A 134,752-nucleotide genomic window follows, 5' to 3' on the forward strand; every position below is an offset into this window, starting at 1 on the left:
AACCACTTCCCCGAACACTTGGCAAGGCTAACCAGGAGGAGAGGAAGGACGTTTTAATCAGAGGGGAACAAACAGCAGGAGCAAAGGCCCTGAGGCAGGAATAAGCTTGGCAAGTTTTAAGGATGGGAGCTGGAGCTGCAGGGGCAGTTGGAGGGGAGGACAGTGGGAGATGACAGCAGGTGCTGAATCCTGTAAGGTCCCCGGGAGCCACCAAAGGCTCCAGGCAAAGGAGGAGTGACTCTAATCCCTTCCCTCCGGTTGTGCAGCCTCCGGTATCACTTAGAATCCAGGTTCCCTTTGCATGTAAATGACAAAAGCAGGAGGTGGGCTCTCCACCGAGACAAAGGGTCCTGAAATCCTCCTGCCCGACCCAGCGGCACGGCCTCGGGCAGATTGCCTTCCCCCTCTGCGCCCGTTTCTCATCTGTGCAGTAAGGATAATGACAGTACGTGCCTGAGAGGGTTGTTGGAAAAATGAAATAGGTTAGTACAAAACAAGTGATTAGAATAAGGGTCTGCGAGGGGAAGGCTGAGTGTCCTCACGGTCTCTCCACCCTCCCCTCGGCCCTGCCCTCCAACTGCCACCAGGGTCCTCACTCCTCAGAGGAAGAAGACATTGCCTCTTGTCCCAAGGCCACCTCTGAACTTGAGACTCCATATGTGTGTATTGTAGTTGTTTTTTTTGAAACATTGACTGTAGCTTTTCCTCTCTTTGTCGCTGCCTGTCTCCCTCTCCTCATCCCCGAGGCACAGACAGCTCTGGGGAACTTCCCCATCTGGACCCAGAGCCAGCCCCCCAGTGCTGGGTGGGGTGGACACAAGGGTCAGAGGTTCCATGAATCTTGGAGGTGGGATGGATGGGAAATTTGGAACACTGAAGGTCGCTTTCCTAATGCGTCCCAACTAAAGATGGCCTTGGGAAGCTGTGGGTTTGTGACACCTTTGCCGTGAAGGCACTGAGGTTGTTACCGAACAAATGGACCCATGGAGGGGGAGGGTGCCTAGATGCTATTACCGAAACAACGACCCCCTCCCTTTCCTGAGGTCCCTCGGTTGCAGGTCCTTTGCCCGCCGCCCTTGGAATTGTGGCTCTGAATGGCAGAGTTCGGTGAAAAGGAAAGGAACTATTTATTCAAAAGTTATATAGGTTTTGATTAATGGCTAAATGCTGCTGTTAAAATATCAAAATCCCTTTAAAACAACCACCAGCACACACACAGTCCTGCCTTCTCCCCTTTGCCCAGTCAGGCCAGTCAGGGTACCGTCCTCCAGAAGAAAAAGAACAGAAGTCCGGGACTCGGCTCGGCAGGCCTCTCACGGTTCTCAGCACCATCCGCTGCATCTCCACGATCCCCAGTTCTTAATCCAAAACCATTGGGCACCTTCTCATGGCCCACTAGTAAGAGTCCCTTCTGCCCTTTTCTTCCCGCATGGTCTTCCCAACGTTTCTCACAGTCTGCGTCCCTTGTCCCTTTGTCTCTCTCGCAGGCCCTGTCTCTTCTCCTCTTTCCCAGTTACATTCTGTATTAAGTCTTTTAAGCGTTCCAGGTTAGCCTTGTTGAGATGCAAAATAAGCATCTTTGCATATGAGGAATGAGATATCCTGTTATTGACATGCAAAATGACTCTCAACGGCCCTGCTCCAGGTCTCCCATCCCCCATGGCAGCCTGTCTTGGGGTGGGGAGAATATATTTTTCTTGGACACCCCAATTTCTGGACCCCATTACAAATACCCTTTGGGGGCCCTGGCTGTGCCCCATTACAAGATGGGGTGAGGTGAGGAACCAGGATCAGCACGAGATCTATGCCTGGTACAGAAAGAAGCTCCCTCTAAATTTCGGCTCAAAGCATTTGAGGGCAGGAGACATCCTGGCCACATGTTCCTGCTGCCCCTGTGTGTCTCGGTTCAGAACTGCGTGGATTCAGCAGGCCAGACCGGCACCAACGTCCAGCTCTGAGAACGCCCTCAACCTCCGGTGACATGTGACACCGTGGGTCCATCTGCCTGAAGGGCCGGTAGCTGAGAGGATGTTGGTGTGTCCGGAAGCCTGTAAGATGGCCACGATCCCACGGATTCCTGCCCGCTGGTGTTTACTCCTGTGTACTGCTGTCTCCTCTAATATGTGCTGGACTTGCGACTTGCTTCCAGCAAGTGGAATACAGCAAAAATAAGAAGTCATGCTGAGAACTGGTTATAAAGATTGTGACTTCTATCTTGTTTGCACCTTCTTCCTCATCTTCCCGCAGCCCTGTCTCCCACCCCTCACCTCTTTTTCCGTTCCTGTTTCTCTCTTCCTGTCTCCCTCCCCGTCCCTGTCTCTCCCTCCTCTTCTACCCCACCCCCACCGAGAGACTCCGGGAACTGCTGTCTCTGATTAGCACAGAGCTGAGATCTGCTCAGAATGAGGTTGGAGACAGGTCCACAGCCCCTGACAAGTCTCTACTGACATGATGATCACACAGTCCCTTCTGACATCTTGATGGCAGCCAGTCACCCAGCTAAGCCACTCCAGTTTTCTGACCTACAGACACTATGAAATGAGGACTTCTGGGGTTTTAAAATTAAATTTATTGGGGTAATACTGGTAAATAACATCATACAAGTTTCAGGCGTACGATTTTATAATACATCATTTGTATGTTACATTGGGTGCTCATTACCCAAAGTCTAGTCTCTGTCAAAATATATTTGACCCCCGTTACCCTCTTCATCCTTCCACATGCCTTTCCCCCTGGTGACCACCGTACTGTTGTCTGTCTATGAGTTCATTTGTTTTGGTTGTTCATTTGTTGCTTTCTGTTTTAGATCCCATATATGAGTGAAATCATATGGTTCTTGCCCTTTCGGCCTGACTTATTTTGCTTAGCATGATACTCTCAAGATTCATCCATATTGTCACAAAAGGCAACATTTCCTCATCTTTTATGACTGATTAGTGCTTCAGTGTATACATGTACCACACTCTCTTTGTCCAATCACGCATTGAAGGATGCTTAGATTGTTTCCATGTCTCAGCTATTGTGAACATATATATTTTTATAATAAATGTTATCAGAATTTTTAGGTAGGTACCCAGAAAGTTAGCTTCTTTTTTGGTAATATGGTAGCTTTTTTTTTTTCTATTACAGTTTACATTCAATATTATCCTGTATTAGTTTCCGGTTACAGCATTGTGGTTAGACAATCATATACTTTATAAAATGATTCTCCTGATATTTCAAGTGCCCAATTGGCCTCACATATAGTTATTACAATATTATTGACTATATTCCTTATGCTGTAATTAACATCCCCATGACTACTCTGTAGCTGCCAGTTTGTACTTCTTAATCCCTTCACCTTTTTCACCCACTCCCCTGACCCCCTTCCCCTCTGTCAGCTGTCAGTCCGTTCTCTGTATCTATTTTGTTTGTTTATTTCATCCTTCAGATTACACATATATGTGAAATCATACAGTATTTGCCTTTGTCTCACTTATTTCACTTCTGACCCTCTAGGTTCATCCATGCCATCACAAAATATAAGATTTCATTCTCCTTGTGGCTGAGAAGTATCCTATTGTGTAAATGTGTGACGGCTTTTTTATCTACTCATCTATTGATGGGCACTAGGTTTGCTTCCAAATCTTGGCTATTGTAAATTATACTGCAATGAACATGGGGGTGCATGTATTAGTGTTTTGGGTTGCTTTGTATATATTCCCGGATGTGGAATTGCTGGGACATAAGGCAATTTTATTTTTAACTTTTTGAGGAAACCCCACACTGTTTTCCACAATAGTTACTCCAATCTGCAATCCCACCAACAGTGCACAAGGGTTCCTTTTTCTCCACAACCTCGTCAACACTTGCTGTTTGTTGATTTATTGATGATAGCCACTCTGACAGCTGTGAGGTGATATCTCATCGTGGTTTTAATACACGTTTCTCTGATGACTAGTGACATTGAACATCTTTTTGCATGTCTATTGACCATCTGTGTGTCCTCTTTAGAGAAGTGTCTCTTCAGGTCTTCTGCCTACTTTTTAATTGGGTTGTTTATTTTTCTGGTGCTGAGTTGTATGAGTTCTTTATATATTTTCTATAGTAGCACTTTATCAGAGGTGTTGTTTGAAAAATCTTGTCCAATTTTGATGGCTGCCTTTTGGTTTTGTTGATGGTTTCTTTTGCTGTGCTGCTGGTTGTTTTAACTCAACTTATACATTGAGTTTATAATGTTTGCAGGACTTTGTTCAAGATTGAGAAAGAAACAAATCTAAATATATATTAAAAACCCAGACAAAAAAACTTATTAAATACTGTTTCCGACTTTGCTTGTGCTGTTCCCTTCTCGTGCACACTGTCCACCTCCTTTGCAGGAACACTTTCTTCTTGGTGTGACCCAGGTCTCAGCTCAGAAGTCACCTTCACAGGGACTGATCACCCTCAGAAATGTCCAGATTGTCGCTTCTCGGCCTTTTGGCTTAGATCAAGTGTAGTATCTGTTTTTATCAGTTTAACATTTGATACATCCTCTGTCCGAGGACATTATATTAAATGGATTTTTGGAGCTGGGAGATGGAATAGGAGCTTGCTCCATCCACTCCCCGCATCGACCCGGTATTGCATTACTTCCAGGAATGGTGCAGCACCAAAAAAAAAAAAAAAAAAAAAAAAAAAAAAAAGGAAAAGAAATGCCGAGATTGAAATCCTTCCCATCTGTCTCTGTCACATCACCTTTCATTATGCTTTGAATTCCTTCTCACCATTGGTAATTATCTGGCATTTTTTTTGTTTGTTTGTTTATCGTTGTTTTTCCTGCTGCTCTAGGAATGGGTTGCTTTGTATTCTGCTGTTTAATTTTATTTTTTTAAACTACTACCAGTGAAATTACCCTTCTTTCTGGTGTACAGTACTTGGAATTTTATCCTATATATGGCTTAATGGGGTCTGGGGAGGTAGAGCACTATTTAAAATTTTTTTGCAAATTCAAATTCATTGCTCTGATATCAGGATACAGAACACTCCCCCCTCCCCAAAAGCACTCTCTTGTACTAAAACTTTGTAGTCACAGAAAAGGATTCTTTTTCTTCTTATTCTTATTATTATTTGCTTATTTCTCTATTTCCAGTGCTTAGAATAATAGTTGGCATTAAGTAGACACTTGGTAAATATTTTATGAATGAATGAATGAAATATATGTTGATGCCAATAAATATTGGAAGTTGATATGTAAAGGCTACCAGGGCAACCCTCTCTGGGAGTTGTGGTCTTAACCTCTTAACACAAAGCAAGACAGGACAGAACCTAAAGAGATGTTTATTGGCCCTAGGTGTCTCTCATTGCATAGAGGAGAAGGAGCTAAATAAGTACCTCAGCTCAGGCTGGATACAGAGAGAAGGGTTTTCACAAAATTCTGAGCTCTCAAGTTCTAATAATTTCCCAAGCCTCTAGGGCTTCCACCCTTGTTTATCAGCACAGTAGCTACTTGCAGGCATGTGGCAGGGGAATGGGGGAAACGTCCCAGGAGAGAGAGTTGTGGTTCAGCTCTTGCTTGATTTTTGGTTATTAAAAAAAAAAAAAAAAAAAAAAAATCCCTCACCAGAATCATGGGCAATTTCCCCATGGCAAATCCCAATATTCTTAAATTCTGGGTTTTATTCATCAGAATGTCTACCAAAAAGATTCATTCTTTCAACCTACAAGGGGGCCAGGTCTGGAGGTCTGTTTGTTCAACTGAGAAAGTCTAATTTAATCCTCCTTGGAAGGAAAATAACCTAAGCAAATTAAATGTATGATTATTCAAAGTCTTCCTGCTTAAGATGCCTCCTTAGCAGCACTTGGAAATTTCTGGTCCCATATAATGTCACTGTACAATCCATCTGAGTTGTATATATCCATGTGAGTATGAGGATTACTTCAAAATAGACAAATATAATTTACTGCCTTTACGGGGACTTTAGAAGGAGGAAATGGGACTGCAAAGAAACATACTATGGTGTATGACACAAGACATACTCCATACTTACAATGAACAGCTGTTATTTCTCTCATAAGCACTCCTTAAATGCATCCCACGGACATATGGTGACTGAGACAGGTGCCTCAGCTTCCTTCTGATCTAGAGTCATGATTCCGTGGGCTGGCTTCGTCCTTCATACCCTTTGGCTATGAAGATACGTGTATCAGGTGGTTCTGACTTCCTTAGTGTGCGGTCTGAGTCTCCTCCCTGTGCGGCTCCCAGCATTCCCCCGGCACACTGTGTCTCGCCTCCCCATAAGGTGGAATGGGAGTGAGGGTAGCGGGCCATGCATCCCATTCACATCCTCCTTGAGTTTGGTTTCTGGGAGTCAAATTAATTGCCTGGTTCTCATGAGCAAGACCAAATGCTTGGGTTTGTCCTGAAGCTGCTCTTGATGTGGCATTTCCCAAGTCACTCACCAGAACTGGATTTTCCACTTCACAAATGGATTCTTCTCTCTCTTCCTCTTGCTCTCTTACGTTTCACATACTGTTTTCTTTATCTAAGACACTCTTACTCCTCATGTTGGCCTCAACCACACCATCTTATCCTTTAGGATAAGATTCTACACTCCAGATTCTGTCAAGTGTTCCTGCTGTATTCTGTCCTGCCCCTCATGTATATATTCCATTCTGTGATGTTTAATTGCATGTCTATTTCTACACTCAGTTATAGGGATCTTCCAAACTGTAGGCATTGTGTCTCTCCTGCTCACCACACTATGGCCAGCACCACACTATAGGTATTATGGGCTTATTGAGTACCTATTACATTAAGCTCATAACAGGTACTCAATAAATACTTGCTGAGTACTGAATGGAGTATGAACCATGGTAAATCCAATCTGGTAAAACCAGACTGATTTCTCTGTGAATAAGGTCTAAGATATACACAAAGGGACTTTTTTCAAAAAAGATTTTATTTATTTATTTTTAGAGAGAGGAAGGGAAGCAGAAAGAAAAGGAGAGAAACATCAGAGAAGGGAGTTGCTTCTCACGCACCCCCTGCTGGGGACCTGACCCGCAACCCAGGCATGTGCTCTGACTGGGAATCGAAGTGGCAGCTCTTTGGTTCTCAGGCTGGCACTCAATCCACTGAGCCACACCAGCCAGGGCACAAAAGGACTTTTAGTGGAACCACTAATTGAGAAAACAGTGACAGGGTCATCTTAAGGTTTCCTTTTAAACTTCTGCAATTCAGAATTCAAAGTGGTTCCTCTCCCAACCCATGCAATTCCAGACTTTGGCCCAAGAACCCAGATGTCTGTGTCTTACTCCCCGGAAACCCCCAGGCGTCCTGGTGGTTAGGAAGCTGAGGTGATTTTTCTATGGGTGAGCCTCCTCAGGGCCCCCTTGAGGTCTCTGTTCCTCAGGCTGTAGATAAAGGGGTTCAGCATGGGGGTGACTGCAGTGTACATTACAGCGGAGGCTTTCTCCTTCACGGCTGTGCGCACAGACGAAGGGCACAAATAGACCCCAATGGTGGTCCCATAAAAGAGGGCAACCACAGAGAGGTGGGAGCTGCAGGTGGAAAGGGCTTTCTTCCTGCCACCGGCAGAGGGGACCTGCATGACAGCCACAATGATGCGTGCATAGGAGGCCAGGATGCAGATGAAAGGTGTGGCTATCACCATCCCGGCCACAACGAGCACGAAGATCCTGTTCACAGACGTGTCGGTGCAGGAAAGTCTAAGTAGAGGGGTGAGGTCACAGAAGTAGTGAGGAACCTTGTCGCCACAGAAAACCAGGCGCACCATCAGGAGGATGTGTGTGAGGGAGAGGAAGTAGGAAAACACCCAGGGACCACCGGCCAGCAGGCCACAAAGGCGTGGGCTCATGATGGTGCCATAGTGTAAGGGGTGGCAGATAGCCACAAACCTGTCATAAGCCATAACAGCTATTAAGACACTGTCAACGATGCCAAAAAAATGGAAAAAGTACATTTGGATCAGGCAACAAGGATAGGAGATGGACTTGCTCTTAGTTTGAATGTTCGCCAGCATCTTGGGGACAGTGTCAGTGGCCAAGCCAAAATCGACCAAGGACAGGTTGGCTAAGAAGAAGTACATGGGAGTGTGGAGGTGGGAGTCTGAGCTGATGGCCAGGATGATCAGCAGATTCCCCACTATTGTGACCACATACATGCAGAGGAACAGAGCGAAGAGGAGAGTCTCCATCTCTGGTTTTTCTGAAAGTCCTAGCAGGATGAATTCAGATATGCTGGTTTGGTTCCTTAGTTCCATGGGTGTAATTCCTCTGGATGTATTGAAGGGGGGAGTTACATGAATGCTATAGAGATGATTTCTAATTAGATGAGATTACACCCAATTGCCTACCTGGGTTGATTATGATATCAATTTATACGTTTGTTGCACCTTAGACTATTGATAGAGTGTTAAAAGCAAATCACACGCCGAGGCTTGGTTCCAGAATGCTTCCCTGAATATTCCTGTTTCAGGCAAAAACTGAGACAGTGTGTCATGCCTGAATCCCTGCTGAAAAAAGAAAAACTACTAAAGATTTACTTCAGGATAAAACCAATTAAATCCAGAAAGAAGTGATGTCCAAGAAGCAACAGTCAGTCAAGAAATTGGTATACGAGGGGGGACCTCCCCCAAAACCCGGAATTTATTTATAAAAAATTGGGTATTTATTCTCATGTGTTTAAACTTCAGTCACCTTCCAAGTGCTCTCCATCTGATGCAATACACCTACTGACATGTTTTTTCCACTGCTCAAAACAGTTCTTGAACTTGTCAATTTTGATGACTTTTAGTGCTTCTGCTGTTTTCGGTTGCAACCTTTTCCACATCTGCAAAACATCTCCCTTTGAGGTCTTTTTTCAACCTGGGAAACAAAAAAGGCCACTCAGGGTGAGATCGGGTGGATAGGGAGGGTGGGGCACAGGGGTCACGCTGTTTTTGGTCAGAAACTGCTGAATACTCAGCACAGTGTGGGGCAGGTGCCCCCATAGATCACCCATCATGAAATGGGCCACGGTATTGAAAATGTCTTTAAAAAAAAATTCACTGAAGTAAAACGCAGCGTCTCACAACAACACCAACTGGTACACTGACACAGATGGGTTCCTAGAGCACTCACCTAGTGCGGGAAGTTTGTACTGCAAGGGGCCCACCCTCCAGAAGAAAATTCCAGTTTTTTGGTGGTCTCCCCCTATATATGTAGAAAATTATAAGTAAAACATTGAGTTTTAAAATAGTTAATAATTGTAGTGAGAATGTATGTGTAAACAAGATGGATAAAAATATGAGGCAAAAATAATACTAAGAAGAGAAATTAGAATAAAAGTTGCTGAGTGGCAGAAGAATGGAAATATTGAGTATTTTGTACCTTCTACATAAAGCATATATAATTAAAGTTTAGGTGTAACCACTAAACATAATGAGTATAAAACATATCATTTCTAAATTATAGTATGGGCACAACAGAAATAAAGAGCTTTTAATAAAACCACTTTCACAAAAGGAGGTATAAAGAAGCAAAGAAAAATCACAAACTATAGGAGTAACTACAATTGTCTAAATGTCTTAAACCATTCATTAAATACAGACTCTCAGGTTGGACAAAGAAACAAAACCATAATATCTCACATGTACAAGAGATATACCTAAACTATAATGAAATAAAAAGGTTGAACACAAAAGAATGGTAAAGATATAATAAGAAATACTACCAAAGGCAAATTTTATAACTTATTAATGTCAGGTAAAACATACGTAAGGCAAAAGTCATTGTTAAAAGAGAAAAGGAAAGTCATTATGTAATAACGAAGGAAAAGATTTATTTGAAAGGGGAAAGAAAGAGCTACTCATATGCATTTTTACATAGGCTTGCTTTATGAAAAGAAAAACAAGCATAGAAAAATTGTAAACCACATCTTATGAGGAAATTTTATCATATCTTTTTAGTAATTGCTAGATCAAGGGGACAGGATTTTGGTATCGGTATTGAAAATCTGAATAATAGAATTAACCAGCTTGATTTGAGCACTACACTAAATTATTAGAGGACCCACATTTTTTTCAAGGATATATAGAACACCTATACAAATTAGGCCATTAAGAAAATCTTAATACCAAAAAATACATATCAAACAAAGCATGTAATCTGACCAAAGTGTAATAAAATTAGAAGTCGATAGTAAAAAAGATAATTAGTCTATTCCTGCATGTTGGGTAATAGTCAGGGTGCACTTAGAATCAGGTATGGAAAGCGACGGCAGCAGGGCGGTGTGAGAGGGCCTCCAGGCCCCTCCCTCCGAAGTGAAAGTTGAGCAGCTGCAATTCACCAAAGGAGCCACACAAACACATCTGAGACACTGTGCAGTGAGGCTCTGAAGGTGGGCATATCTGAGCACACAGGGGAGGTGGGACTGGGAGGGGGAAAAAGAGAAACGGGAGCAGTGGGCGGTCCCACACTCCCTGGCGGCAGCAGAAGCGACAGCTTAAAGGGTTGGGTGCAATCTCATTGTCAAGCTGGAAGGGGCAGACAGCAGTCAGATGTGGGTGGCTGACACGATGAGTATGGGTTCAGGGTTGGGGACGGAGAAGCATTGCAAAAAAACCCTCAGCGCTCACAGCCTTCCAGAGCCGGACAGAGGAGCCCACAGATGCAGGAACCCGCCTGCCCCAGTGTCCTGTGGGCCACACAGCAGCAAAATCCTCACTCAGCACATTGCAAAAGGTCTGAAAAAACCTTTCAAACCTAAGTGGTCTGTGCTCATTGTGGTGAAATCTGTGAGGAAGAGCAGGAGTGTGGATGCCCGGACCCACATCCCCTCCCCCTGCACATTCCCCTCCCTTGCCCATAGCGGTGCAGCCTGGAAAATCAAAACCACAATGAGATACCATCTCACACCACTTAGGATGGCTATTATCAACAAAACCAGAAATAAGTTTTAGAAAGGATGTGGAGAAAAAGGAACCCTCACACACTGCTGGTGGTACTGAAATTGGTACAGCCACTATGGAAAATAGTATAGAGGCTCCTCAAAAAAATTAAGGATAGAGCTATCATATGACCCAAGAATCTCTCTTCTGGGTGTCTACCCAAAAAATTTGAAGACATTTATTTGTAAATATACATATATATGTATATGAGAGGTCCGTCCTGAAAATGTTCAGCCATTATTAATATAATGAAAACAGTTTGCGTGACATGGATGTAGCCTGATAACCAAGGAGAGTGGACTAGAATGTGCATGCCTGAACAATGGCAACTTCACTGTACTAGTCGACATGGGTTGTAGACACTCCACCGAGTGAGCATGTGTACTGTATGGGCCTCACATTCAATATGACTGAGTAGAGCAATGAACCTGCATCGATTTTGCATTAAACTTGAACATTGCTCCATGGAGACTATCTGGATGATTCAGAAGGCCACAACTATGGGCAACTGGTGACTGGCAGCTTCATTACGACAACATGCCCACTCATGTATCATGTCTCATAGAGAGTTTCTGGTGAAACATCAAATCACCGAGGTGGCTCAGCCCAGATTTGGTGCCCCGTGACTTCTTGCTTTTCCCAAAATTAGAATCACCTTTGAAAACAAAGACATTTCAGACTGTCGATGATATTGAGGAAAATATGACAGGACAGCTGATGGCAATTGGGAGAACTGGGTGAGGTCCCAAGGTGTTTAGTTTGAAGGAGATTGAGGCATCATTATCCCATTTACAATGTTTCTTGTATCTTGTATTTTCTTCAATAAATGTCTTTTTTTCATATTACATAGCTGGACACCTTCTGGACAGACCTTGTCTATCCCTTTGTTTATTCCAGCATTATTCACAATAGCTAAAACATGGAAAGAACCTAAGTGTCCTTCAATGGATGATTGGGTAAAAAAGATGTGTTATATATGTACAATGGAATTCTACTCAGCTATAAGAAAAGATGAAATACATTTGAGACAACATAGATAGATCTTGAGAGTATCATGCTAATCACAGTAAGTGAGATGTAAAAGGAGAAGCTGAAAGCATAGTTAGCAGGGCTTGGAATGCATCACAGAGACATAGATCCTTCTGTTTCCCAGATTCCATTAGGAAGCCCACCCATGCGCTGCTGGGGAAGCCTCACCTGTGGACCTCTGACTGGCCTATGGGCTCACCCAGCGCTCTACTCAACACACAACTCACTCCTCCACACACATGCCCCATGACTGGCTCCCTGTGTGTGTCCCAAAGGGCAGCAAGTACAAGCATCTGCAGATGGCTAGTGAACAAGTGCACAAAGCCAACCTGACTCAGGTTTGGGAGAAGGCACACATTCTTGAGCAATTCATGCACCACCCCAGGGAAAGTGAACAGGAGGCTGCTAGCATCGGGCCTGGCTTTGCAGACTCAAGGGAAGGCATACAATTTTAAGAACCCCGACAAGAGTGAATAAGAAGTATAGAGCAGATGTGTCCACTTTCACAAGATTGAGAATTCCTAGGAAGGCTGATAGAAGGTATTTCTATCCCAAAGCAAGTTGGTAAAGACTAGTAGAGGTGACTGCTTCTTTAAATATGAAAACACCAACGCATGACTTCAGGAACCATGAAAAACCAAGGAAATGACACAACTAAAGGCATACAATTTTCCAGTAACTGACCCCAAAGAAATGCAGATCTATGATCTGCCTGATAAATAATTCAAAATAGTTGTTTTAAGGAAGATCAGCGGAGAGTGGGGGTGACGGAAGCTGGGTGAAGGAGACGAAGGAGGGAAAAATGGGGGATATCTGTAATAGTGTCAACAATAAAAAAGGAAAAAACACAGAAAGACAATAATTTAATAAAATTTTTAAAGTACATGTACATGACCTTATATATTTAAATCCCTAAAAACTCCACACAAAAAAAAACTTGTTAAAACTAATAAATGACTCAGTAAAGTTGCCATATATGAAATCAACATACAAACTCAAGTCACATTCCTATACACTATCAATGAACTAAAACAATCCCATGTACAAGTATCAAAAATAATTTAAAAGTTAGGAATAAATTTAACCAAGGAGGTGGAATATCTGTACATGAAATCTATAAAACATTAATGAAAAAATTTGAAGACATAAATAAATTGAAATATATTCCATGTTCATCAACTGAAAAAAAGTTAATATTATGAAATGCGCATTCTACTCAAAGAGATGTACATATTCAATGTAATTTCTATCAAAATTCCAATGGCATTTTTCACAGAAATAGAAGACACAGTCCTAAAATTAGTATGGCACCACAAAAGACTCTGAAAAGCCAAAGCAATCTTTAGAAAAAACAAAGCTGGAAATGTCACATTTCCTCAGTTCAACTATATTACAAAGTTCTAGTAATCAAACCAGTAAGGCACGTCATTAAAGGAAGACATAATGACTAATGGAACAGAATAGAGAGCCGAGAAATAAACCTGTGCACATAAAGTCAACTAATCTTTTACAAGGGTGCCTAGAACACACAGAGGGGAAAAAATGGTCTCCTCAATAATTGGGGTTGGGGAAACTGATATCCACATGCAAAAGAATGAAAGTGAACCTCTACCTCACACAACTCACAAATGTTAACTCAAAATGTGTAGAAGACTTACATATAAGATCTGAACCTATAACTGACCCCCCAAAAGAAAATATAAGGATAAAGCTCCTTGACATTCATTTTGGAAATTTTTTAAAAATTTGCACCAAAAGCACAGGAAACAGATCTAAAAATCAAGAAGTGGGACTAAACTAAAAACTTTCTGCATAGCCAAGTAAACAATCAACAAAATTAAAAGGCAACCAATGAAATGGAAGAAGATATTTGCAAACCATATATCTGATAAGGGAACAATATCCAAAATATGTAAGAAACTTATATAACTCAATAGCAAAATTATAAATAATCCAATTGAAAAGTCCGCAAAGGACCTGAATAGACATTTTCCTAAAGAAGATATACAAATGGACAACAGCTACAAGAAAATGTACTTGACATCACTAATCATCAGAAAATGCAAATATAAATCATGGACTATCATCTCTCACCTTGCAGGATGGTTATTATTCAAAAGACAAAATATAACAATGTTGGTAATCATATTGAGAAATGGGAATCCTTATATACTGTTGGTGGGAATGTAAATATGGCTACTGCAGAATACAATATGCAAGGTCCTCAAAAAAATTAAAATAGAATTGCCATATGATCCAGCAACCCCAATTCTGGTTACATATCTGAAGGGAACAAAGAATCTCAAATGGTTATCTGTTCTCCCATGTTTATTGCAGCATTCACAATAGCCAAGATACAGAAGCAACCTAAGTGTCATCAATGGGGAATGCATACAAAAGTTGTGAGATGAGAGATGTTAGATAGATAGAGATAGATAGATAGATAGATAGATAGATAGATAGATGATAGATAGATAGATTTCAGTCATGACAAAGAAGAAAATCTTGTCATTTGTGACAACCTGTATGAACCTAAAGGACATTATGCCAGTTAAATATGCCAGGCAGAGAAAGAGAAATATGGTATGACCTCATTGTGTGGAAATAAAATTTTAAAAAAATCAGACTAATAGAAATGGTAGAATGGTGTTTACCAGGGGCTGGGGGAAATGAGGAGATGAGGGCAAATGGTACAAACTTTCAGTTATACGATGAGTAAGATTTGTTATGCACAGCCTGTTGACTATAGTTAATACTGTATTGTATACCTGAAATTTGCTAAGAGAGTAGATCTTCAGCTTTCTCACGTTGGCTCTCTTTTCTTTAGCGGTTTTTATGTCATGACTCTTCGAAGATTCTGCTAAAATTATAGGCCCTCCCCCCACAGAAAAACACACATTTTGGCATTACTTTACATACCATGTCCTAAACTCCAAGTCAAGAGCTACTTTAAAAAACAAACAAACAAACAAACATAACCACCTTTGTCTTTAGAAGTTTCCCGCTTTTCAAAGTTGATTCTCAGACTTACCACTCCAGACATACCTGAATTGCTACCTGCAAACTCAGTATTTCCCCCTAAATAATTTGCACAGATACACTGCAATGAGGAAAAGCACACAGATGATTGGATTCAGGTCAACCAGGATTGAAATCCTGGCTCCATTACTTAGTGACTATTAACTTCCCCAAACTTCATTTTCTGTATCTTTATACTTGGGAGAAATAGTACCCACCTTCAGATTTTCTTAGAAGGCAAAGTAAAGTGGCGCGTGCAAAGTGACTGACCTAGTGCTCAGCAGCGCAGTCTCAACCACCACTTGGCAGCGTCAGCTCAATTTTGAGGATGGGCTGTGAAGAGAAACACCTGGGCTTGACTCACAGGCTCGCCACTTACTGGCTGGGTGATGCTGAGCAAGATGCCTAAACGCTAAAATCTCACTTCCTTGGCCAAAAGGAAATGAGAGTAATGGTGTATAACTTATTGGGTTGTTTTGATGATTGAATAAGATATTTATGTAAGATTGCATAGTGTCCAACATAGAATAATATAGCTATGATTTCCCTTTCTCTTTCTTCCTGGTTGGTGAGTTCACCATGTGGAAAATCAAGTCCGTTTTCTTCTGGAGCTCCTCTGTCCATGAATGAAGTCACCAACTCTCAGATACCTACGACTGAAACATTAACTCTTCTACCCTCATTTCTTCCACTGCCAAAGCCAATCCGTCAGTAAGTTGTTGCATCTCCCACAAGTCGAACATTACATTTTTGTGGTCATTTTCCGTCAATCCCCCACCCTGAATCAAGGATTTCACTCATTCTAGGTTGCAAGCACTAGTTTTTAATTCGCACTCCTGCATCCATTCTCTCTCCTCAAAGCCATCCTGAAATCGCTGCCAGGTTAATCTCCGTGAAGTATAGCTCGGATCACGTCACTGACATTGACTTATTTACTCACTTCTTCCATAAACGATTACTGGTGGTTGCTGTATCCCAGGATTTGGGCTGAGCGATGTGAACCAAGACTTGAGAAGACAAAGCTCCAGTCCTCCGGGCACTCGTGCCCTTGTTCCCTTTTGTGGCCAGCATCTCATCCAGGATACAGAAGGGCATAAACACAGTTGTTTAATATATGCATGAATCAGCAATGATTTTTATTGAGAGAATAAATAATAAATGTATGAATAAATAACAGTTCTTATTTTATATATGAAGTACATATTTCATATATATTCATGAAATATAGATTAATCGCCTTGTGTCTTACATAAGAAAATGGAGACACAAGGAGGTTGATAAAATCAAATGGGGTTTCACAGAACTAAGCCAAGCTGTCTGAATCTAGAGCTTATATTCCAAATCTCCATTATTTAGGAATCATGAGTGAATTACTGAATTCAGAGTTAAGACTCAAGAGGCATTTATCAAATTTGGGAGAAGTGGACACGAGGAATATCCCCTGAGAATTACAAGAGTACTCGGGGAAATGTAGCTGCATCAAGCAGCAATTCTTGAAAAGTCTGGTATCTATCTACACAACAGATTTTATGAATCACTATTGTTCACTGAATAAACTCCAAATGTTCAACTTCAAATTTTTAAAAATCTCACAATTCTACCGCAATTTATACTTCTTGCTTTACTTACTACTGCCCTCCTAAAATTGTATTTTATACCAGCTTTGTGGGGGGGTGCAACGTGCCAATCCGCCTCACAACCCATCCTTCCCTGCTATTTCTTATCTCCACGCTTCTTCATATTTCTTATTACTTAATAAATTCCAAGTATGTGCTTAGAACTACAATACATGTTACACATATGACATAGCATCCTAACAACAAACTACGAGGTATGGGTTATAATCCTTGTTCTCCAGGTGAGATGACTGACGATGTGCAGCTCCCACGGCTATTGAATGGTGAGCTTGGTTCCAAGTGCATGTCCACCTGAGCCCAAAGCTCGCAGCCTCCCCTCTGAGCAGCGCTGGCCCTGTGTGCTCTCTGTTCCTGGAGCTCCTGGGCTCCCCTACCATCCTCCAGATTCCACCTCCACAGAGTCCCCATGTCAAAGGTGGTTTCTTACTCTGTGTCCTGACATCAGATTAAAGGTAATGCCGCTCTGTGGCCCTGACAATGTTCTACCTTGTAATTTCATAATTTTACTGAAAGATTCAGACATTTTTTTAATCCCAAGAGGGACTAGGGAATACCCAACTGATTACAGTCCTGGGTCAATGAGCTCATCTCACACGCTCCTGCTCTCACATCTAGGCTATTTCTCACCCACTCTGTCAATCCTCATCCTCCCACTGCTCTTGGGAAAAGTTCACGTCTCAGGACCCGGAGGTTCATGCACTGACCGCATCCTGACAGGGCTTCACGCCAGGAAGCGCACCTCCTCTCTCTACATACAACCATAGAAGCCTGTTTCCGGGCTACCTCAGCCTGGAAATATCAGGAATCTCCAGGGATTCAGAGACTCAGTAATGGAAATAACTCAAACCTCTGCCTACAGAAGTTGGTTGGAACACCTCTTTTTTGTGGACTTGGAAAAGCTGATTCAGATATTAAGAACTGAGCTACAAATCACAGGCTTTGGAAATAACGTGTTAGCATTACAGCTGGACTAGGTTGAACTAAGGAGCTAAGTGTGGTTATTAAATTCAGAGCTGGGGTCTGGGTGCTGAATTGAGCCAGGAAGAATCTCCCAGTTCTCTGAGAATACAGACCATTCTCTCTCTCTTTCTGCCAACTGTACTCTCTCCAAGTGTGCTCTCTCTCTCTCTCTCTCTCTCTCTCTCTTCTTCCCTCCTTCCCTTCCTACCCCCTTGTTCTCCAAGTCCACTTACTGGGCTATTTTTTGCTCTTGATGTCATCACTGAGGCATGAGTCAAACTTGTCTCAGTGTCCTCCCTGGTGATGAAGTTAGAGCTTGGAGTCAGAAGGACGCCTCATACAGGCACAGGTAGATATCCTCGTGTTCCAAAGAAGAAAAGCTGGGGTAGAAGATAAATTGTAAGAACTGGGGGAATATTTATAATTTCTGTGCCAATAGTACTCAATTCCCCGGACTCCTTGTTAGACGAATTGTCCAATTTCACCTCTATTCCCTGAAGAGTTCAGTTTCCGATGGGGATGGGATGTGGCAGTAAGAAGCCTCTATTGATTATTTTGGGTCTTCAGGAGGCAACCTGGGGCAAACTGTATTTTTCCCAACTTGCTCTGCACCCTCTTCTCAGGGAACGAGCCCTCCTGGTCTCCTAAACTCTGCCTTCCCAGGTCCATAAGGAAAGTTGCCATCCTTCTTCAAAACAGTGCTGCTCATCACTTAACTGAGAAATGATTCTTTGCCTTCACCCAGTGATGTCACACCAAGAAGCAAGGCAGTCTACAACCTACTTGACCTCAAGACAGCAGCCTCTGTAAGGGCCTCCTAGCTCCCTTCCAGTTCTGCTGACGGGGAAGTAGAATCTGACCGGAAGTGCACGGAGAAAGAGAGGCTGGCTGAGTGTGTCTGCAACCAGAACCTCAGCCTGGGTGTTGGTCCCAGGGTAGCAGTGGTGATAGTGTCTGCCTTTGTCTTTTTAGGAATTTAGTTTTGTGAGGTCACTGCCTCATGATCAGGCACATGTCCATTTAAATGGATGTCCACTCATGGAGCTGATTGATACATTAAGTTCCAATCTTTAAAAATGTTCAGTTATGGAGTTGCCCAACCATAGGCAAAAGGAGAGCAAATAGTACTGGGCTGCGTCCTATGAAGTTGCCAGTGTTTCACCATTTTTGACCAACAAAACTGGTAATTTTTCACATGCTTGCTGCTTAGGTGTTCAGGCAGGTAGGTCTGGCGCCTGGGGTCGCCCGGTGGGCGGGTCAGGTGTTTGGGCCTGGGTTCCCTGGGGTAGGCCTGGTGCCTGAGTCTGCGATGCTGTGCCCACGGAGGCCAGCCAAGCGCTGGGGATTGCTATGGCAGCCTGGCGTTTGCGTATGTGGTAGCTGCCCTGGAAGTGTGGTCCTGGCTGTGGGGAGGGCCAGAACCTGGGTCTCCGGGACCTTACCCCGAGACGTTGGACCCACAGGAACCCAACTCAGGCTAAGGCCACAGGTGCCAGCCAGGTTCTGGGGCAGACTTGGAGCCTGGGACCCAGGGGGCCAGCCCCATCTGGATTCGGGGGCTGGTCTGGGTTCTAGGTGCGCAGGAGCAGTCCTGGTGCTGGACAGGCCAGGAGTCTGGGCCACAGGATTCAGCCTAGTCTTGGAGTAGGCAGAGGTCCTGGGGTCGCAGGAGCCAGCCTGGCCCTGGGCTGAGTGGGAGCCTGCATCTGCTGTCACTGGCCTGGAGCTGGGCCTGGCCCGAAACCTGGCTTTGTGGGAGCCACACCGATGACTGGCAGGCCAGGAGCCGCTGCAGCCGGTGCTGGTGTCTGCAGCGAAGGTGGGTGCTCGCCTACCCCTCTCCCACTTGGACTGTGCTGCCCAGGCTTGGGGCACGGTGGTCAGGAATAACACAAACCACCTTTTCTATCTTCTTTTGAGGCATCTTTTCTGATTTCTTTGCTCTACTCTGGCTCTGTAATCCCTCACCTCGGAACCTTTAATTGGGTGTTTCTGAAAGGAAACAAGCACAGGGGACTCCTGTTCTGCCCTCTTGCTAACGTTACTCTGCCACGTCAGACTTTTCAAGTACCATGTAATCATTCATCTTGAAGCTGTTAACTGTGGATTCCTTTTTTAAAGAAAATTTACTTGGGGCATATTAATTAATAAAATTATGTAAGTTCTAGGTGTGCAATTCTACAATACATCCTCTGTATGTTGTATTGCGTGGTCTCCATCCCAAATCAAGTTTCCTTCCATCACATTTGACTCTCCCTTTACCCTCTTCTACCTCTCCCCACCCGCCTTTCCTTCTGGTAATCACCACACTGTTTAGGAGTTTTTGTTTGTTTGTTTATTTGTTTTTGGCTTAACCCCTTCATGTTTTTGACCCAGCCCCCTCCCCTCTGACAGCTGTCAGTCTTTTCCATGATTCTATGCCTCTGTTTCTATTTTGTTCATCAGTTTACTTTGTTCATTAGATTCCACATATAAGTGAAATCATATGGTATTTGTCTTCCTTTGACTGGCTTATTTAACTTAGCATTATACTCTCCAAGTCCATCCATGCTGTCACAAAAGGTAAGATTCCCTTCTTTTTCATAGCCAGGTAGTAATCCATTGTGTAAATGTACCACAGCTTTTTTATCCACTCATCTACTGATGGACAGTTAGGCTGTTTCCAAATCTTGGCTATTGAAAATAATGCTGTAATAAAATAAGGGTGCATGTATTCTTTTGAATTAGTGTTTCAGATTTCATCAGATATGTTCCCAGAAGTGGAATATCTGGTCGTAAGGCAGTTACATTTTTAATTTTTCGAGGTAACCCCATACTGCTTTCCACACTGGCTGCACCAATCTCCTACCAACGGTGCACAAGTGTTCCCTTTCCTCCACATCCTCGCCAACACTAGCTTTTTTTTTTAAATTGGTGATAGCCATTCTGACAAGTGTGAGGTGATAGCTCATTGTGGTTTTAATTTGCATTCATCTGATGATTAGAGATATCGAACGTATTTTCATGTCTATTGGCCATCTGTATTTCCTCTTTGGGGAAGTGTCTGTTCAGGTTCCTTGCCCATTTTTTTCATTGGATGGCTTATCTTTTTTGTGTGTGTTGAGTTGTATAAGTGGTTTATAAATTTTGACTATTAACCCTTTATCAGATGTATCATTGACAAATATGTTCTCCTATTTATTGGGTTTTCTCTTCATTTTGTTGATGGTTTCCTTTGTTGTGCAAAAACTTAGTTTGGTTTTTTGTTTGTTTATTTTTCCTTTTGTTCCCCTTGCCCAAGGCAATATATCAGAAAAAATGCTGCAACTTTGTTCATCTTTCTGAAGATTGTTGTGACTATTCAGGGTCTTTGGTGGTTCCATATAAATTTTTGAAATATTTGTTCTAGCTCTGTGAAATATGCCATTGCTATCTTAATAGGAATTGCGTTGACCCTTTAGATTGCTTTAAATAGTATGGATATTTTAATGATGTTAATTATTCCTATCCATGAACACAATGTATGCCCCACTTGATTGTATCTTCTTCAATTTCTCTCTTCAGTATCTTATAATTTTCTGAGTACAGGTTTTTTACACCCTTGGTTAAATTTATCCTTAAGTATTTTATCTTTTTTGATGCAATTGTATCAAATGGGATTGTTTTCTTAGTTTCCATTTCTGATAGATCATTATTGGTGTATAAAAACACAACTGATTTCTGGATATTTCTTTTGTATCCTGCTGCTGTACTAAATTCATTTATTAGTTCTAGCAGTTTTTTGGTACAATCCTTAGGGTCTTCTACATACAGTATGTCATCTGGAAATAACAATGGTTTTTACTTTTCCCTTTCTAATTCAGATTTTTTTTATTTCTTCTTCTTCTTGTCTGATTGCTGTGGCTGGGACTTCCAGTACTATGTTAAGTAAGAGTGGTGAGGGTAAACATCCTTCTCTTGATCTTGATCTAAAGAAAACATTTTTAGCTTTTCCCCCATTATGTATATTATCTGTGGGTTTGTCATATATGACCTTTATTATGTTGAGGTATGTTCCTTCAATTCCCACTTTGCTAAGAGGGTTTTTTTTAAATCATAAATGGATATTGGGTTTTTGTCAAATTATTTTCTCATCTATTGATATGTTCCTATGATGTTTATTCTTAATTTTCTTTATATGGTATATCACATTAATTTATTTGCAGATTTTGAACCAAACTAGAATCCCAAGAATAAATCCCACTTGATCATGTATAGCTGAATTCAGTTTGCTAATATTTTGCTGAGGGTTTTTACATCTATATTCATCAGAAATATTGGCCTATAATTTTCTTTGTTTGTAATGTCTTTGCCTGGTTTTGGAATCAGGATAATGCTGGCTTCATAAAATGGGATTGGAAGGCTCTTTCCTTTTGAGTTTTTTGGAATCATGTGAGAAGTATAAGTGTTAATTCCTCTTTAAATGTTGTGTAAAATTTACCTGCGAACCCATCTGGTCCAGGATCTTTATTTGTTGAGAGTTTTTTTATTACTGTTTTGCTTTTGTTAGTAATTGGTCTTTTGAGATTTCCTGTTTATTTTTGATTCAGTATTGAATCATTGTATGTTTCTAGGAATTTCTCCATTTCTTCTGGATGGTCTAATTTCTTGGCATATCATTCTTTATAGTATTTTCTTATAATCTTTTGTATTCCTGTGATATCATCTGCCACTTCTCTTTTATTTCTGATTTTATTTATTTGGGTCCTCCCTCTTCTTTTCTTGATAAGTCTGGTTAAGATTTATTCATTTTGTTTATCTTTTCAAAGACCCAGCTTTAGCTTTCATTGATCTTTTTATTCCTTTTTAGACTCTATTTCACTTATTTCCAGTCTTATCTTTATTACTCCTTTCCTTCTACCCACTTTGGTCTTTCTTTTTTTTCTTTTTCTAGGTCCTTTAGATGTAAGTTTGGATTGTTTATTTGGTACTTTTTTTTTGTTTCTTGAGGCAGACCTGTATTGCTATGAATTTCCCTCTTAGAACTGTTTTTGCTGTGTCCCTTAGATTTGGGGTCATTGTGTTTTCATTTTCAGTTGCCTCAGGTATCTTTTTATTTTCTTCTTGATCTTGTTAACACATTTATTGTTCAGTAGCTATTATTTAACTTCCATGGGTTTTCTAACTTTCTTCTTCCAAATGATTTCTAATTTTATATCATTATAATCAGAGAAATTGCTTGGTGTAATTTCAGTCTTTTAAAACTTGTTGAGACTTGTTTTGTGGCCTGGCATGTGGTTTATCCTAGACAATGTTCAATGCTCTCTTGAAAAGAATGTGTATTCTGGTCCTTTTGTGTGAATTGCTCTAAAAATATCAACAGAGGTATCATTTGTCAGTGTGTGTATGTCCATATAGGAGACATGACAGTTTGCGCTGAGTATGCTCATGAACCCACAGTGTGGTGTGAAGCTTGGCCTGACAGCTTACGCTGCAGTCCATTGCGCTGCCCTGCTGCTGGCTCGCAGGCTTCTCAGTAGGTTTGACATGGACGAAATCTACGAAGGCCAAGCGCAGGTGACTGGACGTGGATACGATGTGGGAAGCATTGAGTCAACCTGGTGCCTTCACCTGCTATTTGGATGCAGGGCTTGCCAGAACTACTACTGGAAATAAAGTTTGGGGGCCCTGAAGGGAGCTGTGGATGGAGGCTTGTCTGTCCCTCACGGTACCAAAGAATTCCCTGATTATGTTTCAGAAAGCAAGGAATTCAGTGCAGAAGTACATAGGAAGCACATCATGGGTCAGAACGTTGCAGATTATGTGTGCCAACTATTGGAAAAAGATGAGGAGGCTTACAAGAAACTGTTTTCTCAATACATAAAGAACAGTGTAACTCCAGACATAATGGAGGAGAGGTAGGAGAAAGCACCTGCTGCTCTACGAGAGAATCCAGTCTATGAGAAAGAAGTTAAATGGAAGAGGGGGAGCTGTCACCAAATGTCTCTTGCCCAGAAGAAAGATCTGGTATCTCAGAGCTCAGGCAAGCTTCCTCAGAGCTCAGGAATGAGCTGCTGAGAGCTAATAAACCAAACCACAATTTTCTATGGAGATTTTTCAGATAAAAACAGCAAACTTATTGACCCAGCAGTAAGTAAAGAAATAAACAAATAATCACATATACATACAATCGGACATTATTCAGCCTTAACAAGAAAGGAAAATTTGATGCATGTTACGGCATGGATGAACCTTGAAGACATTTTGATAAGTGAAATAAGTGAAGGACAAACAACGTTTGATTCTACTTACATGAGGTTCCTAGAGTCACAGTCACAGAAATTAAATTGAGATATTCAGAGTCTGGAGACAGGAAGGAATAGGGAGTTATTTTTCAACAGGTATAAACTTTGGTTTTGTGAGGTGAAGAGTTTAATATGTGGATGGTGTGATGGTTGCACAACGATGTGAATGAACTTAATGCCACTGAACTGGACACTGAAAAATGGTTAAAATGATAAATTATATATTTTTGTATTTTACCACAATTTTAAGAAACAAAAGCAACCTATAAACCAGTAAGCCACAAAAACAAGTGACTCAGTAATTAAAATCTTGAATTTTTCTCCCAGGATAACAAGAAGTACAGCAGGGCCAACAATCTTCCAGTGAAATGCTCTCACATATGGCCTAGCCTACCCACCCAGATTAACTCCACTACTGCTCAGTGCAGACATAAAACAATGCGGCGACAACTTGTAATAAGGACACTAGTCATTTGGATTCAGGGTCCATTCTAATGTACTGTGACCTTATATATATATATTTTTTTTAACATCACAAATTCACTCCCTTGTAGTTGTACAGGCCAGAAGTCTGATGTCAATTTCACAGGGCCGGGAATTGGCAGGGCTGGCTCCTCGTGGCGTCTCATGGGGCCCGTCCTTTGCCTATTTCAGCTGCTGCTGGTCCACCTGCATTTCTGGCATGTGGTCCTTCCTCCATTTTCGAAGCGCATCATATTAATCTCAGCTTTCATCATCATATCAGCTTCTTTTCTGTCAAATTTCCCTCTGCTTTTTTAATTTTTAATTTGCAAGCATTTTACTGCATGAAAGAAGACCAAAGAAAACACATACCTTTTATTTCAATTTTTAAATGGTCAAAACCCTGAAAACTTAAGCCATATATATTTTTTCCATTTTTAGGCAGGGCATAAAACTAGCAAAAAAAATCCAGGAAATGCTGACTTGAAAAATCAGAATGTTGGATTCTTCTTGAAAACAAGTAGAAATTATTTTATTGGAATAAAATATTGCAGATACTGTATGGGGGTGGTATTTTTTTTATTTTAATTGAGATATAATTGACCTATAACATTGTATAAATTTAAGATATGCAATGTGATGATTTGATACAGGTAAGAAACTTTCAAGCACAAAATACAGCATTGTACATTATGTCCCCAGAACTCATTTATCTTAAAACTTAAGGTTTGGACCTTTGGACCAACATCTCTCCATTTTCCCCATCACTCAGCCCCTGGTAACCACCATTCTACTCTCTGTTTCTGTGAATTTGACTTTTTTAGATTCTGAGTATAGGGGAAATTATGCAGTGTTTGTCTTTTTCTGGCTTACTGCGCACAACTGCCATCAAGTGTACAACTCAACAAAACATTATCTGCACACCCATCGCCCCAAGCAAAGTCTCTTTCCGTCTCCATTTCCCTCCCTTGCCCACCTCCACTTGCCCCACCCCCTTTCCCTCTGGCCCTCACCACACTATTGTCTGTGTCTGAGTTGTGTATATACGTTTTTTTGCTTAAGCCCTTTGCCTTCTTTCCTCCAGCCCCCGAACCCGCCTCCCCTCTGACAGCCGTCAGTCTGTTCCCTGTGTCCACGCCTCTGTTGTTGGGCAGTTCATTTTGTTCATTGGAGTCTACATACAAGTGAGATCATGTGGTATTTGTCTTTCTCTGCCTGGCTTATGTTCAGTGCAGCAGTGACATTGTGTTTTATCATTATGCAGTTTAAAGTGAAGAACTACAATTCAATCAAAAAGCTCCAAAAGTGAAGCAAAATTTGCATGCAATCTATTATGTGGAAATTGGAAGATGTAGTTATGAAAGTCTAAAAAAGAAGTGTGAACTCTATATGGATCACAGTCACAACTAATCACAGTGAATCAATAAGATCCTGTTGTATAAAATATAAATAACAGAAATTAAGGCACAGGAAACATTCAATGGCTCTAAAAATAACATATTCTTAAATGTTTGAACTTTACAATATTTAGCTATATTTATAAAATAGTACTTATACCTAATGTTTAAAAATTTATTCCCTTACAAGGGAGTAAATCAAGCTTCCTAATAATATTAATTACAGAGAGATGGCTTTGTTTGAAAGTTTTTTAAAAAGGTAGACTCTATTGGCAAAGGAGCGTGTGTACGTGAGCCCAAGGCACGTGAAGCAGAGGTGAGCGTGAACAGGTGGAGAGAACTGGGTGGTGTAAACCTGGCCTAATAGGGTTGGGGATTAGCCATCGTTAATTTCTCTCTTCTGTAGTCTTGCTCTTAAAGGAGTTGCAATGCCCAGGGATGAGAATGACACTAAAAATATTTGTCTCATGAGGAGCTTTGGATATTGATCCTCAGGGATACAGGGACTGTAAAGAGTCAGCCTGTGAGAGCCTCACTCAAAAGCCCTTGCCCAGTCAGGAGCAGCGCACCTGAGCCTCTGTCCAGCCGTGACCCTCACTGACCAGGAGCCCATTGCCGCCCTTGGTCTCCCTGCCCTTCCCGTGGACAGAGCTTCCATCTTAACATCCAGGTGTCACGTCAAGCATCGTTGCACACAGATGCCAGCCAGGTAATTACAGTCTCTTGTTGCTTTGGAAATGAGGCAGGTGTTTTACAATTTTATTCAAGGGAAGCATGTAAAGAAGTATATGCATGAAATGATCACAACTATGTGTCCCATGGGATTCCAGCCTGTCTTCTTGTTAACAAGTTCCCACGTGCGTTTGTACCAGTACTCAGCCAGTTCTCAACCTGATGTTCTGTGTTCTCTAGAAAATAGAAAAACCCATTATCCTCCTAAGCAGAAATCTGCCCGTCCTCAAACATGATGACTGTTACAAAACTGTCTGACATTTACCCGAATTCTTGTGGCGGTCATGGGGGAAGGCATTTTCAAAAGGGTTTTCCTCTCCTTTTCATGCCTGGTTTATAATATGCCATGTAGAGAGGGGTGTTTGCATTATCTCTGTAGCTGGGCTGTGGAAACACAGGAGAGAAAATGCAAACACAGAGATATTCACCCGACTGCCTTCCTAGTACACCTGTTTCTCTTTATAAAATTACCAGGCATTTTATATAAGAACAGCAGACATAATATAACAAATCAAAAATATATGACCATTCTTTAGCCCAGAATTAACAAATTTGTTGGCATTCTGCTATATCAACTTCAGGTCTTTTTTTATTGAATTTATTGGGGCAACATGAGGGTCACAAAACCACACAGGCTTCAAGTGTACAACTCAACGAAACATTATCTGCACACCGCATCCTGCGCCCGTCACCCCAAGCAAAGTCTCTTTCCGTCTCCATTTCCCTCCCTTGCCCACCTCCACCCGCCCCACCCCCTTTCCCTCTGGCCCTCACCACACTACTGTCTGTGTCTGAGTTCTGTATATACGTTTTTTTGCTCAAGCCCTTTGCCTTCTTTCCTCCAGCCCCCGAACCCGCCTCCCCTCTGACAGCCGTCAGTCTGTTCCCTGCGTCCACGCCTCTGTTGTTGGGCAGTTCATTTTGTTCATTAGATTCTACATACAAGTGAGATCATATGGTATTTGTCTTTCTCTGCCTGGTTTATGTTCATTGCAGCATTATTTACAATAGCCAAGCTCTGGAAACAGCCCAAGTGCCCATCAGCAGATGAGTGGATGACGGCTGCGGTGATTGGCACCTGGAACACTACTCTGCTGTGAGAAACGAAGAAACCTTTTCTTTTGTGACAGCATGGATGGACCTGAAAATTAATACGCTAAGTGAAACTGCAGATCTTTTTTAATAAAATACCAAAATAATATTTATATAGAAGTCACCTCTTTTGTACCCCATCAGTTTTTACTCTCCCCTTCCTAGCAATATCTCCCACCCATCCCTTTATGTTTTATGTGTCTTCATAACTGTGTGTAAGATAACAGGCATTTACCATAAAGTATATCCATAATGTAAAGAGACTGGAGAAATAAAACTTGAAATGATACACTGGAATACTCTCTCATAATTAAAATTAATGAAGCAGGATAAATATACCAACAATAAAGAAAAGATAAATTACACAAGAATGCCAAATTTAAATGACATGTTCTGCATGGTTCTGTTTATATAAAGCTTCCAAAATGCAAAATAATGCAATGGTTTATGGAGCAATGATGCTAATTATAGTAAAAAGTGCAAGAGAATATGTATATGAAGTGCATATAGTGGTTCCCCTTGGGGAAGGAAAAGAATCAAGATTGTACAAATACATGCTGTGGGCTTCACACAGATTATTTGTTGCAATAAAAGCACATGGAATGAAGACAATGAAGTGTGTGAATTTAAAAATATTCTTCTCTGAGAGTTTTTAAATAATTTTAAAATTGGTTTTCGAGAGAGAGAGGGAGAGACAGAGAAAGGGAAACATCAACTTGCTGTTCCACTAATTTATGTATTTACTGGTTTCTTCTTGTATGTGTTCTGACTGGGGATTGAACCCACAACCTTGGTATATCTGGACAATGCTCTAACCAATGGAGCTACCCAACCTTGGCTTGAAGTATACCAATTTGATACTGTTTACTGGTGAGTAACTAGTCCTTCACTGTTATCCATCATTTTTTTGTCTGAATATCATGGATTTAAAATATATTTATAGTTGAAATTTTCTAATCATGTACATTTGTGTCTTTCAGAAATATTTCTCATAGGTTTTCATTATTCATATATCTATTCCACTTTATTATTTAATTTTTAATTGCTATATTTCGTCATATGTCCATTTCAAATGAATATTAATATAATTAATGATGTCTTTATTCCTTTTCTCTGTGATAAATGTTCCCAGCTGGAGTTTCAGTTCATAAGCTTTTCCTTGAAATTTGAAGTTATCATGCTAGGGTTATTCTCTCTTTGTATGGTCTTACCTGGCTACTTGCCCACCCAATTGTTTCCTTGTGTGCAGGGAAACATTGCAAGGTGCTGTTTTCTGTGGCAGAGCAACAACAACACAATAGGAAATGTTCACATGAGGGTACTGTATGCTGAGTGCTGTTAGATACTCCTCCTCTATTCATTGTTCGCCATTGCAACATGCCCATGGGATTGTACGTTGGTTTCCACCACACAAGTGAGAATGCCAGGCTTTTCATAGAGGTGAACAATTTCCTGCCTTCACAAAGTGGGTGCTGGTCTGAGTTGAAGTGACACGCCAAGTGGTGTAGGCTGTCATGGCCTCCTGTGTTCCCCAGGCACGGAGCACCCCTGCTGTCCAGGGCACGGCGTTGGGGTGCCTCATTATCTTTTATATATCATATAAATCTGTCTCATCTTGCAATGATCTTCTAAGCACCAAAAATTGTTATTTTCCTCTATTTGAGGGGAGGGTATTCTTTCTCTCATTATTTAGCTGGGGTTTTTTTTTTTTTTTCTTTTTTAATAATAGGCCACCTATCACCTCAGGGGAAGAAATCCCTGCAGGGTGAGACAGAGGATGTCATCAACATTCACCCAGCCTCTCACAATTAATCACTAATGCAGACGAGTAGAGTTTCCACTGGAGAGTTTTCTGAGCTCCAAGTTCATAGGCAACAGTTTTAAATCTCTGCTCTGGTGTAGAGCGTATACTTAGATAGATGCCGTAACCTGCAACACACCGTTTCCAGGGTAACGATCTCACCTCGAGGTTAGAAATCTTGTAGGGAAGATAAAAGGTTTGGGGTATTGTTCAAGATGAACATATTTAAAAATTATTTTACTTTTTAAACATTTTATTTACCTACTTTTAGAAAGAGGGGAAAGGACGGAGAAAGAGAGGGAGAGAAGCATCAATGCAAGAGAGAACTATCGATCAGTTGCCTCTCTCACATCCCCAGCTGGGGACCTGGCCCACAACCCAGGCACATGCCCTGACCAGGAATTGAACCGGCGACCTTTCGGTCTGGAGGCTGGCACTCAGTCCACTGAGCCACACCAGCCAAGGCTATTTTATTTTTTGATTAAGTCTACATTCAAAGTTATTTTACATGAGTTTCAGGCATATAGCACAGTGGTTAGACAAATACTTCACAAAGTCGCCCCTCTTCCATATTTCAAGTACCTACCTGGCACCATACATAACTATTACTACACTATTGACTATGTTCTCTGTGTGGTACTTTACATCCCCATGACTAATTTGAACGGATATTATAAAATGTGAGGGATGATTTAGAGAATGCCCATTCTCTATTATCCAGACGCATTATGAATGGCTGGTCAGTCAGCTAGGCAGTCAGGTAACGTACCGAGCCCTTGTCCTTTCCACCCGCTGAACACTTAGTGCCCATGACACAATTTCATGTTATCTAAATGTCCTCATGGGTAAATGGGTGTTTGATGATCTAACTCACCAGTAATTTAACAAATATTTCAGATGGTCCTGAGCATGTCAAAGTTTGGGGACCATGCCCAACAGGAGAGATTCAATAACCCCATTCTCATCTTTCTGTATGTTTGAAGACAAAGGAGTATTTCTGAAAGAAATGCCGTGTCCTCTCTTTGTTTCAGCCTCAGCACTAGACACAAGGTGGGAAACAAAGATGGTGACCAACACACATCTGAGCCAATCAAGGGAGGGAAGAGAAGAGCAAGGGGGGAGTTGATGATGGCAGGAGAAATTAGCAGAGGAGATCTGAATGTCTCTTGGGTTCACCATATAAGCAGAGGCTTTTTTCCTTCTTGTTTAAGACCTGGTTCTCAAACTTTAGCACACATGAAATTCACCTGGAGGGTTTGATAAAACATTGGTTTCTGTTTGTGGCTCCCAGAGTTTATCACAGGAAGTCTAATGTGGTGCCAAGTTCCCATTTGATGTTGCTGTTATCTGCCTGCAGACCATTCATTTTATCTTCTCTTCACCCTGTCTTTTCCATCAGACTCATCAACAACATGGAGCCTAGCAACCAGACAGGTGTTTCAGAATTCCTATTGCTGGGACTGACGGACGATCCAGAACTGCAGACCCCCCTCTTCTACCTGTTCCTGTTCATCTACCTGGCCACCGTGCTGGGAAACCTGCTCATCATCCTGGCCATTAGCTCTGACTCCCACCTGCACACGCCCATGTACTTCTTCCTCTGCAACCTGTCCTTCACTGACATCTGCATAAGCACAATCACCCTCCCGAAGTTGCTGGCGAACATACAAGCACAGAGTCAGAGCATCACTTTTATGGGCTGCCTCACCCAGATTGGCTTTGTCCTGGTTTTGGGAGGATTTGAGAATTTTCTTCTTGCAGCCATGGCCTATGACCGCTATGTGGCCATTTGTTACCCCTTGAGGTACACAGTTATCATGAATGCCCGTCTCTGTGTTCTGCTCATTGTACTCTCACTGTTCCTCAGTACCATGGTTGCCGTGCTCCACAGTCTGATGGTGTTGCGGCTGTCCTTCTGCAAGGACCTGGAAATGCCTCACTTTTTCTGTGAGCTGGCTCAGGTCCTCAAGCTTGCATGTTCGGATACCCTCATCAATAACTTCTTGATATATTTTGTGGCTAGCCTATTTGGTGGTATTCCTCTGTGTGGAATCATTTTCTCTTATACTCAAATTGTCTCCACGGTTTTGAGAATGCCATCGGCCGGGGGGAAGCTGAAAGCCTTTTCCACCTGTGGGTCTCACCTCTCCGTTGTCTCCTTGTTCTATGGGACGGTTTTTGGAGTGTACATTACTTCTACAGTTACTGACTCATCCCGGAAGACTGCTGTGGCTTCAATGATGTACATTGTGTTTCCTCAAATGCTGAATCCCTTTATCTACAGCCTGAGGAACAGGGACATGAAACGAGCTTTGAAGAAACTCATCGGTAGGATATCTTCTTTTCTGATTTTGTGCCATTTACTTTCGGCTGGAGTTTCTAGAATGAGGGAAAGGGATAGAAATCCTGTGTGAGCCACAATGCATGATTCTTCCATCACCAAGTTCTAAAATGGCTACACAACATGATGACCAGGCTAATTGTACTTTGGAGTTGAAACCCAGATTTACCTTCTTGTCTAGCTCTATGACATTTGACATAATTTTAATTCTCATAACTCAATTTCTTTGCTCAGGGTTTATAGAAGCAGAGCCTGAGGCAAGGGTTCTAGTTTTAGTCTTTTATTTCGGGGGAGGGGGTGGTGATCACTTTCACAAGGTGGAAAGTTGCAGAGAGCGAACAAGACAGGGGAAGCATTGAAGCAAGGCTGTGGTTGTGTCTATCGGGGCTAGTTTCCACCCAATCCCCATGGGAGGGGCATGTCCATTTCACCCTGGAATTAGGCCTATAGTGCAGTAAGGGAACTGACTTTTTACACACCTATTTACTAATTAATTTGAGTTTTCACTGGTAAAGCATATTCTTTTGAGAAACATTTTCAGCTACCATACTCAGTTTCATTATCTATGTAATTTGCATAACTAGATTATGTCAGTGGTTTGAGAGGACTGTGAGGTATTTGAACTTCATCAGCAGGGAAGTCTTTGATTCTAATAAGAGAACGTCTTTAACTCTGACGTGCCGAACAATAGAGTTAGCTTCCATGACAAGGACTTGAGCCGTAAGACATGCAGAGGAACAGAGTTGCAGGAATTCATTCAATCCCCCCCAGGTGTTGCCTTGTCTTAGAACTGGTTCTCCTCAGAGTCACCAGGTGGTGGCGCCAGATGGAGATGTCATCCCTGGACATGACTGCCTGAGAAAGAACTCAGGCTGTCCTGGAATCAGGTAATTAAAGATTTTCCATGGTCAACCAAAGATATTTCTGTACTGGGCTCAATAAAGGCCCTCATAATGTTATCTACATTCTATGCCCCTCATTCAGTGACTTTTGATCTGTGTGTCGCGGCACGCTGGTGTGCCACAGAATTTTTTAAACACACAGCACCTGACCCTTTAGTCAGGGGCACTGACCTTTTACTTTTAAATTGTCAACCTAAAAAAAAAAAATGACAACAGCCAACACAACAATAGCCATCCCATGTGAATGAATCAAAATTATATATATATGTATATATATATACACACACATACATATATAATTTTGTCAGACTGGCAAAAAATGTATTTTCTGGTGTGCCACAGAATTTTTATTAATTAGTTTATATGTGCTGTGAGATGAAAGAGATTGAAAATCACTGTCCTAACTTATTGTTACATGAGAAAACAGTGAATTTTCCTTACCTAAATTAGGGTCTTTGTACAAGTGGAGCTGATCCCAGATGATCTGCATGGGCCTTAAATATAATCACATGAATGCTTATATCATATAACAGACAGAAATGGGAGTGACAAAGAAATGGAGGAGGTAATATAACCACAGCAACAGAAATTTGATTGACCCTGCCAGTATCTGATTTCCAGTATTTGACCATTCTCCCAACTTTTGTGAGATATAATTGTATATTACACTATGTAAGATTAAGGTTTACAACTTGTTAATTTGATACATTTATTTCTTACAAAATGATTATCACCATAGTATAGCTAAAGCTCCATCCTGCCACATAATTACCATTTTTTTGCACGCTGAGACTTTTAAGATCTACTCTCTGAGCAATATTCAAGTGTATAATACAGTCTTGTCAGCCATAATCATCCGGCTGTAATCGGATCCCACATTTTGTTAAACTTATAACTGGAAGTTTGACTGGCATCTCCCCAATCACGCCCATCCCAGCCCCTGGTAACCACCCATGAGTCTCTGGTTCTGTGAATTCAGCTTTTTAGTTTCTCCGCACCAAAGATGTCGCACATTTGCCTTTCTCTGTCTTATTATCTCACTTAGCATGAGGTTCTCAAAGTCTGTTCTTGTTGTTGCAAATGAAAAGATTTTTTTCTTTTCATAGCTAAAGATATTCATATATTTATATCACATTTTATTTATCGATTCATAATTGACAGACAGTGAGGTTGTCTCCGTATTTTGGCTGTGGTGAATAACATTTCAATAAACATGAGGCACAGATATCTTTTGGGATCCTGTTTTCATTACCTTTGAACATATGCCCAGAGGGAGAACTGCTGGAGAATATGGTTTTTCTATTTTTAATTTTGTGAGAAAATGTTCTACTGTTTTCCACAGTACTTGGCAGTTTATAGTCCCACCACGGTGTTGAAGTGTTGCCTTTTCTCCACTTCTTCACAAGTATTGTTGTCTCTTCTTTTGACAATAACCACCCTAACATGCATGAGGCAGTATCTCATTGTGGTGTTGATTTGCATTTTGCTGAAGATGAATGACTTTGAGAACCTTTTGACATACCTGTTGGCATGACATAACTGTTTTTGGTTAAAAAAAGTCTATTTAGGTCCTTTGCCCATTTTCAAAAACAGATTACTTGTATATTTGCTATAGAGTTGTATGAGTTCCTTATATATTTTGCATACTAACCCTTTATAAAATAAGTAGTTTGCAAAATTTTTCTCCTATTCCATAAATTGCCTCTTCATTTTGATGACCGTTTCCTTTCAAGTACAGAGGCTTCTTAGTTTGATATAGTCCCACCTGTTCATTTTTGATTTGTTGTCTTTGCTTTGGTGTCAAATCCAAAAAAATCATTGCCAAAACCAGTGTCAAGGAGTTTATCCCCTAAGTTTTCTTCTGAAGTTTTACTGTTTTAGTTCTTATATTAAGTCTTTAAATCATTCTGAGCTGACTTTTGTTATAAAATTGGGGTCCACTTTCATTCTTTAATTCTCATTACCTGCCATAGTAACTATCCACTTACTATGGACATAAATCAATAAAGCCACTGGGCCCCAGCTCACCTATCATGTAATGCTTCAGTTCTATTTGTGATACATGGAAAACTTTAATTTTTTTTTGAGTCCAGCTATATCTTCATATATTTTATGAAGATATAAAGTTTTATATAAGTTTTATATAAGTTATAAGTCTGAAGTTTACTGGGGTTAAGATGGTGAACAGTGATATTAAAATTCCATCTTTTGGAATAAAAAACCAGTTTATTTTCAAATAATATATTTTAAAATACAGCCTAAGAAAGTTCACATCAAAAGAATTAAAATATAAAATAGATTGCTGAATGCATGAAAATACTAAAGTTCTTACAGAAAAAAATGTAAATGAATATTAATATGGAGCATTATTCACATCTATTAAATTATGGATGAAATATAATGCAATCTACTGTTAAGAACAAAACCACATACTACTGCCATGCACTACCATTGTATTTTATCACAACATAATTGAAAATGAAGAATCAAGGAGACTTGACTTGGGGCAGTAAACATGCAATACAGTATAAACATGATGTGCTGTGGAATTGAGCACCTGAAAATTGTATAATTTTGTTAACCAGTGTCACCCCAATAAATTCAATAAAAAGAAAAAAAACAAGAACTTCTAATAAATAAAGAAATAAATAAGAAAATAAAGAAGCATAAGTCAATCCAAAGCTCCCAAAGTGAAGAAAAATGTACATTGTATCTATTGTGTAAAAATTGCAAAGTATGGTTATGAAAGTTCAAAAAGGAAGTGTGAATTCTGTCCATATTGATCAGTGATAATTAATCACAGAGCCTACATCAGATTCTGCTGTGTAAAATATAGACAACAAAAATTAAACAACAGGAAACATTCAATGACTCCAAAGATAAAATACCTCTAAATGTTCGAATTTACAATATCTTAACTATATTTGTAAATATATTATTTATGCCTGCCGCAGGGAGCGCGGGGCTGCTGGATCTAAGGGTTACCGTCCGGGGCCAGCTGAAGTGGGAACGAGAGCTCTGATCCCACAGAGCCCGTCCCCGGGGTTGTCCTGGATAGGGGCAAACAAAATGAGTCGTCGCAGAAAATTTCTCTGTTTGCTAGGAGAGGGAAGAGAACTCCTCTCTCCAGTGGTGAAAAAGCTCCAAGCCACTGTGTCCAAAGGCTTTTATTGAGAACCATATGCACAGGGGTATACAGCAAAGCTCATCAATCAGTGTCAATGGCTATGTTTATAGAAAACAGACAGGGACAATTGAAGGATCTTCATTATATCGTTAAGGAAGGACAAGAGATCTGCCTCAGGTCAGGGTCTATGAATAACTTAAATCTCCTTCCCAGTATGAGCCTGTTATCATCACTTTTGAGGGAAGAATGAGCAAGCTTAGAGGAACTTACTTCTAGGCCTGATCGTCCCTGGGAACCTCCCAATCCAGTTTAGGGCAGTACCTGCCTTTAGTAATGTTTCAAGCCTGAGCCAGGTGGGTGGGGCAGAGCCATGAAGAGAGAAGACTTCTTTCAGATAGAATGAGGACTCTGGCCATGTCCAAGCCAAGCCAAGGGGTGCAGGCATTTTTTCCCTCTCTCTGTGTCCCCCAAGTCCTTGTCTGCTGCCCATACCGGCCAATGTCTGGCTTAGGTCATCCCTCCTCTTGAGAGAACTTACCCGTCATCAACAAGTGACCATCACGGGGTCAAGCAGGCGGATGCGAGGAGGGCAGGGGCTGCGCCCCTACCAGGGGGACAGGTTTTGTCTCCTCAGTGGCCTGTTTTCCCAAGGCCTCCTTGATTAGCTCCAGCCTTGGGGTCCTCTTGCCTGTCGGCAAGGCTATAATCCCTGAAACCAGGCGGGGCGTTTCCCAACATATGCCCAATACACAATCTATGTTTTCATTCTTTAAACTGGACTCAGACTTCATGATATCGTTAATGAGAAAGAGATGCGTTTAATTGTCACTTTTTGAAAGGTGTAGAATTTATTAGCGAAGCAGTGTGTGTACATGTGCCCAAGGCATGTGAAATGGAGGTGAGCGTGGACAGGTGGAGAGAAGCTGGTGGTGAACACCTGGCCCGGCAGAGTCAAGGATCAGCCGTCATGAATTTCCCTTTTGTGTACTGGTCTGTAAGGACTTCCACTGCCCAGGGATCAGAATGACACTAAAAATATTTGTCTAATGAAGACCTTTGAGAGTTGATCCCAGGGATAGAGAGACTGTAAAAAATCAGCCTGTGACAACCTCATTCAACAACCCTTGCCTTGCTGGGAAGCAGCGCACCTGAGCCTCCTCCCAGCCTTGACCCTCGCTGACCAGGAGCCCATTGCCTCCGCCCTTGGTCTCTCTGTTCTCCCTGTGGACAGACCTTCCATCTCAAATATCAAGGTGACATGTCAAGCATCAATCTACGATGACGCCAGACAGGTAGCTTAAAATCCTTTAGTTAACACTTTGGAAATGAAGACAGGTGTCTGACTACAGTTTCATCCAGGAGAATCATCGAGGAGAGCACAGGCATAATATAATCAACACCAGGCTTCCCGGGGACTCTACCTGTCTTCTTGTTGACAGGTTCTCACGCACATTTGTACCAGTACTCATCTAGTTCTCAATCTGCTGTTCTCCTACTATCTAAAAAATGATAGAATTTGTTTTTCTCCTGAGCAGAAATCTGCCCCTTCTGAAACATGAGGATAGCTACGAAACTTTCTGACATTTACCCGAATTCTTGTGGTGGTTGTAGGGGAAGGCATTTTCAAAAGAGTTTTCCTTTCCTTTTCCTGCCTGGTTTATGACACGCCATGCAGAGAGGGGTGTTTGCATTATCTCTGTAGCTGGGCTGTGAAAATGCAGGGGAGAAAGTGCAAACACAGAGAGATTCACCCAGCTGCCTTCCTAGTACACCTGTTTCTCTTTATAGAATTACCGGGTATTTTATATAAGAACAGCAGAGATAGTATAATAAATTTAAAAAATGATCATTTTTTAACTTATTCTAGAACTAACAAATACTGACATTCTGCTCTATCGGCTTCAGGACTTTTTAATAAAGTAAAAAATATATATAATCTGCATACCGAGGGCACCCCCTTTTATCTCCTCCTTTTCTGTTTTTCCTTTCCATAAACAACACCGTGTTGAATGTGATCATGTCCCCCATGTGCTTTACAGTTTATGTGTCTTCATACACATAAGAAGGCTAAAAGGCATTAACCATAATACTGTCAGGGAAGAGAGAAATAGATCGTGATGTACAATAAAGTATAAGACTATCTGTTGATTAAAATCAATAAAGTGGTACTAAATACATCAACATTAGTCAATAAATAAAATACATAAGAGTATCAATTTTAAATGACATGTACTGTATAGCTCCATTTATGTAATCTTTCTAAATGTCAAAAAATACAGTTATTTGTGGGCCAATAACTCTCATTACAGTAATGAGAGTTACATTACAGTAAAGCTGCTCAGGAATAACATGTATGACATTAGCGTGGTAGCTGCCCCGGGGAAGGAAGGGAACCGAGATGTGCAAAGTGTGACGTGGGAGCTTCACACGTACCTGTAGCATCTACTGCGCCAAAAGTGCCTGCAGTGAGGACGAGGATGTATGTGAATTTTAGACTGTTGACTGGTGTGTACCTAGCACTTTGTTATCGATTTATTTCTTTGCTCTTTACTAAGTTATAATTTTTAAAATGTGCATATATTTATTTTTATTATAGTCTATTATCTGAGAAGTTTCCATATATGTTTTTTCAATATTCTCAGGCAGCAGACTTTTAGTCATACAAAAATCTTTTCTTATATAGAAACCTATATAGGTTTTCATTATTTATATTGACTCAATATCTATTCATTTTATTATTTAATTCATTTCCATTGATATACCTTTCATCATAGGTCTGTGCCAAATGAATTTCAGTATTATTAATGTTTACTTCACTCTTTTTCTACACAATAAAGATTCCAGTTGAAGTTTTGTCTCGTAAACTCATACTAAGATTATTCTGTCTTTCCATTGTTTTTTCTCAATTTGCCCACCCATCGCTTCCTTCAGAGGAATAAAATACGCCAGGTGCTAATGTGCATGGACAAAAGAGACCACACACACACAAAAGAGGCGTCAGCACGAGGGTCCCACGTACTGAGGGCTGTGTGGGCGGCTTCTCCTCTGCTTGAGGCTCCTCATTGCTCATTGCTCAGCACCGCAACAGCCCATAAAGCCCACGAGACATCCCATTAGACAAATCAGGGCTCTGAGGCTTCTCATATGGTTGAACAACTTTCTCTGTTCACAAAGCAAGCGTCGGTTTAGATTCAATTTAAAGTGTTGGAATCCGAGAAATACGCCAAATAATAAAGGCTGTCACGGCTCCTGTCTTCCCCAGGAGAGGGAGGGCCGCTGCTTTACAATGACAATTCTTGTTAGGACACCTGATTGTTTCATTACTATCTTATAAATTGTCTTGTAAGTCTCTGTCTTCAAGGACCGAAAAAATTGTTGCTATTTTTGTCTGTTTTATTATGAGCCTATGCATTTAATTTTATTTTTGTTTAATGTAGCTGTTTTTATTGTTCTAAATGATATTCCCCTTGGCACCTTAGGGGAAGAAGTCCCTTAGGAGGAGATAGGCAATGTCACAATGTGGTTGTGCACCTTCTGCTAAAATAAATTCATAATGCAGATGAGTACCCACGGGGAAATTTTATAAACTTTATGCTTATAGGCAACCTTTTTAAAATCTATGCTTCGGGACGGAGAATATACTTGGGTAGATGCCATAACCTGACACACTACTTAGTATGTACAAGCGAACAGACCTTGCAGGGAAGGGGGAAAAAAGTGAGGCATTCTTCAAGGTGAACATATTAAAATTTTAAAGGAAAATTATGAAATCCAAGTGATGGTTTAAGAATTCCAATTCTCTATTATCTAGAGGCATTAACCATGGTTGGTCAAACAACCAACTCAGCAGTCAGGTAATGCTACCGAACAGTGGACCTGTTGTGCAGGGGGAGCCCCAGACACTGTTACCGGAACAACGCCCTTCCCTTTCCCTGGGGTCCTTCTGTTCTAGGTTCATTTGCCCCCCACCCTTGAAATCATGGCTCTCAATGGTAGAGCTTGGTGAAAAGGAAGTATTTATTCAAAAGTTATACAGGTTTTGATTAATGGCTAAAGGTTGCCCTTAAATCTCAAAGTCCATTTAAAACACCCACCATTTAAAACACCTACTAACACACACACAGTCCTGCCTTCCCCTCTTTGCCTAGTCAGGTCAGTTAGGGGTACCATCCTTCAGAAGAAAAAGAACAGAGTCCAGAGCTCAGCTGAGCAGGCCTCTCCTTGTTCCCAGCACCATCCTCTACATTGCCATGATCTCCAGTTCTTGATTTAGAACCATATGGCTCCTTCCCATGGCCCACTAGCAACGGTCCTTTCTCCCCTTGCCTTCCTGCATGGTCTTCTCCTTGTTCCCTCGTGGAGTGGAGCAAATCATCTCTGATCTCTTGCACGTACACTGTAATGGCGGGCGGGGGCGACAGCCTGCGTGGCTGCTACATCTTGCTTTCCTGCTTTCTAAGCCACGTGGTCAAGGGAGCCCCCACTCCGCTCTCAAAACCACGTGGTCAAAAGCCTCTAGCAGGGCTGCTGCGCCTAGGTCCCGCCCGGGCGGGAAGCCTCCCCAGCAACCCCCTCTCCGACTCCTCCAGCAGGCCCTGCAACCAGGGGGAGCTGCTTGCCCAGTTACATCCTGGGTTAAACTGCAAACTTTCCTGGTTAGCCTTGTTGATATCCAAAATAACCATCTTTGCATAGGAGGAATGAAGCTATCCCGCTGTTGTTAATGTGCAAAGTAATTCTCACTAGCCCTGCTCCTTGTTTCCCATCCCTCAAGGCTGCCTGCCTGGGCTGGGGTGGGGGGTGGGGGAGATGGTGAGAATATCCTATATTTTTATTGGATACCCCAATTTCTGGGCCCCGTTACAAATCCCCTTGGTGGGGCCTAGCTGTACCCTGTTACAGTAACATGTCCTGAGTCCTTATCTTTTCCAACCACTGTACAGTTCATGTCCACGACAACCTCCTCTTTCCTAAGTTTCCCTTATGGATAAATAGAGTGATGGTAGGACCTAACTCTGCGGTAATTTGACAAGCCCTTCAGGTCATTGAGCATGTCAAAGTTTGGGGACCATGATCTGCAGGAGAGACTGAATAACTTCATTCTCATCTTTCTGCTTGTTTGAAGGCAAAGGAATATTTCTGAAGGACATGCCATGTCTTTTCTTTGTTTCAGTCTCAGCACTTGACACAAGGTGAGAAACAAAGATGGTGACCAATACTTATTTGGGCACAGAGCTTGGAGAGACCAGGAAGATGCAGCAAAGGAGACTGACATAGCAGCCAGTGAAGCAGAGTGAAACCAGAATAGTGTACGATGCTGAAAGACGAGCAAGAACATGTTTCATTTAAAGAGTGGGCTGAGTCAATGTTGCTGACAATTTAAGTAAGAGAAGGATGAAACATAAGGTAGAGAACATTGATGATCTTCAAGAGCAGTTGAATGTTGCTATGAAAGGATAAGAAAAATGAGTGAGGCTGTTGTTAGAGCCAGATAGGATGCAGGAGCTAGAGAGGTCTGATTTCTTTAAGATCAGGGAATGCAAATGTACTGAATGCTATTGGAAACAAATGAATCAAAAGGGGAAATTAGTTACAGGGAGAGATGAGAGAATTACTAGTTATGTTTCTAAGTAAACAAGAGTGATTTGGTCCTAACAGAAGTAGAAGTGTTGACATTGATTAGGTGCAAATGCAACAGAACATATTTCTCTTAAAAAGAAATAGAAAATAATTATTGAGAAACATTATGCTAATTATATTGCTCAATAAAACTTTCCAGGAAATGCATCCTGAATTAAGCAGACTCACAGAGGTTCTTCCAAGCATTCAAGAACTGTAGAATTTCAGCCCTGGCCTGACACCTTGGTTGGCTAGAACGTCTGCCCAATATGCCAAGTTTGGGGGTTTGATCCCTGTCAGGGCACATACAAGAATCAACCAATAAATACCTAAATAAGTGGAACAACAAATTGATGTTTCTCTCTCTCTCTCTCTCCCCCCTTCCTCTCTTTCTTAAATCAAATAAAGAAAAAAAATTAAAAAGAATTATTAGAAAATATAAAGGAAGGAAAACCCTCTATCTCATTTTTTAAGGTCAGTACAGCGTGGATGTCTAAGGCATAGAAGTTTAGCAGAAGGAAGGAAAATCACAGGTACTCTCACTCCTACAAAATTACTAAGAAAAATCCACCAAATCAAATCTAACCAAGAAGGTAAATGGATACTGCCTTCAGGCAAATTCAATTTTGCTTCAGGAAGACAAGGTTGATTTTTGTTTTGTGTAACCACATTGTTTTCTTCTACACCTCTTTAAAGCCTTCATTAAAATGTTAATTTCTCAATGATTCTCCTTGCCCTTCTGTGTAAAATTGCAACACCTTTACATATTCCTGCCCTGTGGAGAAGTGTACTCTCCATAACCCCATCATCGTCTTTGAGCTGATATTTTTCTGTGGTAAATAGACTGTAAACAGAGATTAGCACGGAAGGGTTTATTGGGGAAGCTCTCAGGTTAGTCCCTGTGGAGGACAAGGGAAGAAATGTAGGACTGGGCAGAGACAAAGTGAAATGTAATGGAGTTCCAATGCCAAACGCCCCTGACCCAGCATGAAGTGCTGTAACTGGAATGTGGCTTCAGAGGTGTCCGAAATTGGGGTCAGAAGTTCAGGTCTTCACACCTGCACGGATCAGTCATCGTTAGGCAGCCCTGGCAAAGGACACTGGCCTCCGGGGCGCGGGCTTGACCTGAAGGGCGGTCCGCACCTGGCACCGGGCCTGACAGTGTGTTCTCAATATGTGTTGGATCAACAACTAAATGTGTGCGTTAGAATCTTACATATGCTGTGACACATTTATGGAGTGAAGACCTAAACATATCATTATTTTCAATAGAAGGAGAAAAAGCATTGGAATACAATGCAACATCCTTTCATGATAAAAAATAGAAACTACCTTAAGCCCAAAAGTGGTATTTCAGAACTAATCTACAGGAAGTGAAATACCTAATGGTTAAATACTCAAAATATTCTTTTTAAAATCAAGAACAATATATAACAGATGCTGAGTAACACTGCTTTTATACAAACAACATAGTTCAGGTTTGAGTCATTGAGAAGAAATAAACATGCAACTAGTAACAGATAATATTAAGCCCTAAGTAGAGAATGCCAAAGACTCTATAGATGATTTATTAGAAAGAATGAAAGAATGTGGTGAGGTTGCTGGAATCAAAATAGTGTACAGATATTAATTGCATGGCTTTACGAGGCAACATTTATTTAGAAAGGGTAATTTCTAAAAGACACTTTAAAAAAAAGATTTTATTTATTTTGAGAGAGAGGGTAGGGAGGGAGAGAAACATCAGTGTGAGAGAGAAGCATTGATCAGCTGCCTCTCTCATGGGCCCCTGCTTCAGACTGAACCTGCAACCCAGGCATGTGCCCTGACGGGGAATCGAACACATGACCTTGTGTTTTGCAAAAAATGCCCAATAAACTAAGCCACACCCATCAGAGCTAAAAGACACTTTTAATAAAATGTTAGATAAATACCTGGAAAGGGGTTCAAGAAAAGGTGTGAAAGCACATTGTGGAAAAATTGATAACATTTCAGTGAAGGATACAAGAAAAGACCTAAAAAATGGAAAGACTATTTTAATTTCAAATAGATATACACTATATCATAGAGATGTCAATTTTCCCCCAATAGCTTTTTAAATTAAAGACAAATCTTGGGATTTCATTGTATTTGAGAAGGTGATTTTTGAAATTTATATGAAGGAACAATGGAGAAAGATTACTCCACTTGAAGGCAAATAACAAAGAGGTATTTGCCTTACCAAATATTAAGATAATATGGAGCTATCGTAATGAAAATGCTTTGGTTCTGGTACAGATAGAAAAATAATACCAAGTAAAACTTCACTATATGAAAATTTCAATGAGAACAGAGGAGGCAGCAGACGTTTTTTAATGATAACGTGCCACGTGCCCCAGCAGCCCTCCTGCACAGCCAAAAGAAGTGAGGCTGGGATCGCTTAGCCATCACCCGCGTTCTCCGCTGACAGAACTGATAGAACTGAAGTACGTACCTCGGATCCTCCCAACATGTAAACTAGTGTAAGTATGTCAATGTTATAAGTGTGGAAACTGTGCTTAGAGAGTGTAAACAAATTGTCAAAGGCCACAGAGCTATGGTTTAACAGAGGCAGGATTTAAACTCAGAGGTTCTGATTCCAAAATTCTACCCTTAACTTGTTGATATCTGGTTAGGGGTATTCAAAGAAGCAGGTTAGGTTTTCTGGATCTCTGTTTATTTCTCTCTGTCACATTTTAGCAGTGTAAGCCCAACGCAGCTGACCTATCAATGAAAGCATGATATTCTAGAGGGGAGCTTACTCAAAGCCCCAAGCATGTCCTTGTTCCTCAGGCTGTAGATAAATGGGTTCATCATAGGGGTGACCACTGTGTATATCACTGATACTATTGCACTTTTCCTGGAAGAGTGAGTAGCTGCAGAGCTAAGGTAGACGCCAAAACCCGTCCCATAGAACAAGGCAACAACTATTAAGTGTGACCCACAGATGGAAAATGCTTTATACTTTCCACTAGCGGATGGGATTTTCAGGATGGAAGAGATAATTCGCATGTAAGAGAAAATTATCCCAGAGAGAGGAACAACACCCAACAGGCTGGTCACTAAATACACAAAGACGTTATTGATGAAGACATCAGAACAGGCAAGTTTGAGAATATGAGCTAATTCACAGAAAAAGTGGGGAATTTTCAGGTCTGTGCAGAAGGACAGCTGCAGCGCCATCAAAGTATGGAGCAGGGCATCGAGAACACTAATAAGAAAGGACAGCAGAACCAGCAGACCACAGAGTTTGGGGTTCATGATGACATTGTACCTCAGCGGGTGGCAGATGGCCACAAACCGGTCACAGGCCATCGTTACCAGAATTCCATTTTCCAATCCAGCAAAAGTCAGGACAAAGCAGATTTGGGTGAGGCAGCCAGTGTAACTGATGGCTTGGCTCTGCGTCTGGATGTTCACCAGCATCTTCGGGACGGTGGTGGAGGTGAAGCAGATGTCAGCCAAGGACAGGTTGCAGAGGAAGAAGTACATGGGCGTGTGCAGGCGGGAGTCATAGACAATGGCCAGGATGATGAGCAGGTTCCCCAGCACGGTGACCAGGTACATGGCGAGGAACAGACAGAACAGGAGGGGCTGCCGTTCTGGGTCCTCTGACAGCCCCATGAGGAGAAACTCCGCCGTATCCGAGAAGTTTCCTGATTTCATGTTGTAAATGGTCCTGATAGAAAAGATGGAGGTGATAAGAAAACTCAACTTTAGAGAAATTTCCTTAAACTTGTCTATGTTTTTGAGACCAAATCAGTTACAGATCTTTTCTCGTGATTTCTTCATTCCCCTCCTTCCTTTCTTCTTCCTTCCTTGCTTTTTATTTCCACACAACCTACCCCTACACCAGCCTCTGTCCCAAGATTTATTTTCCGTGTATTCTTTGTCAAGTAGGAGTGCTTGCTGAGAAGAAAATAGGAACGAGACATTGTCCTCTCCCTTAAGATGCCTCTAAGCAAATAATAATTCCAGGATAAAATTATTGAGGCTGTATTCTAGAATACAGTTTGGGAAATTGCAGCCTGTGGGTCAAATCCTGCTTCCTCCTTATTTTTGTAAATAAAGGTTTACAGAAACAGCCATTTGTTCACGTGTTGTCCATGGTGGCTTGTGAGCTACAACATCTGAGTTGAGTACTTGTGAGGGAAGCCACACAGCCCAACAGAACAAAAATATTCACTATCTGGCTCTTCACTGAAAAAGTTTGCCTACCTCTCTTTAGTCCAGAAACTTGATTAGACTTAGGTTCAACTTTTGGCAAACATCCTTAAGTATTTTCATGAGGAAGCACATACTGTCTGCTTGCCTTGTTTCTTGTAATAGTTATTGCCTGGATCCATTAATTCACCAGGAGTTACAAAAAACTAATATCCTAATTCTTTGTTCATTTACTGGTTGAAATACTTCCATTAAAGAGGAACTTTCTCTAATCAAATAGGTGGTCACCCAGAGGCCACACAACAGCAACATCCTCACCCTTTTTTAATGCAATTATAAACCAATAAAAGCTCAAAGCCCCCACCTCTCAATGCTGGCATATCTCTCCACACCAAGCCCCTCTGCACCCTTGGAGAGTGAATAAAAACTTTACACTCTGCACTTTCTTCTCTTCGTTAATTCTTTTATGGGCCACGTCACTGACCACCCTGACAGATAATACATTAAAGAAAATGGCCCTGGCTGGTGTGGCTCAGTGGACTGAGCACCAGCCTCCGAACCAAAGGGTCACTGGTTCAATTCCCAGCCAAGGCACATGCCTGTGTTGCGGGCCAGGTTTTTGATTGGGGGTGCAGGAGAGGCAACTGCACATTGATGTTTCTCTCCCTCTTTTTTCTCCCTCCCTCCCCCTGTCTCTAAAAATAAATAAATATATATCTAAAAAGAAAAGGTTATCTTAAAAGTTCTCATCACAAGGGGAAAAATGTAATTTTGTGTGGTGATGGATGTTAACTAAATTTATTCCAGTAATCATTTCATTTAAGAATTTATCGAATTAATAGGTAGTACACCTAAAACTAATATAATGTTATATATTGGTTACATTTCGACTTTTTTAAAAAGAAAATGTTAGTGAGCCATAGATCAGGCCCCCTCCCTATTATTCCTGGTTGGGCCATCTCAGCCCCTGGTTCAGGGGAGGAGCTACTATGTGGACCAACTCAGGACCGGCTCCAGGCCCCTCCCGGCCCCTTGGCCTACCCAGATGCCTGAGAGACAGATCCTGCAGCCCCGTTAAAGAGAAAGCCACAGGCCCAAAACATCCGTGTGCTAAAGCTCAAGATAACCAGCGTAGACTCATACCTGGCCTCTCCCAGACACAGAGTCTTAACTAGTCTGGAGTTTTCAGACTTCAGCATGGTGATCACTGTGGTAATCCCTACCCTCCACCCCTTAGAAGGAGCAGGGGATCGGCATGATAGAAACAGTTGCCACTCCCTTTCTCCCCAAAGAAGATGTCCTTGTCTAAAACTCATTCCTCATTTTCTTTTAATAGCTCTCCTCTCCCATCCTTCTTCCTGTAAAACCTCCCGTTTTTTTCCGTTACCCTTCTGGTTGTTAGATAGGATGCTGGCCAATTCATGAATTGCTTACTAAAGCCAATTAGATCTTCAAATTTACTCAGTTTCATTTTGTTTTTTAGCAACCAAAAAGAAGCAATAAAAGATCGGCGTGTGCTGGCAGTGTCCAAACATCTGCCTATGTTCTTATAAACTGAGTTTAAAAAATTTCTGAAATGAGCCTCAGCCAAACACACCATACAAGCACGACAGGCGTAGAGCTGACTGGGGTGGTGAATCCGCTTAATCCAAGCCCCCTGGATTTGTCTGGCTTGACAAATCGAGGCCCTGAGCAGAGGTGACCTTTCCTGGAGAAAGACAAGTGATCACAGGGATAATAACCATCTAGAGGTAGGACCTGAACTCGGACACTCCTTGGTTCGTTCGTGAACCCGCCGATTATGACCTGAGTCTGTGACCTGGGAAGGTCCCTGGACCTTTCTGAGCAGATTCAATGTTCTCATTTCTGCAATGAGAACTGCTACAAAAAAGGTACAGGATGCGTTGCAGGGGAGAGAGGTGAATAAGTGGAAAGCACCCAGCACAGGAGTCAGCCCACGGGGTCCTGCAATGCTTTTTCCTGTCATTTCTGGCTTTCGCTGTAGACGGGTCCTGATGCCTAGAAGAGAACTTGAGGGTAAAACAGGGTGCAAAGGGAAGGAGAGCAAAGGGCGGACACCCAAGAATCATGTCGCACGGCTGAGAGAGGAGGGATGTGCTCAATTCCCACTGGGAGCTCTCTTTGTGTAACAAAGGAGAGAAAGGCAGTAATCGATATAAACTCACTGTGAGAGTAGATGCACAAATCGTGGCATAGCTGTGTTATGGAACCTTATTTTAATACTATTTCATACTATTTTAATACTATTTCCTTATACTTAATGTTTTAATTGTTCATCACATTCATTTTTTTAAATATTCAAAATCAAAATATTTACCTTAGTTCTAGACATATAAAATTGAACTGAAAAAAATTATTAAAGGAAAAAAGCCATTTCTACAACAATAGCTAGTGAATGTTGAAATCTATGTAAATATAAGTACCCCTAAAAATTAACTATAGTTTATTTTCATAAAGTTTTATAATGTTATATTTCAAACATCCCAAAAAGTGCAGAGTGAGAGTGAAGGGCTTATGGCCACCAGCCGGCATGACCAAAACCAAATTCAAACATGCGCCATACTTGCTTCAGTTTAAAAAAAAAAAAAAAAAAAAAAAAAAAAGGTGAAACAATGTAGATTTCCTTGAAGGCCCAGCATAGTGCCGCACAATCTCAATATTAACATAACCTTCCCTCCCCAGGACTCTGAACTTCATCTGTGTCATTCCCCTGAAGTGTTTCACATGAAGAAGGATGAATCCACAGATATCTGTTTATGTGATGTTACATATTACACTTTCATATTTGTTATACATAGTATCATATTCCATTTTAATTCAGCAACATGTTTTTGGCTTAACACTGTTTCCTGTTTTTAACAAGATTGGTACAAGCAGACCTGACTCATTAATTTTAACATACTTCTCACTCACATCAGTGGACATTTGAGTTTGTTATCATTTTTTTCCATAGTAGAGTACTTATAGAGATGCATTCACATGTAATAATCGTGTTAAAGTAACCATAGTAAATACCCACCAGTCTTAACCTCTGGGAGGGGTGGAGGGGAATAAAGAATAATAAAGAGAACATAAAGTTATCTCTGATGACATAAAGTTATCCCTGTATGAAGGAAAAGGAAGGCCTTTCTGTAGAGATTTTGGATACCTGAAACTCAGTTAAAATTAAAAAATAAAGAAGATTTTTATATGTATGTGTAATACTTTATTATTTTAAGAAGGTGCCTGAAGCTATAATGGCAAAATTTCAGCATTAATTCTGGAAAGTGGGTGCATGGCTGTTTATTTTACTGCTTACATGTGCTGTTCTGATGGTTTTAAATGTTTATTTAAAATCATGTTTTGTTTAGGGGATTTTGAAAGAAAGACTGAAAACGTAGACAAGTGAATCTCAGTTTCCAGTCCTGGGATCCACACAGTTAAGAGATAGGGATGAGACTTGAGTTTAAGAATGAAATCTGGAACCAGGTATGGCAAAATCGAGAAGCCAAACTCACCCCATTCCAGCCCCATTCCAGACCAAATAAATGAGGGACACCAGAGAATTACGGAGTATCTGCCTGGTTTTTGAAGGGGCTAATTCATGTCCAGGTGGGGAAAGAGTGCATCTAATTTAGAAGAGAGAGCAGGAACCAGAAATAATGAAAGCTGATTGCAAATTAGACGCAAGAGGAAAAGTAAATATATGAAGAAGAGGGTCAAAAATTAGTTCTGAGTTTCACTTAATAACAATCCTATTGAACTTTCTCTTACCTCTTGGATGTCCTTCAGATAGTGCAGTTTTTAAAAAACTGCTCAGTATCTCACAGCATTTACTGGGCACCTCAGATTACTTTGAAGCCATCAATGAGTAGCTCCCTTTCCTCCGGAAACTAGAAATGAGGAATCTATCCCCAGAAAGGGCAGGAGGACCGAGTGAGGCAACTGGGCTTCTGGGAAGGAGGAATCATCTCAGGAGACTCGGGTGTAGGGTTGACTGACTTGCAATGTGCCTTTGAGTAGAGCGGTTAGAGGTAGACTATTTGCGGTCTCCGTGGCCTTGGGGGCTCAATTCCCAGAGCTTTCCATTAGCCAAATATGCACTTTCATTTCTTCCCCATGGCAGTTGAAACCCTGAAGGAACACGGCTCACAGAAGAGAGCTCCTGGATGACTGATTTCCTGACCCTGAGCAGACAGATATTTCTCATTCTCTTCCTGTATGTTCCCTCTTACCTCCAGGTCTCAAGCCAGAATTCTTGGGTCTGACCTTGAGGGAACTGGCAGGCTTCTCCTCAGACTAGTTCCCAGCTTTCTTTGAGATCATCACTAAAGGATAGAGAACGAGAATATATGTCCCCACAGGGACAGACTCAGAGATGTAGAGAATGTGTCATGGGATCATTTCCATGAGGTCAGTCTAAGAAAATTTTACAAGGAAGCCACTATAATCAAAACAGTCTGGTACTGGCATAAGAATGGACACAAAGACCAATAGAACAGAATAGAGTGACCAGAAATAAACCCATGTCAATGCGGTCAGTTAATATTTGACAAAGGGGGCAGGAAGGTAAAATGGAGTAAAAGTAGCCCCTTCAATAAATGTTGTTGGGAGATCTGGACAAGTGCATACAAAAAAATGACACTAGACCACCAACTTACACCATACATCAAAATAAACTCATTATGGATAAGACTTAAATATAAGCTGTAACACCATAAAAGTCCTAGAGGAAAACATAAGCGGGAAACTCTCAGATATTCCATGCAGCAGCATTTTCACTGATACATCCTCTAGGGCAAGGGATATAAAGGAAAGAATAAACAAATGGGACTACATGAAACTAAAGAGCTTCTGCACAGCAAAAGAAAGCATCAACAAAATGGAAAGGGAACCAACCGTATGGGAAAATATATTTGCCCATGATACCACGGACAAAGGCATGATCTCCAAAATATATAATGAACTCACACAACTCCACACCAGGAAGACAAAGAACCCCATTGAAAAATGGGCAAAGGACCTGAACAGACACTTCTCCAAGGAGGACATACACAGGGCCCAGAGACATAGGAGAGGATGCTCAGCGTCACTAACCATCAGAGAGATGCAAATTAAAATCACAATGAGATACCACTTCACACTAGTCAGAATGGCCACCATAAACAAATCAACAAACAAGTGCTGGAGAGGTTGTGGAGAAAAGTGAACCCTAGTACACTGTGGAAAACAGTATGGAATTTCCTCAAAAAACTAAAAATGGAACTGAATTTTGACTCGGCAAACCCACTGCTGGGATTATTCCCTGAGAATCCTGAAACACCAATTCAAAAGAACCTATGCACCCCAATGTTCATAGCAGCACAATGTATAATAGCCGAATGCTGGAAGCAACCCAAGTGCCCACTTATAAATGAGTGGATCAAAAAACTACGGTATATTTACACAATGGAATATTATGCAGCAGAAAGAAAGACGGAGCTCCTAGCTTTTGTGACAACATCAATGGAACTGGAGAGCATTATGCTAAGTGAAATAAGCCACGTGGTGAAACACAAATACCATATGATCTCACCTATAAGTGGAGCCTAATCAACAAAACAAACAAGGGAGCAAAATATAACCAGAGACATTGAAATAAAGAACAAACTTACAGTGACTAGAGGAGAGGGGGAAGGAGGGAGGAGGATAACAGGGGAAAGAAGGGGAAGGGTCATCAAGGGGCATGTATAAAAGACCACGGACTAAGCCAACGAGGGAAGGTTGAGGGTGGGAGATGGGTGTGGGTGGGGTGGGGGAGAGTAGGTGGGGAATGGAGACAACTGTACTTGAAAGACAATAAAAAAATAAAAAATAAAAGATTTATCTCATAGGTAAATATTAAACACACATCCTTATATACCAATTATTCAAATTTTATACCATATATAATTTATTTAAAACTTAACTGCTGGGGGCTATATTGGTTAGTGATCACAGTTAGCTGAGAGTAAAAAAAAGAAAATCTTCCTCTTACCACCAACACACACACACACACACACACACACACACACACACTCACTCACCCCAACAAACACACTGAAAACATGGTGGCTTAATATATTAGGTTTTTATTTTTCTGAAGTAACAAGTCTTAAAGATATTACAAATTTTTCTCCTCACTGTTGAGCTGTCACAGACCTTCCAAGGTATGATGAGTGCATAAAGAATTTCTTGTAGTCTTTCTATAATTGAGGTTTCTCCCACATATGTGCTACTCAGACTGTTTACAGACTGCTACTCACATTGTTTACATCCAATTTTCCCTTCAGTTAACATTTGCCTGTGTGTCTTCAAGACTGAGAGTTCACTGAACACTGTTCTAAGTGGGCGTTAATAGGGGTTTTATCCATCACGGGTTCTGTCATGACATCAGAGGTGTAAGAGTTTACTGTAAGCATGCCCACACACTTTGCATTCATGGGGTTTTCTCCAGTATGTACTCTCTTGCACACAGCAAGGTTATACCTCACACTAGAGATTTCCCTCATTGATTACACTCATAGAACTTCTCCCCAGTGTAAGTTCTTCTGTGTATTGTGCGAGAGACACGCCTCTTGAAGGCTTTTCCACACTCACTGCACTTCAAGGGTGTCTTTTCCGGGTGTGATTTTTCCTGTCTCCTATGAGGTAAGAAACCCTGGAGTCATGTGGTCAGGCATTCCGGCTCCTGGAACAAAAGCTCTCCACAGAACAATTGGAACGCACTCAGAGACCCACCCACACACTAATCCCTTTCTAGCCTCCTTGGAAGGATCCAAGGATCTACCTTCCAGGACCCTGAAGCAGAATGAGGGGACAGCGTTGGTGAGGATCTCAGCCTTGTTTATGCCATTGATTCTCCAGGAGACAGCACTCACGGAGTGAGATCGGATATAACCCTACCAAGCACAGAACGAGGTAAGATCTGAGTCTCCACAGATGATGTTGAAGAGCCCCTAATCTGAAGGGCTCCCCGGCTGAGGGAGAAGGGTGAGACAGAAGTGAGAAAGGCCCTGGCTGGTGTGGCTCAGATGATTCAGCGTCGTCCCCCAAACCAAAAGGTCACGGGTTCAGTTCCTGGTCAGGGCACCTGCCTGGGTTGCGTGTTTGGTCCCGGGTTGAGGTACAAAAGGCAACTGATCAATGTTTCTCTTTCACAGTGATGTTTCTTTCCTCTTGCTCCCTCCCTTTCTGTCTCTCTAAAATCAAGAAACATGTCCTTGAGTGAGGATAAAAAAAAAAATGAAGGTTGTTTAATTGAAATAAATACGTGAAATGGGAAAACATTTTTTTTTTTAAGTGAGGATGGGGCCGTGTCGCTAAGAATATCCACGAAGTGTGAGGGGTGGCTGATTTCTCAGCACCGCGAGGGACAGGAGCATGACTAAAGCAAACCAGAAAGAGTTCATTTGACATTTTTATTAATTAGTGTACTTTTTTAATTACAGAAAAACATGCATAACATAAAATTTACCATTTTAACCATTTTGAGGTGACAGTTCAGTGGCACTAAGCACCTTCCCATTGTTGGGCAGCCGTCACCACCGCCCACCTCCAGAAAGCATTTCATCTTGCAAAACTGGGGCCCTAAGTCCCCATTTGCTGCCCCAGCCCCGGCCACCACCGTTCTGCCTCCTGCCTCTGGGGATTTGACTACTCTAAGTCTCTCACATCAGTGGAATCATAAGTATCTGTCTTTTTGTAACTGGGTTGTTTCATTTAGCATAGTGTTTTTGAGGTTCATCCGTGTTGTAGCATGTGTCAGAATGACCTTTCTTTTTAAGGCTGAATAATATGTACTATTCCGTTGTAGGTGTGTTGCATGCTTTGCTTACCTGTTCATCTGTCAGTATGCATTTGGTTGCTTCCATCATTCAGCTTTTGTGAAGAATGCTGCAGCAAACATGTGCGTATAAACACCTATTTGAGACCCTGCTTTCTCTCCTTTTGGATATATACCCAGACGTGGAATTGCTGGATCTTATGGTAATTCAATGATTAATTTTTTGAGGAACCCTTTAACATTATAACACAGAAAAATTATGAAATCTCTTTCTTGTATTTAAAAATTTTCCAAATATATAACCTTCACTCATGTTTCCAGAGTAGGGACTGCTGTTGAAACAGGTAACAGCCCATGTATCAGCAAACCGAAAGGAAAAGAAACATTCTAAACCAAGCTCAACATTTTCCATACAGACTACTATAACAACTAATTATTATTAATAATAAAATAACTAATTATTAATAAAATAACTATCTTATTAAATAAATTTTATTTGTTAAAAATTAGATTATTATTAATAATAATGGCAATAGTTATAGCTTAATTATAGTGATATTTCTTATGTATCCACTATGTCCCTAGTATTGAGACCTTTTCTTGTTTAATGCACAAAGCATCTTATTTATTTGAAGGACACAAATGTCCTTTGAACATTGCTCAGCTTCTTTTCTCTCTCATCATAGACTATGTCTTTCCTTCCTCATAAACCACCAACTGAGTTGTGATCCTGTGAAGTGACCTGAGTGAGGCCTTGGCTAGTTGAACACTTCGCTCCCAGTCCACCCCATATGAGGGCAGAGGGAAAAAGTGCTCAGGAAAAAGTGCTCACCCATCTCCTTTGCTTTCTCAAGACTCCATGCCTTCCACCCTCCTGCTCGCCTTCACTTCTGTTAAGAATGTGTTCCCCTACCCCCCCAAAAATTTTTTTAAAGAAAAAAAGCATATGTGTAAAGCACACATCCTGAAATGAATAGTTCAGTTTTGATTAGAGCAGGAAATGGCCTATTTTCATCAATAATGTTTTGTGCTGGTATTTGCATACCAGCTCTTAGACTTATTCACTCCTGGAAATTTCTGGACTCAGCCGTGATGGGGAGTGCTGGTTTTATGAGGCGGCGATTGCTAAAAGTACATCACGCTGTGTGTGATTATTACAGGGGCCGGGTGTTGGAGGAACTTGAATGCTAGAGCGAGGACTCGGGGGTCTATCGGGTGGCATGCCCCTGAAAGGATCCATAGGGACATGCTGGACCTGCACTGACACCTTTGGGGAGATTTCTTTTCAAAGATGCACCGGTTTGAATGCACTCAAGAGCCCTGGGACGGTGGAGGATAAGTACACAACCATTGCCATATAGGCATAACCCAGGAGGTGGCTGCCAAGGAAAAATTAGTCAAAAGTAATATACGTATTATAAAGTGACTCTGAGTTTCAGACATGGCCCACATATCTAGCTATATGCTCCCCAGCAGCCAAAGGAGAGAAAGAAATAAGAGGAAACAAACCAGTTGTTCAGAGGAAGCAGCAATTATTCTTATTTACAGGGACAGAAAGGAATTTCCTCTATGGGTGCGACATTTCTATAATAGACACAGTAGAGAGACTCATTTGACCTTTTCTTATAATGTCCTTTATCAGAAGCTCTGACAAATGACAAATCATCACCCAGCAAAAACAATTCCCTTGATATAGGTGGGTTTTCATAAAGTGGTTTGACCTAATTTTAAAATACAGAATATTTAAAGGAATGAATTAATGATGTTATTTCTCACATTGAGGCAGTAGAGAATGTGTGATATTTCCAGCAATCCCTGAGACTACGATTAATGGGCAGACTCAGTTTATAGTTAACTACAGAGTTAGGAGTCTCTGAGAGAATGAAGCCATCTAACCAGGTTTCATGCTGTATGAAGAAACTGCTAAAATTTAATCATAGATTTTAAAATGGCATAAGGGCATGATGGTTCCTTAAAAAAATAAAACAACATGTGTTTTCATTTTTAATTATGGCATTAGAAAAATATATGATACATACAGATACTTGGTGAAGGAAGGAATGAGTAGAGAAACCTGAAGGAAAGAATTGTTTAAATATTACTAAAGTCCTGACTAGTGTAGCTCAGTTGGTTGGGCATTGTCCTGCAAAGCAAAAAGTCACTGGTTCGATTCACGATCAGGGCACGTGCCTGGGATGAGGGCTGGTTCCGATACAGGGGAGCGTAAGGCAACCAATCAATGGTTCTCTCATTGATACTTCTCTCCATCTCTTTCTCCCTTCCTCCCACTCTCTCTAAAAATGAAAAAATAAAATCTTTAATTATCACTAGAATTGAAGGCATAGCTAAAAGAGTGTGTCAAACAAGTGATGTCTGTTTCATTGTAATTCATGTCTCTATTTTCCAGCAGACTCACCAATAACATGGAATCAGAAAACCAAACAGGGGTAGCAGAATTCCTCCTCCTGGGTCTCTCAGAGGACCCAGAACTGCAACCCCTTCTCTTTGGATTGTTCCTGTCCATGTACCTGGTCACTGTGCTTGGGAACCTGCTCATCATCCTGGCCGTCAGCTCAGACTCCCACCTCCACACACCCATGTACTTCTTCCTCTCCAACCTGTCCTTTGTCGATATCTCTTTCACCTCCACTATAGTCCCCAAGATGCTGGTGAACATCCAGACAGAAAGCAAAGCCATCACCTATGCAGGCTGCCTCACTCAGGCATATTTCTTCATGGCTTTTATGTGTATGGACAATTTACTCCTGACCATGATGGCTTATGACCGCTATGTGGCCATCTGCCACCCTCTGCACTATGGGGTCATCATGAACCCACGCCTCTGCGGCCTGCTGGTTCTCCTCTCCTTGTTTGTTAGCATTATGAACGCCTTGCTGCACAGCTTGATGGTGTTGTCTCTGTCCTTCTGCATAGACTTGAAAATCCCCCACTTCTTCTGTGAACTCGCTCAGATCCTCAAGCTTGCCTGTTCTGATACCCTCGTCAATGACATCCTGGTGTATTTGGTGACCATCTTTTTGGGAGGGGGTCCCCTCTCAGGGATAATTTTCTCTTACACTCAAATTGTCTCTTCCATCTTGAGAATCCCATCAGCTAGTGGCAAGTATAAAGCTTTTTCCACCTGTGGATCTCACCTGCTGGTGGTTTCCTTGTTCTACGGGACTTGTGTGGGGGTCTACCTTAGTTCTGCAGCCTCTCTCTCCTCCAGGAATAGGGCCGTGGCCTCGGTGATGTACACAGTGGTCACTCCCATGATAAACCCCTTCATCTATAGCCTGAGGAACAGGGATGTGAGGGGAGCTTTAAGGAAACTTATCTGTAGAACATGTTTTTTTTCATGATTTTGTCAGCTCTCTTGGGTGTGAGCTTCTAGAATGAGTCAAAGGGAATGAAATACTGTATATGCCAGAAATCATGACTGTTCATATTTCAATTCTAGCAAAGTGGTTAATCATGAGCTTTCTAGTCAAATAGCTTTGTATTAAATCCTGCTGTTCTGTGTTTTACTGCTTGTCATTTATCAACTAACTGAACTCTGAATTCAGTTCACCATCTACAAAATGGGCAAAAGAATATTAATTACACACTTCATAGTGATACTGGGAATATATCATGTTGGTAACATGAGATAATTTAATATTTATGGCTCTTAAGCACTAGTAAAATTCAATAAGTAATTACCAGGTGTTAAAAAGCCTATTATATTTCAATGAAGCTTGGGGAAAATAATAATTATCAGATGTACAATCCATGTGTTAGTAAACTTGTAGCAAACACTCATTTGCCTGCACATTAACATGTTGATTAAATCAATTCTCATTTCACCCTCCCCTTTGAGTCATCTTCATCTTTCTCTTTATTTTGTTCTCCTTTTGCTGGAATCTATTCAGAGAACTATATTTGAATAAAGTCAATTGGGATTTTTTATTTGGGTATTTTTATTTAATTCATGAGTTATATAGAAGTGCATTTTTATTTTTTATTTTTTAAAAGATTTCATTTTATGATTTATTTTTAGAGAGAGGGGAAGGGGGGGAGAAAGAGAGAGAGAGAGAGAAACATTGATTGGTTGCCTCTTGTATGTGCCCTGTCCTGGGACCAAACTCATAACCCAGGCATGTGTCCTGACTGGGAATCAAACTTGAACCGGCCACCTTCTGCTTTGTGGGACAACAACCAACCAACTGAGCTGCACTGGTCAGTGCATAGAAGTGCCTTTTTAATGTTCAGATATATGGAGGATCTCTTTATGCTTTTGTTACTGATTTCTAACGTATTGCATTGTGTATATCTTCTATAATTTTATTTCTTTGAAACTTATTGCCTTTTGTAGCACTTGGGGTCAAACTTAGTACATAGTCTGTTTGTGCTGAAAGAGAAATGTGTATTTTGATGAACGTGTAACTCTGTAAATTGAGTGCATTTTCTACATATGTTCAATAAGCCAAGTTATTAAATCATGTTTAAATATTATTTATTTTGACTGATTTTTTTTTTGTCTCCTTGTTGTATCAGTCATGGAGTGACATATATTAAAATCACCCACAGTGGTACTGAGTTTGTCTGTTTCTGCTTGCAGTTCCATCAGTGGACTATTAAGTATAAATATTCAGGATTGTTATGTCTGTGGTGCCTTGAATCTTTCGTGTTTATGAAGCTACCTTTGTTGTCTCTGGCTGTGCTTTTGCATTAAAGTGTACTTTGTCTGATAGTAACGTGCTGGAGGTACAGGAGCTTCTTACGGGCCTTCCAGGGGACAGGAAACCTGGCTGCAGTCTGTCCAGTCATGGGGTTGCTTCCAGTTAGTTCTCCTCTGTTCCTAACTGACATCCCTCGGGGGTACCAGCCCAAACCGAGGGGCCCCTGACTCTCACCCTTTACTCCTGAGCCTGCAGACACCAAAAGCTCATATTAGTTGTTCCACTGCCTCTTCTAGATGGCTTCAGGGGAAAAGCCTGCCGAATGAATATCTAGCTCACCTCTCTGGAGCCCTCTCCTCTCCTAGTCTCCAGGCAGTGATTTATTTCAAAGAAAACACCTGTATATGTCTGGAGGGTGATGCACCCCAATCTCCACAGAACATAAGCTCCTGTGCTCAGGACCCTTACGGACCACACCCTTAATACCTTTTGTAATAAAGTAATCTAGTAAGTAACCTCTTTTCCTGAGTTTGGTGAGCTGCTCTAGCAAATTAATTAAGCCAAGGAGGGGGTCAAGGGAACACCCAATTTTTAGCTGTCAGACACACAGGTGACAACCTGGACTTGCCATTGGCATTTGAAGTCGGGGTGGCACAGTGGAGGGAGTGCAGTCTTGCAGGACTAAGCCCATAACCTGTCGGATCAGATGCTGTCTCTGGATAAGTAGTGTCAGACTGAGTTAACCTGCAGGGCACCCAGAGAACCTAATAGTGGTTTAGTGTGGGGGAAGTTTGTGACCGGACTATCAGTAGTGAAGTATTAAGTGTAGTGTGAAACTAAAGGCGGCATGGGAGGAGGCGGGGGTGGGGGGGAGTGAGCTTCTCTTTAGACCTACGTAGCCTGAAATGTTTATTATATGGCCATTATGGAAAAAGTTTGTTTCCTGCCTTTCCCTGGTTCTCAACTAACATTTGAAGTTTTTCTTTCTCTGAATTTTTACAATTAAAATTTGACAAACTTTATGTAAAAATTCTGCAAGTTAAGCTGCTGTGTTTCAAATAATAGGTAATGAACAAATGAATAATGAACAATAATACCAAGGGGAAAATCAAGGTGCATTTAAAAATCCTTTGAGTGCCTTTTTCTTTTATGCACATCAGAAAGCATTTAAGTTTTAAGATGTTTTTGCCCAGACTCCGAAGCTCTGGTTCTTTCACAAAGGGGAGGTGGGCAGCGAACTTATCGTCCCCTGCCTCCCCTGCTGCCCCTGCCTTTGGGGCCAGTTAACGTTTGACGGTGGAAGGCTGTCCTGTGCATTTGAGGTGTTTGGCTGCATTTCCGGGTTTCACCATTAGATGCCAGGAGCACCCAACAAAACCCAGTTGTGACACCCCCTGCCCCCCGCCCCAAATTATCTCCCAGCATTGCCAAATGTTCCCCAGTGAGAACCGCTGCTCAAAAACTAATAAAATAAAATAAAATGAAATTTTTTAAGTTATTGAGAGAGAGAGAGAGAGAGAGAGAGAGAGAGACTCGGATTTGTTGTTTCACTTATAATGCGCTCACTGGTTGGTTCTTACATGTGCCATGACCGGGGATCTAAGCAGCAACCCTGGTGCTCCAACTGACTGAGCTACATGGCCAGGGCTGAAGTAAAATGTTTTATTTGCAGATGGATAAGGTATCTTAGAGTAAACTAGGCATTCATGTCTCTGGTTCAAATAAAGCAGAGTAACAATATTGAACTCACCTGTGCTGCTGGACAACCACGTCTAGAAATGACCGACAACTGCAAAGAACCTCCCTGCTCCATTCGACGTGGATAAGACTCACTGATGACCAGCTTTTTTACCCGTGACAAGGCCAGACACACCCCCTCCAAATTCCTATTCTTGTCTCATAATTGAATGGGTAAACTGTTTGTCTCCTTCCCTGACAAACCAGCAAGACATAGAGATAAATATTTCTTGTTGTGCTAACAGACTCCCCTAGTTATAGTAACAATTCCAAATGTATAATCCCCCCACCAACAACTTGCCTATTTCTCCCTATAAAAGTCTAAAGCAAAACCACCCTGCAGAGACATTCTGATCTTCAGGTCTGGGTTGTTTTCCCTACTGCAATAGCCTGAATAAAACCAATCTCCTTATTTGCTTGGTTTTTGTTGTTTGCCTTTGACAAAATAAAAAAAAAAAAAATAGCACAAAAATGAGGTGGAAGAGTGAGCTTCATTGAAAAAAAAAAAAGCACAAACTTACAGTAATGAAATGAACAACGTTGAGGATGTAATGTGTAGCGTGGTGACTATAGCCAATAACAGAATATCTTGTAAATACAAGAATGTTGGTAGGAGAGTAGATCTCAAATATTCTCACCATGAAAAAATAAATGCTAACTTACTGACAACGTGACATGATGGAGCAAATACTTTGGTGGTTCCATTTTAAAACGGCTCCACTGATGCCAACTTTTCACAAGTATGTGCCCTTTTTATGATGTGTGCATAGGTGTGTTCACTTTAAGATTTTATGTGTTGACTTTCTGTATGTTATCATTAAACAAATGCTTTTTATTTTAAAATTACAGTTGAATTCCATATTATTTTATGTTAGTATCAGGTATGCAGTGGTTAGACATTTATATAATTTATGAAGTGATCCCCCAATAATTCTAGTACCCACCTGGCACCATACATAGTTATTACTATATAATTGCCTATATTCCACGTACTGTATTTTACATCCATGTGGCTATTTTGCAACTACCAGTTTGAGCTTCTTAATCCACCTTTTTCACCCAGCCCCACTACCCACTCCCTTTTCACAACTATTAGTTTATTCTCTATCCATCAGTCTGTTTCTGTTATTCATTCATTTTGTTCTTTAGACTCCACACGTAAGTGAAACCATATGGTATTTGTCTTACTGTCTCTGACATCTCACTTAGCATAGTACACTCTAGGTCCAATCATGTTGTCACAAATGGATTTCATTCTTTTTGATGGTCATACTATATAACATGTATCACATTTTCTTTATCCAATTATCTATTGATAGGCACTTAGGTTGTTTCCATATCTGTGCTTTTGTAAATAATGCTGCATTGAACATAGGGGTGTATATATCTTTTTGAATTAGTGTCTTGAATTTGTTTGGATAAATACTCAGAAGTGGAGTTACTGAGTCGTTAAGGTAGGTCTATTTTTAATTTTCTGAGAACCATCCATACTGTCTTTCACAGTGGCTGCATCAATTTGCAGTCCCACTAATAGTAGACAAGGGATCGATCCCCTTTCTCCACATCCTTGACAACACTTGTTTGTTGCTTTGCTGGTGATAACCATTCTGACAGGTATGCAGTGAGATCTCATTGTGATTCTGATTTACATTTCTTTGATGATTAGTGAAGTTAGGCATCTTTCCATTATGTCTATTGGCCATCTCTGTGTCCTCTTTGGAGAAATGTCTATTCAGGTCCTCTGCCCATTTTTAATTGGATTGTTTGCTGTTTTGTTGTTAAGTTGTATGAGTTCTTTATAAATTTTAAATATTAACTCCTTATCAGATGTAACATCGATTAATATCTTCTCTGGGATATTCACCAGTATTTAACTGATCAATATTTTATCTCTTTACAATAATTATATATTTATATAGAAATAGGATGAGCATGAGGTTTTTCCAACCTTCTGGGGTATTGTTTACCTTAGTAATACCTTTTACTGTTTGAGGAGAACTGCATAATTATCCTACTCTTAACTTGAAGGGTTATGTGAGTGATATTTTTCCCCTTTGTTCATTCCATCAATTAATCCTTCTTGTTAGTTCAATGGGATTTAACATTGATAAGACAAGCTCTGACCCTGAGCCAATCTTGTTCACTCATTTTATCAATCCAATTTCTCCAGGTCCTGCTTGAATCCCAGTGAATCATATTCCTTTCTTCATCCTCCATCTTGGCTCCAAATCTTGAAGGTCCAATTCCTAATCTCTTCTGGAGTTTTCCTCACCTAACCCTGAGCCACCTCCTGCCCCAGATCTTTCCATCTTTGCTCACCTCTTTGCTCACCTTTCTACATGGGCTTGTTCTGCCAACATTTAAATTTTTTTTTTCATTTATTGATTTCTGGGGGTGGGGAGAGATGGAAACATCCATTTGTTGTTCCACTTACTTATTCATTCATTGGTTATTCCTTGTATATGCCCTGACCACATATCGAACCCACAACCTTGGCATATCAGGTGATGCTCTAACCGACTGAGCTACCATTGCCAGGACTCTGCCAACTCCTTGTCCCTGAAGAGCAGTAATTAAAGTTACTTGTGTTCCCCATTTGAGTCTTGCAAAAACTTTAGGATGGCTTTTTTAATACAGGAGAAACAGACTGTAGGCTATTTACTTGAGCTGGCGGCCTTGGTGGAGTTAGGGTTAGAACTTGTTCTAGGAGCCGAACTTAGTTGCTTCCTGAGGTCTCATGCCACCCAGATAAACACCCTCATCTGGAAGTTGTGCCTGCTAAATGTCTGACTCAAGTATTATAAAAGAGGACCACAAAATGCTTACCCCGACTTTTCCAAGTCTGGCCATGACGGCTTTTGAGTCGACACAGGGTCACGGAAAACAATTCTGGCAAAGAGATCAGGTTCTGGGTTGCCCGTCAAGTAGAACTAAACAATCCCTGATGGATCAATGGGACAAACATAAGGGTCGAGGATGTTGCCAAGGTTTATAGGAGGAAAGGTAAGTTTCCTATTATTTGAGTTTGAGAAGGTGGAGTCTGGGGCTTAAAATGTGGCATTTTAAAGTGCCTATAAAATACCCAAGTGAGAATGTCTCATTCCGTCTGGAATTTAGGTTAGAGGTGTGGGGCTGCGGGTGGACATTTGAATCGTGAATGTTGAAACGGTTCTTTAAGAGGTGAACTTCGTTACAACAACATGATTATAAGACGACTGAGAATGATTATAAGAAGCCTGAGAACTGAGTCCTGAGACTCTCAAACAATCAGAAGTTGGGGAAATGTGTTTATTTATTATGTCATCAGAATAGCATTTATTATGTCAGCAGAATCCACCTGGGAACCGCGGCCACGCCCCCTAAGCTCTAGAACTACATTTTCCAGAATGCTTTCCGCTCAATGTTTCCGGGTTAGAGCAGCCAATGAAGTCCCGCGTGATTTAGAAGGCGGAAGTGGAGCGGAAGCCATTATCCTCCGGAGGGGATCGGTTCTCCATACATGGGCCGTGGAGAGCTCCTCTATGGTTTTCTCCCAGCTGTTAGTGACATTCCGCGTCACCCTACCAGATCCGACCGTCCCTTTGAACTTGTCGATCCTTTGACGGCAGCTTCCACGACCTCCGCTACCCCTGCTCAGTCCGGTAAGCCCCGCTTTCCTCGTTTAACCCTTTACCGCCGGTCTTCCAGAGAACACGAGAGGCCCTCAAGGCAAGGAGGAGTTGGGGGAAGGGGGTGCGAGGGCCGGGACCTGGGACAGGGAAGCCAGGGAGCCGGACGAGGAGTGTGTTTTAGATCTTATGATTAGCGATATAAAACGCTGGTGAAACGAGGACTGAAATTTAGGACCGTATTTAGCGACCAGGGGCAGGCACTGGTGATCTGGTCAAAAAACAAAACAAAACAACAAAACAGACGCTGTAGGGTGGAGAAGGGAAAGCGCGGCCGAATAAGTTTAGGACGTTATGGTGGCTTAGGAATTGGAGACTGCGAGGATAAATTACTTTCCTTTTGCTTTGGTTGTCAATTTCCTTTTGAGGTCAGTTTTGTCTAATACTAGAAAACTAGGCACACTGATTTTCTTTTGGCAGCATTTATCTTGAATGTCTTTTATACTTAAACTTTTTGGTACACTTGTCTATTTTTATGTTACTAAGTTTATTTGACTCTTATGTACCATAAATAGCCTATAACTAGATTTAAAAATTCACTTCAACATTGTTACTTAACTTGAAAGTTGGTCCATTAATGGTTATTGTGATTACTAACATTTTGCATTGATTTTTACCATCTTACTCGGTTCTTTTTATTTATCCTTCTACTATAGCACGTATGTGCAAAAAAAAAAGTGTGAAAACATGTGAACACAATTAAAAGGACAACAGTAAAGCAAATCCACAAATCAGGCCAAGAAATGATTATAAAACCTCAGAAACCTTTGTGCTCCTAAATTGCATTTTCCTCTTCCCTCAAGATTTTCTCTGTGGATTTTACTATTTATATGTTTTCTCACAAATATATTTCTGTATTTTAGTAATTATTTGTGAATGGACTCATGCTCTTAAGTATTTTCGGTCACATCCTATTTTCCATATTGATGCAACTACACATTGTAATTTAGCAATTTCTAAATATCTTGTAGATGAAGTTCATACACCTACCAATTCGTTCTTAGGTACCTTGTGGCTTACATTTTAAGAGTCAGTTTACAAAGTTCCACCTACAGGGGTTTTGTTTTCAGGTTGTGCTGAATATTAATTTTGAAAATAGTGACATTATTATGCCATTGAATCTTACAATTAATCAGATTTTATCTATTTACATCTTCTTTGTCTTTTAGTAAGGTTTTATGAATACCAACCAAGAAAGAATTGAAGGGTTGCTGGGGTCTTTTGGTTAGATTTATTCCTGGGGGGGGGAAGGGGGGAGGGAGAGAGAGAGACTGTGTCGTGCGTGCTTTGAAATTATGTTTTTTGTCCAACAGCTTTGTATATTGAATTTGAATTCTGCAAAGTTGCTAAAGTATTTTAGTCTCTTAATTTTTGTGTAGTGTTTTTAGATGGGTTTTACGGACAATTTTATCTGTAAAGATGAATAAGTAAGTATTTATAAATATTTTTTATTACACTTTAAAAAAAATTCTTTGCTGAAATAGCTGGGGACTTCTGGTAGTACTGAATGGAATTTGGATAGGAGACAGTCCTGTTTTAGACTTTAAGGGGAATGAACTTTAATTCTTGCTGGAGGCTTTTTAAAGATTGAATTTGTTATGTCAGGAAGACGCCCTTCTTTTCCTAGTTCAAGAGCTTTTCTCTTTTCTCATCAACAGTTATAGCTTTTTACAATCCTGCCCCTCCCCTCCCCCTGCCCCAAGTATCTAGTTTAAATGTTTGTTGAATTTCAAGCACCTTAAATGAAGTCTGGCCTCCTGGCCTGTGGAAGGTGCTATTACTGTTTGTGTATGGAGTCAGTGAGTGAATAATATGGTTTTCTTAACTTGTCTGATAGTGCAATGAATTATACCAACGGCGTTTTCTAGTGTTGCATTAAATATGCATTGGAAAATAACTTACTTGGAAAGGATACTTAGTATTGTACCTTTTTTGGCCTCCATTAGCTAAGTTTTCTTTGGTGATTTGGATGTATGTTTGAGTGAAATTGGCTTGTAATTGTCCTTTCCTTTTCAGATTTATGCCAGCCTTATAAAATGGGGTGGCACTCTTCCTTTTTTTCTACATGTTGGATTATTTTGCCTAAGAATAGAGTGACTACTAGTTCCATGAAGGGAGCTGTACCAGGAAAAGTATTTGGATCTGGAGTTTTCTTTGTAGGAATTTATTGTTTTAATTTTAATTATTTAATTTGAAAGAGAAGGGAAGGGAGTGAGAAAGAGGGGGAAAGGAATATCGATGTAAGAGAGAAACATCGATTGGTTGCCTTTCCTATGACCAGGAATCAAACCTGCAACCCAGGCATGTGCCCAGACGTGGTCAACACTTGTTATCTCTTGTCTTCTTGATAATAGCCATTCTATTAGGTGTAAGGTGGTATCTCATGATTTTGATTAGCATTTCCCTGATGACTAGTGATGTTGAGCATCTCTCAGGTGCCTGCTGGCAACTTGTATGTCTTTGGAAAAATGTCTCTTTGGGTCCTCTGCTCAATTTTTAATTGGATTGTATGTTTTTTTGCTATTGAGTTGTATGAGGGTTTTTTTAAAAACATATATATTATTTGGTTATTAACCTGTTGTCAATGATTTACAAGTATTTTCTCCCATATAGTAGGTTGCCTATTCATTTTGTTGATGGTTTCCTTTGCTGTACAGAAGCTTTTTTAGTTTGATGTAGTCTCACTTGTTTATTTTTGCTTTTGTTGTCAAATTCAAAAAAACCATTGCCAAGACCTTTGTCAAAGAGCTTACTGCCTGTTTTCTTCAAGCACTTTTACGATTTCAGTTTTTACTGTCAAATGTTTAGTCTATTTTGAGTTAATTTTTGTGTATAGTGTAAGATAGTGGTTCCGTTTTATTCTTTTGCATGAGGCTGCCTAGTTTTCCCAGCACCATGTATTGAAGAGACTGTCCTTTCTGTGTTGTTTAATCTTGGCTCATTTGTCGTAAATTAATTGACCATGTATGTGTGGACTTATTTCGGAGCCCTCAATTCTGTTTCCTTGATCTATGTGTCTGTTTTTATGCCAACCTATTCATTTTCTTAATGATCTTATTTGATGATTAAAAATTTTTCATTTTGGTAAAGTTTACTGATTTTTTTTTTTTTTTCCATCTAGTTCTATTTGTGCCTAGTCTAAAATGTTGTATAATTCAAGGTCGTCTTAGTCTCTGGATTTTATTTTCTGGTGTTTGATTCATCTCAAACAGATTTTTTAAATTCAGACTTTTGTGTTTGCAGTGATAATCGAAGTCAAAGTTCCTTTTTTCCCATTGAGTCTTTCAGCATCATTTATTAAAAAGACTGCTGTCCTTTTTTGTTTTATAAGTGAATAATATTGTGATAACTGTGTATCGTGCCAGATGGGTACTAGACTTATCACACAGATCACTTCATAAGTTACATGTGTCTGAACACAATGTTGTACCCCTGAAACTAATATTAACGTCAACTATAATTTTAAAATAATTTTTTTAAAAAGACTGCTTTCCCTATTGAATTGCTTTGTTCTGTTATTGAAAATTATGTGACTCTGCACTTGTAAGTCTGTTTCTTATTCTATTCTGTCCTATTGACCTATCCACCCATACTTATTTCAGTAACTCTTCATTACTGTGGTAAAGTTTGTAATATGAATTACCGAAGTTTTTCTTTCTTAACATTGTCTGGCTCTTCTATACCTTTTGCATTTTGATACACATTTTAGATTTGGATTATCAATTTCTGAAAAAAGGCTGCTGCGATTTTGCTAGGGCCTGTATTGTATCTGTAGATGAATTTGGGCAACGTGGATACTTTAATAATGACTCTTGTAGTCCATGAAAATAATATTCCTCCCCACTTATTTAGATCTTTTAGTTTTTTCAGCAGTGTTTAAGTTTTTATTGTCAAGGTGTTACATAGCTTTTGATTTATTCCTAGGTAATTTATATATTTTATGCTCTCATATATGGAATTGTTTTTTGTTTTCCAGTTCTTTGCTGAGATACTTTTTTTTTTTTCTGGTCGTGATTACTGTGAAAGGAATAAAAAATATGCTGAAAGTAATGGTAATTGTACGACAGTACTTTTTTCAGAAAAAAATGTTGAGATTTTTACTTGGTAATTGGGAGATTGGAAAATTGGATTGTCTAGTATGCTTTTCTTTAGTGTAGGTACTCCTTTTGGGGGTAGCAGCTTTGAGATTCAACGGTTACTGGTTGTATGCCTGCTGGTCTTTCCATCTCCCTTCAGGGAAGAGACAGAGATGGTTGCTGATTTGGGGTTGTAATAGGCAGAGGGGTTAAAGGAGTGGAGAAGTGATGGACTGTGGTGAATCTCGGCTTGATAGGTAGGACAGTGAGAAGAAGAGTTTGCTGTTAGGGAGCAGGATGGCAGAAGCATGAGTTCCCTGGAATCTTCTCTAAAGTGAAAGTTCATGCAAGAAGAATGTTGTGTAGGAGTTCTGTCCAGAGAGCATATTTCGAAATCAGTGTCTGCAAGGTAAAGTTGATAACTAGGAATGGCAAGGCCTGTGCCTTAGCCCACAGTTGTGTATGTTGGTGTGGAGCATGGGGCCAAACAGCATTGGAGGCTGGAACATGTAGTTCTAGGTGGCCCATCCTCATGGATACTAGAACCATCCAAAACCATAGCAAACATAGAAGTTGAAGAACAGAAGTCTGGGGACCAAGTGTTTAATAAGTGAGGGAGTTTAACAGTTATACTTGGTGACAGATTACTTGGGAGAATGAATCTGAATCTTACTTGAAGCAAGTCAAGGTTCTCCACCACGTTGCCTGGAGGTTTTGCCTAAGTAAGATAAAGACGTGGGATCAGACAGAACTTGCTGCTTAAGAGAGGAAATGCTGGAAAGCAGAAATCAGAATTGTCCTGTGAGCAGGAAAAGGAAGCCTTGACATCTTGTAATCCATTTCTCGTTTACCCCAGAGGCCTGCTTGAAGAGTCCCATGAAAGCGAGAGAGTAGCTTTCTGATGCCAGTGCCCCGTTGTTCAGGCAAACCCGTTGTTGTTCTCACAGGATATGGCGGCTGTTGATTTCTCTCCCACGTGTGGTAAGTTCTTGGGTGAAGAACACCCTCAGAAATCAAACTTAAGTGACCGCTGCCACTTCACCATGGATGGGGGAAGGCTGCCGGCAGGGTGGATGAACTAGAAAGCGGTGGGAGCAAAGTCCTGGGCGGCTTCCCAAGTGACTGACTCAGGGTCTTTGTGAATTTGGGTGAGGGAGGGAGTGTGTGCAGTTGGTGGGAAAGGAAGAACACTGCTATGGGTAATCTTGCACTATTGCTTTTGTTACTTTGATAAATCTGAGCAAAGCAAAGTAAAAGCTCTACCTCTTAGAGCTTTAATTTCTTCACTTACAAGGTGAGAGTATATATCACTTTCTTTATGGTATGTTGGTCCACCTCTCTTTTTCTTGTCCTTGAGTAGAGCATGGCTGCTGTGGATTGTTAGCGTGTGTGTGTGTGTGTATGTGTGTGTGTGTTGATTGGGAATGTGCATGCACACTTACAGTTTAGTGGTTTGTGTCAGACAAGCTTTAATTCTCATGAATCTTGTCTTCTGTAGGTGTATCCAGCCAGGACCCTGCCCATATCCAGGAGTCAGAATTTCCTCTTGCTTCAAAAGACCATTCTTGTCACCACGATGTGGACCTGTTGGCTTGTAATGGCCTGGAGCCTCATATGCCAACTAATGTTGGTTCCCAGGTACAGCAAAATCTCTGGGGCCCTGAGGTGGGAGAGTCACTTCCTAGAACACTCCCAATATCATGTAATAAAAATTTTTAGATCTTTATTTAGGCTAAATGAGCCAATCAGGGATCAAGAGAAAGAGCCAAAGACTGTGTGTGAGGCTGTCCTGGTATCAGGGTTGTTAGGGAAAACGACTTACATACCAAATGTTTCTCTTATAATATGGTTCAAAGGGCTCAGGCAGGCTAAAAGCGGAGAGAAAGATTTTGGTCTCATGTCAAAATTGCATTTAAAACAATGAGATGGGATGAGGTTACCTCATAGGAAAGAGAAGACCACTGCTGGCTGGCTTCTAGAGTAAATACTGAGATACACCACAACTCTGTACTGAAAATCCTGTGTTTCAAGTCTCACACCCAGTCTTTGGCTCCTGCCATCTTTGAGCATAGGTTGGTTTCTCACTGACCCCAAATGTGTGTTGTATTTCAGGACTCAGTGACTTTTCAGGATGTTGCAGTGGACTTTACTGAGAAGGAGTGGCCCTTGTTGGATTCTTCTCAGAGAAAATTGTACAAAGATGTAATGCTGGAGAACTATAGCAACCTTGCCTCAGTCGGTAAGACCCACACCATTTCTTCATCTATTAATCAAGTGTTTTTAAGTACTTGTTGTGATCTAGGAGCTGGGCGGGGATTTGGAACACAGTTGTGACCTGGTGCCTGCCCTTCTGGCATCTCCCCATGGATATTGAGACCAGTCTGTTGCATTGGCCCATGGAGGTTGTCAAGTGTGTCTGAGCCTGGGTGTAGGTTTCTTTCTTTTTTCCTTTTTGTTGAATTTATTGGGGTGACACTGGTTAACAGAATTACACAGGTTTCAGGTACACATGTGCATAGGTTTCTGAACTAAGAAATTCTCAATCTCTGAGTTAAAAAACCTTTTGAAAGGCAAAATGTGTGGGTATTTGTGGTTTTGTTTTTTATGAAAGCCTTTCCCTATGTCCCTTAGAAATTTGTCACTATCATTTTGCTGCTCCTAAGTCAGTCTTGTCCATCTTCAGAACTCTGACTTCAGGACACGTGTCCTCTGCACGATCCTCCCTCAACATGTGTCTTTCCCCGTGGGTAGGGTGTCAGGTGGGGAAGCCCAGCCTCATCTCCCACTTGGAGCAAGAAGAGGAGCTGAGAACAGAGGAGAGGGGACTTCCCCAAGGCACATGTCCCGGTAAGCACCAGGCAAACACAAGTGCATCTGAGTATTGACTATCCAGTGACTGAGGTGGAGGGGGGTCCGCTAGGAAAGGTCACCCAGGGACATTTGAAAATGCTCGTTGTCTTTCACTGCCCCTCCATTTTCTCACAGATGCTTCAGTATCACTGTCATCGCACCTTTGAATTCGACATGTCCACGTGGACTCTTTCTTCCATCCTTTCGTAGTCAGCATTCCCGATCGCAGTCTTTCTATTATTAATATCCGCCTTTGAAGCATTCCTTAGTGTGCTGACACGAATGTCTACCCCTATCATGGCCAGGTGCCTCTCACAGCCAAATTTTTCAGTCATTTTGACTCGTGTACGTTCTCTTTTCACATTACCTTTTCTTCTTTAAGATTATTTGCAGAAAAAAATTCACCTATTTTTGTCACCTGATTACCACCTTTTTTCTTTTTTTTTAAAAAGAAACACCAGCAAGTTTATCTTCCAATTTGTTTCAGATTGGGAGATTTCATCTAAAACCAAATGGTCCCTCCTCATGCAAGATATTTTTTTTGGGAAGGAAACATCCAGCGGTGTGACAATGGTAAGATTTCCTTGGCATGATTTTGGATCTTTCATATCAGGATATGATTGGGGCAGCGTAAGGTAGAAAAGGAGCTTAAGGAGTAGGCCAGTGGCATTCCCCGGAGCAAGTGTCAGAGATACTGAATATTACCAGTTATTAACCCCAAATTTTTCCACTTAGAGTTCTGATAAGTAAATACCCCTATAACTATTTCAGATATTTCATGTTGGGGCTCAGTTCAAATTTAAACAGCAAAGTCTATGTAAAAAGCTTTGTAACAGTTACAGACATGGAACCTTAGGGCATACATAACATTCACATGTTCTGTTTATTTGATAGAGGCCAAATGGGGCAGGAGCAATACTTTTTCACTGTAAATTATGACATCTTTAGACATAATGATGTGCTTCAATTTATGTCATTTTATGTGGGGATAATTCTTAGGACTGTAAAGAATATTGGAAATGCCTTAGTCAGCACTTATCTTTCAATTAACAGGAAGGAACTCACCTTGGAGAGAAATCCACTGAATATGCCCACCTGTTTGACGTGTTCGGCATGGGTGCTCATCTTACTCAGCAAGTGGGAAGGCACACCAGCAAGAGGCCCTATCACCGCCGGGACTGTGGGGTCGTTTTCAAGAATAGGTCTCATCTAACTCAACATGTAAGCATTTTCAATGGGAGGAAGATGCACGAATGTCATCAGTGCCAAAAAGCCTTCACCACCAGTGCTTCCCTGACACGGCACAGGAGAATTCACACTGGGGAGAAACCCTACGAATGCAGTGCCTGCGGGAAGGCTTTCAATGACCCCTCAGCCCTTAGGAGTCACGCGAGAACTCACCTCACAGAGAAGCCCTTTGACTGCAGTCAGTGTGGAAATGCATTTCGAACCCTCTCCTCCCTGAAGATACACATGAGAGTTCACACTGGGGAGAGACCTTACAAGTGTGATGAGTGTGGGAAGGCGTATGGCAGGAGCTGCCACCTCATTGCACACAAAAGGACCCACACTGGAGAGAGGCCCTATGAATGTCAAGACTGTGGGAAAGCTTTCCAGCATCCCTCACATCTCAAAGAGCACGTCAGGAATCACACTGGGGAGAAACCCTATGAATGCACCCTGTGTGGAAAAGCCTTTCGATGGAAGTCTAATTTTAATTTGCACAAGAAAAACCACATGGTAGAGAAGACATATGAGTGTAAAGAATGCGGAAAATCCTTTGGTGATCTCTTATCACGGAGAAAACACATGCGAATTCATATCGTAAAGAAACCCGTGGAATGTAGGCAGTGTGGAAAAACGTTCAGAAACCAGTCCATCCTTAAGACACACATGAATTCTCACACTGGAGAGAAACCGTACGGGTGCGACCTATGTGGGAAAGCCTTCAGCGCGAGCTCAAACCTGACCGCACACAGGAAAATACACACCCAAGAGAGACGCTATGAATGTGCTGCCTGTGGGAAAGTCTTCAGTGACTATTTATCCCGGAGGAGGCACATGAGCATTCATCTCGTAAAGAAACGTGTTGAATGTAGACAGTGTGGGAAAGCCTTCAGAAACCAGTCAACTCTTAAAACACACATGAGAAGTCACACAGGAGAGAAGCCGTACGAGTGTGATCACTGCGGGAAGGCCTTCAGCATAGGCTCAAACCTTAATGTCCACAGGAGAATACACACTGGAGAGAAGCCGTATGAGTGCTTGGCCTGTGGGAAGGCCTTCAGTGACCATTCATCTCTTCGGAGTCATGTGAAAACTCACCGGGGAGAGAAGCTCTTAGTGTCATCGGTGTGGAAAAGGCTCCAATGACACACCTTTAAGAAACTGGGAGCTCAGACTGAAAGGAAACCCCATAAGTGTGAGGAAGGCAGGAAAGCCTTTCTGAAGTCATCTTACTGGACATAAAGGAATGCGTGAAATTTGGAAGTAATATAGTTTGTGTAATGACTGTGGGAAGATCCGAGTTATTTTCTCATAACTTTGGAGATCTGTGAGAATTTACACTGAGGGAGAAAATGTGTATCTTTGGTGTGGAGAAGCTGTCAGTGTACATTTAACTCTTAACAAACATGACAACTTAAAGAGAGAAATCATAGCCTGGTATTTAATGTTAAAATGACTGTAGTATCACCTGGCACCTTCTGGGCACACTAGTAAGCACACAAGGGAGAATCTGTAAATTCATCAACTGGGCAAACAATTCCTGGTCTCAGTGTATTCCTCATGAGAGAAATAACACAAAGGAGAAGTATCTATAAAATAAGAAACATGGGGAATTCAGTAACGGGTCCGCAAGCTACAGCCAGTTGTCTTGTTAATATATAGTTCTCAAGAATAGTTTACATTTTTAAGGAAGGAAAATAGGTGACAGACTGTATGTGGCCCACAAAGTCTAAAATACTTGCTGTATAGCCCTTTACAGAAAAAATCTGCCAACCTCTATTGCACAGCAGTGGTTCTCAACTGGGGGTAGCTTTGCGCCCCAGGAGACATTTGGCAATTTCTGGAGACAATTTTGGTAATTAAAACTGGGGGAGGAGTTAACCGATGTAGTTGGAAGACATCAAGGATGCCACTAAATATCCTACAGTGCAGAGGAAGGAGCCTCCCAGAACAAAGACTTATGTGCCCCAAAATGTTGATATTGCCAAGGTAGAGAAACCTTGGCGTACATCAGGCCCTCAACTTTTAGGAAACTTGAGCATTTACAGTAGAGTGTCTATTTCAAAAATATCCCTACATGGAGGTGATTTCAGCCACAGCCCCCCACTTGTGCTTATGAGAATTCATTCACCTCCCAATGGAATTTTCTATTTAATAGGAAATTGCATTTGTCTTTCATCATGAACACAGACCATAGCTTATAAGTTTTTAGTGTTTTGTTTTTAAGATCATGCGCTAAATTTCCCTTTATACATACCACAAAAGGTTTGTATGTAGTATTTTTATTATAATTTCATTCTTAATAATGTCTTTAAGACATTCTTAAAGTGAGACATTCTTTGGATGTTTCATTCTTTTCTATTTACTAGTTTTAATGTGTTATTTTTCTTTTGGGTGACTTGACCAGTAGACTCTGTAGAATCTTACGTACTGTGCAATGTGGGTATTTTAGTAAAATACCTTGTTACAGTTTTCTAAATCAAATGCATTGTGATCAAAGCATGATTTCTTTATCACGTGTCCTTTGGGATGTTCCAACCAATGGTGGCATATACTTCTAGTTGCTTCCCCAGTATCTCATCTTCTATATCAAGAAAACCCAATTTTTGTCAGATTAGTAAGGTGTGCTATTTTAAAAATCTCTTAGGTTTTCTTACATCTAGTACAGTCCACATTCCACAACCTGGCCACTAACAGATAAGCAGATGTTACTATATAGGCTCTGAAAATACTCTTGAAAAAGAGGCCATTCCTACCTGGATTCTTCTCCACATGTTTTGTTTCATTTTCTTTCCCCCCCCATTTCTCACTGCAAGATCTAGTAACTAGTGTTAAAAGGTATATTTTGTGACCAGTGAGGATGCAAAACACAGGTTAGAGAGGATCCTGCAGCAAATTCACAGATGATTCTGGCTTCCCCTGTGGCTTCTTTGAGTGTCCGTGCTAGCCCTGGATTTGTTATTTCCAGAGTTCCTATTTAACGTGGAAAAAAATAAAACTGATAAGTGGTTTAAGCTGCTTTGGATGTCTTTTTTTTTTTTTCTGGATGGAGGGAGGGGTCTATATCATCCAGCTGGATGCTGTCTAAACCATTCAGCTGGTCATTGGTGAAGTTGGTTTTTTTTTTTTTTTTTAAGATTTTATTTATTTATTTTTAGAGACATGGGAAGGGAGGGAGAAGGAGATGGAGAGAAACACTGATGTGAGAAGGAAACATCTATCTGTTGTCTCGCACATGCCCCAACCAGGAACTGATCCTGCAACCCAGGAATGTGCCCTTACCGGGAACTGAACCCATGACCTTTTGATTTGCAGTACAACACCCAACCAAGTGAGCCACACCAGTTAGCGCATTATTGAGTTTTTATAACTGCTACATGTGTGGGTATCATCTGCTTATGCTTTTAATTCTTGGATATAAAATTTTTTAAATTTAAAGCCAAGTTTAAAACTTGCATTTCATATCTTTGATCTACTTAGATCAAAGTTTTCATAAAAGTATTAGTTTTCATAAAATGCTGAGTGGACATCTAGTTTTACTTGGTTTCTTCTTAAGGTGAAGAAAACTTTTTGTAAATGTCCTAGAGAAATATAGTAGCTTTCTGTTCACCTTTTGCAATTAAAAAGGGTGGATCGTTCCACTACTGATATAATTACAAAAAAAAAAAACAAAAAACTGCAGAGCAGGTGCCATCAGTTACTTTTGCATATGGAGAATCAGGCTAGAAAGCCTGGGTGACTTGTCTGAGCCCAACATGTTAGCAGGTGATGGTGCTTCTATCTGAACCCTAGTATCTGGTTCCAGATCCATCTTTTATGTCAGGCCTTGTTCTATGCTCCAGGTCTATAGAGTGAATCAGGATCTATGCCTTCACGTTGCTTACATTCTACTTAGGGTTGAGGCACCTGATAAGTGAGTAAATACGTATCTGACGGTGGTCAGGGCAGTGGAGGAAAAATTAAGCATGGTCATGATGAGGAGGGATGTGGGCGTCAGTGGAGCTGTGGGGTGGTTAGGGAAAGCCTTTTGTTAAAAGGGACATTTGAGCAGAGATGTAAATGACCTGTAAGTGTGGGCTCTATTGTAATGGGAAGAGCTAAAGTCCGTGGAAAAGGTTAGTGCTTGGGACAAGGGGCCAGTGTGACGAGTGGATCAAGCTTGCGAGTTGCAGAAGATGGGGAGGTCAGAGCTAGATCAGGATCCTGATCATGGGGGCATCCTGGGGCTTAAGTGGAAGGACTTTGCCTTTCATTCTCAATGCGGAAGGTTTTGAACAGCGGCGACAACTATCCAATTTAGGAATTTAAAGGATCACAGTGGCTTGCGGTGGTTAGGCTATATAGAGAGAAAAGGCACAAACACACCTGTTAGGCCACTGCAGAATTCAAGTTACATGTCACGGTGGTCAGGTTCGTAGCAGCGGTGGTTTGAGAGTCAGTAACGACTAGGTGTTTCATTTTCACTTTTAGATAATTATCCCACAACTTACCTTTTCTACTGCTGATGGGCAGTTAGTTACTGGACTGTTTCCATTTTCCTAGTTATCAGCAACGCTGCTTTAAGAAATTTTGTACATGTCTTCTGGAGTACTGGTGAGTTATTCTGGAGTGTGGAATTGCTGGGTTATAAGGTCTGTGCATGTTCTGTTGATTAGTGTAATGCCTAAGTTGTTTCCACTGTGTTGATAACTTTGTGTGTGTGTGGTAATATTTAAAACAGACTTTACGGAAATGCAGAAAAGTGCTTAAATCACATGTAAGGTAAATTATCACACGAACACATCATGGAATCAGGAAAGCATTCCTGATTCCCCTTCTTGCTCATTCAAATGACAAACTCTTTCCTACTCTCTGTAGATGAAAAATCCAACATGGCTTGGATTTTTTGTTTCTTACCCATATACAAATGGAACCATACAATATGTAGTTTTTTGGGGCGTCTTTATTTTCCCTAATGCTTTTGTGAAATGGATGCATATTGTTTTGAGTATCTCCAGCGAGTACATTTCGTTGTGTTCCCATTGTTTTGAGTAATCTACAGTTTGTTTAAACAGTTGGTGGTGATGGATGGGTACCTGACTTTTCAGTTTAGGTCTATTGTGACTATTACTGTGAGCATATTTTAATATTTCTGATAGTTTACAAGTGTATGTATTTCTTTTGGGTGTATACTCAGTGCTGAAATTGCTGGGTCACAGGGGATGCATATGTTCATTTTTCTAAAGCGCCAGTTTTCCAAAGTGGGATGCAAATTTGCTTTCCAAGCAGCTGTTCTATTGACTTGGATAAGACACTGAGGTTGCCTGCCCTTTTTTTTTTAAACTGATTTATGTATTCCAGATGTGAGCCCTATGGTTGGATATGTTTTGCAAATATTTTCTCCCACTCTATGGCTTGTCTCCTCAGTGTCTTAGTTGGTATTTTTTTATGAAATGAGTTTTTAATTTGAATGTCATTTAATCTTTATGGACAAGTGCTCTTCTCTTCCTGAGTAGAAATATTTGCCTACCTTGATGACAAGAAGATACTCTACATTTTCTTCTACAAGTTTTATTGTTTTTATATATACAATTATATTTACAATCCACCTAGAATTACTGACTTTTTGTGTACTGTGTGAGGTAAGATTGAGTTTTATTTTTTCCACTTCGTTCCAGATAATTTATTTAAGAAGTACATCTTTACTCCAGGGATTTGAGATCCAGGGATTACATTTGTTATATACTGAGTTTATATGTCTTTAGCCTAATTCTGAACTTTATTCTTTTGTCACAATGTTTAAATTATAAGAGGCTTTATAATAATTATTAATGTCTGTATGGACTGGTTTCCCCTCATGGTTTTTCTTTTTCAGTGTGTCCCTAGGTGTTCTTCCTTTTTTTTTTTTTTTTTTTTTTAATATATGTACTTTCCTATTACCTTGTCCAGCTCCATAAAATTAGCTTATTGGTATTTTCATTGTCATTGCCTTGAATTTATAAGTTCATGTTGGGAGAACTAACATCTCTGTAATGTTAAGTTATCTTATCCAAGAACAGGGAATGTCTTTCCATTTGTTTGTCTACTTTGGTGTTAGGAATGTTCAAAAATTTTTCTTATATGAGTTTTCCTTATAACAAGTTTTTGTTGTTTCCCAAAGTATTTAATATTTTTATTGTAAATGAGATTTTCCTTACTATTATGACATTTCTTCACACTTCCTGTATAAGGAAACTACTAACTTTGTATCTTAATTTTATTAACTTGTTATTTCACTGAATTCTTTTACATTTTAAGTTTTAATACTGCTTCTCTGAGATTTGCCAGGCATACTATTGTATCATCTGCAAATTTCAGATAGCTTTACTTGTTTACCAATTCTTAAGCCTGTAATTATTTTTGCTTGTCTAAATGCATTGGCTAGTACAGTAATAAATAGTAGCAGTGATAGTGGGCATTCTGGCCTTGGTCTAGGGTTAAGGCCCTTATTGTTTTGCTATTAATTAAGATAATTTCTTTTAGAACTAAGGTAAATGTATATTTTATTTTATTGAGAAGGTATTTTATATTCTTGAAAGTTTCACCATGAATGGGTTTTGAATTTTGTCAGTTTTTCTGAGCATCTGTAAAGATCATGATTCTTTTTCTCTGATTTGTTAAAATAAGATATGACTTAAGAGATTAGCCAAAGAACACAGGCATATACGCATAGCAGTGGGCACAGACAACGGTGTGGAGAGGGCCCCGGTGGGCAGGGGCTGGGTGGAGGGGGGCAAAGGGGGGCTGGCCTGGGGACATCTGTAATAGTGTCAACAATAAAAAAAAAAAAGTCGTGCATTCCAAATGAATTTCACTCGGTCATGGTGTATTATTAATGTGGTTTTAGAATCTGCTAGTAATTTGTTTAGAACTTTGCATTGGTATTCATGAGTGATAATTGGCCAGTAGTTTTCTTTGTGCTGTCTTTATCTGGTTTAGGTGTTGTTATACTTGCTTCATAAGAGGAATTAGTATTTTTTTTATTTCATTTTTCAATACCGTGGAATAATTTATATAGCATTAGTACTCTGGTTTTGAAAGGTTTGATAGAACTTCCTGTGAAACCACCTGGGTCAAGTGGTTTTTTAATGGGATATTTCCTTAGGAACTTCTATTTTTTTTATGGACATTGCTCTGTTTTAAGCTTTCTAACTTGAATGGCATCAGTGATGTTAATTTGTATTTTCTTAGGAAATTATCCAATTCATTTAGCATAGAAGTCAGCAAAATCATCTCATGATTTTAAAAATGTTTACTGATCCAGTGGTCAACATCTATTTTTTTGTATATTTGCCTTTCCTTTTCCTGAATCAAATGAACTAGTGGTTTGAGGGGTTTTTTTTATGGAATTTTGACTAGTTAGATCTATTGTTTTCTGTTTTCCTCATTTTTTTTCCCAAACATAAAAAAACAAACAAACCCCAAAACCAAACTTTAATTCCAGCCTAACAGCTCCAGGTGCAATATCGGGACAGTTTAAGTACAGCGCTGTGTGATCACTCACATGTGGCTCCAAGGAGCTCCTCCTCTGAGGGGAATTTACTTTCAGGGGGCTGAGCCAAGGGGAAAAGGGGAGTCCCACAATGTGATGGGGGCAGGCGGAGGGGAAAGCACTACTTCCTGGCAAAGGAGATCCCATGGGGTTGTTTTGGGAGATCTTGAAGCCCTGTAGGGAGTCCCCACAGTCCCTGCCTGCACTTAATTGTCAAACCCCATGAAGGCCATGCTGGGCAGCCCTGGGACCAGTCAGACCCCCTTGAAGCCAGGGAAGGAGTTGAAAAGCATGGACAGCGTGAGCTCGTTGGTCACCTGGAGGTTGGTGAGGAACAGATGTGATTCGGTGGGTTTTCCTGAAAGAGGCTGGGTAGGCAGCCCCTGGCCCCGGCATAAGCTGCTGTGGGGGCATGGCCCCTGGTGGGATCTGCTGGGGGCAGAGGCCTGGGGATAGGCTCGTGCCAGGGGACGGCACCTAGGGAGGCTGGCCCACCACATGGTGCGTGGTGCAAGGCGCCTGAGTCATTGGCAGCATGCACCGGGACAGGCTGTGGGGACAGCCCCCACTATGAGGCATAAGTCTGCACGACCTCCTTAGCAGTCAGGGTTTCTTGGGTTTCCTCTTCTGCTTATGGTCCTGCTTCATGAAGGTGCCCTTCATCTTGGCAATGATATCCAAGCTGGCCTGGGCATAGTGGATGTGCACGGGCTTGTCATGGAAGGGGAAACCCTGCATGGAGCACGGCACCGCTGGCACTGCTGACAAAGGCCTGGCCCTCACCTCCAGCTCTGTGACACCAGGATATGCAGGATCTGGCCAAACTGGGAGAAGGTGGCATATGGGGACTTCTTCAGCTCATCCTTCTTGAGGTGGTTGATAGAAGTAATGTGACTAGTGTGGGTCTGGGGACCTGCCACAGAGGGAGATGCTCATGGTGGGGTGACAGAGCCACATGTCTGACAAGTGGCTCCTGCTAGGTTTCTGAGTGCCCAGCACCTTCCTCATTAATTCCTGCTTTTATCTCCATTTCTCCTTATGCATTATTTTATTTTATTTTTTCTATGTTTTCTAAACTGGTAATTTATTCTTAATCACTTATTGACAAGTGTTTTGTGCAGTGAATTTTCCTCTGATCACTGCTTTAAAATGCATTGCATAGATTCTAATATGTAAGCCTTGATAATCATTATTTCTTTAAAAATCTGTAATTGAAGTTTGTATTTCTCCTTTGATGTGGGAATTACTAAGGTTTTTAAATTTCCAGGTAGCCTTTTTTTGTTTTTGCTAATACTAGGTGTAATGTATGTTGATTTTTCTGCAATTTAAATGTAATATGTCTTGATCTAGATTTTCTTGGGTATTGATCCTGCTTGGTGATCTCCTAGCTTCCTTGATGTGTGATTTGGTGTCATTAATTTTGGAAAATTCTCATCCATTATTACTTCACATATTCTGGTTCTCTCATTCTTTTCCTTGTATTCCTACTACACATGTTACACCTTTTATAATTGTCCCACAGTTTTCAGATACTGGTTGTTTTTTTTTTCTCTTCTTGCATTTTCTTTTTTGATCTCTAGCATTTCCTTTTGATATTTTGTTAGAGTTTCTCTGCTTATGTTACCCATTTGTTTTTGTATGTTCAGTTTTTTCATTAGAATCCTTAACATATCAATCATAGTTATTTTAAATTCCCCATCTTATAATTCCAAAATCTGTTATACCCAAGTCTGCTTCGGATGCTTGCTTTCTCATTTTAGATTTATTTTTTATTTCCTTTTAACTTGCCTTGCAATTATTTTGTTGAAAGCTTGACATAATGTATTGGATAAAAGGAACAGCAATAGATAGATAGGCCTTTAGTATGGTTTTTTGTTTGTTTGTTTTGTTTTAGCTAGAAGTTAGTCTGTTAGTAGTTACTGTAGCTATTGTGTCAGAGACTAAAGCTTTCTCTACTGTCCTTGTTTTTGTCTCCCCTGTTTTCTTTGGGTCCTTCTACAGACTCCTTGTATAAGGGCTAAGACTGGCAGTTCTTTTAACTGTATTCCTATTATACAGGAGCCCTCGAAAATTCTTCTCTCCTTTTAGTGTAAGCAACACAAGTTTCTTTGTATGTCTTTATCCCACTACTACTTTTCTGAATTCAGAATAAAGGCTGATTTTTTTTCAAACCTACCCAAATACCCCTTGGGAATCTAAGTAAATAAATATACCTGCTTCCAAAGACAAGTTCCAGGCTCAGACCCTTGACAATTGTTTTGACTTAATATTTGTCATTATCTTTTTAAAAACTGGTTTTTCTGCTTCACACAAGAAGATAGCAGATTTGAATACTTTTTATGTAGATTAATTACAGTCTTCCACACCCCCACAGTAAGGTAGTCATTCACCTGTGCAAGACACAGGCGAGAAGAGTCAGCTTATCAGCCAAGCCTTATCTGACCCTTTATCACGGTGCTTACTCTGTTCAGACCGCTCTGCCTGTCCTGCCTGCGTCAGCGGGTGAGTCATTTGGGCTGATGGTGCGTGATGGGAGGGGCGCATGGCCACGGGGCTTCTGTCTGCCAGTCCTGTCCTGACATCTGTCCCTTCCTTGGCACTCCACATGCTTCTGTGCAGGTGTTTGGGTGAATGGCGGGAGTACTTTCACATCCCTGAATGAAGGTGCTGAGTGTTCCCGTAGGCCTTGGTCAGTAGTTTTCCCAGGCTTGTTAGTGAAGGAACAGCAGTCATTGCCTGGCTCTTGCCTAGTGTGGAAAAAATTAATGTGTATACCCTAGAGCCCGGGCCTACGGGGAGGAGAGCACTTCTCTCGACCTGGAGTAAAAGTTGCTATTTCTTTAATTAGGAGCCGCAGAATTCAGTGTGGTTATGCCCTCTGTGCCCAATCCCTCCATTGCGTTAATTAGCACAAAGGAAACTGAATTCCCATCTCTGCCTACATGTCCCAGAGCTCTTGAATCTTATTGCACGTCCTTGCCAGTTCTTGGGACAGAGGCATATCTTACACAATCTCTCTGGAGGGAACTGTTAATTATACTCTTACCTAGTCTTGTCTCACAGTGGCTTCCAATTCTTGGGGCTTCTCAGCACAGCAGTAAGCAGCTCTGTCTTGTGTAATGTTTGAGTAGTGCCAATTCACTCAGGACTTTTTCCTCTCCAGAGAACCAGTGACTATCAGTTAAGTGCCTTGCATGGAATTAGGCTTTGGGGAAAAAAATGATAAGACATAGTATTGTCCTTAAAGGAGTAAAGGTCAAGGAGGAGAGGCCTATGTAAATACTAAGATAGCTAACATAGCCAGTTAATTCATTCAGGAATTCTCCAGGATAGGGTTTTGAACTTGGAGTGGTCAGGGAAAGCCATATGGAAGAGGTAATACAAGCCAAGTGGAGAAGGCTTATGTATCATGCTGAATGAGCCTGCCAGTCCTGTGTGTAAGGCGCAGACAAAATATGTCACATTCTCTGACATGTAAAAGGACAGACAGTCTTAGAAGTAGGAGATAAAGCTGGAGGGGTAAAATGAGACAGATTACATAACACACACATAGACACATAAATTAACACTTTACATACCAGCCCCAATTTAAATGTTAATTGAGACTCCAAGCTGGCTGAAGAAACTCATAGCTTTTGTCAAGCCCGGATTGGAGGTGCAGCCCCAAGCGGCAGGAGCAGGCGTCTGAGCACCCAGTCTCAGGGATGCTGTGCCCAGCTTCCAGGTGCCACCGTTGGAGAACCAAGGAAGAAGCCAGACCCAGCCTGATCCACGCCTTCCCACGGAGCCCCAGAGGGAAGGCAGGAAGGAGGACCAGGAGGCTGCCTGTCCAGAGAGGTCTGAAGTGGGGGGGGGGGGGGGGGGGGGAGATCAGAATCTTCAAAACCAGGCAGATTGGCGATCATGGAGAGAGATTGGGCTGGAATGCCTGAGAAAAGAGCTATGTCTTCCCAGGATTCTTCCTTTTCCCAAGAGAAGAGCACAGAATAGGGAGAAGTGGCAGCTCTGTACCCCACAGCCACATCCCAGGCACCCGTGACATTCAAGGATGTGGCCGTGGACTTCACCCCAGAGGAGTGGGCTGGATCCTGCACAAGGGGACGTGATGCTGGAGAACACACCACCGGTCTCGCTGTGGCTTATGATTTCCAAGCCTGAGAATTAACAGTTTGGAGAATGGACAGGAACCATGGATGCTTGAGGAAAAAGTACCGAAAAGCAGCTACTCAGGAAGAATAATTGTCACATGTGCGTCTGCCTGAGGAAATCACATGCATATTGTCCTAACAGACAGGACCCTGGCTGCACACTGTTGGTCCACAGGTCTCACCTGAGAAGTCTCCTGAGGTCTCTTACCTGTCGGCACGCAGAGACCCCTGCATCCGCTTTAGCAGCTGTTCAGCTTCCCTCCTCCATGCGGACCAGGACTGGTGGTTCCCATCCTCTCAAAGGACAGGAGCGTTTTTCCTGATTCCCGGCAATTTCACCAGTACTCCAATGGGAATCCACGAAATCCATCTCTGAAAAATTGTGCAAGGCTTGTTGCGGGCTGCCTGCCTAGGATGGGCGCGCCGGGTGCAGGTGTGCGCCCGTGGGGCGAGGGCAGGCCCTGCGCGCCGTTGCCCCGAGGCAGGAGTCTTTTGCTCCTTCTCTCCAGTGGATCTGCCCGGGCTGCTTCTACCTCACGGTCCCCAGGGCTGGTAGCCACCAGAACAGAACCCCGCCAGTCTGAGAGAGAGAGTGCTCTGTCCCCAGGGTTGACAGTGTGTGTGTGTCCCCATCAGGAGGGTCAGGCATCTCTGTGCATAGAGACACATGCACTGCCTCTCGCTAGCAGTGCATGTGCTTGCCCTCTGTCCCTTTGGAAAACATGGATTTACGAGAGTTTGCTGCACCGCAGGCATGTGACCCTTCCCTCTGGCCTTGGGCTGTGAGAAATGCTGTCCAGCTTGTGGTGTGTCCTTCCAGATTCCTGCATTTTCTTGTTTCATTTGGGCACAGGATGAACCAGCCATTGCCTCACTTGCTTCTGGTCCTCAAGTCACAGTTAGCACAGCCGGTCTCCATCCTGAGATGATGCACAAAATGGCTTCTTTTTTTTCCTGTATGTTTTCTAATCCCTCTGGGATTTTCCTCTTAAATAATAAAAATATGTGAGCAAACAGAAAAAGACGTCTATTGTAAGATTTCACTTACAGGAAATGTCCAGCATAGGTTAAAAGAGAGAGAGGCAGAAAGCACATCAGGGGTGGCCAGGGGCAGGAGGTGTGGGGGCAGAGTGCTGCGGGTGGTTTCCTTTTGGGGAGATGGAGCATCCAGCAGCTAGACAGTGGCAATGCTTGCACAGTGTTGTGAATGTCCATCATGCTCAGAAATAGCCCAATTTACAATATGAACAATATTTAATATTTAAAATTAATCATGCTGCAGAGAAAAGGAAAATGTAACAAATAATTTAAAAGGGAAAAGTCAAACAGGTGGTAAAACACCTTCTGGTGGGAGTAGGAGAGCTGGTTTGATAATGCGCGGCTCTAGAACTGGCCCGGGCGCATTTTGCAGGGGCAGCTCCTCCCCTGGGGCGGGAGCCGGGGCAGGTTCCAGGGCGGGCTTTTCAGGCAGGCCTGGTGGGGCCTCGGTCAGGCCAGCAGATGCTGCACAGCCCGGCCTGGGCTCCAGCACTGCAGCTGCGGTGGCTGCTGGAGGTGGCACGACCGCTGGAGAAGGGCACCCCTCCTGGTCTGGCCCTGCGCCCAGCTCCTCCAGATGTGGGACAGGTGCTGCAGCAGGAGCCAGCTCTGCCTCCTGAGCCCCTACTGGGGCGCCGAGAGGAGAAAAAACACCCACAGGCCTGGATGTCCACGTCCCCCCACAGATAAAACACAGTCAGAGCCTCCCAGAGAAGCCACAGCCCAGGACCCCACCACAGGACGTACCCCCTGAGACAGACCAGCAGATGGGGTGTGAGGCTGGTCTCTGCTCCTGGGCAGCCTCTGTGGGTTCTCCCCATGTGTCTGGCACCAGGCCCTCCCCATAAGGTTACTTGGACCTTCAGCCACCACTCCACACACACCTCTTCCTCCTTCTCACCCTTGGGCTCAGCCTCCTTGGGCCCCACATCATTCGGCCTAGTTGCAGCTACATGGCCATCTTGCGCCAGGATGGCCTCTGAAATCCGGAGCTGCCTGTGGAGCCTGGGTGGCTTCAGGGGAGGAGCCTTTTTTTGGCCATCCATGCGCACCAGATCCCCAGAGCCCTGTGTGGCTGCTGTCACAGCAGGCCGCCTCTCGCCCTCACCGGTGTGGCACACCTGCCCCTCCGTGGAGGAGGCAGGGCCAGCGCCTTTGGCAACCACCTGTTGCTCCTCCAGGACTGGGTTGAGCTCTGGAGTGACAGTGACAGGCAGCCGGTCCCGAGGCCCCAAACCCGGCCGGTCCCTAGTACTGCTCTTCCTGCCCCTGCGCTTTCCGCTCCAGGATCTGACCCAGCCCTGTGTCTGCACAGACCTCTGCCCAGGGAATGAGAGTCACTTCCTGGGCTTGGGATCAACCTCGGGCAAAGGACACCGCCCGTACTCCATGTCCACCCAGCCAGCCCTGACCAGGGGTTGAACATGACTGGCCCACCAGGCTCCTCGCCCTCCACAGGCCCTATTCACGCAAATCCCTTTACACACACACACACACACACACACACACACACACACGCGCACACACACGTAGGTGACAGAGGACTGTTTAGGTGGGGTCAGAGTGGTGGCCTGGCCCCAGCCAAACTGCCCTGGGCTTCTCTCTGTTTTACCTCCAGGTTCTGCTGTGAAAAGGGCCACAGGCATCTTGGTTGAGTCTGGACCCAGCGGCAGCCACAGTGGAACACACTGCTATTGCTTTTTCTTTTGAGGCTTCAGCCTCGGGATTGAGGCAAACCACAAGAGAACGTCCTGCTGGGTGAAATACCTCTACCTAAGTGAGCTGGGCATGGGTAGTTTTAGAATGTGACTGCCTGGTTACCAGGGTTCCAAGTTCTGTTGGGCTCTGTTGTCAGGAAGTGAGGTCGCTGCCCAGGTCCCCTGCCCTGAGCATCTCTGCCAACAAGAGCGGTGACCCCTGCGTGAAGAACCCGCCGCTGAGGCAGGTTCCTGCCCAGGTGGAGGGGCTGCCCTGTTCCTGCCCCGGTAGAGGGGCTGCCTCTGGAACATGTCTCGGGGCCACACGAAGAGCCACCTGTTAAACCTGGACGTTCTGTCCTAGCAGAATTTGTTTTCTTCCACCTCTGTGACTTTTTAAAGTTTTTGTTTTTCCTTTTTTTAAAAGGTTTTATTTATTTTTAGAGAGAAGGGAAGGGAAGGAGAAAGAGAGGGAGAGAAACATCACTGTGTGGTTGCTTCTCACGTGCCCCCTCCTCAGGACCTGGTCCACAACCCAGGCCTGTGTCCTGACTGGGAATTGAACTAGTGACCCTTTGGTTCGCAGGCTGGTGCTCAATCCACTGAGCCACACCAGCCAGGGCCCTTTATTTTCTTTACTGTGTGATTTATGTCATAAATGAAAGTTATTGTTTATATTTATATCTTAAAAATAAATGTTAATTGAAGTTAATGGAAATTCATTGACATTTGATGAGCTTTGCAGTTGAGAAAGGTAACCTGTGCCCCACTGTAGAATGGAATAAAGGGGCCCCGTTTATGTTTACTGCATAGTAAACTACCCAAAACACAGTGGGTTAACGTGACCACAGTTTATTTAGTTTACAATTCTGTTGGTTGACAGTGCGGGCTGTGCTTACCTGGGCCTACTCATGTGTCCACAATCGGCTGCCAGTTTGGCTTGGGGGTTACTCGCTCTTCACTCAGGTCGTGTCCTCCAGCCATCTAGGTGGGGCCTGGACATGCTGCTGGAAGGTTCAGAAGAGCATGAGCTCTACTGTGCCCGTGTTTGTCAAGTCCCTGCTTGTGTCCTGTGTGCCTTGCACCCCATTGCCCAGTGCAGCACATGAGTAAGCCCAGTGTGGACAGGTACTAGAGTTACACAGAAGGTGGTGTGGGCACAGGAAAGCGAAGAAATGGCAGCTATTTTTGCAGTTGCCACAGGGCCACTGTTTGTATTGTAGGTGTCTCGTGGAGAGGGAATGACTTTCTATAGATAAAATTGACATGTAATAAGTACATTCTTAAAATATACAATTTGATTAGCTTTGACCTCTGTGTACACTGTTGAAGCCGTCTCCACAGTTAGGTTGGTGAACCCCTAACATTTTGCCATATCCTTTGGGAATCCTCATCATTCCCCAGGCAGTGATCCGACGAGGTTCTTGTCCTCTGGGGCTTTGTGGTACTAAAATTTGTCCTTCTGTTTATTCAACAAATGGCACTGGTGCTTGTGTCGCAGACCTAAGGCCTCCTCCCTGCAAGGACTGTCTTGCCTGGAGACTGGTATCGTAGCCCCATTCTGTTCTGGGCCTTAGGAAAACCAGGGTCTTTCCCTCACTTCATGTTCCCTACATTTTCCTTTCCTTGATCCTTCTGAGTCTTGGTAGGTCAGAGGTTCTCATCCAGGAGTGATTTTGCCCCTTAGGGTCATTGGCAATATCTGGGGACATTTTAAAATGTGAATGGCTGTGGCGAGAGGGTGGGAAGCTATTGGCAACTAGTGTGAAAGGCCACAGGTGCTGCTAAATTTTCTATAATATCTAGGACAACCCCCACCGAAAAGAATTATTTGGCTTCACATGTTAACAATACCCAGGTTGAAAAACTGATAGAGTAATTAATTTTCTGTACCAGGGACGAATTGAAAGATGAAGGACAAATCAGATAGTGCTCTAGGCTCATTAATATGGTTTTATTCTGTTGGCTTCACCTAATCCGCCCAGGTCACCAGGGCCAGGAGCTCTGTAGGATAGTTGATAGTAAGACCTTACTGCACTGAATAAAGTGACTTTTTTCCCAGAAGCAATCCACTTGTGTCTACCTCACGCTCAGGCATCTGGGAAAGAATAAGGCTGGGCAAAGCTTTCTGGGTTCCAGCATTTTGCCAATGGATCTACTCTTTCTGGCACAAGGTGGGGGCACAAATAATTAAATGCTGTGTTCATAATATGAAGCCTACTGTGTTTTACATATTAGACACTTGACACTAATTTTCTGTTATTACCCTGACAACTATTTACACATAAAGAATCTGTGGCTGCTTAGAGACAGTATCCTGACAAATGGTAAAGTGAGGACTCAAACACTGGAATCTGCCTAGTCCGAATCCAGCGATTGCCAAGAGGGTTCCATACTCATTCAAACAATCCAAGACTGATTTTTTTTTTTTATTAACTTTTCAATTTTTGCTCTCAGTGTAAGAGATTCTCTCCATGGACCTGAACCAGTATAAAGGATGCTTTGTTTTCCTAGTTCTCTGTTGCAGGGAGCCCTTGTCTGGTGTCATTTCCTGGTCCAATCCGTAGTCCCTGGGTCCTGGGAAGTTCTCTTCTGGACTCTACCAATTGTTTACAATCTCTGCACCTTTGTGTGGTCCACATAGACCTTGGTGGTTGGTCCTCAAGGATCTTGTGGTGGCTAACAATTATTGAGTCAGACACTGCTCTGGGCTCCCTCATGTGTAACATTTAATCCCCACCAGAGCTCTTTAGGAAATGCATTGGCACCCTTATTATTATGGATGAGGGGAGGGGGGCACAGAGAAGTAACTTGGGCAAGATTGTACTATCAGGGAATGATGAAAATATTTGAGTCCAGAGCCCTCTTAGCCATGGTGCTCTGCTGCCTCTCAAAATATTGTAAGTGCTATGAAAACTGGAATGAGTAGGAGGGTGGTGGCCAGGGAGGGCCTCCAAAGAGCGGGAAGTTTTGATTTAAAGCTTAACTGTGAGAAGGAGCCAGGCAGGTCAAAATTTGGTGTAGCACAGACCAGGCAAGGAAGACAGAGAGTAGATTGCTTTGGACTCTTTTGTTTCAGATCTGCTGGTGCATAGGGATCAAAAAAGATCAGAATTTTCTCTCTCTTAAAGTAAACACTACAACGAAGTTTCTTATCAAAGTCTAAAATATAGGTCGGTGGTCACCAGCAAAGCAGGATATGGTAAGTAAAATTTTATGAGGTCAAGGAGGTCAGTATGACAGTCCAGATAACGGTTCCAGACTGACCAGGGAAAACATGGTCCAGTGGACATGGTGCTTTGTTCTAGCTAAAGCATAACCAAGTGGTAAAGATGAGTCAGTAATGTGTAAATGTTTGTTGTGACTCTTTTCCTCCTCTCTTCCACTGCATTCATTCCTTGACTCTCTTTCTCCTCCCTTGATGGTTGCAGAAGTCTGCATTCTTAAAATAGTTTATCTTCACAAGTTTAGTTATTGGTTGGTCATTCTTTCTCCTTGGTAGATGGTGAGGCTTTGGGTGTCCTACTTCAAGTTTGTCTTTGATTCAGCAATGTCTTCTTGTATATTATGAATAGCATTTCTTCTCTGTCTTCAGGCAACATATTCAGGAACACTAATTGTCAGCACTTTAGATCTCTGTTTTCCTTAACTCGCATGATCTCACCAAGAGTGAGCTCCTCTACTGAAAAGTCTCCTCAGAGCCTCTTTCATGTCCCTGTTCCTCAGGCTGTAGATGAATGGGTTCAGCATGGGGGTGACCACTGTGTACATCACTGAGGCTACTGAGCCCTTTCTGGAGGGATGGGCTGTTCCAGAAGTGAGGTAGACGCCAAGGCCAGCACCGTAGAACAAGAAGACAACTGAGAGGTGAGACCCACAGGTGGAGAAGAATTTATACTTACCCCCAGCAGATGACATGCTCATTATGGAGGAGATAATTCTAGAATAAGAAAAGAGAATCCCAGCCAGGGGAATAACACCCAGCAGACCAGTTACAAAATACTGTAGGACGTTGTTGGCCAGGGTGTCAGAACATGCAAGCTTGAGGATCTGAGCAAGTTCACAGAAGAAGTGGGGGATTTCTGTCTCTTCACAAAAGGACACCCTCAATATCATCAAACTTTGCAATAAAGAGTATGTCAGGCAGACTAACCAAGAAAGCAGAAGCAAGAGACTACAAAGGTGAGAGTTCATGATGACCGTGTAGTGCAAGGGGTGACAGATGGCCACAAACCGGTCATAGGCCATCACTGTCAATAGCAAATTATCTAGCCCAGCAAAAACCATGAAAAAATACATCTGGGTAAGGCAGCCTTCATACGTGATGTCTTGACTCTGCGTCTGGATGTTCATCAGCATCTTCGGGACGGTGGTGGAGGTGAAACAGATGTCAGTGAAGGACAGGTTGGAGAGGAAGAAGTACATGGGCGTGTGCAGGTGGGAGTCAGAGATGATGGCCAGGATGATGAGCAGGTTTCCTGTAACACAGACTAGGTACATGTAAAGGAACAACCCGAAGAGAAGGGGCTGCAGATCTATATCTTCTGAAAGTCCCAGAAGGATGAATTTTGAAGTAGCTGTTTGATTCCCTGCTTCCATATACATTTATGGGAATTGCTTGGAAAGAGGCAAGAATAATGTTAAAACCAAAAAAACAGGAACGTGCCATTCATTTCAATCTCATTCCCTCATTAAGCTTTATGTTTTATCTAAGAGTTTTGTTTTCTCTAGTTGATGAAAATCTCTCCAATAATACCTTTCCTTCCCTGCTCCCACCACTACTACCTGGAACCCCTTCTCTTTACAATGAATGTCCCACACCATTCAGGGGTCTCCTTTGCATTGTCCCTGACACCCAGCTAGTCCACTCTATGCAATTCCTGTGAAAGGACAGCCAGCCTCCTCAACACCTCCTTTCTGCCTTGTAGCCGTGGTCTCTTTGGGTCCCAGGGAAATGCAGAGGATGGGAAGAGCACTGGCAGGTGCAGAGTTTAATGATTTTTTTTTAAAGAGGAAGTTTATTTAGAAAGTTACAGAGGTAGTAAAAGTAAGCAGTATAAGACACAGGCTTAGGAAACGAGGCACAGAAGCAAAAGAAAGGCCCTTGGAGTTTAGGGACATACGCTCGGCGGGATAAGAGGGAGAGAGAAAAAAACCTAATGATATGTTTTTTTGTTGGCCCGCATGCTATTTGCCAGTATCTTGAAATAGACCATTCTCTGTCTCAAGTTTGGCTCAGAAAAGGTTGTTGGGAAGTGGTTTTATAGGTAATTCACTGCTGTCCCAATTTACCCGCGTGCCATTGTAATGATCGCTGGGCCACGCTGCACCGCCATCCCGAAGACCAAGTCAGACTCCCCACCGAGCATCCTCATTGTGTCCTGTGTGTTTGCATTGTAGTTCTTTAAATTTCTTTAGGTTGGGAGAACCATGCCTTTTCTGTTTCGTTTTCATTTTAATTTTATATCCCAAGCATTTAGCACAATACCTGGTATTGGGCTGGCCAGGAAGTTTGGTTTTTCCCTAATACAATGGCTCTAGTAGTGTTTAGTTGTCTTTAACTTCATTCAAAACCAGTTTGTTAGATTTTATTGTGTCATGTCAGCATGCATTTAAAAAAAACTTACCAAAATTGGTGAATTTTTTGCAGCCATTTTAATATTAAAGATGGAAGAAGAAATGCAACATTTTTGGCGTATTATGCTTTATTATTTCAAGAAAGGTAAAAATGCAACTGGAATGCAAAACAGGGTCTGTGCAGTGTATGGAGAAGGTGCTGAGACTGATCAAATGTGCCAAAAGTGGTTTGTGAAGATTCATGCGTGAGATTCCACGGTTGGGTAGACCAGTTGAGGTTGACAGCAATCAGATGAAAACATTAACTGAGAACAATGACTGTTCTACCGCATGGGAGAGAGCTGACATGTTCAAAATATCCAAATCAATAAAGTTATTGATGAAAATAAAAAATGTGTCCTTTATTTTACGGAAAAAACTGAACGGACTTTTTGGCCAACCCACTACATAATACATGTTCTATAAATATGTATTCAACATACAATAAAAAATTAAATTAAATTAAATTAATATATATGAATAGAAAATTTCAGTGAATAATAAAGGCAATTCCCATCAAAACCCTTTAACCAAGAACAAAGACACCATTTTTCATAAAGGCATTTCAGTTGAACATATAAAAAATGAGAGGTTTCTACCTCTTATTTCACTTTTTTAAAAAAGGGATCTTTGTTTCTGTTTGAATATTAGGTCGCTGCCATAGGAGAGAACTTACAAACTCAGAGGCAGCTAGCTTCAATTTTATTTTTATTTTTTATCCTTACCAGAGCACGTGCTCACTGACTTTAGAGAGAGGGGAAGGGAGGGAGGGAGGGAGGGAGGGGAAGAAACATCTATCAGTTGCCTCCACACATACCCCAGTCAGGGACTGAACCCGCAGACTAGGTTTGTGCCCTGACTGGGAATCAAAACTGTAACCTTTCACTTTACAGGATGGACGCTTCAACTGGCTGAGCCACACCTGCCAGGGCAGCTGTCTTGAATTTTATACACATATAAGAAATAGTCCCTTCCTTTGAGTGGAAACGTGTCTCTATAAATTACATGACCTTGTCCTCCCTCTGAGGGCCATTTCTCTTTACCATGGTTGCCTTTAAATGTTTTGTAGACACTTGGAAGACTGTCTCCTCACCTTACACTTACTCCACAATTATCTGAGTGCTCACTGTATGCCAGGGTCCAAGGGAGGAGTTAGTATAGAAGGGAAAGAGCAGAGAGCTCTGCCTTCCTGGAGCTCTGAGTAGCATGGAAATATTGCTGCCTTTGACTCCTCTGCACTAATCATCCTGATTACCACTCTTATGATCTGCCTGAGGAACGTAATTAGAAATATTAGCTGATCCGTGTTAAGGAACATTAACTTAGCTGGAGATCTAAGGAAGTTTGTACGGGAAGATTCATGATGAGGGCAGGCAGCTTCAAACACTCTGACAGACATGCAGGTCCACTGTGGGGCACAGGGAGTCAGGAATGGGTGAGGATGGCTGTCGCTACGATAGTTTGTCATAAAATAAGCGGACTTGTGAACATGATCATTTAGGAAGACGCTGATTGTCTTTGGTATCAAAAAGGCAAAATAAACTGCCACTGGACACTTTCCTCCTTTAATTCAGGTCCTGCTAACCTCTCGCCTGTGCTACAGATAGGCTGGTGCCCTTCCAGCCCATTCTGCAGGGGATGTCAGAATAGTTCCACAGTCAGCATTGTATGCATCTTAAAGTTTATTCAGCAGTTCCATGTCCCTTCAGGAGAGAACCTAAACTCCAGAGCCCTCCACAACCTGGCCTCTGTCCACCTTCCTCTCCCACCCCACTGCCCCCTTCCTGGCGTCTGACCCATCCTTTGTATTAAGGAGGAAATTCCCCAAAACTTTTCAGTGAGGCAAAAGGATGACTATCATTCTGACATATTGTCTAATTGCCTGCCTAATTCTGTCACTTTCTCAGGAATGTTCCTCTGTTTCTGTGGGACCTAGATGCTGTGAAGTTAGTGCTCATAGGAGTTTAATAAATTGCAAATGATTTTTGGCCACCCGACATGCAAATTATTTCTTTTCAACTAAAAAGATTACCCCAAAGGTTATTGTTTATTGCCCTTGGGAATCTCTATCTGGTAGAAAAGATAATCCTAAAGGCTATGGTTTTCTTTTCCAATATTTTTGCATCAAACTTGGAAACTAATTCCATCATTCCTTTCCTGCCTATATAAATTTCTGTTCTTTAAATGCTCTGCAAATTAGCCTTACTTCCTTCATGCTCCATTAATAAATAAGTCTTTGGCATACGCTCTTTCTATATTTCTATGAGTCACGTTTTCATCCATTGGAAAATAATGCTCTGATGTTAGATACTCAACATCTTATAATTCTGGGATCATTAAATTTAGTTTCATAGCTTTGGACCTTTGCATTTACTAGCCCCTCTCACTCGGGATTCTCCTCCTCTGTATTCCTATCCCTCCTTCCACACTGTCCTGAAATCTTTATTGACACCCCCATGCAGTGCTGACCACTCTCTCTTTGGACGTTCTTTTTACCCTGCTCGACCGGACTGCCCACGGGGCAAGTCATCACATTGGATGCATGTGTTCATTTCTAGAATTTTCATCCTCTGAGGAGAGCAACATGTTACAGTTGCTTCTTCATGTGCAGTACCTAGCTCAGTGTTAGGCACAGGGGAGATGTTCTATAGATGCAGAAATGTCCCATCAAAGAAAAAATTGAGGGAGGGAGAGTGCACATGAGTGGAAAGAGGGTTCTGAGGGGGAGGCCCAGAACTGAGAGGCAGTGAGGGAAAGCAGACCTAAGGACAGAGGTAAGAGAACATCAGGTCTAGCGAGGCTTGAAAGAGCTCTGTCCAGAGCCATGGACTTTACCTTGGCTTTGGTAGGCTTTTCATCCTACTACATCCCTGCCTAGGTGCTAGGAAAGCATGCGAGTATAAGTTTTGTCCCCCTCTTACCTCTGCCAAGCAGCTTCTGAGAATGTGGGGACATTACCATGGAATTTCTGAAGGTGTGGGCTTTATCATCTTTGCTGGTCCTAATAGAGGACAAATAAGAGAGGAGCCAGGATGATATGCGACGTGCAGGGCCCAGGGGTAGACGGACACCTGCGTGGCCCAAGGGAATTTCCTCCTGGCCTGGGACAGGCGAGCCTGAAGTGAAGGGAACAGGAGGATTATTTGGTTCCAAATCCCTCACTTCTCATTAATAAATTTCTGTTCTGACTCTGTTTCTGGAGAGCTCCTCCCTTGAGGCTCAGTGGAGTGATCTTTTCTACCCACTGGGAGCAGGACTGGAGCCGCACGTAGGATCCTGAGTGCCAGGCTTTGAGTTCTGTGTGCCATGTAGCTTGCTTTATTTCACCTGCAAAAATCCCCTTTAAAATCTACATGCACATTTTATTATTATCTTATAGAAGAGGAAAGGAGCATAGCATTTTTGGGACATCTGCACAGGTCATGAGGCAGAAAGGAGTGAAGCCAAGTTTAAATTGGGTAGTCTGACTCCTGACCTGGGGCACCTGGGCAGTGTTCTCCTCCCGCCTGCCCAACTAGGTATTTCACTCCCTTGGACACTCCAGGAAGAGGTCACCTACTCACTGTGCTATTTCCCTTTGCAGTTTTCTGGTCGGCCACCGCAAAGAGCAGAGAGTGGCACCTGCTGCATCTATATAGGAGGGATGGAGGGCTAAGGAAGCAAAAAGCAGAGAGTTGGCACACAGTAATTTAAGGCAGAGCCCCCACTCCTGGATATCCCCCTAGAGCTGTCCACTTCCTCCTCCAAGCATGGAATCAGCCCAGTTAATCTCAAAGAGAGAGATAATGTCGAATCTTTGCTCCATTCCTACTTAGGAAACTGGAAGGAATTTTAAAATGAAAGGATTAGCCAAAGAACATACATGCTCATAGATACAGACAACAGAGTGGCAATGGCCAGGGGTAAGGGGAGGGCAGGGACTTGGTGGAGGCAGGGAGAGCGCGTAGGAAATAGTGACGTCTGTAATAGTGTCAACAATAAAAATACAGAAGAAAAAAATTTTAACATACCTCAGATATACCGGTGGTTAAGTCCTCCAGGCTCTGCTTAAAACTTATAAAGTTTGGGAAACTGAAATCAGATTCAGATATTGAAAATTTAATTTTGAATCCTTGTTTGCTCTGCTTATTATCTTTGTGACACGGGGCAAGTTCTTAATATCTCTGAGCCTGTCTTGATTCCGAGTTGATGCAACTGCACTGAGTGATGATTAATAGATAGCGGCTGCTCCCTAAGGGCTCAATATGTGGTGGGTGCATAAAATAAGGGAAAAATAAGTTTTAGGTATTATCTTTAATAATGATAAGGCTGATCCTCATGTCATTCAACTTAAATGTCCTGTGAGCTGAAGTTATGATTTACCCTGATCCCTGACAGGATATTTTACTTTTGTCCCCATATAAGTAGATACTTATTTGGAGAAAAACTATTGCATCTCACTTATTTTTGATTCCCTGGGGCCTATACTTTGTTGTCACAGAGGAAGCATCAAATACAAAACAAAAACAAAAATCTATTTCAAATATTTAATACACCCCTCTTTGATGAATAAAAACAGCATAAGCAATATGGCTTCCATAAATGAGGTTCTTTCCTCTCTTTCAAGTTTGTCCCATAGAACTAGAGAGAAGATAAAATAGTGATTGTTTTGGACTATTTAAATTGTGTAATGGATACATAGGACCAATTATTTTTCATTTTAATATCTGCAACATTTAAGGTGTCCCAGATACATAGAACCACAAAATCTAACACAACTCAGAATTTCCCCTCATGGGTCTCCCAGAAGATCGAGAACTGCAATCCTTCCTCTGCAGACGGTTCCTGTCTATGTATCTGGTCACCATGCCTGGGATCCTGCTCATCATGCTGGCTGTCAGCTTGGACTGCTACCTTCGTAACCCCGTCCAACCTGTCCATGGCTGCCATCGGTCACAGCTCCACCACAATCCCCAGGATGGTAGTGGACCTCCGAACTCAAAGCAGAGGCTTCTCCTGTGTGGGCTGCTTAATTCAGGTGTATCTTCTAAATCTCTCTCTCTCTTTTTTTTTTTTGTTTATGGATGCTATATAGTCCTGACCATGATGGCCTATGACTGGCTTGTGGCCAGCTGTCACCCACTGTACTACCCAGTCATCATGAACTCACACTTCTGTGGTTTCTTAGTTTTGGTGTCATTTCTCATCAGCCTTTTGGACTCCCAGCTGCACAATTTCATTGTGTTACAACTTACGTGCTTCAAGAATGTGGAAATTTCTCATTTCTTCTGTGATCCTTCTTGACTCCTCAACTTGCCTGTTCTGAAGTCATGTATCTTGTTGACACCATTTCTGGTTTTCTCCCTGTCTTGAGGCTCTTTTTCTCTTACTATAATATTGTTTCCTCCATCTGAAGAGTCCCATCATGAGTGGGAAGTATAAGTCCTTCTCTGCCTGTTGTTTTCACCTCTCAGTTGTTTGCTTATTTTATACAGCAAGCATTGGAATGAACATTCGTTTAACTGTGTCAGCTTCCCCAAGGTCTCAATTGTGTACACTGTGGTCACCCCCATACTAATCCCTTCACCTGCAGTCTGAGAAACGGGGACATTAAGAAGGCCATGCAGAGGCTCCTCAACAGAACAGCCTACTTGCAATACCTGGGCCATTTCTTTTGGCTTGTGAATTAGAAAAGATTGCAAAATCAATTATCCAGACTTGGCAAACATGCCTCTCTGGTCAAATAATTTTTTTTAACTATCATAACTTTCATTTCTCTTGATGTTTCATATGCAGATATTGCTTCTCTTGGCACATGGGATTGGAGGAATATTCTGGGGTCTCACCTCTGTCAAAAACTACATTGGGTTTGAATCCTGTAACATCTAAGGAATATTCTCTTTTTGTCACTTATGACCCAGGCACCCTGCGGTAGCACAGCTCTTTTTTTTTTTTTTTTTAATAACTTCCAGCCCTGACAACCACCATTCTACTTTGTCTTTATGAATTTGACCATCCTAGGAATTTCATATAAGAAGAATCCTGCAATGTCTGTCCTTCTGTGGGTCCCTAATTCCTCTTAGCATAATGTCTGCAAGGTTCATCCATGTTGTAGTTGGTGTCAGAATTTCCTTTTTTTAAAGATGGTATAACATTCTATTGTATGAATACATCACATCTTGTTTATCCATTCATCTGCCCAATAGATACTTGGGTTGCTTTCACTTTTTGGCTATTGTGAATTATGCTGCTATGAACACAGGTCTACAAGCAACAGAAATTTAAAACCATTTTTTAACAGATCTGAGCTTGTAACTTTGATCAGCTGTAAAATGGCTTGGAATCTTGCATACAAAATGAAGAAAAACATTTTTTGATAGATGATAAAACAAATTATTTTTTCAGTTATTAAAATTTTGTTAGGAAATTATCAGGAAAAGACTAAAAAGGAAATTTTTAAATGTGAAAAGTTTAATTTAGCCACTGAACAATTGCCCATAGAATAAAGACCTTTCTTAGGATACCAGGGAACAATTGATTCAAATTTTGAAAAAAATGCAAGTACTTTTCTTTTACTGAGTGTTGCAGATAAGAGATCCTGTACAATTAATGTTTTGATAAACTTTATCTCAAAGAATTTCCAAATTTATTAAGAAATGTGTTCTGCCCTGACATGTGCGGCTCAGTTGGTCGGGAATCATCCCGCAAAGCAAAGGGTTGCCAGTCTGGTTCCTGATCAAGGCGCATGGCAGGGTTGCAGGTTCAGTCTGGTTGGGGCGCGTGCGGGAGGCAACTGATCTATATTTCTCTCTCATTGACACTTCTCTCTCTTTCTCTCTTCCTCCTTCCCCCATCTCTCTACATAAATACAATCTTTTTTTAAAAAAAAGTAGTGTGTTCAGTTCATAGCCACAAAATAAGAATTCACAGCATATGTATTTTTAATCTACTCAATGGAGTTGTTGCACGCTAAAACTATTTACCAAAAAGGATGATGAAATCACCTATATAATATTTGATGTCTTGTATTTATAGTTCCAATGGCTGTTGGATGATACCATTGAGGTTATAGGTGTTTCTCCAATGTTATATATGTGGTAGAAAGCTATTCATTTAATGATATACTTGGTGAAAGAACATTCCTTTTACTTATTAACCTTGTATTAACACATCTGACTTTGATTTTACTCTTCTATTTCTAGTTGACTCAACTAATTAAAGGATGGTCCATTTCATGTAGAATTGAGAATAAATAATTTAAAAATGGATTACAGAGCTCTGATTTGTATGGTAAATCATAGAGGGTCAATTTAATTTCCTAAAATCAACTGGAGCATTTCCTTTGTCATTTAAATATTTTCTCATGTCCAAAATGAAAAAAAGAAAACATTTTATAGTACTATGCTCTGTCTTTTCCTCTTCACAACCAAAGTTCTTGATAGTGTTCTACACTCACAAGGTCAATTTCTCACTGCTAAGTCACTCCCAAGCCCACCGTAAATAGACTCTTCCCCACCACATTACCAAAATTCTTCTATCGCATATCACTAAACCCAAGGCTTATTGTTTAGCCTGCACTTTACCTGACCTCAGACCATCACTTTATAGGGGTGACTCTTCCTCTCTTGAAACACCACTTTATCTCCACAGTGTGTTCAACACCACACAGCCTATCCAGTCAAAGGACAGGTACATCTCCATTTTCTTCTGTGTTACTTTGCGCCCCTAAGTACTGTGGCCACAGGGAAATGAGTCTTTGTGGCACAGACACTGATCCTAAGGCATTGATGAAAATGAAGGAAGAATCCTATGGGGTGAGAACTGGGGCTCAGCGGCTGGAGGTCGCTATCTGGCTCCAAAGCTGCCTTCCTGGAAACAGCATTAGCACACACATTCAGTTCTTCCCTTTGCTCTCTACCCCAAAGGAGCTTAGTGATGTCAAGAGGAGAAGATCAAAGGAACAATTTATTTAATGAGGAACAATGAGAAATCATTCCCCTGGGGCTTGAGAAACCATAAATACTTCCCTGGCACCCTCACTGCAGTTTGGGCCACACTTGCACCTCTCACAGACATGACTTTGTGACAAGTTCCGCCTTCTTACCTTTCCCGGGGTGAGTCTGTCTTCAGCATCCAACAGTCAGAGCAAAAAGAACTTGTACAAAAACTTCTTTAAGCAATGGTAGTGGAGTGAGTCACCTGGCCTTGTGAGTACTGTGTATGAGAAGTATTAAAAAAGTAGTGAGGAAAGGAGGTAAGGTGGTTGATAATGCCCCATGACAAGTTTGTTTGAATCTCTGGAATTTATTTTCCTGGCTATTTATGTCTTTTTAGATTCCATTGCAGCTGTTTTCTGTCACCTCCAGTTCTGATGGAAACTTGTTCTGGAACCAGCGACTTGCTCAGTGTCAGTAGGAATTGGCATTTCCTCAAGTGTAAAGAGTTTCCAACCCACCTGCTAAGAGCTGCCTTGTCCTTTTCTAGGACAGCAGTTCTCAGTGCGGTTCCTGAAGCAGCGACATCAGTCCCCCAACCCCGGGGAGCTTGCTGGAAATGCAGATTCCCAGGCCCCGCCCACAGCCTGCTGACAAACTCCAGGGATGAGACCCGATAGCCTGTTTTAACGAGTCCTCGGGGTGACTCTGACGCTGGCTGTCACTGGGGACCCTCGGCTCCAGCCCCTTCGTTGTTTGGTTTCTAAAAGGTTACACACACTGATTGGTTCAACAAATATTCATGGAACGCCCACTATGTGCCAGGTGTTACCTGTGTTGTCATTGCAACTGTGAATGGACCCATTTGCTCTCGTATGTTTCCTAATGATTCTGTGCAGACACATAAGAAAGCCGAGGACACTGTTTGTTGACTTTCTTTAGTGTTCCCAGGTAGGTAATCATATCAGCAGCTGACAGTGACCAATTCTGTGCTTGGTTTACATTTCTATATCTGGTTTACTTTTCTTGTCACATGGCATTTCTTTTGAAGTATTAGGAAGTCTGGGGTCACTACAATTTATATTTCAGGAAACGGAGACACAGAAACGTAGAAACAGTGTTAAAATGGCAGCTTAAAATATCTGTTTTTGACCACATGACTGACCCCATTTTGTAGATGAGAAACACTGAGGTTCAGTAAGGAAGTAGTTTTTCTAAAATGCAGTAATAAATGGCAAAGCCACATGCACACCCCCAAATTCACTGTATGGCATTTGCCTCTGCTAAGAGCTGTAAAAGAGGAATGAATAAGGGACCGAGCTGTTCGGAGCTTGGGGAGATCAGGTCCGGCTTGGGTGATCAGACAACCTCAATGAAAGAACCACATTTGAGCTGAGGTTTCAGGTATGATTTGAGTTTTTTTCTTTGTTTTTAAGGCAGAGATGTCATTTATTTCAACAAGTATTTCTTTTTAAAATTTATTGGGGTGACATTGGTTTTAGATATATTTTAAAAATGGCAATAAAACTGACATACTCCTAATTTTCTTATATTACTACATAGTGTTAGATGCTTCATTTTTATAGCAGCATGATGCTAGAAAGATCATTTTACATATAAAAGATATTCAGAAATTATATGGCCATTTCAATAAATACAGAAAAAGCATTTCATAAGATTTAATATACTTACTGGAAAACAAAAACAAAATCTTATTCTGATGCTTATCTTCAAAAGCTCATAATAGACATCATATCTAATGATTATTTATTGAAATCTTTTCCCCTGGAAATAAAAAAATGAGACACAGATATCCTGCCATCACTACTTCTACCTAACATTGAGCTGGAAGACTGGGCCAATGCAATTAATGAAGAACAAAAATTCATATAGACTGGAAAAAGACAAGTGCTATCATAATTGGCAAATAACATGTAAATGCATGTAAATACAGATAATTAGAATAAATACAAATTATTAAAATTTAAAAAATAAACAATGTTAAATAATTTTAACAGCAGGCATGATTTCTCCTTGCCTTTTATAAGTTTGTTTTGTTTTTTTAGGGTTTAATGATGGATCTTGGATTAACACTTGGTTTAACACAGTGATTCTTTATCACCTAGAGGCAGTATCCAGTGTTCCACATGACTGAAATTTTAGTGTTCCCATCAATGGCTGTTATGTTGCATTTATATTGAAACTATCATCATTTCTGCATTGATCTAGTCATGGAAATTTGCTATCTGACTTTCTAATGTTAAATATTTTTGTACTTTTCAGATGAACATTAATTCATAGGGGAGTTTGTTATTTTTATCAAGCAGATAACATCATCTTACTCCTTTTGCAGGTTGCTGCATCGATAGTCAATGTGCGATTAGCTTGTAGATTTCTTGTTTGTGTTATATATATAATTTTTGTTCCAACCTCCATTCAACTTTTCGTACTCTTTGAGAACAAACCACTGGGAATGCCAGGGTAAGTAAATTTTGTAATATGTGATCTGAACTTGTGTGGTTCATGATTCAGTCAGGAGAGCAGCAGATATTAATCAAATAATTTCATTAGTAAACACAAAAACATCAGTATGACTTAGGCAATGAAGAAGAACACAGGGCTAAACAAGATCAGATGAGGGGGACTGTCCTTTGTGGGCAGGGAGGGTTCAGGGAGGCTTGTTTGAGGAAGTGATGTTCTGTATGAGGTAAGGACAGGAATATCACAGGAAGACAAAGGCTTGGAGGAGCACCCCCGCCCGGTGGGCTGTGCTTACACAGGCATGGCTGGGGAAACTCAGCGCTTTAGGATTCCTGAGAAGGCCAGCGTGTTAGAACTTGGAGAGTGAAAGGCTGGTGTTGTGCTTAATAAGCTTGGGAGGTTGGAAGGAACTAGCATGAGCTGGCAAAGCTGGAAAATGCATAAAGAAAGAAAAATCATAGACCTGTCTCCCTTATGGACACTGAGGCCAAAATCCCCAGATGAAAGCACCTTCCAGAGCATAGTTGTGCTTGCTTCTGCCTGGGGCTTAGGGTGCATTACACCCAGGACCACTTTAGACTAAAGTCCTCTGACTGAGGTTTCTAGGTGAGTGTGAATGTGGGCCCTAAACCTGTGAGTGGTTGTCTCCACTACAGTGATTTTTGAAGTCTGACTCTTTCTGACATTTGATGGATGGATTTTCTTTTTTATTTTTTTACCCTGTACTATTGAACATTGTGTGAAAGTATTTTTAACTTTTAATTTTGACATCATTTCAGGTTTAAAGAAAAGTAGAAAGAATCGTTCCTATGTATATCCTTTATTGGCTCCCCTAAATATTAACATTTTTGCCACTTTACTTTTTTCTTTATCCAGTTTTCTCTCTCTTCCGTGTGCATGTATGTGCATATGTATATGGTTGTGTTATCAGAACCACTGGAGAGTAAGTTGTACCTCTGAATTTTGAGTGTTCCCTAAAAACAAGGACATTTTCCATATGTAACCACAAAACAATAATCAAAATCAGGAAATTAACATTGATAGAATATATTATCAAGTTTACAGATGTCATTTCTATTTTGACAATTATCCTAATAATTTCATTTAAGAGCAAAGAAAATCCAAGATCATGCCTTACATTTAGTTGACATCTCATTAGCCATCTTTAATCTAGAACAGTTCTTAGACTTCCTTTGAATTTGATGAAACTGGCATTTTTGAATGTCCCTCAATTTAGGTTTGCCTGATGCACCTTAGTCTTTAGATTGAAGTCCTGAATCTTTGGCAAAAATTCCACAGTAGTGACATTGTGTCCTTTCCAGTGCCTCCTACCAGGAAGGACATGATGTTGATTTGTCTATTTTGAAGCTTCATGACCATCTGACAAGGTTGTTATAAAATGGATTTTTAAGATAGGAGGTCCTCTTTTGTAGGATTCCATTTTGGTTTCACTGCTGTAAAATGGGTAGTTAAGATGGGTGGGTGGGACAAGGGACTCCATTTTCTAGGATTCCATTTATAAGTGAATAGAGATCCAACTCTCAGACAAACTGACAGACTTCATAAATAACTTGAGTGAAAGGCATAGTCAAAATTTCTATCACGTGGAGGGTGCCGGTTTGTGCTAGTTCATGCTGTTCTTCTCTCTTCCTTCATAGACATGTCAACCACATGAAAGCAGGAAACAAAACAGGAATTTTAGAGTTCATCCTCCTTGGGCTCTCAGAGGACCCAAAACTGCAGCCCCTTATATTTGGGCTCTTCCTGTCTATGTACCTGGCCACCCTGCTTGGGAACCTGCTCATTGTCCTAATCATCAGCTCTGACTCCCACCTCCAGACGCCCATGTACTTCTTCCTGTCCAACCTGTCCTTGATTGACATCTGCTTCAGTACCACCATAGTCCCCAATATGCTGGTGAACATCCAGACACAGAGCAAAGCCATCTCCTACGTGAACTGCCTCACTCAGGTGTATTTTTCCATGCTCTTTCCTATCCTGGACACTATCCTCCTGACTGTAATGGCCTATGATCGGTATGTGGCCATCTGTCAGCCCCTGCACTACACAGTCATCATGAAGCCTCATCTCTGTGGCCTGCTAGTTTTTATTACTTGGCTCATTGGTGTCATGACATCCCTCCTCCATATGTCTCTGATGATGCATCTGAGTTTCTGTAGAGATCTTGAAATTCCACATTTCTTCTGTGAACTTTCACAGATCATCAAGTTGGCCTGCTCTGACACCTCCCTGAATACCATATTAGTATATGTTATGACTTGTGTGCTCGGTGTACTCCCCCTTTTGGGGATCCTTTTCTCGTACTCAAGAATTACTTCATCAATAAGGAAGATGTCCTCATCGGGGGGAAAGCAAAAAGCATTTTCCACTTGTGGGTCTCATCTCTCAGTCGTTTCTTTATTTTATGTGACAGGCATTGGGGTCTACTTCACTTCTACAGTGACTCACTCTTCCCAGAAAGTTTCAGTGGCTTCTGTGATGTATACCGTGGTCACCCCCATGCTGAATCCTTTCATCTACAGCCTGAGGAACAAGGATGTGAAGGGGGCCCTGGGAAGGCACGTCAGCAGAGCAGCCTCTTACCTGCGATAGACTCACTGGCTCTGGGAATGAGAAGCTTTATGAGTATCACTGACAAAAACTTGTATTCTGTTTTATCCTTGAATCTCTCAAACCGTCTTGTTCTTTCATGCAGCCCTTAAGGATTTCTGACTTTGCTCTCTTAGTTTTTAACACACATTTAAACTACTAATCTCCCGGTAATTTATTTGATGACATTTCACCCTATCTGCTGTCCAAAAGATATGTCTTTATCTTCTTCCTTACCATCACACTACTGAGCTCTGAACTTGGATTTGAAGCATATGCAGTATCTTTATCTCAAATGTTGGCCTCAAGTGCTTAAACTACCGTTTGTTCACCTTAACTTATTTCTGTGTGTTTGTGAATTTGTGTTGTGTGTGTGGGTGTATCAGCAAGTGTTTTCTTTTTTTTTACTGGACAAAGTATGATTAAAATACATATGAAAATATTTTTGATGTTTTAGTGTTTATTATATGGTAACCCTGTGCTAATTGTTCTCTATTATCTTGTGTAATCCTCCCAACAGGAACAGTTGTGTCCCCATTTAAGAGGTGATGAAAATGAGACTCTGAGAAAGCTAGAAATAAACCAAACTTCCCCAGAGTTTCAGAGGGACAAGAGACCAAGTGGCAGAAGCAGGATTCAAACCTTGAACTCTAACCCTGAGCCACAGTCGTAGATCTAAAAGTCTTCACAGTTTTCAAACAGATTTTGATGTGTACATCTCTCTGGTAGATCTTACACCTGAGTGACAGTCCTTCTGATTATCTTCTCCTATTGTGCACCCAGGAGAATCGCATTTCCTTTTTCCTGGAAGGTAAAGGTGACACTGTCTTTTTATCTGTCCAATAAAATATGGGTGGAACCCTTTTTAGGCTGGTCTATTTAAGAGCTGGTAAATTATCCTTTATATTCACTCTGGCTTTGATATGACTATTATGGAATAGGACATCATAAGATCAAAAGAGTCTAATGCATGTAGGACTTTCCTGGATAGTTACTGAAGTTCATATATAAATTATTTTTAATATATAAAATCCCATAAATTCTGTTAGCACCACAAATTCACAGTCTCCTTTCAGTGTGGTATGAGGTATCCAATATGACATCATAATCGTGACCACAATGGGATGAGAGGAGCACTTCCAGCACAGCCAGCTGCTGCTTCTTTTATCCAGAATTTGCTAGGTTTTGTGTTTTTTGTTTTTTTTTAAGACCTACTCCTACCTACTCCTTGGAGTCCTCAGCATCTCAACATGTTAATCCCTCTCTCATGTCCAACTTTAATATTTCGGTCAAATAACCAGAAGCCTCAAGGCTTTACATATCAACCGGTGATGGTGATGTGTTCAGTGGCAAAGAGAGGTCCAGTTATCACCAGGTTACTCTGTTCATGGGAAAAATTAATATTAAAAAAGTTTGTCATGTGGCTTAGTGCAGTATATGTAGTATAATTATATATCTGTCCCTAGCTATCTTCCATCTATCTATCTACCTACCTGCCTATCTATCTGATACATAAAATTTCCCAGGGCTGAGAAAAACAGAAAGAGGCTGGCAACTCCATCATTACATTAAGAGTTTATTAAGGGAATTTACATATGAGGCTTGTCTTGGGCGGCAAGGTGGCATGGGTATTGTCCATGCCATGTGGCAGGTGTAAGGAGTTATGTAGGACAGGGCAAGATGGATGGGAGTACTGGGGCATGACCCACCCCAGGTAAGGAAGAAAAACCTTACTGCTTGCCTGAGGAAGGCAACAGCCAGTTCTAGGAAGTGGCACTCCCGGGCATACGGGAGGGGGTCAAATAGCCTCTAATGGGACTTATGGGAAGGAATCTCTCTTCTGTCCAGAATCTAGCTGTATCTAGATTAAGGTCAGCTGCAGTCATGCTATTGAACAGTCCTCTTCTCTCTCTCTCTCTCCCCCCTTTCTCTCTCTTTCTCTCTCTCTCTTCCCATCCATACCAGATTTCAGCCTAAGGCTCCAACATGTCCCTGAGCTCTTCTCTCTCAGTGCTTTAGTAAATGAGGAGTTTTCTGTGAAGATGAAGCAGGGTGTTTCTGAGTATTGGGCAAGCCAGTGGGCACAATGAAACATTTTTAGGGACCAAAGATGGCTCAATGACAGAAGAAGAATCACATGGAAATATATGAGTGAGAAAAGTGGAAATGATAAAAGAGTAGAAAGTCTTACGTGGGCATGTGTGTTTAACCTCATTTAATATAATAATAACTACCATAATAAGTATATTGGCATTGTAACTATATATAGTCAATAATATAATAATTAATATGAATTATTTCTTATTTTAATAATTGATTTATACTTTTATTTTTAATAATTATTAGCTCCTTTTATTAGATTTATTTTCTTAATAATTTTCTCAATACTTAAAATTCATAACACTTAAGTGCTTGACAATAAAAAATGTAATATATAATGACATTAGAAAACCTGGAAAATTCAAACAATAAGAGATATGGTAGGAAACCCAAAGGATGCATTTATCTATCTATGGGCACTACATGTTTACAGACAAAACCTTATTTCCTGATTATACCTTCCAGGCTGTAACTAGTTTAATAAGTGTTCTCCCACCAGAGATGAGTTTGATAAATTTGATTATTGTTATATTTTAAAATACTTGTACTTTTAGAGAGGAAAAGGAGAGTTTTGATTTTGTTTCTATTCACTATTATTTTCAGTCAAATTGCACAATGTTTAATACTTGTTAAACTATGGAATGTTCACTTACAGGAGGCACAAGCCAGAGTGCAGGGATTGAATCCCCATTTTGTATATTACTGGGTACGGGACCCTAGGCAAGTCACCTGGACCTCTGAACGCTCGGGGAGAGAGTCAGGATCACTCCCCCAGATAAGCCATCAGAGCAGCAGAGATATTATTCAAGGGTGAGGGGAACTGAGAATGGATAGCAGAGACACTGAGATAGGGAGACACTGAGTATCTGCTGTGGCTTTAAGTTCACCTACAGTAAGAGAAGCTATGGTTCTTCCCACTGATCCTCCTCCTCATAGTGCATCTCACTTACCCTCTCCCTCAAACAGACCTATTGAAACCATGGAGGAGCTTCTCCCAAAGCTTATACAAAAGGTTGATTCAAGTAAAGGCAAAAAAATATATAATGAAATAAACAAGTGAGCCCATATCCAGCTAAAAGATTCTTCACAGCAAAGGGAACCATCAACAAAATAGAAAAGCAATCTACCAAATAGGAGAAAATATTTGCAAATCATATATCTGATAAGGCAGTAAAGTCTCTGACATTGCTGCTACTCATATTGTTTCTGATATATTTCCTTGGGCAAGGGAAACAAAAGAAAAAATAAAATGAAACTATATCCAACTAAAAAGTTTTGGCACATCAAAGGAATCCACCAATAAAACAAAAACACAATCTACCAATTCGGATATTTGCCAATGATACATCCAATAAGGGATTCATGTAGAAAATTTATAAAGAACTCACACAGCCTAACATGAAACAAGCCACAAACAATCCAAATTAAATAATAGAGGACCTAAATTGACATTTCTCCAAAGAGGACATACAGAGAGTCAATAGACATAAAAAGATGCTCAGTGTCACTAATCATCAGATATATGCACTGATATGTTCATTGCAGCATTACTTATAATAGTTAAGATATGAAAGCAACCTAAGTGCCCATCAATAGATGATTAGATAAAGAAGTGGTGATATGTATATAATGGAATATTACTCAGCCATAAAGAAAAATGAAGCCTTATCGTTTGCAACAACATCCATGGACCTGGAGGGTATTATGCCAAGTAAAATAAGTTAGGCAGAGAAAGAAAAATACCATATGATTTCACTTACATGTGAAATCTGAAGAACAAAATAAAACAACAAACAAAGCAAAAGAGACTTACAGATACAGAGAACAAATTGATAGTTGCCAGATGGGAGGGGCATTGCGGGACTGGGTGAAAAAGGTGAAGAGATGAAGTACCAATTAGTAGTTACAAAACAGTCACGGGAATGTCAAGAACAGCATAGGGATTATAGTCAGTAAAATTGTAATAATTATGTATGGTGCCAGGTTGACACTAGACCATTTAGAGGGGTTGCTTCATAAATTATGTAAATGTCTAACCGCCATGCTGTACATCTGAAACTAATATACAGTAATATTGAATGTTAACTGTAATGGAAAAATAAAAAATAATTTTAAAAAATCTTGTGAGGCTAAAAAAAAGAAGTTGACTCAAATGTCGCTGGAGATGGACTACAGAGAATGCCGCGCTCGTTGGTCAGGTCGTCCTCCAGGATCACGGGCTTATTTCTCCAGGTGCAGGGAGTGCAGCCAGCTGACAGCCCTCAGCAAAAGGAAGCTGACAGCCTCACCCAGGAGACACCACTCAGATCTCTTGCTGTGGGGAGTAAAACTGGCCAAAGACGTTTGCATCCACCACTGTATTTGCCCTGAGGTTGCTCTTGAGCTGCCCCCAGCCCCTCACTGAACAGCAAGGTGCCAGTGCTTGCCCATGGCTATGGTCACACAATGACACTGATGACCAAGATCAGTTACCCCTGCCAAAATGGTGACTCCTCTTCTTGGCATGAGGGACCTGAAGGGCCAGGCAGCAGTAGAGCCTGAAATTCAATGGGACTTGTGCCATGTGTCTGGAAGTGCATCTGTAGGAGTCAAGGCCTCTGAACCTGCAGAGGCCGGAGTCTTGGAGATCTGCACACAAACTTCCCACGTGGCTCAGTGGAGGTGCCATTGGAAGGGGCCACTTCTACTTCCAACCCTTGATGTATGGACCCACATGTGCTATATATCAAAGATACGGCACACTAATGTCAGTGACTTAGAATGGACACTGCATCCTGTGGATTATGTAGTCCGCACATCCTGTGTATTCAAATGCCTGCACTAAATTTGGTCATTCTCTTTTAAACTAACCTGTTCCTATATTAAAATTTTTCTGAACCCTCTCATGCTCCATACTCTCTTTACACAATGCTTTACTCTCTCCGCCCCTTCCCCCACAAGCATTGTAAGTGGCTTATATTTGTCATCTATATCTCCCCAATACCCATTCTTCAACCCATGCTACCTGGATTATTTCTGCCTCTGCCTCTCTATTTAGAGAGAATAAATGGAGCCCTCATTAATGTCAACAGGGGGTCCTTGTAACCAGTAAGTGTAAAAAATGTTTCCACCCTCATTTGGTTAGTCCTTTCAACAGAACCAAACTGTTAACCGCTCTGCTTGTCTTCTGAAAGGACCTCTTCATCTACATGGCACTGTGGACACCAAGTGATTCACGAAATCCCAAGCCTCTTCAAGGGAAAAACATCACAGAAATTTGGTTTCCTGGCTTTGGCTCCCAAGGAAATTGTGCACTCCTTAGGGGACACCTTGTCACCTTCAAGTCAAACCAAAGAAAGAAGCATTTCTCATTGGAGGAAATACATTTATCTCCCCTTGACCCCTGGCCACCCCTTGATTCTTGTACACACACAATACTAGATGAAATGTTTCATTCTTTTATCTTTGTATCCCATGGGACCTGAATAGTTTGGAGAGCAAAAAGACAATACAACAATTTATTTAATGAGGAGCCCTGAGAATTCAACCCTGAAAATGTTGGAAGCTTTAAATGTGTTCTTTTTTTGTCCCTTTCCTTAATTCTCTGATCCCAACCGAATACAAACTGAATTGGGCTTCCTAGGGACAGACCTTGGAGATCAGAAAGCTTCACTGATACCCTTTCGAGAGTCATCGTAGTCCAGTGAGGGCTGGTGGAATGAAAAGGAAATGAGACGACATGGGCTTTACCTCTGGAATAATTAGGCTGGGACAGTCCTGCATGACACAGTTTATAACAATGAAGTCCCTGTATGTTGAAGGTACCTTCAGTTTCCACTGAAACCTGTCTTTTCCAACCTTCATTCTGTTTCCTTCTCTCTCTTTTTGCAATCTAGAGCCTCTCTACAACAAGAATTATTTTCCAGAGAATCTCCACCTCTTAAATCTACTATGCGTGAGGTATTGTCTATTTTGTTTCTAATGTGATTGGGTTTCTTTATTATATTCCCTAACTATTTTGCAGCAGATTTGACTCATTGATAGCACTTAATAGTTCAATATTGATGTTGTCGTTTCACCTTAGTGTCCACTATATTAACTACAAATAATACAATTATTTCTGATATTCAGTAATCAGGCGAATTTCCTTTCCTCATCTTACCAGTTTCTTTATATGTTCAGCAGAATATCAAGTGATGGAAGTTGAGTTGACTGAGTTGGTCTGTTCGTGAAGTTAACACAAATATTTTAGTGAGTTAATGCAGAATATTCTGTGTGTGCAGCTTTAAAACAATTGTTCTTTATTGAGTTAAGCAATTGTGGTTGGTTTAGCAAAGGAAACCAATTATATGATGAGGTTGAAGATTTCTGTGTGTTACAATTGACACTCTTGGTCTCAATTTTTATTATACATCTGACATTTGTATACATTCAGTACCAACTATGTGCCAGGCACCAGATAAGTTTCTGGAATGACAATGGTGAACAAAAACAATGATAACTTCCAACCCACAAGGGAACATAAAATTGCCACCACAAGAGGCACTTTAAGGAATAGTACAGGATGCTCAAACTGTGGGCCTCACCCACTCTGTCCTTCCTGACCCCAATGATCTGTTTTCTATCTCACTGGTCTCTGAAATCCTTCCTGTTACAAACCTCACCGACCCAAGTGCAACTGGAAATTTGGTTCTCTTAGTTCCAAATGCTTGATCTTTTAAAATTTCTTCTTATTCACAATTACCCATCCTCTCCCTCATAGCACAAACATTCATATTTCAGAGAAGCCTTTCCAACTCACCTCCCAAGACTAAATGTGCCTTCAGCGGTTTTTTTCTCTCCTTAATTAATTAGCATTCTCTAGACATTAGGAATAGTGAAACTTTTTTATCATTGAGAATGTAAACACTTACTTACTTTCTGTTTTTAAAATTAAGTTTATTGGGATAACATTGGTTAATAACACTGTATACGTTTTAGGTGTACAAATTTATAGTACATTATCTGTATATTGCACTGTGTGCTCACCACCCAGAGTCTAGTCTCCTTCCATCACCATATGTTTGACCTCTTTTACTTTCTTTATCTTCCACCCAACCTCCTTCCCATCTGGTAACCACCATACTGTTGTCTCTGAGTTTCTTTTGTTTGTTCATTTGTTGATTGCTGTTTTATATCCCACATACAAGTGAAATCATGTGGTTCTTTTCCTTTTCCATCTGGCTTATTTCACTTAGCATGATTACTCTAAAAATCCATCCATTTTGTCACAGATGGCAGTATTTTGTCTTTTTAATGATTGAATAATGTTTCGTAGTCTTTATGTACCACATCTTTATCTAATTATCCGTCAAAGGCCACTTAGGTTGTTTCCATGTCTTCGTTATTGTGAATAATGCTGCAGTAAACATAAAGGTACATACATATATCTTTACAAATAAGTGTTATAAGTGTTTTCAAATATCAGGTATATATCCAGAAGAAGAATTGCTGGATGATATGATAGCTCTATTTTTAATATTTTGAGGAACCTCTATACTGTTTTCCTTAGAGTCTGCACCAATTTTCATTCCTTCAAGGGTTTCCTTTTCTCTACATCCTCTCCAACATTTATTTCTTGTCTTATTCATAATAGCCATTCTAACAGGTATGAGGCGGTATCTCATTGTGGTTTTGATTTGCATTTCCCCTATAGGGAGTAAAGTTGAGCATCTTTTCATATGGCTATTGACCATCTGTAGGTCTTCTTGGGAAAAGTATCCATTCAGGTCCTTTGTCCATTTTTTAATTGATCTGTTTTGCTGTTGTTGTTGTTGTTGTTGTTGAGTTATATGAGTTCTTTATATATTTTGGGTATTAGACCCTTATTGAAGATATTGTTTGCAAATATCTTCCGCCATTTATCCTTTTATTTTCAAATCTTAAACTTGCCTTTCAACTTTCAGGATGAGCTCATGTATAGACACTTTGAATATTTTCAAATAAAATCTATTAATTTTTAACTCAAATCATGGTCTTAATACCACACATCCCCCCTTGAGCACATGCTCACATGAGCACATGCACTTACAGGCTTTGTATTCCATTTTAATGCTAGTGTGTTTTTGTTCCTCCTCCCCTCTCTTATCCATGTAGTCCATAGGCATCTTCCTTTTCTTGGAAGAATCCACTTGGCAGGAAGTCTCTGGAAGGGAAGCCACAAGGATCTTCATTAATTAGAAGATCTGCTTGGTAATAAAAAAAAAGATAACAGACCTGTTGTATGTATAATGATGGCTGTCCCAGTTTAAGAGGAATACAAAAAATGATGGCCATGCAAGACAGATTTGTTGTGATATTAAGAAGTTCACTTTTGTCAAGTGTTCATTGTATGTCACAGAAACTACACTAAAAAAATTATAGGCATCATCTCCTTTAATCACTCATCTGTCCCACACTGTAGGGAATAGTTACTACTCGCACTGTGGAGGTGAGGTACCTGCAGCTAAGAGAGATTAAATAACTTTGTCAAGATCATAGAGATGTAACACGGTAGAGCAAATTCTTTTCCAGGAAATCTGACACAAGATCTATTTTCTAAATCACAGTTCTATACTGTACTTTGGAAGAGTTATGTATCAAAAATAATTGTAATAAAAGAATATATTAATGATGACAACAGCTACTATTTATTGAGAACTTACTGTTATTAAAGGCATTTTTAGAATTCACAAAGATGGTAATAGCAGTAACCACATTTGTAGAAAGAAACACAATAAGGCACATGGAGAGTTAACTGACGCATCAGTATAAAGCACCAGGTCACAGAAGTAAGTTTGAGTTGGAAACACATTTTAATCACTATCTGAAATCAGAGATGTATGGGGATTATCAAACAAAACACCCTAAATGTCCTCAGTTATTTTGGAAAGCTCATATGAAAGAAAAAGTTGGTTTATCTCCGTAGATTCAGAAAAGAGTAAAAAATAAAAAGGGAAATATTTCTGCTAAAGGAAACTGAATAATTACATGATTTAAAATAAAATTGGGCTACCACTTAAAAGCTGAATCACTGGCATTGGAATGGTTACTAGATCATGAAAGATGTCTATGCAAAGGTGGAAACAAATGGTGATGGCCAGCTGATGTGTCACTTGGCTATTCATTGACCGTGGCTTTTGCCTCCTTCTCTAGCAGGCACACCGGCGGCATGGAAGCAGGAAACCTCACGGAAGTATCAGAATTCCTCCTCCTGGGTCTCTCAGAGGATCCTGAACTTCAACCCTTCCTCTTTGGAGTGTTCCTGTCCGTGTATCTGGTCACTCTTCTTGGGAACCTACTCATTATAATGGCCATTGCCTCAGACTCCCGTCTGCACACGCCCATGTACTGTTCAGCACAGGAGAAGGGAGACCCAACCCTGTTCGTGGAGAATAAGCTCAAGGGGTCACTTGCTGGGAGGGTGAATGACTAGACTCCTTGCTTGAAGTTGCCACTGCATGATGAGGTTTTACTTCAGTTATATGTCACTTGGTTAGAAGAGCAATGGAAATTGTGGGACTGGGGTGGAACAGGCTGATAACCCGGATCCCACAAACACCATGGCACTTGCCAGAGCCACACTGTAGAGGGGGACAGTCAGTAGTCTTTGGTGTGCAAAAGGATGCCCCCAGGTGCTGAGAGAGCTTTAGGTCATTTATAGGGTAGTCATATTCTCTTTCTGTTCTTTTCCCTCGTTACCTGGCCCAAGGGCTCCAGAGCCTCTATCTTCATCAGCCTGGACAAATCTTTCTTATGGTTTTGCCAGCTTTCTTTACTTGGGAACTTCTCTTTTTCTCTAGAGAAACTGTGCTTCCCACATTTGCATCCTTCTCCACAGTTCTGTTTAGTGACCTTCAAGAGAGAGGAGTCTGAGGTCCCCAATATCTAGGCCACAGTGGATAAAGTCTGCGGTGCGGTGGGTGAGAGAGGGAACCTAAGGATGCACGAAATCCTCCTAGTCCTTATTGAGATCTTACACTACTGCTCTGGGAATTCTGGGAAACACTAGAACTTGTGTGCCCCTTTCTTGATTTCCCCTGACCTCACTGGGGTGTCCAGTCTCATCCTTCACAGGGAATACGGGATCATTACCATTATCAGAATTATTTCTTCACCAGTTTTGGCCTTTGTTCCCCTTCTTTAAAGCAGGTGACTTTGTTCTTCACTCTAAGATGTCAGAATAACCTTCCTCATTCTTTTTCTCCTGTTTTCTCCTGTCCGTTTTAAATCCATCTCTCCATCCAGACTAAAGAAAATTGTGATACAAATCCTCTCCCTCCTCTGGTGGCACTGCCTCCGCAACCCCATTCTTTATCCATTATAGTTTTCAGGGTTCGCAGGGATATGGTCACCTTTTCAACCTAATTCCTCACCCTTCCCTCCGCCACATGTACTTCAGCTACTGGCTATCAGACCGCTGCCCGTGCTGCGTCTTCCTCATGGTCTTTGCCCCTGATCGCTTCTCCGTCAAGAGAGCCCCTATTTAATACTTCTGTGTATTTTCTGGCCCACGGGTCTCTTCATCTAGGAATCTTCCCTGACTCTGTGTCTCCGGCCTACATTTGTGACTCCCCTCACTATCGCAGTCCCCGACTGCTTGATCTCACCATTTAAGAGAATTACGAAAACCTGTTTGTGCACCCATCTCTGACAGGCGGGCTCCCTGAGGGTAAAGACCATACCCACTGGCTGACACTAGCCTGGCCCAAAGAAGCCCTTCTTCCCGAATGGCTTTCCGGACTTCCTCAGTGAATGACAAACAGCTTCGTTCAATTCTTTACTTCCCAGCATGGCTCTACACAATTGCCCACTATGTTAAACACCAGCGACACAATGGACAAATTTAGTTAGTTAGTGCTTAGGAAAGAGGAATGTGGAAGTGACAATAGGCTGTATGCTTCACTTTGAGTCCTAACCTCTGGTCCTAGTGTAAATGGTTCTAATATGTGGGAACTCTTTCTTTAGATAATCATTATTATTCATTTTGTGACCCATTTTAATTGTAATTGAGCTCTTGGCACCTCCAGCAGGGACTTTATAGAGAAATATCATTGTGGTCAATTTGAATTCCAAAAACCTAAGACCAAAATCTGCAGCAGCCTGACCCCTGTCTTTGTCCATGAAACAAGATGAATTCTAGTCACTGTCTCTCCAATCATTCCCATATCCATTTCCTTGCATATTTTCACTGCCTCGATCTTTTTATTTGGCATGAGGAAGCAATATTTCACAACCATAGCAATAAAACCACCCCCTCCCTCCTCAAGCACACTTACTTCTCAAACCTGGAAGATTGACACGGGCTCTGCACTGTTCCTCAGAGGAAGCAACATGCACCAGAGAAGACAGTCATGCTTCTGAGGTCAACGCCTTCTTTAACCATCCCTCGAAGCAGCAGAGAGCATAAAAATAATTTTAATACCACCCTCCATGGTCCTCATGAAATAAGTGACTCCTCTATAATGTCTTCAATAGGGTCCTGGAACTGGGGAACAAAATAACAAACGATTTTTACCATAAATTAATCTGATGGATACAGACAGATTTAAGTCCTCAGAGTATGCCACCAAGTTAGACAAAACAACATTGAATATAAAAATGTCAACGGTTAATTCAATGGAACAATGTTAACCACGTTGACTGAAACAATGGTTCTTTAGGACCTGCTGTAATTGTAAGAAGAGAGAAATGGAACCAGGTTGTTTACACATCCACCCAAAAGAATGAGGGTCAGACAGGAGGTGATTCTTAAAGTATCCCTGGGACGGTGGAGGGAGGGCCGATGGGCCAGTGTCTGCCTACCACAGACTCTCTTCTTTCTAGGCCTTGGGGGTCTTGGAAGCAGAGGAAAAAGACAGGGTGTCTTCTTTCACTCTCCTGTTTTCTCTCTCTCCTGGAAAGTGGATCTTCACATGTCTGAGGAGAGAACACAAAGGGGACCATGTCTCCTCATACAGGGATGAGAGCATTTAGCAGTTCCACGTGCAAGAAAAAGGACTGAGAGATGGATGTGGAGGGACTTCTAGGAAGGGAATTAAAAGGTGATGAATGCCCTCCTTTCTAATCCCAGAAATGTAACCGTGTGATAACTAATCTTTTGAATAATTGTTGGTACACTTGTCATTTTGCTGTTTCATCTCACTGCCATCTTCTGTTTGTGCCTCTGGGTAACTGGGGCAGAAAGTCAGAGATGTGTACGTAGGTATTTCAGACAAAGGCTGTGGAGAAGCCATTGCCGATGCTCCTCTGGGGAAAGATCCCAGGGGAGATGCAAGATCAAGAGAAAATAGGCTCAGTTGTTGGGACATGATAGGGGTCAACATTGGGAATGGGTGAGAAGAGGGCTGGCTACTTTATAGTCCTTTCCTGTCTCTCTTTGTCTCTCTTTTCCATCAATATCCTTATTTCCTCTCTCCATTGCCGAACCTGTTGTCGGTGAGAATTGCTAAAGGTTTTGGATAGTGGGCATCCACGGACTGTGTGATGAGCTGCTGGGATGAAATATTATTGGTTTGTAGGCTCATCCATTTATTAGTTCTACCGCCAAACCAACAGAAGGAGTCCCCTTTGTAGGAAGAACTCAGCTAGTATTGAGCACTGAGGTGCTTGGGAATTGCCTAAGCAGGTGAGAGCCTGTGCCAAGTGTATAGTGGCATGTATGAATAAAGTATTGTATGTTAGGAAAGTTTTAGGCAGACAGAGAAGGCCCTGACACGTAGCAGAGACATAAGAGACTATGGCCACCTGGGAAAAGAAAAGCTCTCAGTATCGTCAGGATTTAGGATCAAAATAGAGAAGTGGTGAGAAATAAGGCAGGGCAGGGGTAAGAGTGGAACCTTGGCACACAAGGATTTGGCTGTTATCAGCTGGTGGCATAGAGGCATGTCAAAGGCTTTAGGCAGGAGAGTGATACAATCCAATTCCATTTTGGAAATCTCAGGTGGGTGTGTGGAGGAATCAAAGGTGGAACTGCTGACTGGAAAGGAAACCCATGCAACAGACTGGGGAGAAATGAAATAGTTTCTTCCCCTCTAATGGAGTTGATGCTGTTAACACTCACAGCACACTCCAGGGAATTTCCAGATTCTTAGGTTTCTCCCACAATCTCCTATTTGGCGCAATAAAAAAAAAAAAAAAAAATCCAATACAGGACAGCAAGCCACACTTACTGAAAGGAGAGAATTTAGAAACGTGTCCTGACAATTGGCTTAGAATAACACTCAAATGATTAGAAACCTCAGGAAATGATTGCAAGCTGTCCATCCCATAAAAAGCAGGAAAGAAAAATTCATTCTTTCCTAAACAAATTAGGTATAAGACAGAAAGTTTCATCACTCCAGACACTACCAGACATGGGGGGTTTTAATCTGAGATGTACTGACAGACCACAGTGTATTCGTGTCAGGTGTACAACACAATGATTTCATTTTTGTATAACTGGCAAAATGATCATCTCAATAAGTCTAGCTGACATCTTCCCTCATACATCCTAAGAAAATATGTCTTGTGATCAAAACTTTCAAGATCTACTCTCTTAGTGACATTCAAAATGCAAAAATTATTAACCACAGTTACCAGACCTTTAAATACATCCCTATGACCATTTAGTTCATAAGTGGAAGACTGTACCTTTGGATCCTGCCCTCCCCTCCCATTCAGTTTCTATCCCTAAGGAGGCTGACAGTGATGGCAGCCAGTGCCGGTCTCCCGTGTAGTTGGGGGCATTACAAAACAGCAAGGGTAGAAAAATAATAGTAACAGGGCAAAAGAGAACCCTGAAGGTCACTGTATGGGTTTAGGCACTTCCCTGTCCCAGGTTAGGAGAACCATTGCTCCGTGTGGTTACAGGAATCTTTGGACCTGAGGTGAAGAGAGTGAGAGGGTAGGTGGCTGTGAATGAGTCCCCGCACGTGGCCAGCCCATTCTAGGCATCACTGAACTGTGGGTGCATATCCGACCCTCATCCCTTCGAGCTCATGTGTAGACCTCGATGCGATCTCTGTCTTCCCCAAGCATGTAATGAACGTCATCAATGGCATGGCTCAAAACTGTGTTTGTGACCTTGAAGTAGTATCTGAGAACACTGAAATGGTTTCAGCTTTGACTTCCCTGCTTTCCGTGGAAAATTTAACCAATCCCTTAACTTAACAGATGAAAGCCCTGCTCCTACGAGGTGTTTCTGGCCTCTGGTGCATTAAGCCGGAAGCATACTGAATGTCGTTTATCATTCGGTGAAAATATATTTTTTTCTCTCCTTTCTTGTGAAATAAACCTACCTGCTACTCATCCTCCAACACGCTGTCCAGGTACCTGAGATAATTTCTCAAATTTTCTCACCATCGAGACATGGTTACCTGACCCTTTCATGAGTCCCAGACTAGGCAGAAAACCCAGATCAAGCTGCTGAGCTTCACCAGACCGCATGCCCCGCATTGTGTGAGAGCGAGTACAATCCATTTGACCTCTGAGCTCTGAGGCTGCTCTTAACTGCTCCGAAGTAATTCTAAGACAGAGGTTAAAAAAAAACAAAACGACAACAGAAAGGGGTGGGTGACTGTCCCGGAGGATAATGGACCGTACTTAATCACCATTATGAAATGTTTCATGTAACAAATTACAGAATATAGTGTTGCTAATACTGTTATGCCTAGTTATTTACTTCAAGAAATTTAAAGAGTAGGAATAATCTGGAGTGTGCCCAGTGTCTATTTCATGTTATTTTCCTTCCTCCTCATCTAGCTGAGGTGTCATCCACATGGAAACAGGAAATCAAACAAGGGTTTCCCATTTCTTACTACTGGGGTTTTCCCAAGACTCAAAGCATCAGCCCATCTTATTCTGTCTGTTCCTCTCCATGTACCTGGTCACCGTGCTCGGGAACCTGCTCATCATCCTGGCTGTCGCCTCAGACTCCCGTCTGCACATGCCCATGTACTTCTTCCTCTCCAACCTGTCCTTTGTTGACATCTGTTTCACCTCCACCACCGTCCCGAAGATGCTGGTGAACATCCACACACAGAGCCAAGCCATCTCCTATGCTGGATGCCTCATTCAACTGTATTTCTTTACAGTTTTTATTGGAATGGACAACTTCCTCCTGACCGTGATGGCCTATGACCGGTATGTGGCCATCTGCCACCCCCTGCACTACATGGTCATCATGAACCCACGTGTGTGTGGCCTGCTCGTTCTCTTGTGTTGGTTCATCATATCCTGGGCTTCTCTGGTTCATGTTGTACTGATGCGGAGGTTGACCTTCTGCCCAAGAACTAAAATTCCACACTTCCTCTGTGAACTGGCTCAGATGCTCCAGGTCGCCTGCTCAGATGCCCTTGTCAATAAGGTCTTCTTATATGTGACTGCTGTTCTCCTGTGTGTGTTTCCTGTCATTGGAATTCTCTATTCTTACACTCAGATTGTGTCCTCTTTAATGAGAATGTCCTCTGCAGGGGGGAAATATAGAGCATTTTCCACCTGTGGGTCTCACCTCTCTGTGGTCTCCTTGTTCTATGGGACAGGGCTGGGGGTCTATCTCAGTTCTGCTGTGAGCCATTCTTCCCAGAGAAGTTTGGTGGCCTCAGTGATGTACACCGTGGTCACCCCCATGCTGAACCCCTTCATCTACAGCCTGAGGAACAAGGATGTGAAGGGGGCTCTGAGAAGGCTCCCAGAACTGCATGTACATGGTGGGTCCCAAAGGTCAATGGTGCAAATTTAATTATTCAGGCTCCTTTTCTCTCTCAAAAGACATTATTGATTTTTTTCTGTATTTTGAAACCACAGATGATTTCACATTTGTTAGTTCTTGAATTAGTTTCTTCTCAGCACCTGCATCAGAAACTTCTTTTGGACTCTCCTTCCCTACATGCTGACCACGATGCTCCATGTTTGGTTAGCATCCTACACTGAATATTAAGATTTCTAACGTTATATATATATATATATATATTTAGTATTTTTGTTTTTATTTTTTCAAATACATTTGCCTCTGCCTCCCCCCTACCACCTTGCCGTGCTCTTCCCCCGCTCCCTGTCTCAATCCTTTGCCTTTGGTTTTGTCCATGACCCCTTGCTACATGTTCCCCGACCCTCCTATTCCTTCCTTTTCCCCTGTCCCCCTCCTCCCTCCATCCATCTTGTCTCTGTTCGTTTCTTTTCCTTTCAGTGTTGCTGGTCTTATTTTCCTTGCATCTTTGTATTATTGGTTAGGTTCTGCTTACAGGTGAGATCTAATGGTACATGTCTTTGGCCCCCTGGTTCATTTCACTTTGCATAACGCTCTCTACTTCTACCCATGCTGTTACGAAGTTTAGTAGTTCTTTTTTCTTTCTGCTGTGCGGTATTCCTTGTGTATTTGTTTTTCAATCCAATCATCTCCTTGTGCAAATAAACCACAGTTTTTTGATAGGCATTTAGGTTGCTTCCAACACTTGGCTATTGTAAATTGTGCTGCTATGAACATTGGTGTGCATAGGTGCTTTTGAATTGGTGTTTTGGAATTCTTAGGGTATAGTTCCTCTAACTTTATATTAAAAGCACTTGTTATATCAGGTGCTGGCATAGTTGGCTAAAGGATGTCCTCGTGAATTGTTGCACATCTCCTTAATTTGGTTGTATGTTGGTTTTTTCCGCCAGAAGAAATGGAGTGAAAATCATGCAGTAATCAGAACAAAGCGCTTCGAATATCAGGACTCTGCATGCTTCCTGACATGAATGACTGAATTTCATCTTAAATCACGTCTTTGAGATATTTTCTCTCATTCAGGTGCTCCTATGTTGGTTGTATAACTGTTTCAAAGGCTATTTCCTCATGTTAGACTGTACCATTTATCATTAAACAGTGTCCTTCTTTGTCTCATTTGCCCTTTTCTGGTTTGTTGTTCGACATCCTGTAAGTGTGTATCCTGAAACGTACTATCCTTCAGGATCTTTTTAAAAGTAAATTCCCAGAATCCATCAATGCAATGCCAGGTATATATCGAAAAGGATTGGGAGTAGAAACTCAAATAGGTACTCTGAAGCCAGTTTTGCTAGGAGTAATCACCAAAATATGGAAACAATCTAAGTGTTCAACAACAGATGAATGCATAACCAAAGCGAGATGTATATTCAATGGGATATTAGGCAGCCTTTTAGAAGGAATGAAACTCTGATACATGTGAAACATGGATGAAACTTGAGAACATTCTGTTAAGTGAGATGAGCCTGACACAAAAGGATCAGTGTTGTGTGAGTCCGCTTACACGAGGTACTGAAAATAAGTAAATTCATAGAGGCAGAAAGGAAAATAGAGGTTCCCAGGGCTGGGGAAAGAGACGTGTGCTGAGCTGTTGTTGAATGGTACAGAGCTTCTGTCTGGGGTGATGAAAAAGCTCTGGAAACAGTGGTGACGGTATCATGATTTTGTGACTATGCTTAATGCCACAAAATGGTATTTTCCAGATGGCTAAATGGCATATACGTGTATATATATATAATATAAATATAAAAAATAATATAAAATCGAATCATTGCAATTTCTTTTAAATGTAGATTTCGGGCTCTCCGGCTAGAGACGTTCCCTAGATTAGTCTGTGATAAGTATACCCCTGGGAAGATATACATTCACATAAGCTTCAGTTTACCGTTTTGAGGAAGATAAAATTAGGAAACATTGCTCCCGAGAAATGAGTCTCAATGGATGTCAAAGGGTTCCAAACAAAATTTGGAAGGTGTGAAAATTCCAAGTTACCAGATCCAAATCAAGACTACAGAGGCAGAAAATCGAGGAAGAGACTCTGAAATCTGTTCTAACACATCCTCAAAGTCACCTAGGTGAGGGCGAAGGTTTGAGAACCGTGCCCTAGTGAATCCTGGGGCCGTTTCCTCCTCAACCATCGATCCAATGAGGAAACAATAAGTCAGGGAACAATGACACTTGCTCCTGAGATGAGATCCAAGGAAGACTACAGGGATCTCTCCCAGAGGAAGGGGATCCAGGAGAAAAGAATCACCGCTGGTCCCAGTGTTGGTCACCCAGGGATACAGAGTTGGCAAGAGAGAGAGCCCTTCCTTTGTGAGCCCGCCCCTGAGGAGTGTCCTGACCAGGGAATCACAGGGCCATTGATCACTTTGTCTAACAAGTTTCAGAGGGGATTCTGTCCCCAGGGCCACATAACCTGTAACATACCAACTTACAGTCACCGAGGCTCTCCTGTGCCAGACCCAACACACTCATGCCTTCTCCAGCGGATGCAGCCAGGTCCCAGCCCACATGCCTGGCTCTGCTCCCTTGCTCTTATGGAGGACAGACCTTCCTGTATCATCACACACCGTGCATGAACGACAGGATTCACACTCTCAAGCCGCAGAGCCCAGTAAGTGATATGGGAAATAAGAAAAAGAGGTGGTGGAAGGAGTAAGGTATTGCCTACTGTTCAGCACAGGAGAAGGGAGACCCAACACTGTTCATGGAGAATAGCTCAAGGGGTCACTTGCTGGGAGGGTGAATGACTAGACTCCTTGCTTGAAGTTGCCACTGCATGATGAGGTTTTACTTCAGTTATATGTCACTTGGTTAGAAGAGCAATGGAAATTGTGGGACTGGGGTGGAACAGGCTGATAACCCGGATCCCACAAACACCATGGCACTTGCCAGAGCCACACTGTAGAGGGGGACAGTCAGTAGTCTTTGGTGTGCAAAAGGATGTCCCCAGGTACTAAGAGAGCTTTAGATCATTTATAGGGAAGTCATATTCTCTTTTTGTTCTTCTCCCTCGTTACCTGGCCCAAGGGCTCCAGAGCCTCTATCTTCATCAGCCTGGACAAATCTTTCTTATGGTTTTGCCAGCTTTCTTTACTTGGGAACTTCTCTTTTTCTCTAGAGAAACTGTGCTTCCCACATTTGCATCCTTCTCCACAGTTCTGTTTAGTGACCTTCAAGAGAGAAGAGTCTGAGGTCCCCAATATCTAGGCCGCAGTGGATAAAGTCTGCGGTGCGGTGGGTGAGAGAGGGAACCTAAGGATGCACGAAATCCTCCTAGTCCTTATTGAGATCTTACACTACTGCTCTGGGAATTCTGGGAAACACTAGAACTTGTGTGCCCCTTTCTCATAGTTCCCCTGACCACACATGGGCATCAGGTCTCATCCTTCCCAAGGAATACGGAATCATTAGCAAGATCAGAATTATTTCTTCACCAGTTTTAGCCTTTGTTCCTCTTCTTTAAAGCAAGTGACTTTGTTCTTCGCTCTATGATGTAGGAATTCCCTACCCCATTCTCTTTGTCCTCAGTTTTGTCTGCTTTAAATCCATCTCTCCATCCAGACCAAAGGAAATTGTGATACAAATCATCTCCCTCCTCTGGTGGCACTGCCTCCGCAACCCCATTCTTTATCCATTATAGTTTTCAGGGTTCGCAGGGATATGGTCACCTTTTCAACCTAATTCCTCACCCTTCCCTCCGCCACATGTGCTTCAGCTACTGGCTATCAGACCGCTGCCCGTGCTGCGTCTTCCTCATGGTTTTGCCCTCGATCGCTTCTCTGTCAAGAGAGCCCCTATTTAATACTTCTGTGTATTTTCTGGCCCACGGGTCTCTTCATCTAGGAATCTTCCCTGACTTTGTGTCTCCGGCCTACATTTGTGACTCCCCTCACTATCGCAGTCCCCGACTGCTTGATCTCACCATTTAAGAGAATTACGAAAACCTGTTTGTGCACCCATCTCTGACAGGCGGGCTCCCTGAGGGTAAAGACCATACCCACTGGCTGACACTAGCCTGGCCCAAAGAAGCCCTTCTTCCCGAATGGCTTTCCGGACTTCTTCAGTGAATGACAAACAGCTTCGTTCAATTCTTTACTTCCCAGCATGGCTCTACACAATTGCCCACTATGTTAAACACCAGCGACACAATGGACAAATTTAGTTAGTTAGTGCTTAGGAAAGAGGAACGTGGAAGTGACAATAGGCTGTATGCTTCACTTTGAGTCCTAACCTCTGGTCCTAGTGTAAATGGTTCTAATATGTGGGAAATACTTTCTTAAGATGATCATTATTATTCATTTCATAACTCATTTAAATTATAATTCAGCTCCTGGCACCTCCAGCAGGGACTTTATAGAGAAATATCATGTGGTCAATTTGAATTCCAACAACTTAGAGCAAACTCTGCAGCAGCCAGATGCCTTTCTTTGTCCATGAAACAAGATGAATTAGCATTAGTGTCTCTCCATCATCTCCATATTCTTTTCACTGGATATTTTCACTGCCTCAATCTTTTTACTTGGCATGAGGAAACAATATTTGACAATCCTGGCAATAAAACCACCCCCTCCCTCTTCAAGCACACTTACTTCTCAAACCTGGAAGATTGGCATGGGCTCTGCACTGTTCCTTAGAGGAAGCAACATGTACCTGGGAAGATGGTTGTGTTTCCAAGGCCAACACCTTCTTTAACCATCCCTCCAAGTAGCAAAGGGCATGAAAATATTTTAATACTGCCTGCCATGGTCCACATGAAATAAGCTCAGTCCAGTCTTAACATCTTCAATAGGGTCCTGGAACTGAGGACCCATAAAACAAACCATTTTTACCATGAATTAATCTGATGGATACAAACAGATTTAAGTCCCCAGAGTATGCCACCAATTTAGAGAAAGCTATATTGAATTTAAAAAAAAATGTTAACAGTGTTGAATAGAACAATGTTAACCATGTTGAATGAAACAATGGTTCTTTAGGACCTGCTGTACTTTTAAGAAGAGAGAAATTGAACCAGGTTGTTTACACATCAGCCCAAAAGAATGAGGGTCAGACAGGAGGTGATTCTTAAAGTATCCCTGGGATGGTGGAGGGAGGGCCGATGGGCCAGTGTCTGCCTACCACAGACTCTCTTCTTTCTGGGCCTGGGCGTCTTGGAAGCAGAGGAAAAAGACAGGGTGTCTTCTTTCGCTCTCCTGTTTTCTCTCTCTCCTGGAAAGTGGATCTTCACATGTCTGAGGATAAACACAAAGGGGACCATGTCTCCTCATACAGGGATGAGAGCATTTAGCAGTTCCACGTGCAAGAAAAAGTACTGAGAGATGGACGTGGACAGACTTCTTACAAAGGAATTAAAAGGTGATGGATCCCCTCATTTATAATCCCAGAAATGTAACCGTGTGATAACTAATCCTTTAAGTAATCTATTGTACACTTGTCATTTCTCTGTTTCGTCTCGCAGTCATCTTCTGTTTGTGCCTCTGGGTAACTGGGACAGAAAGTCAGAGATTTGTATGTAGGTATTGCAGACAAAGGCTGTGGAGAAGCCATTGCCGATGCTCCTCTGGGGAAAGATCCCAGGTGAGATGCAAGATCAAGAGAAAATAGGCTCAATCGTTTGGAACTATGATGGGTCAACACTGGGAATGGGTGCTGCCCAGGACTGAGAAGAGAACCTGGCCACTTTATATTCCATTTATGTCTCTCTTTTCCATCAATATCCTTATATCCTCTATTCATTGAGGACCCTCTTGTTGGTGAAAAGTGCTAAAGGTTTTGGATAGCGGCCACCCACGGACTATGTGATGAGCTGCAGGGATGAAATATTATGGTTTGTAGGCTCATCCATTTATTAGTTCTATCACCAAACCATCAGGAAGAGTCCCTTTTCTGCTGAGGATTCAGCTAGTATTGACAACTGAGGCGATTGGGAATTACCTAAGGAAGTGAGAGCTTGTGCCAAGTGTATAGTGACAGATATGAATGAAGTGAAGGAAGTAACGAACGTTTTAGTCAGAGAAGGAAGGTCTTAACAGGTAGCATAGACATAAGATACTATGGCCACCTGGGCAAAGAAAAGCTTTCAGTATAATCAGGATTTAGGATAAAAATTGGGAGGAATTCAGAAATAAGACAGGGTGGGCGTCAGAGTGGAGCAACGGCACGCAAGGATTTGGCTGTTATCAGCAGGTGGCACGAAGTCCTGTCAAAGACTTTAGGCAAGAGTGTCATACAATCCAATTCCATTTTGGAAATCGCGGATGGCTGTGTGGAGGAATTAAAGGTGGAACTGGAAACCAGGAAGGAAATCTATGCAACAGACTGTTCTAATGCAGTTTATGCCGTTAACACTCAGAGACCACTCCAAGGAATATCCAAAATTTTAAGGGTCTGTCATATACTCACTCTTCTACGGCTCAATAAAAAAAGAAAATCCAACGCAAAACAACAAGCCACACTTACTGAAAGGAGAGAATTTAGAAACATGTCCTGACAATTGCCTCAGAATAACACTCAAAAGATTAGAAACCTCAGGAAATGAACGCAAACTATCCATCCCATAAAAAACAGAAAAATATATTCATCTTTTCCTAAACGCTTAGGTATGAGACAGAAAGTTTCATCATTCCAGACACTACCAGACATGGGGGTTTTTAATCTGAGATATACTGACAGACAACAGTGTACTCATGTCAGGTGTACAACACAATGATTTCATTTTTGTGTAATTGGCAAAATGATCATCTCAATAAGTCTAGCTAACACATTTCATCCTACATCCTTCAGAAAATCTTTCTTGTGATCAAAACTTTCAAGATCTACTCTCTTAGTGATATTGAATATGTAAAACAGTATTAACCACAGTTACCAGGCCTTTAAATACATCCCTATGACCATTTAGTTCATAAGTGGAAGACTGTACCTTTGGATCCTGCCCTCCCCTCCCATTCGGTTCCTATCCCTAAGGAGACTGACAGTGATGGCAGCCAGTGCCGGTCTCCTGTGTAGTTGGGGGCATTACCAAACAGCAAGGGTAGAAAAATAATAGTAACAGGGCAAAAGAGAACCCTGAAGGTCACTGTATGGGTTTAGGCACTTCCCTGTCCCAGGTTAGGAGACCCATTGCTCCGTGTCTGGTTACAGGACCCTTTGGACCTGAGGTGAAGAGAGTGAGAGGGTAGGTGGCTGTGAATGAGTCCCCGCACGTGGCCAGCCCATTCTAGGCATCACTGAACTGTGGGTGCATATACGACCCTCATCCCTTCGAGCTCATATGTAGACCTCGATGCGATCTCTGTCTTCCCCCAGCATGTAATGAACGTCATCAATGGCACGGCTCAAAACTGTGTTTGTGACCTTGAAGTAGTATCTGAGGACACTGAAATGGTTTCAGCTTTGACTTCCCTGCTTTCCGTGGAAAATTTAACCAATCCCTTAACAGATGAAAGCCCTGCAACTACGAGGTGTTTCTGGCCTCTGGTGCATTAAGCCGGAAGCATACTGAACGTCGTTTATCATTCGGTGAAAATATATTTTTTTCTCTCCTTTCTTGTGAAATAAACCTACCTGCTACTCATCCTCCAACACACTGTCCAGGTACCTGAGATAATTTCTCAAATTTTCTCACCATTGAGACATGGTTACCTGACCCTTTCATGAGTCCCAGACTAGGCAGAAAACCCAGATCAAGCTGCTGAGCTTCACCAGACCGCATGCCCCGCATTGTGTGAGAGCGAGTACAATCCATTTGACCTCTGAGCTCCGAGGCTGCTCTTAACTGCTCCGAAATAATTCTAAGACAGAGGTTAAAAAAAAACAAAACGACAACAGAAAGGGGTGGGTGACTGTCCCGGAGGGTAACGGACCGTACTTAATCACCATTTTGAAATGTTTCATGTAACAAATTACAGAATATAGTGTTGCTAATACTGTTATGCCTAGTTATTTACTTCAAGAAATTTAAAGAGTAGGAATAATCTGGAGTGTGCCCGGTATCTATTTCATGTTATTTTCCTTCCTCCTCATCTAGCTGAGGTGTCATCCACATGGAAACAGGAAATCAAACAAGGGTTTCCCATTTCTTACTTCTGGGGTTTTCCCAAGACTCAGAGCATCAGCCCATCTTATTCTGTCTGTTCCTCTCCATGTACCTGGTCACCGTGCTCGGGAACCTGCTCATCATCCTGGCTGTCGCCTCAGACTTCCGTCTGCACACGCCCATGTACTTCTTCCTCTCCAACCTGTCCTTTGTTGACATCTGTTTCACCTCCACCACCGTCCCGAAGATGCTGGTGAACATCCACACACAGAGCCAAGCCATCTCCTATGCTGGATGCCTCATTCAACTGTATTTCTTTACAGTTTTTATTGGAATGGACAACTTCCTCCTGACCGTGATGGCCTATGACCGGTATGTGGCCATCTGCCACCCCCTGCACTACATGGTCATCATGAACCCACGCGTGTGTGGCCTGCTCGTTCTCTTGTGTTGGTTCATCATATCCTGGGCTTCTCTGGTTCATGTTCTTCTGGTGAGGATGCTCACCTTCTGCACAGGAACCGAAATCCCACATTTCTTTTGTGAACTGGCTCAGATGCTCCAGGTCGCCTGCTCAGATGCCCTTGTCAATAACGTCTTCATGTATGCGATGACTGCCCTACTGGGTGTGTTTCCTGTCACTGGAATTCTCTATTCTTACAGTCAGATTGTCTCATCTTTGATGAGAATGTCCTCTGCAGGGGGGAAATATAGAGCATTTTCCACCTGTGGGTCTCACCTCTCTGTGGTCTCCTTGTTCTATGGGACAGGGCTGGGGGTCTATCTCAGTTCTGCTGTGAGCCATTCTTCCCAGAGAAGTTTGGTGGCCTCAGTGATGTACACCGTGGTCACCCCCATGCTGAACCCCTTCATCTACAGCCTGAGGAACAAGGATGTGAAGGGGGCTCTGAGAAGGCTCCCAGAACTGCGTGTACATGGTGGGTCGCAAAGGTCAATGGTGCAAATTTAATTATTCAGGCTCCTTTTCTCTCTCAAAAGACATTATTGATTTTTTCTGTATTTCTAAACCACAGATAATTTCACATTTGTTAGTCCTTGAATTAGTTTCTTCTCAGCACCTGCATCAGAAACTTCTTTTGGACTCTCCTTCCCTACATGCTGACCATGACGGTTGTATAACGGTTTTCAAAGGCTATATCCTCATTTTAGACTGTTCCATTTATCATTAAACAGTGTCCTTCTTTGTCTCATTTGCACTTTCCTGGTTTGTTGTTCGACATCCTGTAAGTGTGTATCCTGAAACGTATGATCCTTCAGTATCTTTTTAAAAGTAAATTCCCAGAATCCATCAATGCAATGCCAGGTATATATCCAAAAGGATTGGAAGTAGAAACTCAAATAGATACTGAGAAGCCAGTTTTGCTAGGAGCAAGCACCAAATAATGGAAACAACCTAAGTATTCAACAACAGATGAATGCATAACCAAAGCGAGATGTATATTCAATGGGATATTAGGCAGCCTTTTAGAAGGAATGAAACTCTGATACATGTGAAACATGGATGAAACTTGAAAACATTCTGTTAAGTTGATGAGCTTGACACAAAAGGATCAGTGTTGTGTGAGTCCGCTTACACGAGGTACTGAAAATAAGTAAATTCATAGAGGCCGAAAGGAAAATAGAGGTTCCCAGGGCTGGGGAAAGAGACGTGTGCTGAGCTGTTGTTGAATGGTACAGAGCTTCTGTCTGGGGTGATGAAAAAGCTCTGGAAACAGTGGTGACGGTATCATGATTTTGTGACTATGCTTAATGCCACAAAATGGTATTTTCCAGATGGCTAAATGGCATATACGTGTATATATATATATATATAAATATAAAAAATAATATAAAATCGAATCATTGCAATTTCTTTTAAATGTAGATTTCGGGCTCTCCGGCTAGAGACGTTCCCTAGATTAGTCTGTGATAAGTATACCCCTGGGAAGATATACATTCACATAAGCTTCAGTTTACTGTTTTGAGGAAGATAAAATTAGGAAACATTGCTCCCGAGAAATGAGTCTCTATGGATTGTCAAAGGATTCCAAACAAAATTTGGAACATGTGAAAATGCCAAGTTACCAGATCCAAATCAAGCCTACAGATGCAGAAATTGGAGGAAGAGACTCTGAACTCTGTTTGGACACATCCTCAAAGTCACCTTGGTGCAGGCGAAGGTTTGAGAACCGTGCCCTAGTGAATCCTGGGGCCGTTTCCTCCTCAACCATCGATCCAATGAGGAAACAATAAGTCAGGGAACAATGACACTTGCTCCTGAGATGAGATCCAAGGAAGACTACAGGGATCTCTCCCAGAGGAAGGGGATCCAGGAGAAAAGAATCACCGCTGGTCCCAGTGTTGGTCACCCAGGGATACAGAGTTGGCAAGAGAGAGAGCCCTTCCTTTGTGAGCCCGCCCCTGAGGAGTGTCCTGACCAGGGAATCACAGGGCCATTGATCACTTTGTCTAACAAGTTTCAGAGGGGATTCTGTCCCCAGGGCCACATAACCTGTAACATACCAACTTACAGTCACCGAGGCTCTCCTGTGCCAGACCCAACACACTCATGCCTTCTCCAGCGGATGCAGCCAGGTCCCAGCCCACATGCCTGGCTCTGCTCCCTTGCTCTTATGGAGGACAGACCTTCCTGTATCATCACACACCGTGCATGAACGACAGGATTCACACTCTCAAGCCGCAGAGCCCAGTAAGTGATATGGGAAATAAGAAAAAGAGGTGGTGGAAGGAGTAAGGTATTGCCTACTGTTCAGCACAGGAGAAGGGAGACCCAACACTGTTCATGGAGAATAGCTCAAGGGGTCACTTGCTGGGAGGGTGAATGACTAGACTCCTTGCTTGAAGTTGCCACTGCATGATGAGGTTTTACTTCAGTTATATGTCACTTGGTTAGAAGAGCAATGGAAATTGTGGGACTGGGGTGGAACAGGCTGATAACCCGGATCCCACAAACACCATGGCACTTGCCAGAGCCACACTGTAGAGGGGGACAGTCAGTAGTCTTTGGTGTGCAAAAGGATGTCCCCAGGTACTAAGAGAGCTTTAGATCATTTATAGGGAAGTCATATTCTCTTTTTGTTCTTCTCCCTCGTTACCTGGCCCAAGGGCTCCAGAGCCTCTATCTTCATCAGCCTGGACAAATCTTTCTTATGGTTTTGCCAGCTTTCTTTACTTGGGAACTTCTCTTTTTCTCTAGAGAAACTGTGCTTCCCACATTTGCATCCTTCTCCACAGTTCTGTTTAGTGACCTTCAAGAGAGAAGAGTCTGAGGTCCCCAATATCTAGGCCGCAGTGGATAAAGTCTGCGGTGCGGTGGGTGAGAGAGGGAACCTAAGGATGCACGAAATCCTCCTAGTCCTTATTGAGATCTTACACTACTGCTCTGGGAATTCTGGGAAACACTAGAACTTGTGTGCCCCTTTCTTGATTTCCCCTGACCTCACTGGGGTGTCCAGTCTCATCCTTCACAGGGAATACGGGATCATTACCATTATCAGAATTATTTCTTCACCAGTTTTGGCCTTTGTTCCCCTTCTTTAAAGCAGGTGACTTTGTTCTTCACTCTAAGATGTCAGAATAACCTTCCTCATTCTTTTTCTCCTGTTTTCTCCTGTCCGTTTTAAATCCATCTCTCCATCCAGACTAAAGAAAATTGTGATACAAATCCTCTCCCTCCTCTGGTGGCACTGCCTCCGCAACCCCATTCTTTATCCATTATAGTTTTCAGGGTTCGCAGGGATATGGTCACCTTTTCAACCTAATTCCTCACCCTTCCCTCCGCCACATGTACTTCAGCTACTGGCTATCAGGCCGCTGCCCGTGCTGCGTCTTCCTCATGGTCTTTGCCCTCGATCGCTTCTCCGTCAAGAGAGCCCCTATTTAATACTTCTGTGTATTTTCTGACCCACGGGTCTCTTCATCTAGGAATCTTCCCTGACTTTGTGTCTCCGGCCTACATTTTTGACTCCCGTCACTATCGCAGTCCCCGACTGCTTGATCTCACCATTTAAGAGAATTACGAAAACCTGTTTGTGCACCCATCTCTGACAGGCGGGCTCCCTGAGGGTAAAGACCATACCCACTGGCTGACACTAGCCTGGCCCAAAGAAGCCCTTCTTCCCGAATGGCTTTCCGGACTTCTTCAGTGAATGACAAACAGCTTCGTTCAATTCTTTACTTCCCAGCATGGCTCTACACAATTGCCCACTATGTTAAACACCAGCGACACAATGGACAAATTTAGTTAGTGCTTAGGAAAGAGGAACGTGGAAGTGACAATAGGCTGTATGCTTCACTTTGAGTCCTAACCTCTGGTCCTAGTGTAAACGGTTCTAATATGTGGAATCTCTTTCTTAAGATGATCATTATTATTCATTTCATGACCCATTTAAATTATAATTCAGCTCCTGGCACCTCCAGCAGGGACTTTATAGAGAAATATCATTGTGGTCAATTTGAATTCCAACAACCTAAGAAGAAACTCTGCAGCAACAGATCCCTGTCTTTGACATGAAACAAGATAATTTAGCATTATTGTCTCTCCATCATCTCCATATCCTTTTCATTGCATATTTTGACTGCCTCAGTCTTTTTATTTGGCATGAGGAAGCAATATTTGACAATTCTAGCAATAAAACCACTCCTCCCTCTTCAAGCACACTTACTTCTCAAACCTGGAAGATCGGCATGGACTCTGCACTTTTCCTCAGAGGAAGCAACATGGACCTGGGAAGAAGGGCCAGCTTTCCAGGCCGATGCCTCCTTTAACCATCTGTCCAAGCAGCAAAGGGCATGAAAATAATTTTAATACTACCGTACATGGTCCTTGTGAAATACCTTCAGTCCATCTTAATGTCTTCAATAGGGTCCAGGAACTGAGGAACAAAATAACAAACCATTTTTACTCTAAATTAATCTGATGGATACAAACAGATTTATGTCCCCAGAGTATGCCACCAATTTAGACAAAACAACATTGAAAAAAAAAATGTCAGCAGTGTTGAAAAGAACAATGTTAACCACATCAACTGAACGATGTTTCTTTATGACCTGCTGTACTTGTAAGAAGAGAGAAATTGGACCAGGCTGTTTACACACCAGCCCAAAAAAATGAGGGTAAGACACGAGGTGATGCTTAAGGTATCCCTAGGACAGGGAGGGAGAGCCGTTGGCCCAGTGTCTGGCTACCGCAGACTCTTCTTTCTGGGCCTTGGGGGTCTTGGAAGCAGAGGAAAAAGAGGAGGTGTCTTCACTCACTTTCCTGTTTTCTCTCTGTCCTGGAAAGTGGATCTTCACATGTCTGAGGAGAACACACAAAGCGGGCCATGTCTCCTCATACGCGATGAGAGCATTTAGCAGTTCCACATGCAAGAAAGGGACTGAGAGATGGATGTGGAGGGACTTCTAGGAAGGGAATTAAAAGGTGATGAATGCCCTCCTTTCTAATCCCAGAAATGTAACCGTGTGATAACTAATCCTTTGAGTAATTGTTGGTACACTTGTCATTACTCTGTTTTGTCTCACAGTCATCTTCTGTTTGTGCCTCTGGGTAACTGGGGCAGAAAGTCAGAGATGTGTATGTAGGTATTTCAGTCAAAGGCTGTAGAGAAGCCATTGCTGATGCTCCTCTGGGGAAAGATCCCAGGTGAGGTGCAAGATCAAGAGAAAATAGGCTCAGTTGTTCAGACATGATAGGGGTCAACATTGGGAATGGGTGTGGCGCAAGACTGAGAAGAGAACCTGGCTAATTTATATTCCATTTTTGTCTCTCTTTTCCATCAATATCCTTATATCTTCTCTCCATTGAAGAACCTGTTGTCGGAGAAAAGTGCTCAAGGTTTTGGATAGTGGGCATCCACGGACTGTGTGATGAGCTGCTGGGATGAAATATTATTGGTTTGTAGGCTCATCCATTTATTAGTTCTACCACCAAACCAACAGAAGGAGTCCCCTTTGTAGGAAGAACTCAGCTAGTATTGAGCACCGAGGTGCTTGGGAATTGCCTAAGCAGGTGAGAGCCTGTGCCAAGTGTATAGTGGCACGTATGAATAAAGTGATGTATGTTAGGAAAGTTTTAGGCAGACAGAGAAGGCCCTGACACGTAGCAGAGACATAAGAGACTATGGCCACCTGGGCAAAGAAAAGCTCTCAGTATCGTCAGGATTTAGGATCAAAATAGAGAAGTGGTGAGAAATAAGGCAGGGCAGGGGTAAGAGTGGAACCTTGGCACACAAGGATTTGGCTGTTATCAGCTGGTGGCATAGAGGCATGTCAAAGGCTTTAGGCAGAAGAGTGATACGATCCAATTCCATTTTGGAAATCTCAGGTGGCTGTGTGGAGGAATCAAA

The 134,752-nt window shown here is 41.8% G+C and overlaps 9 protein-coding genes, 2 non-coding genes and 3 pseudogenes across 11 annotated transcripts; 10 read left to right on the forward strand and 4 right to left on the reverse strand.

The window, feature by feature from the left end:
* The first annotated feature begins 4,442 nt into the window (after positions 1-4,442).
* LOC129061604 (U2 spliceosomal RNA) lies at positions 4,443-4,633 on the forward strand. The gene has a single exon (XR_008528206.1). It is a non-coding gene; the product is annotated as a U2 spliceosomal RNA (small nuclear RNA).
* Positions 4,634-7,304: 2,671 nt separating this feature from the next.
* Positions 7,305-8,246, reverse strand: LOC129061388 (olfactory receptor 24). The gene has a single exon (XM_054562024.1). The coding sequence runs from the start codon at positions 8,241-8,243 to the stop codon at positions 7,305-7,307; it is 939 nt and encodes a 312-aa protein (XP_054417999.1). The 5' UTR covers positions 8,244-8,246.
* Positions 8,247-19,321: 11,075 nt separating this feature from the next.
* On the forward strand, positions 19,322-23,582 carry LOC129061461 (60S ribosomal protein L5-like; annotated as a pseudogene).
* Positions 23,583-30,692: 7,110 nt separating this feature from the next.
* On the forward strand, positions 30,693-31,689 carry LOC129061372 (olfactory receptor 7G2-like). Its single transcript, XM_054562003.1, is given in 2 exon segments — positions 30,693-31,649; positions 31,651-31,689. Coding segments are annotated over 2 exon segments (975 nt in total). The 5' UTR covers positions 30,693-30,713.
* Positions 31,690-44,032: 12,343 nt separating this feature from the next.
* LOC129061566 (olfactory receptor 7G3-like) lies at positions 44,033-44,971 on the reverse strand. Its single transcript, XM_054562263.1, has one exon. The coding sequence runs from the start codon at positions 44,969-44,971 to the stop codon at positions 44,033-44,035; it is 939 nt and encodes a 312-aa protein (XP_054418238.1).
* A 10,725-nt stretch (positions 44,972-55,696) lies between these two features.
* LOC129061514 (olfactory receptor 7A10-like) lies at positions 55,697-61,663 on the forward strand. Its single transcript, XM_054562186.1, has 2 exons — positions 55,697-56,601; positions 61,606-61,663. Exons 1-2 carry the CDS (start codon positions 55,697-55,699, stop codon positions 61,661-61,663), a joined length of 963 nt encoding a protein of 320 aa, XP_054418161.1.
* Positions 61,664-63,102: 1,439 nt separating this feature from the next.
* On the forward strand, positions 63,103-74,473 carry ZNF317 (zinc finger protein 317). Its single transcript, XM_054562026.1, has 7 exons — positions 63,103-63,312; positions 68,272-68,396; positions 68,914-69,053; positions 69,528-69,654; positions 70,167-70,262; positions 70,753-70,838; positions 71,319-74,473. The coding sequence occupies exons 2-7, from the start codon at positions 68,366-68,368 to the stop codon at positions 72,636-72,638; spliced, it is 1,800 nt and encodes a 599-aa protein (XP_054418001.1). The 5' UTR covers positions 63,103-63,312; positions 68,272-68,365; the 3' UTR covers positions 72,639-74,473.
* Positions 74,474-75,015: 542 nt separating this feature from the next.
* On the forward strand, positions 75,016-75,145 carry LOC129061598 (small Cajal body-specific RNA 24). The gene has a single exon (XR_008528201.1). It is a non-coding gene; the product is annotated as a small Cajal body-specific RNA 24 (non-coding RNA).
* A 3,978-nt stretch (positions 75,146-79,123) lies between these two features.
* On the reverse strand, positions 79,124-85,834 carry LOC129061462 (U1 small nuclear ribonucleoprotein A-like; annotated as a pseudogene).
* A 3,711-nt stretch (positions 85,835-89,545) lies between these two features.
* LOC129061518 (olfactory receptor 7D4-like) lies at positions 89,546-90,490 on the reverse strand. Its single transcript, XM_054562190.1, has one exon. It carries the CDS (start codon positions 90,488-90,490, stop codon positions 89,546-89,548), a length of 945 nt encoding a protein of 314 aa, XP_054418165.1.
* Positions 90,491-95,745: 5,255 nt separating this feature from the next.
* On the forward strand, positions 95,746-97,170 carry LOC129061463 (putative gustatory receptor clone PTE01; annotated as a pseudogene).
* Positions 97,171-103,551: 6,381 nt separating this feature from the next.
* LOC129061464 (olfactory receptor 7D2-like) lies at positions 103,552-104,508 on the forward strand. The gene has a single exon (XM_054562136.1). It carries the CDS (start codon positions 103,567-103,569, stop codon positions 104,506-104,508), a length of 942 nt encoding a protein of 313 aa, XP_054418111.1. The 5' UTR covers positions 103,552-103,566.
* A 9,265-nt stretch (positions 104,509-113,773) lies between these two features.
* On the forward strand, positions 113,774-120,322 carry LOC129061465 (olfactory receptor 7D4-like). The gene is made up of 2 exons (XM_054562137.1): positions 113,774-113,933; positions 119,514-120,322. The coding sequence occupies exons 1-2, from the start codon at positions 113,774-113,776 to the stop codon at positions 120,320-120,322; spliced, it is 969 nt and encodes a 322-aa protein (XP_054418112.1).
* Positions 120,323-126,055: 5,733 nt separating this feature from the next.
* Positions 126,056-129,354, forward strand: LOC129061466 (olfactory receptor 7D4-like). The gene is made up of 2 exons (XM_054562138.1): positions 126,056-126,079; positions 128,392-129,354. Exon 2 carries the CDS (start codon positions 128,392-128,394, stop codon positions 129,352-129,354), a length of 963 nt encoding a protein of 320 aa, XP_054418113.1. The 5' UTR covers positions 126,056-126,079.
* The last annotated feature ends 5,398 nt before the right edge of the window (positions 129,355-134,752 follow it).

The sequence above is a fragment of the Pteronotus mesoamericanus genome, unplaced genomic scaffold (genome assembly GCF_021234165.1).
Source record: "Pteronotus mesoamericanus isolate MK-2021 breed Mesoamerican mustached bat unplaced genomic scaffold, CSHL_Meso_final scaffold_636, whole genome shotgun sequence".
NCBI classification, from domain to species: Eukaryota; Metazoa; Chordata; class Mammalia; order Chiroptera; family Mormoopidae; genus Pteronotus; species Pteronotus mesoamericanus.

Coding starts and splice junctions, on each gene's coding strand:
- LOC129061388 (XM_054562024.1), bottom strand. CDS start 8,243: ATGGAACTAAGGAACCAAACCAGCATATCTGAATTCATCCTGCTAGGA.
- LOC129061566 (XM_054562263.1), bottom strand. CDS start 44,971: ATGAAATCAGGAAACTTCTCGGATACGGCGGAGTTTCTCCTCATGGGG.
- LOC129061514 (XM_054562186.1), top strand. CDS start 55,697: ATGGAATCAGAAAACCAAACAGGGGTAGCAGAATTCCTCCTCCTGGGT. Junction 56,602..61,605: donor GATGTGAGGGGAGCTTTAAG/GAAACTTATCTG, acceptor TAGGATGAGCAT/GAGGTTTTTCCAACCTTCTG.
- ZNF317 (XM_054562026.1), top strand. CDS start 68,366: ATGGCGGCTGTTGATTTCTCTCCCACGTGTG. Junction 68,397..68,913: donor TGATTTCTCTCCCACGTGTG/GTAAGTTCTTGG, acceptor TGTCTTCTGTAG/GTGTATCCAGCCAGGACCCT. Junction 69,655..70,166: donor TAGCAACCTTGCCTCAGTCG/GTAAGACCCACA, acceptor CCCCGTGGGTAG/GGTGTCAGGTGGGGAAGCCC.
- LOC129061518 (XM_054562190.1), bottom strand. CDS start 90,490: ATGTATATGGAAGCAGGGAATCAAACAGCTACTTCAAAATTCATCCTT.
- LOC129061464 (XM_054562136.1), top strand. CDS start 103,567: ATGAAAGCAGGAAACAAAACAGGAATTTTAGAGTTCATCCTCCTTGGG.
- LOC129061465 (XM_054562137.1), top strand. CDS start 113,774: ATGGAAGCAGGAAACCTCACGGAAGTATCAGAATTCCTCCTCCTGGGT. Junction 113,934..119,513: donor GGCCATTGCCTCAGACTCCC/GTCTGCACACGC, acceptor CTGTCGCCTCAG/ACTCCCGTCTGCACATGCCC.
- LOC129061466 (XM_054562138.1), top strand. CDS start 128,392: ATGGAAACAGGAAATCAAACAAGGGTTTCCCATTTCTTACTTCTGGGG.